Source organism: Lepisosteus oculatus, chromosome 14 (genome assembly GCF_040954835.1).
Source record: "Lepisosteus oculatus isolate fLepOcu1 chromosome 14, fLepOcu1.hap2, whole genome shotgun sequence".
Lineage (NCBI taxonomy): Eukaryota > Metazoa > Chordata > Actinopteri > Semionotiformes > Lepisosteidae > Lepisosteus > Lepisosteus oculatus.
The window spans coordinates 56,534,689-56,648,893 of record NC_090709.1 but is presented as its reverse complement, the minus strand read 5'-3'; the positions used below and the strand labels follow the sequence as shown (position 1 = coordinate 56,648,893).

General features: G+C 42.3%; 1 protein-coding gene and 21 non-coding genes across 22 annotated transcripts; 8 read left to right on the top strand and 14 right to left on the bottom strand.

Moving 5' to 3' along the window:
• Positions 1-830: 830 nt before the first annotated feature.
• Positions 831-943, bottom strand: trnal-caa (transfer RNA leucine (anticodon CAA)). The gene is made up of 2 exons: positions 906-943; positions 831-876 (listed from the first exon to the last, which is right to left on the bottom strand). It is a non-coding gene; the product is annotated as a tRNA-Leu (tRNA).
• Positions 944-9,138: 8,195 nt separating this feature from the next.
• Positions 9,139-16,426, top strand: LOC138243128 (zinc finger and SCAN domain-containing protein 2-like). Its single transcript, XM_069198630.1, has 2 exons — positions 9,139-9,754; positions 13,153-16,426. Exons 1-2 carry the CDS (start codon positions 9,367-9,369, stop codon positions 15,228-15,230), a joined length of 2,466 nt encoding a protein of 821 aa, XP_069054731.1. The 5' UTR covers positions 9,139-9,366; the 3' UTR covers positions 15,231-16,426.
• Positions 16,427-33,459: 17,033 nt separating this feature from the next.
• Positions 33,460-33,552, bottom strand: trnar-ucu (transfer RNA arginine (anticodon UCU)). The gene is made up of 2 exons: positions 33,516-33,552; positions 33,460-33,495 (listed from the first exon to the last, which is right to left on the bottom strand). It is a non-coding gene; the product is annotated as a tRNA-Arg (tRNA).
• Positions 33,553-49,634: 16,082 nt separating this feature from the next.
• On the bottom strand, positions 49,635-49,728 carry trnai-uau (transfer RNA isoleucine (anticodon UAU)). The gene is made up of 2 exons: positions 49,691-49,728; positions 49,635-49,670 (listed from the first exon to the last, which is right to left on the bottom strand). It is a non-coding gene; the product is annotated as a tRNA-Ile (tRNA).
• Positions 49,729-53,959: 4,231 nt separating this feature from the next.
• On the bottom strand, positions 53,960-54,031 carry trnat-cgu (transfer RNA threonine (anticodon CGU)). The gene has a single exon. It is a non-coding gene; the product is annotated as a tRNA-Thr (tRNA).
• A 1,792-nt stretch (positions 54,032-55,823) lies between these two features.
• On the bottom strand, positions 55,824-55,896 carry trnak-uuu (transfer RNA lysine (anticodon UUU)). Its single transcript has one exon. It is a non-coding gene; the product is annotated as a tRNA-Lys (tRNA).
• A 2,937-nt stretch (positions 55,897-58,833) lies between these two features.
• trnak-uuu (transfer RNA lysine (anticodon UUU)) lies at positions 58,834-58,906 on the top strand. The gene has a single exon. It is a non-coding gene; the product is annotated as a tRNA-Lys (tRNA).
• A 12,720-nt stretch (positions 58,907-71,626) lies between these two features.
• On the bottom strand, positions 71,627-71,708 carry trnal-aag (transfer RNA leucine (anticodon AAG)). Its single transcript has one exon. It is a non-coding gene; the product is annotated as a tRNA-Leu (tRNA).
• Positions 71,709-73,386: 1,678 nt separating this feature from the next.
• trnat-agu (transfer RNA threonine (anticodon AGU)) lies at positions 73,387-73,460 on the top strand. The gene has a single exon. It is a non-coding gene; the product is annotated as a tRNA-Thr (tRNA).
• Positions 73,461-74,472: 1,012 nt separating this feature from the next.
• On the bottom strand, positions 74,473-74,554 carry trnal-aag (transfer RNA leucine (anticodon AAG)). The gene has a single exon. It is a non-coding gene; the product is annotated as a tRNA-Leu (tRNA).
• A 1,678-nt stretch (positions 74,555-76,232) lies between these two features.
• Positions 76,233-76,306, top strand: trnat-agu (transfer RNA threonine (anticodon AGU)). Its single transcript has one exon. It is a non-coding gene; the product is annotated as a tRNA-Thr (tRNA).
• Positions 76,307-77,318: 1,012 nt separating this feature from the next.
• trnal-aag (transfer RNA leucine (anticodon AAG)) lies at positions 77,319-77,400 on the bottom strand. Its single transcript has one exon. It is a non-coding gene; the product is annotated as a tRNA-Leu (tRNA).
• A 1,678-nt stretch (positions 77,401-79,078) lies between these two features.
• trnat-agu (transfer RNA threonine (anticodon AGU)) lies at positions 79,079-79,152 on the top strand. Its single transcript has one exon. It is a non-coding gene; the product is annotated as a tRNA-Thr (tRNA).
• A 1,012-nt stretch (positions 79,153-80,164) lies between these two features.
• Positions 80,165-80,246, bottom strand: trnal-aag (transfer RNA leucine (anticodon AAG)). Its single transcript has one exon. It is a non-coding gene; the product is annotated as a tRNA-Leu (tRNA).
• A 1,678-nt stretch (positions 80,247-81,924) lies between these two features.
• On the top strand, positions 81,925-81,998 carry trnat-agu (transfer RNA threonine (anticodon AGU)). The gene has a single exon. It is a non-coding gene; the product is annotated as a tRNA-Thr (tRNA).
• A 1,012-nt stretch (positions 81,999-83,010) lies between these two features.
• On the bottom strand, positions 83,011-83,092 carry trnal-aag (transfer RNA leucine (anticodon AAG)). The gene has a single exon. It is a non-coding gene; the product is annotated as a tRNA-Leu (tRNA).
• Positions 83,093-84,770: 1,678 nt separating this feature from the next.
• trnat-agu (transfer RNA threonine (anticodon AGU)) lies at positions 84,771-84,844 on the top strand. Its single transcript has one exon. It is a non-coding gene; the product is annotated as a tRNA-Thr (tRNA).
• A 1,012-nt stretch (positions 84,845-85,856) lies between these two features.
• Positions 85,857-85,938, bottom strand: trnal-aag (transfer RNA leucine (anticodon AAG)). Its single transcript has one exon. It is a non-coding gene; the product is annotated as a tRNA-Leu (tRNA).
• Positions 85,939-100,454: 14,516 nt separating this feature from the next.
• Positions 100,455-100,526, bottom strand: trnat-cgu (transfer RNA threonine (anticodon CGU)). Its single transcript has one exon. It is a non-coding gene; the product is annotated as a tRNA-Thr (tRNA).
• A 1,724-nt stretch (positions 100,527-102,250) lies between these two features.
• trnaa-cgc (transfer RNA alanine (anticodon CGC)) lies at positions 102,251-102,322 on the top strand. The gene has a single exon. It is a non-coding gene; the product is annotated as a tRNA-Ala (tRNA).
• Positions 102,323-105,938: 3,616 nt separating this feature from the next.
• trnak-uuu (transfer RNA lysine (anticodon UUU)) lies at positions 105,939-106,011 on the bottom strand. The gene has a single exon. It is a non-coding gene; the product is annotated as a tRNA-Lys (tRNA).
• Positions 106,012-107,259: 1,248 nt separating this feature from the next.
• On the bottom strand, positions 107,260-107,331 carry trnaa-cgc (transfer RNA alanine (anticodon CGC)). Its single transcript has one exon. It is a non-coding gene; the product is annotated as a tRNA-Ala (tRNA).
• Positions 107,332-114,205: the final 6,874 nt, after the last annotated feature.

Genomic DNA, 114,205 nt, shown 5'->3' with positions numbered 1-114,205 from the left:
ACAGATTTCTACTCAATCAATATCAGCAGTGTTATCACTACCGAACGCTAAATATAGATCCTGGCAATACTTCATGAGTTGTTCGTTAGAAAATTGTTTATGTTTTTTTTAACATATTTTCAATACCAGACAAAAAGTCAAAGTTTCAATTTCATGCAACTGATGAAATCTCTCTTCAATGGAAGTTATAAGTACAGTACATCCAAAATACTGCGGAATCAATCAAATTTACATGTTTCTTGTGGATCCAGAAGATCATTTTGAGACTCAAAACATGCCTGTCTTTTCTTTTTTCGAGGATGAAGGAGTAGCAGCAGGAGTAGCAGTAATGGCAAGAACGTGTTTAGAGTTCAGCACTTCTCATTTCTAATGCAGAGCCATCGACTCGGAAAGCACCGCCCGCGATAAAAGAAATTGCAGAATTGGTCTGTTCATGCTGCCTACACGCTTTGAATTGCTGGCATTTTCTGCAAGCGTTCCTTTTTGAGGGTTCATGAAATTCCTCACATTTGAGCCAACACTAAAATATTTCATTCGGGGTCGCCTAATTCATAGTGCAAACCAAATCTACAGGGGAATGCTGTGGCACATGAAGCCGTTTGTTAGTCTGTTGAGAGGACCGGAATGCAAATCGAGTTGGTGAATAGAAAATGAAACAGGAGTCACTTCTTGAGCTACGAATTCCAAAAAGTATGAAAACCTGTGCATTTTAACAGTGCAGAATACTCACAAATTGCACTGAGTTGCTTGCTTTCTTCTGCTGCTTTTATATTTCAGTCATTCACTGTCAGCTAGCACTGGAACAATTCAAGAGAGGTAAAAATGGAAGCTGTCAGGAGTGGGATTTGAACCCACGCCTCCATTTGGAGACCAGAACACCCAAGCCAGCTGGAAAGACACACATCCTTGAGTCTGGCGCCTTAGACCACTCGGCCACCCTGACAAGCGAGAGCAAGTGGTGTGCTGAATGCACCAGTAGTTGACTAAACTGAGTTTCTTCCCTGAAATTATTTGCTTGCGAAGAGCCAAGTTGCCTTGAATGGATCTTGGAAATCAAATATACTGATGGATTGTTATTCGGTTGTGAGTTTTGAGGGGCGTATTATAAATTGAGTTGGTGAAAAGGCACTTTTTGTTAGTCTGTCGGGAGGCTGCACAAGGTGTTTAGAGGGAGAACTTCTAAAAGGCAGGCTCCATAGGTAATGATCACATTTTCTTGCATGCTAATCAAAAGAAATATTAAGAAACTTTTCCCGATACCAGTTTTTTACAAAAGTAAAGGCACACGGCACATGTGTGCCACATCACGTCCGAGTTTAGTGACAACTACCTCAGAGATTGTAAGCTGGGTAGTTTCAGATTAGATCACTTTTTTTTTATCAAAGGTTCAAGCAAACCCGAATACTTTTGCAAGAGACATTTCAGAATCCCAGTCAAATCCAGTACGATTGCTGGATCCTTCGAATTCGACTGAACTATAGCACAGATCTGCAGTTCACCATTAGAATACTGTGGGTGTGTTGTATAAGCCATACCGCCCAAAATAGTTCTAAAACAGGAGATGCATCCTCATTTAGGAATGTGGTATAAAGTGAAATGGTCTGGGAAGAGTCCTACGTTTGAACAGTTCAAAATAGACGTAAAGGGGTATTTACGGACTCTTTCGAAATGTAAGAACAAGCTGTGCGGACCTTATCTTTTTTTACGTCGTGTAAACGTTTTTCATAAAGTGTAATTGTATTATAGCATGTGCCACTGACGATTTTCTTGATACGTTATATGTGCTCTTGTTTGTATTGTATGTAGTTTTGTTGTTCAAATAAAACGTAAAAGACACAACTTTCCGGATGCGGCTGCTGTAAAAATAAAATGACATCAAGGGCGCTGTACGCAGAGGTGTGAAGCCTGTTTCATAGAAGAACTATATCCAGAGGTGTTAAAGAAGGTGAGATCTCACTACGAGAATGGCAGCATCTCAAAAAAAGCAGGTGCAGTTCATTACACAGTCGTAATGCTACTAAGTCGGACCAGAAGAGCGAAAGCCATCTGGCGTTCTCTGAGCAAGTAATGTGACAAAGAGACACAGTACAGTGGTAACTGTGGCTGAACTGTGGAAAGCACTGGATTAAGGCTCCAGCCCCTTCAGGGGCTTGGGTTTGAATCTCACCTTGTTAGGTGCTTCTGCTGAGACCCCTTTCAACTGACTTCAAAAGGGAGGGAGCTGCTTTTTGGCAGTCTCTCGAGAAAATAAGCAAAGTGTTTAAAGATACTTTCTCAGCTTGACATCAAGGCAGAAAAGAAAAACTTTCTTGCATCCACTCAAACCAAACGCGGTTTGCCACCTTTTGCGTTATGCAGGGAATGACGTCTGCCGAGATTACTTTTGAGTCAATGCAAATCGTAGTGTGCCCTCCATTTTAATGTTGGTTGTGCTGGCGTGCTGCTTCTGTCTGTGAAACTTTATGCAATCAAGGCATTTAATGTTTTTTTTTGAATAATTGGAAAAAAAAGTACTATTTTTTTCTTAAATATTGATGGTTTAAAAACTTATTTAATGTGAAACGGTCATTGTGATTGTAAAACGGTCAAAATGTTAGTGAAGAAATCAGTAATGTGAGGAAAGGTGAATTGTGGGAGCCTCTTGACTCCCCGTGTCGTGCTGTGTTTCTCTCTCTTTCTACTTGGAGTGGTGCCATCGCTTCTGGATAAAGTCTGTTTTGGGTCATTCCGGACAAGTCAGGTATGACTGTGCTTCACCACAAGAAGAGACACCTCACTTGCGAGGATCCCAACAGTATATTTCCCCTTTCAGAGCCCATGGGAGTGAATTTCATACACAATTAAAAAAGCCTAATTTTATTTAGAGGCTTCAGACACTTTTTTAATTAAAAAAGTGACCTGAAACGCCTTAGCTTTCAGGTTTGCTAGAACCTGTAATAATAAAGTGGTCTCAAACTTTCATTGTCTGATGTAGCTGTCTCTAAAGTTGGACATGATGTTTTAGAGATGCTGAGAAGAACTCAACTACATGGTGAGAAGTCTGGGCTCAGCACCAGCAGATGGTGAAGAACTCTTAGCTGACCCCAACCCAATTTGAACTCACAACTTTCAGAGATAGAATCAGCTACACTACCACTGTGCCACACCCTATAGTCTTCTTTAGCTCCCCAAAGGAGAAAAATCAGTGTCCCAAAAAAGTGCTTCCCAAAATTTCTTTAACAGAAAGGAAAATTTAGACAGGCTTCCATTTCTGCATTAAGAACTGTTTGTGCTGTCCTGTAATTGAGGAAATATACCACCTAAATCAGCAAAGAGTTCTAAGTTTGAATAGTTCTAAATAGAAGAAGAACTAAACAGAAGAATTTTATCCAGAGGTGTTTAAGAATTCGAGATCTCACCATGAGAGGGGAAGCATCTCAGAAAAAGCAGGTGCAGTCGGTTCCACGGTCATAACGCCACTGTCGGACAAGAGCAAAACCCACCCGGCTTCCTCCGGGCAAGTAATGAGACAAAGAGACAAGACACAGTGGTTAGTGTGGCTGAGTGGTCTAAGGTGCTGGATTAAGGCTCCAGTCTCGTTGGAGGTGTGTGTTTGAATCCCACTGCTGCTAAGAGTTTTTGTGTTACAACCACCAAGTGGAGCAATGTGCTAAAAGCTACTTTATCAGCTTAACATCAAAGCAGAGAGAAAAAAGTGTTTCTTCTTCTCAACACAAATTCTTGTTTCCACCTTCAGCAGGGAAGTTTGTCTACCAAGATCACTTTTGAGTCAGTGCAAATCACAGTGCGCCCTCAATTTTAATGTCGGTTGTGCTCCTTTTATCTATGAAACGTTAATGCTCTGCATTTTCAAGTCGAGTCATCCTCAGGGGTAGAGCTGATTAAGTCTTTCCGCATAGCGCTCCATCAGAAATAACTTGTCTAAGTTCAAAAGAGATTGTGGGTTTCACTTCAAGCAATCACAAAGCATACCTCACTATGTCAGATCTAAATGGGGAATTTGTTGGTTACAAAGCTGAACGTTTTTCCATGTTCTGCTAGAGTATCCACTGGCTTGCCTTTATCAGCTGTCTTGGAAAGATAAGCTGTGCTTCGTCTCAGGAAAAATCATCAGTAATTTTATTCTGTGCGTATGGCCGTTATTTAAAGTATATAAAAATCACGAGTTCATAGATTTATCCAAATATCAACAGCACCTTGTAAACCTGTCATAAGAATTCCTTCAATCCAATAGTTTCACTCCAGGGAAAAGGCAGGGAAACATAGGGAATTATTATTTAAAGACAACATCCGTATTGGATTGCATGTAAGCAGGCACCACTCAGAATTCCTAATATGATTTTGAATTCAGTTTTGCAGTGCTTTAGTGCTTTACTACTTTCAGAGAGTCCTTTATTGACCTTGCTGAAGCAGAGAAGCGACATAATCACAATTGTGACCAGTCTTTCTGCTGTTTCTGGTTAATAATGATTATTATTTTGTATTTTGATTAGTATTTTTCGTAGCGTTCTTCCTCAGCTTTTAAGATTTTTGGTGAGCAAGAACCACTGAGAATGAGTCTGAATTAATCAAGAACACATATGGTACTGCTGTCCTGTGTACAACTGCTTCGTCCTAATTGAGCTTTTCAGTGTTGAAGAAGACGTTTCCAATTTCGATTGCTGGTTTCAGAGGATGTGCTACAAGATCACAGATTCATTTGAAAAGATTTGGAGATGCATTGGCTGGGATTCAAACCTGGCTCAATTGCATGAAGGCACCTATACTCAGCAACGTGAGGAAAGGAGAGGAGGCCAGAGGTAGTGTGGCTGAATGGTCTAATATGCTGGATTTTAGGCTCCACTTTCTCAGGCGTGTGGGTTTAAATCCCATTACTGCCCAATGTTTTAAGACCTTACTTCCTGTGATTTGTAATATGGTCAGTAAAAGCACTTTATGTCAGTATCTCTTATGTTAGTGCTCCAAGTCACTTACTGCTCCACAGGTCCCGGGTTCAATCCCTGGCATCTCCAGGTGTTTTATATTACTATACTCACATCGCAATCTTCTGTTGAGTGAGAACTCTTTGCTCGTGTTCATAGAGAGCCAGGTTTACCTTTTGAATCTCACCCGGGATTTCCTGAGAGATCATTCAGCGAGTGAGTCCTCCCTCTGGACTCTGCACTGAGATGAAAGCTTCACGAATTCCTCACTGCGTGTCCTGTACTGTTACAGGTGGTCCAGGGTAAATGTGCAGCACAGTGACATGAACACCTTGAACTTTTTCTGTATGTGAAGGAAAATGCAAAAGAGCATGAAAAATATTAATCGTTTAAAATATCCATGGTACAACGCTTAAGTCAAAAGAACAAAAGCGAAGTAAACTCTCTTCACTGTCTTATAGTTTATGAAATAAAACAATTTCTTACTTTCTTAATAATTTCTTACTGTTGATAGACGATTTATTGAATTTTAACAGATTCACAATTACAAACATTTGGGTTAAACTGTAATTCACATACTCTAACGAAGAGAAACGTTAGTGTCTTTCGGTGTGTGAGCCCATTTCTCAAAAAATAAAAAAATAAGTTATATAAACTGAATTGTTCTACTTTCTAGGCTTGCATAGTCTTATTCATATTTCAGTTAAATCTTTTCTTCTGTAGTAATTTCAGTTGATATTATATTAATCCTGATTTACAATTTTTGGATATGGTTCATCTTAAATAATTTGTAATTAGTTTCAGTTTTGGAAAATTGCGCCCAGAAGCTACTAAAACTGGTAATGTTTGCATAATGTGTAATGTAATAGTAGCATTTGGGGTGGAAAACAAAGAGTATTTCTTGGTATGAATCCCAAAACTTCATAGGCAGCGTTCTAGGACTTCTCGCTTCAGATAAAGCTGTCAATACATCATAGATTTCTACTCCATCAATATCAGCAGTGTTATCACTACCGAACGCTAAATATAGATCCTGGCAATACTTTGTGAGATCTTCGAAAGAAAATCCAAAATTCTACTGAAGCAATCAAATTCATACGTTTCTTTTCGATCGAGAAGAGGATCTTCTGCCTGTCTTTTCTTTTTTTCAAGGACAAATGGATTATTGAGGTGTAAAGATGGGTTCAAAAACCAAAATCATCTGCTATTGCTGCTGTTTCTTTGATAGTTTCTTCAAATCCTTTAACTGATCATTGATATCAAGGAATAATATCATACAATTGTCGCCGTGCATCCTCAGCTAAAATGATTTAAAAAGTGCGACAAAAGTACAAAATAACACCATTTATGGTTACTTCTATATTAAAATGAAGGTAAATATACCAAGATGTTAAAATACAATTGTACAGTGCTAACCTAATAATGCCTGTGAAGTTTTCCAACAAATTTGAACTGTAATTCTGAAATATTATATCTGAGAATGCAAAGAGAGTACAAAGATCAAATTCAATCAGTGAAAATACAACAGTAGTTCACTAAACTAAGCTTCTTCCCTGAAATGATTTGTTTGCGAAGCACCAAGCACCCTTGAATGGATGGCGGAAATCAAATATACAGATGGATTGAGAGTGTGCTTTCCAACTTTTGTGTAACATTTTCTTTTGATAAGGCAGAGTTGTCTTGACAATCTGGATTTTATTAAAAGGAGTGACATCAGTGTAAAACAGCTTTCCTTCTTGGGGAACAACGGTTGTGTTCCATATTTCTTATTATTTTAGTTTCAAGATCGCAATTTAGTGTGAAACATAAAAGCCAGCTGGAAAATCTGTTACACGTCATTTACAATGGCCTTTTAACCAATAGCCCGTGCAGGGATCAAACCCCAGCTGTTGGTATGAGTTTTGTAAGGCTCTGCAACATGCAGATGAGAAACTAACCTCTGCTTCTTCATTATATACACAGTGAGCTATATTTGCAAGCTTACTGCCCCGTACAGGCTCTGTATTTGATTGTGGTACAAGACCGCCCGTGGAGAAATGAAGTGAGGAGGGTGTGTTCATTAAAAGGCTCAGCGTCCATGGGAGGGCTCAAACCACCACCCTTTTGGTTAACACCCGAGCCACAAAGACTCATGTACAGCTTAACACGTCTCGGTCTCAGTGCAAGTGATACACTCCGTAAACGTTTCGGAGATTCATTTGTTTTTAAAGGAAAATCACCAACAGCGGCCAAGATTTATTGGAGTTTTTTCATTCTATACTGCGATTTCTGAAGGGTACCCTGTGAAAATACGAGTTTTGACAAGAAGGGATGGACATATAAGGTCAGAAGGCTGGGGAACTGGACCTTATGGTGAAGGCTGCAGGTTCAGCAGCAGAACCTGTTCAGTATCAGTTGACTCCCATGTACTTAAAACACTCAACTTCCGGATTTAGAGTCACACGAGCTACCGTTGCACCATGGGGTCCTTAATGAAAAAAAAACAATCAGTGTTCCTGGATCTGTTGTCGAGAACAACACCTGCTCAAGAGCTGCGCAGCAAGAATAAAATGTGGTCTGGGAAGAAGAGACTCTCTTTGGAAGAGCGGCGCTCCTCACAGGAGGAAAAAAAATTCGCGACGCTGATGGGGGCTTAAAAGTAACTGTTTGGCTTGACCTCGTGGCGCAACGGAAGCGCATCTGACTTCACATCAAAAGGCTGCATGTTCAAATCACGTCAAGGTTTTTCAGGTTCTGCTTGTGCTGAACACGGAATTCACACCATGCAGTTGAGTTCTATCTGTACACCACATAGATGATCTGAACAAAATAGAGTAATACAGATCACGCATTTAGTAGCTCACGCAGCGAATACCCTTGAATACAAGAGAAAAGGCACGGTTCACATCTGCGAATCATCACCTCTGTCTTTAGAGACAGCTACATCAGATCTCAGTTTCAGATCTCCTTTATTATAGAGTAAAACAAACCTGAAAGTTGGAGATTTTAAGGACACTTTGTTTTATTAAACAGTGTCTTAAACCTGAAAATGTAATTTGAAAAAAAAAACCGCTATTGGAGATTAGCTGGTGCCTTTTGTAACAATTTGCTATTTCATGCTGGAAAACAAAGGAAACAGACCCAACGTTCGCTTTCAGGTGCAGTTCATTACATAATCTATTACTGAAGAGCCTGATTAAAATTTACACGAACCAGCTAGAAGTCGAACCTACAATCTTAAGATCCGAAATCAGATTTATTTATTAAAACTCTAGTATATCACATAACCTGAATTCCCCCATAGTGTGCTCAGCGCCGCTACTAGTAATACACCGCCCCGTCTAAAATTCAAAGTGAGAAACGTGTTTTCTGAATTTTTATGAGTTTTAAAATAGAATCTCTTTAAATCAGACAAAGGGTTTATTTTTCGCACTGAAATTCCGATTGATTGAGAATTCAAAGAAAGACTGTTTTCTTCCACAATACCGTGAAATTATCACATCCACCAGACTCTCCAAGTTCTCCAGACCTTGCTAGGTGAGCATTTGCTCCTTTAAATAAGGTCACGTACTGTATCGTGTTAAATCATTTCTTTTCAACACAACAGTTCCTGGTGCACATTTTCTCTATGAAAAAAGACATTTTTCCCCTTGCACGATTTCTCGTTTTTTTTATCAAAGCGTACAGAAAGAAGATAAAAGTAGAAACAGTGTCGCAAAAGAACACTGTCGCTGTTGGGATATGTCAAACGCATTGAACATGAAAAATGCTAGATAAAAGCCATTTTCTCTTCGTTTCTCAGTGTCGGGGCATGCTACAGTACATCAGGAAAATAAAGTATATGCTCAGTAGAGGGGTTGTCATATTTTGTCTGTTAATCAAACATAAACAACAATTATGGAATATGGACAAATTCAAACAGTTTGTGAAATATGAAATAGAAATCTTGCTTATCAGTGCATAAGAAATACTGCCAGTTGGCAAGAAACGACAGCATTGTTTTTCTTTAACCAAAACCCTGCATAGGGAGATCAAAATCCACTTGAGACGTTTTCGTTGGGGAGGAGGGTCGTGGAAGGGCAAAAAAATAAATCTGTTCCGTTACGAACGGCGAAGGTCGCGCTAGGAGGTGCAGAGAAGTTTATATCCGGTAAAGAAACTCCTCTTTCTCAGCTCCGCTTCTCTATTGTTTTGAAGCTGCGGCTGCGCTAACGAATGACGTCATTATACTGCGCGACTCTGCATGTACTTCAACCACGTGTGGGTGACTGAATAATTTTCTTTAAAGAAAGTTGTTGTTTTTCTTTAAAATAACTTCAGGTTCTGAATACGTAACGTCTTGACGACTGTGTTTATGCTTGAACAGAGCACAGCTCTGACAACAGGATCTGTGAAGAATAAAAAATAAGTTGTTCTGTTTAAACTCCGGAAGTCAGCCTTTGTTTCTGACCGACTCTGAAGAAGGATGGCGGAGTGCTTGTTAAATCTGCAAACCCAGCTTGACTCTTTCATGCACGTTTTGCTCAAATCGATCGTGTATGAAGTGTCAGAAGTTTTTGGAAACAGGATGTGTGATTCGGAGGACGAGTTTCAAGACAAACTCCGCAGCGTCTCCCAGATCCTGGTGAGACGGGCCGTGTTTAAAATCACACAGTGTGTGGAGGACAGTGTCGGGAGTGAAATGGCGCAACTGAAGAAGGAAAACGAGAGCCTGAAGTGGAGATTGCAGCTGAGGGAGAAGGAGTCGGGAGCAGGAGGAGATCAGGAACAGACAGTTCGTGTTGGACACACGCTTCCCTGTGAAGTCTCTGCAGAAATAAAAGAAGAAATGGATACGGAACTGCAGCTCTCAGGTCAGTGTGGTGACTTGTATGAAGTCAGTATGTGTGTTTAAAACCAGTGTCTATAACTTCCTCACTGGTGAGATTGTTTAAATAACAAACTTTATTTTAAAGAAAACATCTCGTAAGAGTAAACATTCTCGTTATCTAACAAACTATCAAACTGTCATCAAAAACCTTTCTTCACTGGTGAGAATATAGTGGAGAGATGCAGAGTGACGTGGGAAAGACTTGTGTGATGTATCAGCGGGATTCTTTACTGGAAACTGAACTGTTTTGTCCGGTTACGGTGCTGAAAACACCTCGTTCACATTCAACAATTGTTCCACTGAATCAATTTGTAACCCAACATCATTATGAAACAACATCTATAAATATTGTATTTACGTTGTATTGGTCTAGATTTTATATGTATACTAATGATTGTGTATATAAAAATTATTTCAATTGTATTACCGTCCTCCACGGTCTGTGTCTGTATTAACTCGTCTGGAATATTAATCCAGTGTGTCTGTATTAACCTCTCTCTCTAAGTGCATTGTTTATGTACTGTACTGTGCAGTAAGTGTGTGTGAATCAACCCCTCTCTCTCTCAGTGCAGTGTTAATATACCGGAGTGTCCAGTCAGTGTGTCTGTATTAACCCCTCTCTCAGTACAGTGTTAATGTACTGTAGTGTTCAGTCAGCATGTCTCTATTAACACCTCTCTCTCAGTGCAGTTTTAATGTACTGTTATGCCCAATCACTGTCTGTATTTACCCCTCTGTCTTAGTGTAGTGTTAATGTACTGTAATGTGCAAGCAGTTTGTTTGTTAACCCACCTCTCTCTCTCAATGCATTGTTTATGTGCTGTAGTGTACAGTCAGTGTCTGTATTAACCCCTCTCTTTCAGTATAGTGTTAATGCACGGTAGTGTCCAGTCAGTCTGTCTGTGTTCACCCCTCTCTCTTAGTGCAGTGTTGATGTGCTGTAGTGTCCAGTCAATGTTTCTGTATTCACCCCTCTCTCTCAGTGCAGTTTTTATGTCCTGTAGTGTCCAGTCAGTGTCTGTATGAACCCCTCTCTCAGCAGTGTTAATGTACTGTAGTGTTCAGTCAGTGTATGTATTAATCCCTCTCTTTCTCAATACCGTGTTAATGTACTATAGTGTCCAGAAAGAGTCTGTATTAACGTCTCACTCAGTGTAGTGTTAATAGACTGTAGTGTCCAGTCAGTCTGTCTGTATTCACCCCTCTCTCTCAGTGCAGTGTTAATGTGCTGTAGTGTCCAATCAGTGTGTCTGTGTTAACCCCTCTCAGTGCAGTGTTAATGTACTGTAGTGTTCAGTCAGTGTGTATGTATTAATCCCTGTCTCTCTCAGTGCAGTGTTAATATACTGGAGTGTCCAGTCAGTGTGTCTGTATTAACCCCTGTCTCTCTCAGTGCAGTGTTAATATGCTGGAGTGTCCAGTCAGTGTGTCTGTATTAACCCCTCTCTCTCTCAGTGCATTGTTAATATACTGGAGTGTCCAGTCAGTGTGTCTGTATTAACACCTGTCTCTCTCAGTGCAGTGTTAATGCATTGTAGTGTCCAGAAAGTGTCTGTATTAACCTCTCTCTCAGTACAATGTTAATGTACTGTAGTGTCCAGTCAGTCTGCCCCAGCCCCCCACCCCCCGGAGAACTGTTAGTGTATGGTCTGTATAAATGCCTCTATCTCAGTGTAGTGTTAATGTACTGTAGTGTCCAGTCAGCATGTCTGTATTAACCCCTTTCAGTGCAGTGCTAATATCCTGCAGTGTCCAGTCAGTATTTATCTATTAACACTTATCTCTCAGTGCAGTGTTAATGTACTGTTATGTCCAATCAGTGTCTGTATTTACCCCTCTGTCTCAGTGTAGTGTTAATGTACTGTAGTGTGCAGTCAATTTGTCTGTTAACCCACCTCTCTCTCTCAGTGCATTGTTAGTGTGCTGTAGTGTCCAGTCAGTGTCTGTATTAACCCCTCTCTCTCAGTATAGTGTTAATGCTCTGTAGTGTCCAGTTAGTCAGTGTGTCTGTATTAACCCCTTTCTCTGATTGCAGTGTTAATGTTCTGTGGTGTCCAGTCAGTCTGTATTCATCCCTCTCTCTCAGTGCAGTGTTAATGTACTGTAGTGTCCAGTCAATGTGTCTGTATTAACCCCCCTCTCTCTCTCAGTGCACTGTTAATGTAAATGTAATGTGATTGTGATATTATTACAGTAGACTTACTTTTTACATGGTAGTTAGGTTTCTGACAAAGCTAAATCAGAACACCCCCTTATACCCACTTATTCCGCTGTTTAAACAACCCAAATTGATCGTCAGTGTACTAGTACGCGTTTGTGTAGTTTAAAGCTTTTTAGATCACATGGCCTCAGCTATCACTACTATGCTGATGATACTCAAATATACATCCATACCAAACCTGACGCTGATGTGTCTGTCTCTATTATATTTAGTTGCATCTCCCATATAAAATCTTGGATGACTCAATATGTCCTTCATGTTAACTGTGACAAGACTGAAGTCATGCTTATTGGCACCACCCATCAACTTTGTAAAACCAATGCTGTAACTCTATCTGTAGATTTTCTTATACTTGAGCTTCAGTCTATATTGAAAAACTTGGGGATGATATTTGACGTTTGACCCATATGTGCAGCATGTTGTCAAAACATCTTTCATTCACTTCAAAAATATTGCTCCACTACGCCCTATGTTATCACAAACTGTGGCTGAAAAGAGTTGTCTAATCTTGAATCGACTACTGTAACGCTCTACTCTCTGGGGACTCTAAATCCACATTGAACAAACTTCAGTATGTCCAAAATTCGGCAGCCAGAATCCTGACAAGGTCTAGTGCAAGTGCTCACATTACTCCTATCCTGGAGTCCTTGCACTGGCTTCCTGTCAAGTTGCATGTCGACTTAACAATCCTCCTGCTCACCTATAAGGCTCTCCATGGCTTGGCACCTCAGTACCTGTCTGGGTTATCACCCTACTCCCCACCTCACAACCTTCGCTCTTCTAATTGTGTTCTCCTATCAGTCCCCAAGTCCGACTACAATCAATGGGTGACATGGCCTTCTCCTGTTATGCCCCCAAGCTCTGGAACTCTCTCCCTAAGGATATCAGAGAGTCACCTTCTCTAAACTCCTTCAAATCCAGACTCAAAACCTTCTTCTTTAGAAGACACTTCATTGAACTATTCTTTACCCCTCTGCTCCTACTGTATTTAGTACCACCATCTACTGTCTCCTCTAACTGTGTGTTCTCATCATGCTTATTTTGTGTATTTTTTGTTGTTGGCATTCTGTAAAATGCTTTGAGAAGCCACCTTTAAAAGTGCTATATAAAATAAAGTTTTTTATTATTATTATAAAGATTTTGTCTTGTTCTGTTTACAGGTTCAGAGGCCAGTGCTCTCTCTGAGGCTTGGGAAAGGGCTCCTCTTGAACAGAAGCACAGTGAGGAGGAGTGGGGCTCCAGTCTGATGCAGGAGACAGAGCTCACTGCTCCAGAAGGGAAAAAGACTCTCAGTGAGCAGCACACAGAGAGCAGACAGATTGTTGAGGTTCTGGACTCTGTGCCCATGATGAAAATGGAGTCTGAGAGTGAGACACCTGGGCTCTTAGTATGTGATGATTTTACAAAGAAGATGAATAATCTGGACTCGAACAATATTACACAAGGTTGTAATGAACTGGGCTGTGTCTCTGTACAAGAGCACAGTGAAGAACTGGATGTCTCTAATCTTACAGAGCAGGACATGGAGCCCCAGTTGATTGACTGTACAGAGCAGCAGACTGATGTACCTGGTGAAGAGAACATTGTTGAGATACAGCACCGAGAGGAGAGTCAGTACAGGGAGGAGCAACAGCAGCTCCTACAGGGCTTGATAATTAGGCCTTGTTCTGTTCAAGTGGAGAGACTGTCATTGCACAGTCTCAAACAATCATGTAATCCCTTAGCATCTGATGACTTTACACACAGGTTTAATAATCTGGTTACTGAGAAAATTGTTGAAAGTTTTAATGAACTGGAGAGTGTGTTTGTTCTTGGGCAAAGAGAGGAACAACTGAATGAACTGGGCGGTTTTAGTCTCAGAGAGCTGGAGAAGGAGCCCCAGATGATTCACACTGCTGAGCAGAAAAGTGAGGGACATAATGAAGAAAACAAATCTCACTTTCATCACACAGAGCAAGACCATTCCATGGAGCATTTGCAGAATAAGAGACCACAGGACGATCAGGGGATGAGGAAGAATCACTCAAGGCCTTGCTCAGATGGAGTGGACAAACTGCCATTATGGCACATGGAGGAGCAGTGTTTCTGTCAGTCTAGCATTTCAAAACCCTATCAGCACCTTCACACAGGAGAGAAACCTTTCAGCTGTAGTCAGTGTGGGAGGAGTTTTAGTCAGTCACATGACTTAAAAAGGCATCAGCGCATTCACACAGGAGAGAGACCATTCAGCTGCAGTCAGTGTGGGAAGAGTTTTAGTCGGTCAAGTAACTTAAAAACCCACCAGCGCATTCACACAGGAGAGAGACCGTTCAGCTGCAGTCAGTGTGGGAAGAGTTTTAGTCAGTCAAGTAGCTTAATTATCCACCAGCGCAGTCACACAGGAGAGAGACCATTCAGCTGCAGTCAGTGTGGGAAGAGTTTTAGTCGGAAAAGACACTTACAGTCACACCAGTGCATTGACACAGGAGAGAGACCTTTCAGCTGCAGTCAGTGTGGGAAGAGTTTTAGTCAGTCATATGACTTAAAAAGGCACCAGCACATTCACACAGGAGAGAGACCATTCAGCTGCAGTCAGTGTGGGAAGAGTTTTAGTCGGTCAAGTAACTTAAAAACCCACCAGCGCATTCACACAGGAGAGAGACCATTCAGCTGCAGTCAGTGTGGGAAGAGTTTTAGTTGGTCAAGAGGCTTAATAGCCCACCAGCGCATTCACACAGGAGAGAGACCATTCAGCTGCAGTCAGTGTGGGAAGAGTTTTAGTCAAATAAGCCACTTACAATCACACCAGCGCATTCACACAGGGGAGAGACCATTCAGCTGCAGTCAGTGTGGAAAGAGTTTTAGTCATTTACAACTTTTAAAACGACATCAGCACATTCACACAGGAAAGAGACCATTCAGCTGCAGTCAATGTGGGAAGAGTTATAGTCAGTCAAGTAGTTTAATAGTCCACCAGCGCATTCACACAGGAGAGAGACCGTTCAGCTGCAGTCAGTGTGGGAAGAGTTTTAGTCAGAAAAACCACTTATATTCACACCAGCGCATTCACACAGGAGAGAGACTTTTCAGCTGTAGTCAGTGTGGAAAGAGTTTTAGTCACTCGCACCTCTTAAAACGACATCAGCGCATTCACACAGGAGAGAGACCATTCAGCTGCAGTCAGTGTGAGAAGAGTTTTAGTCAGTCAAGTGACTTAAAAACCCACCAGCGCACTCACGCAGGAGAGAGACCGTTGTAGCAACAAGGTTTATTAAAATACAAGAATTAAGTTTGCTGCTCCCTTGCCAGTCCCTCTCTCCTTCACCTCAGTGGTGCTTGATACAGAGTCCATTCAATTTGGTTCACAATTAAGGTGTTTTTCTAGCCGATAGAGTGTCCTGCTAAGGAACAGCTCCCAAAAGCTGGTACACATCAACCACCTTAACAAATGTCATTTCTAGTGACTAAAAGTCTGAGATTCCAAGGGAAAATGTCATTCAAAGTTGGTTTATGACCCTAAGGTCAGAGTGCATTATTACTCATCATCAGCCAATCAGGAACTGGTAGGGCAGGTTAACCCCACGTGGGTCTCTGATCCCCATAAAACTTTCAACCAATGAGCGACCTGCAGTTCCTCCAGGTCTAAACAGGCAACAAAGAGCCCCTGGGCCGGCTGGACACCTCTCGAGCACAGTTCCCAAGAGCAGGACATTCTCACAGCGCGCCTGCTGGACTTTCAGCCTTGGAGCACCTCCTGAACATCCTCCGACTTGGTCCGGACCTCCACGTAACGGCCACTGTGTCCGAGTGGCAGGACTTTCCTTTGTTCTAAGAGTCGAGGGCGAAAGTTGCCAGCACGTAACCAAAGGATCCACCCGAAGTTAGCATCAGCAGCAAGCCTCATGAACAGGTCGGAACTGTGGACAGCTGAATAAGAATTCAGGACTAGCGCTTCATCAGGAACAAACCGGTCTTCATCCTGACCTGCTGGGACCCGCAGTCACTTTTCCTCCTGTGCACAAACTTTGCTAGTTTCAGCCAACACTAACTAGCTGGTCTTCAGAGAGCCCACTGCTAGAGCATTGCAGGAATCTCTCAGAGCCAGAGAGTGCCGATTGGACACAGGAACAGCCTGCCACTGCTTCTTTGTGTCCACGGGAGATCTGAATTCCCACAGATTGGATGAGTATTCAACAATTCAATTGTTATCCCAACCAGTTGATATCAATTTAATTCCTATGAGTGATGTACTTGTTTTGAGTATCTAGTGTAGAAGTTGTTATCCAAGTTCATTTACGAAACGGTCTAAATGAATGATATACTGAATGTATGTCCTCTTGGTATCTGTAACTCTTCATGATTAAATATATACCTTTTGTATTCTGCTAATCCTCACGATAAGATCTGTTATGTTTATATGCACATTTTATGTATTAATAAATGTATCCTCGTGTATTAGTACCCGTGTGTGTGCGTTGTTCGAGTTATCCCGCAAGGCTGGATTCTAATACCATCAGATTACAGATTAATGTAGCCAATTCATAGAGGGGTTTTAGTAGGAGGCCATGATTAGTAAGGGCCAATTGGAAATTTTGGCCAGGACACCGGGGTTACACCCCTACTCTTTTCGAGAAGCGCCCTGGGATTTTTAATGACCACAGAGAGTCAGGACCTCGGTTTTACGTCTCATCCGAAGGACGGCGCCTGTTTACAGTATAGTGTCCCCGTCACTATACTGGGGCATTAGGACCCACATGGACCACAGGGTAAGTACCCCCTGCTGGCCCCACTAACACCTCTTCCAACAGCAACCTTAGTTTTTCCCAGGAGGTCTCCCATCTAGGTACTGACCAGGCTCACACCTTCTTAGCTTCAGTGGGTTGCCAGTTGTGAGTTGCAGGGTGATATGGCTGCTGCCTTACCCATCATGGCCTCCTAATAACCCCCATCTCTGAACTGGCTTCATCACTCTACTCTCCTCCCCACTGAGAGCTGGTGTGTGGGGAGTGGACTGGAGCATCATCATCCAGGTGGGGCTGCACACTGGTGGCAGTAGTGGGATCCCCATGAACTGTAAAGAGCTGCACACTGGTGGGGGTAGTGGGATCCCCATGACCTGTAAAGACCTGCACACTGGTGGCGGTAGTGGGATCCCCATGACCTGTAAAGCACTTTGAGTGGAGTGTCCAGAAAAGCGCTATATATATAACACCTCCGGCTGATGAATCTAAGGTAGAGAGAGAAAGAGAGAGAGAGAGATCAGGCAGGAGAAATGGAGGAGAGAGGTGATTAAACTGACCCATGTAGCCTCACACAAACTTAGCCCCTCAGTAGTCCAGGGGGACAGCAGAGGACATCGGTGCCCTACGAAGCTTCTGTCACAGTCAGGGAGACACACACACACACACACACACACACACACACACACACACACACACACACACACACACACACACACACAGACACACACACACAGGTGGGGCTGGACAACACAGGATGTTTTAGTTGCCCTTTCCCCACCCCAGCCACCCTTTGTGAAGCGCCTTCCCAGTCCCGTCCCGACTGGAGGATCTCATCCAGCTGTGTCTTGCGAGGCGCCAGGCGATCCTCTTCAACACCCCAGCTGGGCAGCTTGTTCCCGACCCTTGCCACCCTTTGTGTAAAGTAGCGCCAATCGTTGTCCTTTCCAAAACGCACACCATCTGTGTGTCCACTCCTGCCCCCTGATTCCCATTTCACTGCTGTTTCTGGAATACGACTAGCGAATCTCCACCAGGGGAGAGTGTACCTACACACACGCACACGCACAAACCCGTTTCATGTACATGACCAGATCTTAATATTCGTCTTATCCCCCCCCCCCCACGTATTTCTCTACGGCAGGTTGCGAAGACTGCAGCAACCTCGGTCTTTCTATGACGGCAACATCCTGTTCACAGATGCCCCAGTACAGTGCAGAAAGGCGCGTTCGTACACAAGGGTACCTGCTGCAAAACACAAAACCACGCAATGTTCCACCCGCACGCCGCCATAGTTCACACCTTGGTGAGAATGCTGCATGCGATTTTACTCGAAAAGACATCGCTGCTCTGGGATCACATTGGATACATTTCTGTGCTGAAAAGAAGGGATAAGTCACTAGATCTCTTTATTCTCAAACAGAGGAGAATGGGGGGAATGTGATACAAATTTTCCAAATCCTTAAAGGTCACTGGCCAAGTCAGTCCAGCTGGCTTCTTCAGAGTGAATACTGAATCGTGGACCAGAGGGCACAGAGGAAGGGCATTTCAGACAGAGAGCAGGCGGTGCTACTTTGCAAAAAGGGGGGTGGAGGTGGGGAACAAGCTGCCCAGCCCTGTGGTTGAAGCAGATACCCTGGCTTCTCTCCAGACACAGATGGATGGGACCTTCCAGTCAGGACAGGAGGCACATCTTTACACAGTGGGGAACAAGCTGCCCAGCCCTTTGTTTGAAGCCCAAACCCTGGGTTGAGATGAGCTCCTCTAGTCAGGACAGGAGGCGCTTCCGTACACAGAGAGGGGTGGGGGTGGGGAACAAGCTGCCCAGCCCTGTGGTTGAAGCCCATACCCAGGCTTCTCTCCAGACACAGCTGGGTGAGCCCCTGGAACCAATTAACCACTCACGACCCCACAAGACAGACAGGAGTGATTTGTTGTTTGTTTTCTGCGCACAAGAAAGCCCATTTTGTTTACATACATCAGTCATGTTTATTTTTCACGTTTTAATTGGAGGTTCAGTCCTTTTGCATTTCCGCGTGAGAAGCGTTAAAGCATTGGTGGTTTTGTTTTGGTACACGTCCAAACTACCCGTTTTCAGCCACAGATGAACACAGATAAACACGTGCTCCTTTTTTTCATATGACATCTTGCCAGCGGCTCAAAAGTAACAAGAAGTAAAGATTCTCTGGGGGGGGATTTAATTTTTTTTCCCAACGTCAAAAAGTAAGGAACAGGAAGGAGCCCACAATAAGCGAGAACAATTACTGCAGACCCCCGGGAACAGCGCCTTAAAAACCACAGAGTAACATCCTGACTGCTTAGACCACGACAAAGCTCTTCTGCAGAGCAAAGTCTCCTACAGGCAGGTATTTTTTTGTTTTAAACAGAACTGAAGCCCGTCTCTCCTGCAGCCGAGCCTGTCGCGACATTGGGTGTTTCATTTCACACGGAAGGAGCGTAGAATCTATAGAAAATGCAGGAATCATAGTAGTAGCACGTTATTGTGTTGAAAATAATCCCCCCCCTTTTTCACCCAGCCCCAGAGCCCAGCGCATTAAACGGCTCGTGTTCAGATCCTTCTTTTTGGTTTTGCATTAAAAAAGAAAGCAAGCAGGTTCGCCGCCAGCCCTCACTCTGACATGCTCTCGACTTCCAGTCAGCTTGCTGGTAAAGAAGAGGCATTTCCTGTGTGTGTGTGTGTGTGTGTGTGTGTGTGTGTGTGTGTGTGTGTCAGTCAGCCAGCAGGCATGGGGGGATATCATGCTGACCCGCAGCTCTGCGGGTTTGTGCAAGGGCAGATTATATCGTAGAGGGTCCGGTCTACCGAGTTCTGTCTGGTGTTCGGGGGCGTTGGGGGGTAGTTCGGGTCGTCTCAGGAAAAAAAAAATATCGACTGCCGAAGCTGGGATTCTCCCTCATGCCTTTTAGGTCTGTCATCCGCATTTTGCTGAAAACACACAAACAGAAATAAAATGACTTCCCTTTCACTTCGGGTTTACGTCTCTTTAAGTCTATACACAGAAGTGGGACCAAGCCAAACCACAAGCAGTGTGCCATCCAGCACGTCTTTACACAAAGGTTGGTGGGGGTGGGGAACAAGCTGTCCAGCCATGTGGTTAAAGCTGATACCCTGGCTACTCTCCAGGCACAGCTGGATGAGCTCCTCCATTCAGGACAGGTGGCACTTCTGTACACAAAGAGTGGTGGGGGTGGGGAACAAGCTGCCCAGCCATGTGTTTGAAGCTGATACCCTGGCTTCTCTCCAGACACAGCTGGGTGAGCTCCTCCAGTCAGGACAGGAGGCTCTACTGTACACAGAGGGGGGCGGGGGTGGGGAACAAGCCGCCCACCCATGTTGTTAAAGTCGATACCCTGGCTTCTTTCAGGGCACAGCTGGGCAAGATCCTGGCCTACTGAAGCCCCCCATTGGCTGATAATCCGCAGGGCGTCACCTTAACGGGGAGGACACAAAATGAAAAAAACGTTGCCCACCCCTCTGAGGAAGACGCAGAAGACGCAGACCGAGGAGAGGAGGGTGGACAGAGGAGGAGCCGTCAGGAGGATCAGCAGGCAAGGAACTGCAGACCCGGGCGAAGCGGGGTGGCGGGGCGGCACGCCAGCGCGTAGTGTAGTACGGGTCCCGCCTCTCGACGTAGTGGAAGCCCTGGAGGCCGGGCTTTCTGCTGGCTGACACAACCAGGGCCAGCGCGTCGTGCTGCTGGACAAACCACAGCGTCTCGTAGCGTGGCTCCAGGTCGCAGGGCAGGGCGGCGGCGGCGGCCCCGCCCGTGCAGGGGACCCGTGTGGGCGCCACGGGCCTCCCATCACCTAGAACCAGGAGATGGGAGGAAGAGCTGAGGTCACGATTTTGGCGAAATAACTTCCTCCACAAGAGTCAAGGGTCCCAGCACTGCTCTCTCTATTCATGCTTTTTAGGTAGGATTCCTTTTTTTTTTAAATTGATCCTGTTAGAAATGTAAAGGATCAAAAGGCAGGGCCTATGATGTAAGCCTCATTTTCAGCTTTTATAATGGGGAAGTCCTCTGGCTGTGAAGTCTGTCTATTTCTGGATCGGTTTTAATCTTCTGTCTCCTTTTTTTGTATTTCTGGTGTTTAAATTAAAAAAAAAATTAAAAAAGAGCCGCAAAAGGAGGTTTAAAAAAAAAACTTTTTAAAACTTTTACAGGATATCACCTAATATGAACATAATGAAGCATTCGACTAAATCCAGTGTTAACACCGGTGTCCTGGCCAAATCCCTCCTGGTCTTTACCCATCATGGCCTCCTAATAACCCCCCTCTCTGAACTGGCTTCATCCCTCTGCTCTCCTCCCCACTGAGAGCTGGTTTGTGGGGAGAGGACTGCAGCATCATCCAGGTGGGGCTGCACACTTGTGGTAATAGTGGGATCCCCAGGACCTGTAAAGAGCTCTGAGTGGAGAGTCCAGAAAAGCGCTACAGACGTGTAAGGATGATTGACTATTCTTGTTGTTATTTCAATACAAAACAAAACAGAAAAAGTATGTCAAAAAGTATAAACGCACACACAAAAAAAACAACAATAACACACAACACAATACATAATTATTATTACAAATCAGGACAATGTTGTTTTTCGCTTGCTTAATGTTATTTTTTAATGGGGTTGAAATAATATTGCATTTCCACCTCATACACATGAAAGGACGAAGTAGCGGCGCACTATTTCGTTGTGTGAACGCGACATGTATCCACACGGGGGAAACAAATATAACATATAAATATAAACTATATAAACAAATCCTATTTCTTTCCCACATTAGCTTGCGAGTTATAATGTGATATCAAGCTCCTTATATCGAACACATTTACCTGCTTGAAGGTAAAGGTTTGCAAAACAGCGTTGTAAATGTTTCTGTTTTTGGCTCCACGGCCGAAAAGCTATGTCTCTCTTCTCTTTTCAGCACAGGAATCAACCTCTACTTCTTCCTCGGACGCAGCTCCCTCCTTGAACTTTGTATGTTTATATACACACACAGCGCAGGTGCTCTTGTCCAGCCGAACAGAGCGCACAGACGTCACCTTGCTCACGTCTGCACCCAGAAAGCTGCCCGGTTTTGAGGGGATACAGTTTTTGCACTAAACAGTAAACTCTCTGCTTACATCTGTTTTTTCCCTGTTTACAACTGTTTTTTTTTGTGCAATAGATGCCAGGGACTTGTGCAATATATTTATAATGTGCAACACAACTTTTTTGTACTGTTCTGGTTTGTTCTTTGTATATTCTGGACTGTGAGCGACTCTTCTTTGTGCACTTCTCACTGACTAGACTGATTGGATTGGATTGTTGTATTATTGTATCATTTTGTTACACTGTCGCTGCGTTGACAGTGCTGCTGTCGCAGTGCAATTTCCCTCACGTGATCAATAAAGTATCTATCAGTTAACACGTAACAGGTTTAAATTCCCTGCTGAAAAGAGAAGAAAGAAAACACAACGTTTCGACCATGGAGCCTACTTCAGGTTCAACTCGACTACAGACTCCACACAGAAGGATCGCCGCCTAGTACTCGACCACTCGGGGAAGTGAAAACGGGGCCTCCGGATGGCAGCCGTAACACCCCCTGGTGACACGCCACACCGTCTCCGTCTGCGACTCGACCCCGCTCTCCCAGGCGGGGCGCCAATGAAAGCGTGTCGATGCGTTAGCGCATTATCTTCCCGCACCGGTGTGAGCTGACCACTGCGGAAAATCTCTTCTGAAAAGTGTCGACACTTGAAGCCCGACATTCAAACACGAAAAGTCCCTGCGGTGATCTATCGACAACCGGCGCTCAGCGCGCTCGGCGGCCAGGGGCTCTGGCAGCGGCGACGGAAAAGCCGATTTGCGTCTTGGAAATGACGCGCACACCCCCCTCCTGATCCGCTCCCTTACTGCTCTTACCGCGTGTTACAACACGCAGCCCCGCGCCCCTGCGTGACCTCACATTTCCACCCACCCACCCCAGTCTTCCTCGTCTCCGAGGGTAAAGTTAGCTTGAAGTTTGAAAACGATTTTGGCACGCCTGTACCGTATACACGAAACCTCTTAGAGTTGCGAGAATACTTGCTTTGTGTATAAAATACATTGTGAATGCTTTCTCAGCCTTTACTTATAAGTTTTATGACATTTTTTTGACCAAGCACGAATATTCTTTTGTCCATATCTTCGCAATGGAAGCACAGAACGACGTCAAACCAAATGCATTTTAAAGACCAAGACTTGTGGAAATTTCCACAGCCTCTACATAATTACATACTAACTGGAACCCGGGGGACCGCTGTGTGCACGTTCACAACGTGAGAAATACTGTTCAATATGGCTTCGTGCGAAAAACCCATATATGACCATAGGAAGCAGAACAGCGCAGTCTCCAATTACCCAGACTGTAAGCACAGGAATAAAGCTTTGTTTGATTTCTGAAACCCTTCCTTTACGTCCTGTTTTCATTCAGGTAAGGGTCAACTATATTGACAATACTACTGACAGCAGGAAGATTAAAATATTCTTTACTCAGCAGCTTATTAAAAACAGCTCCCATGATGTTCAAACCGACTTTATACACAGAACACTGACAGAGCTTTTGTGTTCTGAATCTCTTTTTCTCGGGCTTTTATTTAATGTGGCACAATGCACTGGGATAGGGGTATTCTGTTCACAAACCAATAGGATTTAAACCACAGCACCCACAATGCTGCAAGTAAGTGTTTTGCACACTGAGCAGGTCCTCTGACTTTTCCCAGCTTTGTTTTGGGTTGTGGAACCTTTATTTTTTATGCTTTTTTGAAAACACTACAGGTAATACACTGGGACAGGTCGTCTTCATGGCTCAATAGCATTTCAAATACAACAGCCACACTGCTGAAACCAAGTGTTTTACACACCAAACAGGCCCCCTAACCTTATACAACCTTGCTGTGGCTGTGCCACTTTCTTTATTTTTTTATGATTTTTTGAAGATAACACAACAGGTGATACACTGGGATAGATGGGTCTTCTTCGTGGCTCAATAGCATTTCAAGTACAACAGCCACACTGTTGAAACCAAGTGTTTTACACACCAGATAGCCCCCCTAACCTTGTACAACCTTGCTGTGGCTGTGGCACCTTTCTTTATTTTTTATGATTTTTTCAATATGGCACCATTAGACAGCCGGTACATGGGGATAGGGGGCTGCTATTCACGAGTCAATAGCTCTTCAAGCACAACAGCCACAGTGCTGCAACCAGGTGTTTTACACACCAGACAGCTCCCCTAACCTTATACAACCTTGCTGTGGCTGTGGCCCCTTTCTTTATTTTTTATGATTTTTTCAATATGGCACCATTAGACAGCCGGTACATGGGGATGGGCGGGTGCTATTCATGAGTCAATAGCTCTTCAAGCACAACAGCCACAGTGCTGCAACCAGGTGTTTTACACACCAGACAGCTTCCCTAAACTTATACAACCTTGCTTTGAGTTGTGGACCATTTCTTTATTTTTTAATTATTTTTTTACTGTGATCAAGTGTTGTGCTCACTAGGCAGGTCACCTGACCTTTCACAGTCATGCTTTGTTGTGTGAAACTTTAATTCTCTTTTTAGGATTTTTTGAACATGGCAACTTCCACCGAGATGTGTAGGGGGTGTGGGGGTGCTCTTCAATAGCTTTTTCATCTATAGAAACAAACAGATGTAACCAAGACACTCAGAACCTGTCACGCAGGGGCTGAATGCTGAGGATAGGGATCCAATGTGGTGCCCTTGGCAGGGTTTGGCGCGAGACGCAGGCGTAGTCAGAGTAAACAAGCAGGGGTCCGAGTCCGGGAAGGCGTAGTACAGGTGTAGGCACAGAATCGACAGGCGAAGGCATAGTCGAGGGACTGGCAGGGGTCAGAGTCTGGGAAGGCGTAGAAGTTGCGTCGGTGTGGATTCAGAAGGCAGAGGCGTAAACGAAGAGACAGTCTGGGGTCAGGATCCGAGAAACCGTAAAATAGGCGAAGGTACAAAATCGAGTGGCTAAAGCGGTAGTCAGAAAAGCGGGGTCGAGGTCCAGGGGAGAAGTCGTAGTAAGGCAAAGGCGTAGTTAGTAGGTAAGCTCCGGGAGAGAATCTCAATCGTGAGCAATGACCGGGGGACAGATGAGGGTTTAAGTAGAGGACTGATTTGCACGTTTGGTGCGGGGAGAGCTCGAGGGAATGCGGGAGCGCTTGCTTGCATGAGGGAGATTCGTGACAGAACCAACAGAATCAACCTGAACTCATAGAAAAACAAGAATGCCCCTGAGACACCTGCACCCCCCTCCTGGACCGCTCTGGTATCAACACCCCCAAACCCATCCATTCCAGCTAACAAGACTCAGAATGGGTGCAACCCTCCAACCTGGACCAAGAACTTCCAATCTCTGATGTTACTGTCTCTAAAGTCGGACGTCATGTTCTGCGGATGTGCAGTGTGCCTTTTCTCTTGTCGTGTTCAAAGTGATTCGTTGCATACGCTCCTGACTGCATGTTCTATATTCCTCTGTTATTTCATTCAGATGACCTATGTGGTGTGATCACAAGGTTCAGCACCAGCAGAACCTGCAGACACATCAGCTGACCTCGACATGATTTGAACACACAATCTTCTGAGCTGGAGTCAGACGCGCTACCGTTGCTCCACAAGGTCACTTGCTACAAGAGCTTTTAATTCCCCCAAAGAGAAAAATCAGCGTCCCTGAAAAAGATTTTGTTTTCATTCTCTCCTGTGAGAAGCGCCGCTCTTCTGAAGAGGGTCTTTTCTTCCCAGACCACAGATTCTTCTTCCTGCCTGGCTCTCACACAGAGAGCAGGCACACCATCTCCACTAATGTGTTTACTATATTTATAGATCTGACCCCCTACAGCCACGATATTCCTGAACAGGATATTTACCACCAGCCTCGTGAACTTCTCATCTTGACCTCTCCCAGGAGGAGCCAATTAACACAGAATCCTCTCTCCATTTAGCAAATAACACAAAACACTGTTTACCTGTCAAGACAGAAAACCTGGCTGCTCCAGGTGAGGCTTAAACTCACAACCTCGGCATGACACCACTGATTATGTCATTTTACATGGCCTGAACCAGGAAAGAGATTGGAACTCAAGAAGTTATGGTGCTGTTTTAATACTTGCCTATTCTTGTAATTTTTCGGTCAAATCTTTTATTTTGGAGTACTTTCAATTGATGTTAATCCTTGTCCCGATGAACGACTCTGGGCCATGGTGAGTCTTGAATAATGTTCTTATAAGCTTCAGTTTGAAAAAGTGCGCTCTCCAGAAGCTACCAAAATCGCTAATGGTTACATAACACTTAATACAAAAGCTACGTTCGGGGTTGAAAAAGAATATTACTTGCTATGAATACGAACACTGTTACAGGAGGGGTGTTAGAGCTATTTTAGCTTAGATCATCAGTTCTTCTCTGTCTATATCAACAGTGTTATCACTACTGAGTGCTAAAGGCAGGTCCTGGCAATACTTCATGAGATCTTTTTTAGAAAACATTTAAAAAATATATTTCCACTACCATACATAAAGTAAAAGATACCGATTGCAGCTAGAAGCAAATTCCAATCGAAAATGTATCAGCTTTAAAATTTTCTTTTGGATCCATACAACGATCAGCATGAGACTCAAAATATAACTGTGTTTGATTGTACAGCATAGATTGTCCAGCATTTATCTTTATATTTATGTTAAAATTAAGGTAAATATATTAAAATATCAACATCCACCTTCACAGTGCTAACGTAACAATGCTTGTCAAGTTCTCAAACAATTCCTCGTTGTATTTCTAAACGATTTTAGCAGAGGACGCAACAGGAGTATAACTGATATCTCCCGCCAGCCATTCAAATATACTTTTCCATGGGTGAAAATGGTTTTCTGGGGAGTTGCGGTGTTGATCACTATTGGACTTCCCCGGTCTCTAGTGTTGTTGTTAGACACAAGCAAAAGGCTTGCATTTTCTGCAAATATAAAGAGGGTTACGGTTTTGGCTTTAGTGGAGACAGTGTTTACATAGACAATACTAAGAAGGTCATCCCTGGGTGGGCTTGAACCACCAACCTTTCAGTTAATAGCAGAACATGCTCACCGATTGCGCCACAGAGAGTGATGAGAAAAGCTGTTCTCCATTTGCACCTTTCCGGTCAAAAAATAAACATCGCTTGTGTTTTCAAGCCACAACCCATTTGTATCTGCTAGGCGGCACAGTCGTCGTGCACAAAGAACGCTTTGAAAAGCGTCAAAAGCAAGTCATTCCGAGTTGGTTGTTTGTGTTTTGGAAATGCTGTATTGCTGCCAAATGCTGAAATGATCTCTCAGCTCCTAGGTTGTCATTTCTGCTCTGTAAAGGAATAACAGCACGCGTCGGCTTCCAGAACGTTGGGTCGGGACACGATGTTGGGGGTTGGAGAGAGCGATGTCTTCCTTGTAAGTATTGTAACGCCCTCACCCGGTGGTGAGGAGGAAGAGCACCTACGCACTCATAGCACCACGGAGCAGGCTGGGAGTTGTAGCTGGGGAGAGTCTGAGGGTCAGCTCGATGACCAGCAGCTGACCCTCCATATATAAATAGTGTCGTAGTAGTTTTAGTGTCCTGTGTAGCCTTATAAGTGTACAGCCTGTTGTTAAGTAATTACCACCCTAAAGATGTGTACGTGTTCTGTCAGTCTCCTCATGTGTGTGTAGATCCTATGCTGTTCAGCAGTCTCTCGAGAAACTTGTTAAATCTTTGCGCACAGCACTCCTTTGGAAGTACTTTGTCCAAGTTCAAAAGCGATCGTGGGATTGACTTCATGCATTCAAAAAACATACCTCTCACGACAGATTTAAATGGAGAATGGAGTCTGCTTCTTGCTGTTTTTCCTGTGGTTGCAGTTACAAAGTTGACCATGCTTTCACATTCTGTTAACAGTATTCACTGGGTGAGCTTTATCAATTGAATCGGAAAGGACATCGCTGCTTCGGCTCCAAAAAATAATCTGTAGTGTGTTTTTTTTCTGTGCACTTGGCCATCTTTTATAGCTTGTAAAAATGCCGGCAAAGTTAATTTTTCTCCTCTTTAAAAGAATAAGGATTGGCTGGGGCGAGCTCCGTTTACCATTCTTTCAGTTAACCGCCGAACTCATGAACTGATTAAACTGCAGAGCCACAGGCGCCTCTCTTTTCTCCATTCTCTGGGTCAGGGTGAAAAAAAAACTTTGCTGGTATTAGCTGGCCTGCTGGGAGTACCTCTTCTTCACTGATAAGCAAGATTTGTGTTTCATCTTTCGCAAGCTGTATAGATATCGCTAAATGATTAAAGTGTAGAGCCACCGACACCGTTTTTTTTCAATTCGCAGGGTTTAACAATATACATATTTGATCAAACTGAGAAACAGGAACGTATCCTAGCCCGAGCAGATAAATTATAACCTATAGTATTCATACCGGGAACTCAGATGCAGATAAGAGCTACAGCTATCACAACTAGTGTTTAAAATAGTAATAGCTCCTGTCTATTTACACTGTAATTTACACTAGCGTTTCCATAAACAATTTGCTTGTAAGAATGCTAAAAAATTAAATGGGTATTCTAAAAAAAAAAATTCTGAATCTTTTCGCCATTAACAGTTTCACTGTGACTTTGCAGGTAACACGTTCATTATGAAAATAATCTTTCTAACGCGATCAATAACCGCACCGGAAAAAAATATCGGGGAAAAAATCGTGAAAATCGGCTCTTCAGAAATTGGAAATATATTCCCGAGAGGAGTGCTTTTCTCGACGATTAACACTCTTTGCAGGAGTCACTTCTCCCAATGAACATCTGCAGGTTTCCGTAGTGTGCCTGCAAAGAGTGATTAATTCGAGACTGGCACATGTCCCGATTTTATTTAACAATGCTACAGTAGATACACATTTTCTAATGCAGCCTTCATTACAAAACAGTTTATTTATTGAAAGCCTGTTATGTAAAAAAGAGTGAAACAAAAATATATGGATTACAATCTTTCAAAGCTGAAGATGTTACTTAGATAAATTGACATTTTACGTATCCAGACGCTTTTTTATTATTATTTTTATTTATTTCTTTTTTATTTTATTTTTTTTCAGATGCTTTTCAACCTCTGCTTTTAGAACTTTGCTGTGCTTCCTGAATCATTTTCAGTGTTATAAACTGGGTATAGAGGGAGCGATCTCTTTGTAGAGCAGTTGATAGGCTGGAGCTGTTCAGACTACTCTTGCTATTTCTCAAATGTTTCAATCATTTTTCTTTCACGCTAGGAAGAGAGTGTGTTTGGTTTTCGTTTCACTGATTCTCAGTGAAGATTTGGGAATTAACGATGAAAGAATCAGTTGCCTAGGAAAGTAGAAGCTTTGGTTCACAACGATCTTGAAGACACGCCCATGTAGAGCAGCTTGTGATGATTCGTACTATAAAAGACCAAGTGCTCAAAGTGACGTCTGCGTTAACCGTTTAGACTTTTCATCTTGGACGCACTTTTCGAAAGCAAAGATAGAAAAGTTGTGTTGCATCACACTAAGGTAACTGTCAGCAGAGTGGTGCAGTGGAAGTGTGCTGGGCCCATAACCCAGAGATCGATGGATTGAAACCATCCTCTGCTATGTACATTTTATGCACGATTGATAAGCACACCATCCGTTTAATGAAGTGCATTAAAACTAATTTTTTCTCTCGTGTGTATGCAAGCTTCACACTTATGGTACTCTTTAATCTTTACCAATAGCAGATGCCCAAATGTATCTTTGGTTGTTCTGCGATCCTTGATAGTTTCCTCAAATTCTTCAAATGAACATCCATATCAAAGCAATTATGTTTATATATATATTACAATTAAGGTACATATTTAAAATAGCAACACACATTTGTATAATACTTATTTAATAATAATTGTCAAGGACTGTCAAGTTCTCCAACAAATCTGTGTTCTAATTTTAAAATATTTTTGCTAAGGATACAACGGGTGTATAAATGAATTCTCCCAACAGCCAGTTTGAAGAAAAATTCCCCATGTGAAGATGGTTTTCTTGGAAATTGACTTAGGTACTTAATTCTTTACTTGTAGTTCCACTCAAGTAAAACGCACATTTCCTGCAAAGTTCAAGAGGGTTTGCGAAGAAATCCCATCAATTTTTAGCGAAGGTTATGTTACATCATAACAATCTGAAGCGTGTCCCTGAGTGTGCTTGAACCACCAATAATAACTGCACAGAGACACATTTTCACCATTCATACTTTTGCAGTTTAAGAAAATAAAATACTGGCATTTTCCTGCCAGCTGGCAGTACTTCTTCTGCACTGATGAAGAATAATCAAGAACTTTATTTCATCTTTCACAGGTTTTTATTTTCATAAAAGGAAGTGAATACTTGTATTAAGCTAAATCAAGACGATGGAGATGCACTGCCGTTGTTTTTCTGCACATTTCGTTAAAATGAGAAAAAATCACAGGCATTTTTTTGCAGTATTTCTTCTGTCCTGATAAGCAAGATTTGTATTTTATCTTTCAGAAGTTGTATGAATGTCTTGAAGTTCAGAAACAACTTGTTCCAGAAAGGAAATGAACACTTGCTTTAAAGTAAATCAAGATGTATGTCTCTCTCACTGCGTGTGCTCTTATCTGTCCATCTCTCTCTCTCTCCTCTTCTCTCTGGGTCTGTGTAGAGTATCTAAAGGGGATGTAACACCACCTGGCAAAGAAGAAAAATTCTCAGAGGCAGAATAAAAAATCAATATTCTCTTCTCATTCAGATTCACAGTGTAGACTAACACTCAGACTGAAGCTCAACTCCATACTGCTCGCTACCCTCACAATCCAGGACCAGAAAATATTCAGACAATCAGTGCTGCTTCATGAATAATATCAGAACAGCCTGGACTCAAGTCACATCTCCCCCTTTTCTCCTTCCTCACAGCCTCTTAGAGACAGAGAAGAGCTCCTGGTTCTCCTCTCTGTGAACTGGGCTCAGGGGTCACTGATCTGGCAGCTGTGGGCTCTGTTCCAGGTCAGAAGCAAGAAGTTTCTATGAACCCTTTCCAGGACTTCCAGCCCTTCGGTATTACTTTCTTTACTGTATGTCAGCCTCCCAAAATTTATAAATGTTTTATAACACACATGAGTGTGGAATTATCTTATTATTTATATATAGTATTTATGTAATAAACACCAGTAGTGACACTATGATCAGTATATTGATTATTTGTAGCCGATGGTCCGATGGTCTACAATAGTGACCATTTGACCAGTCTGTAGCTCTGAGCAGTGGGACTCAGATCACACAGAAGACCTGTCTGTGTGTGATTCCACACCAGCCCTGGGATTCAGTTACTCTCACAAATGTCTCACAGACTGTCTTATAAATTTACAATTAGATGAAGTCATGTAACAGTTTTACAGATAATTTAAATAATCAGACAGCAGTTTTGGCAGTGGATACATCTCCACATGGGGGAAAGGGACAGTAAAATAGTAAGGAAAATACAAAAGAAGAAACTGAAATATGTGCGCTCACTGTAAAGTACGAAGAGGTGGTCAGACAAGCAAAACAGCTTTGCGGATAATGCGATGCGACATTGTTTTGTGTCAATCAGCTCACGGATTCAGCTTCATGTGCCTTAAGCTGTGCATGCCTTCATGAAGACTCTCTTTAAGATGATTGCACCTTTCATTGTCAAATCGCCTTCTTTGCATACAAAAGTTGCACCAATACTAAGAGAAAGGATGAGGAATGGCTTTTATCAAGCGATTGCAGTGTTTGTTTGACTGAGGATCCTTGTGTGCTGAACTGGCCTCTGGAGAAGTGTAGTGCAGTAAAACAGAAGGTTTGTGTCACTCAAGATTGTTACAGAACAGAACAATACAATTACAATACTTTTGTGAGAGTAAATATTACTGGTGCATCACAGTTCTTATAATGGTGAAAACAGGAGCACCTTCTCTACATTTTTGACTGAAGTATTTAAACGGAAAAAATACTATCACTATGCAATTCATAAATGCAATTGAGCTCCTCTAAATGTTCTAGTCTGATGAAACAATGTATAGAATTAGGTGACAATATCGGAATTCATTCAAATGCATAAGATTAATTTTCAGCAACAAAAAAAGTGCTCGGAAATATTTTACAAGAATGAAACCTTACATTCACCTAAATAAACATTCACCCTCTACATTAGCAGAGAACAGTAGGACAGAAGGTTAGTGTCACTGGACACTGCGTCAGAGAGGCTGATCTCTTCTCCCTCATTATGCAGGCTTACCCACTCATGATGAACTGTCCTCCAGCGATACTCAGCTGCCATCATCGACTCAGACATGACGTTCATGTACATATTATACCTTAATATGGCACTGCGTTACAATGATTTGATCAAAACAACTGGTGAAAAAATAATAATCAAATATTTTTTTCCTTTCTTTTAGTAGCTAAAGACCAAAAAAGAAGCATTTATTCTTTTCCTCTCCTACCAGCCCTTACAAGTCACCCAGTTTTTAGTTTAGGGCTGGATTAAAGCTCCAGTCTCTTTGAGGGTTGAGTTGGAATCCCACAGCTGCCAAATATCTCCAACTATCTCAGTGTTAAGAAGCAAAAAAACTCACATTTGCTGCAGAAGGAACAGGAGAATTCTTGCCATTCAGCCTTATAGCGTGATGTCATTTTCTCATTCTCGTTTTTAGATGCTTGTGATCGAATCTATGATCCTTATGAGTGTGGTCACCCTCCATAAAGGTAGCACAGATACAACGTGCCATGTTTTCAGAGAATCACATGAATTACAGGTCAGAAGAAGGCGACAAAGTGTCCGCTAGGCAGTTCAGCGATTTCAATGGTGTTCTCTGTTGTTTAGGTCCAGAATGACACCCGTTACAACCAGGAAACACACAGTGTCAGGCATCAAAAAGACTTCCCAAAACCCCGATCCTCTCCTTGATCCGGTGATGGCATCCAGACATTTCCTGCAACACAGCCAGGATACGGTCTTCAACAACACGAGTGAAAAGCTAATTCCCAACCTTTGCAATCCTTTGCAAAGAAGGACCGCATGTGCTCAGTGTTAAATGCACTGTTCATTATTAATAATAATAATAATCTTTACATTATATAGCGCCTTTAAAGGTGGCTTTTCAAAGCACTTTACAGAATGACAACAATAAAGTTAAAAAAATACACAAGATAAGCAGGATGAGAATACACAGTTAGAGGAGACAATAGATGGTGGTATTAAATACAGTAGGAACAGAGGGGGTAAAGAATAGTTTATTAAAGGCTCTTCTAAAGAAGAGGGTTTTGAGTCTGGATTTGAAGGAGTTTAGAGAAGGTGACTCACTGATATCCTTGGGGATAAAGATCCAGAGCTTTGGGGCAAAACAGGAGAAGGCCCTGTCACCCATAGAGTGTAGATGGACTGGGGGACAGATAGGAAAACACAATTAGAAGAGCGGAGGTTGTGAGGTGGGGAGTAGGGCGATAACCCAGACAGGTACTGAGGTGCTAAGCCATGGAGAGCCTTATAGGTGAGCTTGAGGATTTTGAAGTTGACAGGAAGCCAGTGCAAGGACTCCAGGACAGGAGTGATGTGATCACAGTCCAGTGCTTATTTCTTTCTTGTGGCTGCTGGTTCATTTTCAACTGTGGACTCTTAAGAAGTCCTGTATTTGACTTGATCAACACCAATCCCTAGAGGATTTCGAAAGGTTCAATAAAAATGACACATGACTCTGGGGGGACTCGAACCCACAACCTTTGAATGACTTCATTCTATCAAGGCCTAGAAGTCCAACGCGCTCTCCATTGCGCCACAGAGCCAGCTGTGTGAAAAAGTGTTTGCCCCCTTCCTGATTTCTTATTTTTTTGCATGTTCGTCACACTGAAAGTTTCAGATCATCAAACAAATTGAAATATTAGACAAAGATAACACAAGTAAACACAAAATGCAGTTTTTAAATGAAGGTTTTTATTATTAAGGGAAAAAAAAATCCAAACCTACATGGCCCTGTGTGAAAAAGTGATTGAGATTTATCAGTCTGGAAAAGTTTATAAAGCCATTTCTAAAGACCAAAATTACCCCAAGAGCACAGTGACGACTCATCCAAGAGGTCACAAAAAACCCCACAACAACATCCAAAGAACTGCAGGCTTCACTTGCCTCAGTTAAGATCAGTGTTCATGACTCCACCATAAGAAAGAGACTGGGCAAAAATGGCCTGCATGGCAGAATTCCAAGACGAAAACCACTGATGAGCCAGAAAACATCTTGATGACCCCCAAGACTTTTGGGAAAATACTCTGTGGACTGACGAGACAAAAGTTGAACTTTTTGGAAGGTGTGTCCCATTACATCTGGCGTAAAAGTAACACAGCATTTCAGAAAAGGAACATCATACCAACAGTAAAATATGGTGGTGGTAGTGTGATGGTTTGGGGCTGTTTTGCTGCTTCAGGACCTGGAAGACTTGCTGTGGTAAATGGAACCATGAATTCTGCTGTCTACCAAAAAATCCTGAAGGAGAATGTCCGGCCATCTGTTCGTGGCCTCAAGCTGAAGCGCACTTGGGTTCTGCAACAGGACAATGATCCAAAGCGGGCAAACTTCTATGCCCACTTTGATGCTCTGAACAAGGGCAATGCTGAGAAGACCCCAAGTGTGCAGGGCGAGTTTGTTCTGAAACTCTCAGAGCAGGACGTGCAGAAGACTCTGAGCAGGGTGAAAATCCGTAAGGCTGCAGGGCCTGATGGGATACCACCTCACGTCCTGAGGACATGTGCAGCCCAGCTGACCACAGTGTTTACGGACATCTTTAACTCCTCCCTGTCACAGTCCATGGTCCCCACCTTCTTTAAAAAAAACACTATTGTTCCAACCCCCAAAAAGACAAAAGTGACATGCCTGAATGATTACTGCCCAGTAGCATTAACATCTGTGGTGATGAAATGCCTGGAGAAGCTGGTGTTGTCACACATCAACTCCTCCATCACAGAGTCCCTGGACCCCTTGCAGTTCGCCTACCAGAACAACAGATCAGTGGATGATGCTGTCTCCCTGGCTCTGCATACAACCTTGGAACACCTGGACACTAAGAACTCGTATGTGAGAATGCTGTTTGTGGACTACGGTTCAGCACTCAATTCCATCATACCCAGTCAACTGGTGACAAAGCTCAGGGGATTAGGTCTGTGCAACTCTGTCTGCAACTGGCTGCTGGACTTTCTTATTGAGAGACCACAGGTGGTGCGGATAGGCAATAAAACATCAACTCCACTCACCCTGAGCACTGGAACCCCACAAGGCTGCTGTCTGAGTCCAAGGTTGTACTCCCTATTTACTCACGACTGCACAGCAAGACACAGCAACAACCGCATCATTAAGTTTGCCGATGACACCACTATAATAGGACTGATCAGTGATGATGACAAGTCCACTTACAGGGATGAAGTTGTACAGCTGCTTAGGTGGTGTCATAGCAATAACCTGTACTTGAACATAAAGAAAACGAAAGAGCTAATAGTGGACTTTCGGAGACACAGGCCATACACTCACAGCCCACTCAGTATTGATGGAACGGAAGTGGAAACAGTCACCAGCTTTAGGTTTTTGGGAATTCACATCTCTAAAGATCTAACCTGGACTGTGAACACTGACTCTATCATGAAGAAGGCTCAGCAGCGCCTTTATTTCTTGAGGTGCCTCAAGTGATGGGGGATGCCAATACATGTGTTGGTGAACTTCTACTGCTGCACCATCGAGAGCATCCTCACCAACGGGATCACTGTGTGGTATGGTAACACCTCTTCGCGAGAAAGAAAGGCACTACAGAGAATGGTCAATATGGCCCAGAAGATCATCGGCTGCAGTCTCAACGAGATTAAACAGCTCTATGAGGACCGCTGCCGTGGTAGAATTCTGGCCATCACAGAGGACAGTCACCACCCCGGGCATGAGCTCTTCACCCCACTGCCCTCAGGCAAGAGATATAAGAGCATACGGACACTTAACACTAGATTCTTCAATAGCTTCTATCCACAAGCAGTGAGACTGGCGAACAAATTTAGCCATCCCCCTCGGACCACACCTACACCATCACCATCTACCTCTTTATGATTTCTTATCTATTGCACATCTCCAGTCATTGTTTACACGTCTGTATTGTTTACATTCAAACTGTCTACATGTTTACTTGCACATTGTCTATTGTTTGTTTGTACATTGTCTTGATGCACTGTTTGCACTTTGTCTTGTTTTTTACACTTGTTTTACAATCGAGAGACTTTCTGTAAGTAAGAATTCCATTGTACCAGTACCGGTTACATATGGCAATAAAGTTCAAGTTCAAGTTCAAAACACACCAGCAAGTCCACCTCTGAATGGCTTAAGAAAAACAAAATGAAGACTTTGGAGTGGCCTAGTCAAAGTCCTGACCTGAATCCGATTGAGATGTTGTGGCATGACCTTAAAAAAGCGGTTAAGGCTCGAAAACCCTCCATAGTGGCTGAATTACAACAATTCTGCAAAGATGAGTGGGCCAAATTTCCTCCACAGCATTGTAAAAGACTCATTGCCAGTTATCGCAAACGCTTGATTGCAGTTGTTGCTTCTAAGGGTGGCCCAACCAGTTATTAGGTTTAACTAAATGTTATCCACAACTTCAAACACCTGTGAGAAACGGGCAACTGCAGTGTTTCGCCTGCTGGCACCACAGATAATCCTTTTTTGAAGTTTAAGGAGAGGATTTCTTTGTCAATTCAATTAAACGTTTCAGAAATGCTGAACTATTGATGTGTTTCACACGCAGCACGGGCTCTCCTTTGCTTACAAATATTTTTTTTTACACCAATTTACTCAACTACGATTTTTGCTGAGCATTTTGTTTGCTTGCTTCCTATTGTATACTGCTCTGATTTCTGTATTGTTCAATTTCCCTGTTGATTTTAATTTCTTGTTTTCTAAGACAATCAGACCAGCTGTTCTGACCTTACCCTGCACTGGAGCCACTCTTTTCTTTCCAAAGGCGTGGAGAGAGATACTACTGCAGGTAACACCCCATGAGAAACATCATGAGTTTCTGGAAAAGCTCTCTACCTGCCCGCTCCCCACACCGACGTGTGTGAGCAGGGATTTAAAGGGACATTCTGAAGTGTAGAAACATTTTATCGTTACATACTTTTTCTGTGCAGTTAGTTCTCCTTCAACTCCGCCCGACAACAGAGGTCGTTTTTAATACAGGAGTAAAGGCACACTGCACATCTGCAAAACATCACGTTAAGGTTTAGGGAGAGCGACATCAGTGATTGGAAGGTACAGATGCAGCCATTCAAAGTGCGCAGTACAGACACATACCGGAGGTAATTGGCTACGGCGTCGCGCATTGTGACGCGCGATGACGCAAAATACCGCGGTACGTGATTGGTTGACCGACAGGGGCACTCGTAGTCCGTTGGTCGGTCGTAGAAAGATTTACAGTAAATGTCTTTACTGTGCCCATTTTAGCATTGAATATTCATATGGAATTTTACCACTGAAGGGAAATCTTAGTACCTGAGCATAAAAAGAATAGGAGCATACTGTAACGCGTGTGAAGGCCATAAACGATATTAATTTTGGAACATAAACATACAGTATATGGCTGGTCTCTGTACTTTAAATAAAAAATACACACCAGTATTCCATTTCTCCCTTAACATTTTAAGCTTCGAAGTCTTTAACTAATGTGATACTGGAGTCAACAAGCATACTTTTAGAATTTGATTAAAAGGGAATATAATATGGAATTGCGTATCTAAAGAAATTAATAACGATATAATTATATTCATGTACCGCAACACAAGAATAGTACATGCTGTACATTGTCTGTTGATAATGTTTCTGTAGTGCTTTTTCAGCACTCTGCATGTGACCTTGCTGGTGGCACTGTGGGTTAGGCTCCTGACTCCTACCTCACATGCTGTGTGTTTGAATCCTGCTGGAGTCATGACTTTTTTTTCAACAAACATTTCTTTGAAAAAATAAAACATTTCCCTGGGTCAGAGATTAAATAAAACCTCACTCGCACCAAACAAATTTATATTTCTAAATATCACAACATGATCGAATTTAAGTCATTTTAATAACAATGAATAGTCACCTATGTGTTACAATATAAACATTTATATTGATTTAAATCGCGTTTTGATTTAAATCGCAAACGCAGGTTTAAATATATGTGTTTTTTGATTCACAATCAGACAAATGCAACATAAATTGATATCTTTGTCTTCTAAGTATCTTAATAAACTTTCAGCATAGCATTCTCCCCGTTTAGATTTATTTTTCTTGGGATCCTGGGATCAAACATGGAAAGATTAGATTGTAATCGTTTTTTTTAAATACATTTTAGAAAAGTGTAATCTATACTAAAAAGTTGTACACCACCTGCTATAAAGATACATATTGTAATACTTTCGGGTTCGGATAGGACAGACACAAGAACTCAGACTTGCGGAGTTAAAGCAAGTTAAAGCCTTGATTTTATATATCACCTTTAAAAGTGGCATCTCAAAGCAAAGTAAATACCCAACACTGATTGTACCAATCTGTCATGCTAATAAAGCACCTTGAATTGAGAGAGAGAGAGAAGGGGAGGGCGAGCAAGCAAGAGAGCACAGCCAGGACAGACAGGCAAATAAGATACACTCCACAGACATTCACAACAGCGACATATCATAAAACATTTGCACATATAGTTAAATTATTATTTGTTTTTCAGGAAATTAAAAAAAAAACACTTGAATTACTTATCCAGTCTCTCGAAATAAAATTATTTTTCAAGCAATGCAACTAACGTCGGGCAATGTGTCTTTTTTAATCCAACATTGACAGCCACATCTTAAATCTTGTCAGTCAGCTCTTTTTTCTCTATTTGAATTGTGGCAATTCAAACAACCTGGGATAACAAGTGGTCTCAAAGTCACAGAGCTCACAGAGCTTTCACAACAGATGACAATTCCCTTAGTCCTTCCTTAGTCTTCCTGAAATTGTCAGATTATGAGTGAACAAAAACATTTTATTAAAAATTTAATAAAAATTATTTTTTAATCGCGTATCTAAGGAAATAGCAGTATAACCTTGTTCATGCAGTGGCATGTTACATTATTAATTTGGGTGTCTCCTCTTGCCAGAAAGCTCTAAATTGCATTTTGAGTGCGGTTTTTGACTTTTTTTAAATTGCAACCCATAAATAAAGCTGATGCTGTTTAGACTTTTAATTATTTTAAACTGTATTACAGCAGCACAATGCAACGTAAATTGCAAAAATGCACTTGGAATCTGTCCAAGCCCTGCTTTGTCAGGCATTTTCTTTTACTGTAATGGACATAAAAACTCCCTTGCTTTTAACAGAGCGTTTCATAATATCTAACTACGAAAATTATTTAAACTGCTACACTTATCATTCAACCAGAGCTCGAAATATCACAAGGATCCTCAAGAGCACAGCAAAGACTGTATTAAAAGTATACTAGTGACAAATTAGTATACTTTAGATCTTTTTTTCTGATACGGGGAAAATCTGATCATGTTTCTCTATAACAATAAAAAAAACATTATTTTACATATCACCTTTATGTGATATCACCTTAAGGACAGCACATAAAAGTGTTAATTGCACAATGGTTGCGCATATAAATTTAAAATAGTCTTCTTTAGGTGTGAGGGCAGGAGTGGATCGCAGAAGGCATAATCAGCAAATTAGGAAAACAAAGAACAGGACAGGTGAGACGTGTATCCAGAGAGCGGGTGATCAGAAAAAGGAACAGCTGTTATGCCCAGGTTTTACGCTCTCTCTGCTGAATGAATAAAAGCATTTTATTAAAAATTATTAAAGCGTTTGTCTGGGTATTTACTTTGTAATCTGTGGTTTCCATCTACTGTATTGCTTTGAGATGCCACTTTTAAAGGTGATATGTAAAATAAAGTTTTTTATTATTGTTATAGAGAAACATGATCAGATTTTCCCTGGTTCAGAATAAAGACGATTAAAATCTGTAATCTTTCCACTTGTATGTCATCGGAAAATACAAGAAGTTTCTGCTTTGTGTAAGGATTGTATCAAAAAGTAATCTAACTGGTGAGAAAGCTGTGCTGCTCAAAGCGCTTTACAGGATAAAAACAATAACAACAATAGTGTTAGGCTGGGCAAACGATTTTTTTAGAAAAAAAAAATACAGAAATACAAAATGAGATATAATGATGTGTTCCGGCTAAGACATTAACAAGTACAACCCCCCTCTCTGCGGGAGTGCTGGCTGTGACGAATTAAACCGGTTTCACAGGTATTTTCAAAGTAGAAGGGGGCAAGATTTCCAGCGAAAGACACCTCCCCCCTCCAAAAGTACATTACTTACTAGTTAAGAAAGCTAGGCTCCTCAATGAAATCGCTTTAACATGCTAATGCGTTGGTGTAACAGTCCGGGCGTGGCAAGCTTCTAATGTCAACCCGACTACGGCAAAAGGAACCCTTCTTTCATTGGAAGACAATGAACATATTCTAGCCCTAACTGAATTAATAGCAAACATGGTTTACATAAAATACATTTTTCCAAGAAAGTTTAGTCTTTGTCACTAATGAAACCACTAAATAAAGACATAAATATATTTTCATTCCTTCCAGAAGAGCGCATGAAAACGAGTTTCCATCTGCGCCATTCTCACTCCTTCTCTGCTATTGTCACAGCTCCTCCTTGTGCACGACCAACACCCATGGAGTCGGTTCTTTCAGCTTTACTAATTAGGTTTTCAAGGGCTGGAAGTAGGGCACAAGACACACGAACACTAAAAGCATCCTTATCTGCTTTCAGCTGCGAAATGTCATTCGTGGACGCTGAAGAATTTGTTTCCAAGGCAGCGGTTTCAAGCAATTTTGTGCTTTAAAAGTAGAGCAGTGCGTTTCCATTTTTATGCAGGCACACGATGACATAAGGAGATTGTCGTAGTCGGCAGGACTTGAACCTGCGCGGGGAGACCCCGATGGACTTCAAGTCCATCGCCTTAACCACAAAAACACAGCAGAACTCTTCAAACCAATTGAAGTCCGATTGAACCGGTCCACCAACCTGTCGTTCTGGGGATCCAGCGGGGTGGTCCGCGTCTTAGAGATCCCCAGGCGCTGGCACACTCTGGCGAAGACCTGGGATTCGAAGTTACGCCCCTGGTCACTGTGTAATTCCTCCGGCACCCCTAGCCTGGCAAACATCCCCTCCAGCAGTGCATCGGCCATGGTGGGGGCACTCTGGTCTGGGAGGGCATAGGCCTCCGGCCACTTTGTAAAATAGTCCACCACCACCAGGACATAGCAGTTTCCAGCCTCAGTGCGCGGAAACTGGCCCAAAACGTCAACCCCCACCTGCTCCATAGGAGTCCCCACCTGGTGTTGTTGGAGGGGGGCTCCTTCTGGGCCACGGGCACCGCACACGTTCAGCAATACCGCTCCATGTCCCAGTGGCAAAGACCCCAATAAGAAGTTTTTTTTACAGCCGAAATGCCCCACGCCCGGCTGGCCGTGCACCACTCGTGCAGGACCTCCATCTATCACACCATCTGCCCCTCTGGCTCCTTAAAGTGGAGCAGCCAGGTGAGGGACACATGGTCGGTCCTCAACTGGAATTGGGTCCTGAACAGGCACGGCCTGAAGTGGCGGACCGCCACCATCACCGCCAGCAGCTCACGACGGGTCACGCAGTAGTTCCGTTCAGCCTTATTCAAAACCCGACTGTAGTAGGCAACTACCTGCTCCCCATCTGGCCCCTCCTGCGCCAACACCGCGTCCAACTCCGAGACACTCGCGTCGGTATCCAGGATATACGGTAACCACGGATCGGGGTAGGCCAGCACGGGGACCCCCACCAGAGCTTCACGTAACCAGCTGAAAGCCATCTCGCAGCCCGAATTCAAGTCGAAACGGCGGCCCTTATCGGTGAGGCGGTGCAGCGGGGGAGCGATGCTGGCAAAGTCCCGGACAAACCTCCGGTAATACGAAGCCAACCCCAGAAAGCTGCGCAGCTCCACGACAGTGCGGGGGGTCGGCCAACCCCTCATTTAGGCGACCTTACCTGGGTCTGTAGCCACCCCTCACAGTCCAACAACATGTCCCAGGAAGGTCACCTCCTGCCTCAGGAGCTCACACTTGCGGGGATTGAGCCTCAGGCCAGCACGGCGGCTGCAGGCCAGCACTGCCTGGAGGTTCGTCAAGGCCTGGTCGAAACCCTGGGCATGAACCAGCAGATCGTCCAGATACAGCACACACTGGTTCCACGGGACCGATGCCAGCACCCTCTCCATCAGCCTCTTGAAAGTAAACTGCCAGAGGCTTCGAGCGAGTGGTACCTGCCAGTAGCCACAGCGGAGGTCAAGGGAGCTGAACCAGGTCGACCCGGTGATGTAGTCCTTGGCATCGTCTATCCTCGTCAGGGGGTAGGAATCCTTCCAGGTGACCTCGTTCAGCTTGCGGTAGTTTACGCAGAACCTCCACGAGCCTTCTTTTTTTTGGACCAGTACAGCTGGCGCCGAGGGCTCGCAGAGGGCTTAATCACTCCCGCTGCGGCCATCTCCCGGATCTTTTCCTCGGCGGCGGTCCGCTTGGCGTGAGCCATGCGTCCAGTTGGGATGCGGATGGCAGAGGGTCTTCAGTCTCGATGTCGTGTTGGTAGAGGTCCTCAACGCCGCGCCTCGCTTCCACGCAACCGCCGCCGCCGACTCAGGGGCAGGATCCGGCACGCTCGCTCCCCGGCTCACAGGCCCGGTCTGCCACCGCTGCCACTGACTCTTTTTCCCCCGGCTCCGGCAAGCCCCCGTCCCTCAGCCTTCGCCGGGTCTGCCCTCCACCTGGTGAAGTTGCTCCCCCTGCCACACCAACTCCTGCCGGCCCAAGTCCAAACTGGCCCCCACTCGCTGCAGTAGGTCCAGCGCCAGAATGCAGTCCTCCTGGATGGGTGCGAGGTAGCAGGGGTGGCGCACCATCGCTGCACCTAGACGAAAGGCAAGCACCTGTTTCCCCCGCACTACGGCGAGCTGTCCCATCACAGTCCTTAGCCGCAGGCTGGAGGCCTCTCATCCTGGGGGGTTGGTGCCCTCGGTGTCGGGGAGGATGCCCGGCCGGAGTAGGGTTACCGATGAACCCGTGTCGAGCAGGGCCAGGCAGGGTTGGTCCTCGATTCATTTCGGCACTGGAGGTACAGGCTATAGCCGACTCGCCCCACAGTGGTGTGAGGGGTGCCGGTCTTCACAGCGCTCTCCGGAGAGGGGGTTGAGGTGTTCAAGGGCGGCCGTCCCCGCGCTGAGCCGACCCGTTCCCGTTTACCGACACTGATCGCGGAGTGCGAGGTTTGGGTGCCCAGCAGAACCGGGCTCAGTGTCGTCTCTTCCCGCTGCAGTCGCAAAACAGCGTGCGGGGCTGTTCCGCGGGGATTGCTGCACGGGCTGGCTTCTCTTCCCCCTTGCTGGACTCCTCCGTCGGTGTGGGAATCGCTAGTCAGCTCTGGCAGGGAGGGTATCTTCTCTTTGGGGCATCCACTGGGCGGGAGTAGCAGGCAGTCGCCCCAATTCTACCGGCAGGACCACTACTGGATAGCCCTGGTAAGGGCTGTGGCCACCTGTCGCACCCAGGAGTTGCTCAGGCTCCCTATGTGCGCTGCCGATGGGTTCTGTCTCTTTTAGAGTCAGACAGCACTTGACAGAATCGGCTAATGTCTGCCAAGATTTGTCCATCCTGCCCGCTTCTGACACCAATGTAGCATTTACAGGTTTTTCTCAGAACAAAGGACCAGTGGAGACGCATTTAACAAACCAAGCAATAGCTTTATTCTTTAACAACCACAAAACCAAACACAGCATATACATGCACATGAGGAGACTGACAGAACACGTACACATCTTTAGGGTGGTAATTACTTAACAACACGCTATACACTTATAAGACTACACAGGGCACTAGAACTACTAGGACATTATTTACACAGGTAGGGTCAGCCGCTGGTCACCGTGCTGACCCTCAGACTCTCCCCGGCTACAACTCCCAGCATGCCCAGCGGTACTATGCACGCCTAGGGGCGCTTCCTCCTCACCACCAGGCGAGGGCGTTACAATATATATATATTTTTTTTCTCTGGTTCCCAGCAGTATCATTGGGCTGAACTCCAGTTAAATGCTTGTCTTAGAAAGATCAAAAGTGAGCGAGGGAAGATGGGTGGAGATTAATGGAAGTTATAAAGGCAATGGGTTGGGTCTGCTTAAGCTTCATTCAGACCTTATTAGGGCAAACTCTATGGGTCAATTGCATCGAACTGAAAGTAGCATACTAACAGGAGTTCAACCCGTGCTTAGAACGCAGATGCCGTCTAAACTTGTGCTCCACCTTAAGTCCAATTGCAACAAACTTTCCTGCTGTGCTTAGTCCGCAGTGCCGAACTTAACCTGTTCTCAATTGCAATGAACACAAAGTAACAACTGCAGCACTCCAGAGTAACTAAAGTAGCGGACTAATTTAAACTGTCTTCATTTGGCTTAGCACCGTACTCGGTGTAACGCAGGATTGCATTAGAAGGCTCCCAAATATAGTGGAAATAATCCGTTCCTTGGAAATGTATTGGAATATTAATTAAAATTGCTTTACACTCATACCATATTTATTAATAATGAAGTTTATTAATGTGTGTATTTACAGAAGTGTCATTTACTATTTATGTTTAATGTCAATCATTACTAGTAGCTGTGAGCTTTAAGATATGCTAGGAAGTGAAGAGAACAGAACAGAGCAAATGGTTATATAAATAGAGTGGGAGCTTTTAATATGTTCTATAAAATTTGGGAGTCAACTGAATAGATTTGCTAAGTATTTTATTGTGATGGGTCTCTGTATTTGTGGTTATCAGTGGAAAGCAGGGATAATAAGGAAATGGGTGGCACCCAAGCACATGTTAAAGAAAAAAACTTGGCTTCTTAAAAGTGATTATGATAGCCACAGGACAGAAGAGACAGTGCACTGTGGTCCAATAATGACTGTGTTGAAACAGCCAGAGTGTGCTGCATGCCATGGAGATGGAAAAGGTAGCTCATCCCAGTCAATCGCAAGGTTGTGTAGGACTGCACATGACCTGATGATGATGGTGCTGGCTCTTGATGGACTGGTATACAAACCAAATGACAGCCAAGCAAAGCGTTAGTTGTTTTACAATTCCGAAAGATTGTTCAAAGTGGCTTCTTGCATTTTTATGACTCCTGTTATAGTGCTTCTCTTGTAATGTTGTAGGATTGTGCACAGGTGTCAGAAGATATAGTCATAAAGAATAACCACAGGCAAAACAACATGCCAGCTTGCTCTTCCCTACTTTGAAAGGAAGATATTGGAACTGATTAAAGAACTTAACTTGAAATGTAAGCTCCTACTGACACAGGAGAGAGAGTTCTGAAAAGTAAGCACAAGGCACACTGTGGATAAATAAATGTATTAATTTAAAAAAAGAAATACTGAGAAGGTCAGAGGAACAATAATTGTTGTATTTATTTGCTCAGGTAGTTTTATAAGTTTAACTTTCAGTAAAGTTCTGTTAAAAATAAAACTGGTCATTAGTTGGCGTCTTTTGTAATGATTTAGCAATAGTGACATGTCGGCTTGTTCGACTGGAGTGTTAAACAAAATTAATACAGTAGCATCCTGTCTCAAGTGTACAGCTGCAGTTCTCGTTTGTTTCGTGACTAATTGCAATTGCATTAGTCTGTGTAAAAAAGACTTCTGCAGCTCCAGTGGTGCGATCGAACTCATGCTGAGATTGAGTTCAAGCCTCACCTGGAGCAGTGTGGCCTATATTTTCAACTATTTAAACTAACTGACCAGTTTAGGTCCTGTTAAGTATTTGCTGGAGATCAGGTCTAAATTAACATGAAAGGAACAAGTAAAGGTTTGTTCCTTGTCAGACCTGAAGAAGGCTCCAAAGCTCAAACATTGTTTGCTTCTCTTTTCAGCATGGAATAAAATTTTACTTGTTCCTATGCAGTCCACACATGCTGACACAGCTCCCTACTTAAATTACCATCAGCAATGGACCTCCAGCAGACCTATACACAAATATATGAGAGAGGTCTACTGAAACGAGAGGAGCACGATGGAGTACCGAAGACTTGAAAAAGCACTCACTTTTCTGTGTTTTTGTTGTTACCCAGATTTGTTTTTAATGTTCTTTTTCTCTTTGTTTTGAAGTTGTTCTGTTTTTTTTTCTTTTTTGTAGGTGTTAGACTACTACAGGGATTTACCTAGGTTCTATTAAGACTTCTTTTATCAAAACATATTTTATTAATAAAAGCGTGATTTCTTAATAATCAACTTTAATGTTATCTTTATTAGTAGCTGTATTACAGGTAATGCATGCACAGCCTTTATTATGCTATAGTGAATTTTCAGGTATCCCATGGAGGGAAGAGAACTGAAATTAAGGAAATACTTATTTAAAGGGGTCTTAAAGTCTTAAAAGTGTTCTGTCACATCTGGGTTTTAATTGAATAGATTTGTTGTATTATTTCATATGATTTGACTCTACACTTGTGTTTCTCAGGAGACAGCAGTAATATTGGGGATTTGCGGGTACAGATAATAAATTATACTATACAGGTGTAGAGGTTTGATGGGTTTACTGAGACAATTATTAATTGTAGCAGTAATCACGAGGTTGTTCGTTGTGGTTTTTAGAAAATCAATCGTCAGAACAACTAACAACGCACACACACGGGTTCAATACACGAGATACATTTATTCATATAAATTGTGCACCAAACATATACTAGTCTGCCTGGATATGAGCAGCAGACCTTACTGTGAGGGTTATCAATATACAAAGTATATAATCTCGAAGAGATGCAAACACAAAGAGATACACAACAGAGAATATATGTCAATATATATCGTTCGGTTACCAAATCGCTAATCAGTGTTATTACCCACTGTTACTCTAAACTCGGAAGTAAATACATTACTCATGAATTAAATTGATAACAACTTGTGTTGAGGTACAATTGAATTCTCGAGACGCAATGTAGAACATGGGGTTTACTTATCCACTGTGTATGGATTTGGAATTTCCCAGCACGAACAGCAAACCAGCTGACAGGCTCTGTTGCAGCCTCAGTCCCAGCGGTTGTCCAATGGGCGTTGTCCCGGCGTCCTCTGGCTACTGGCCAACCAGTCGAGGTGCAGCTCGGAGTAGGACGGGCGGAGGAATCTGACTGTGGCGCGCAGGGCAGTCGTTGCTCGGAGGGGATCTACCAGCAGTCCGGCTGGCTGGTAGAAAGTCTCTATGCACTATGCAGTCTATGCAGTGTGACGGCTAGTCCTCACAAGTCACTCTTTTGCCCAGGAAGAAGCTGGTTCGTTCCCGGTCTAGCGCTGCTTCTGAATAAGCTATTCAGGTTGTCGACGAGGGTCCAACTGTGGGCTGCCGTTGATCAAGCGGAGCGTTCACGTTGGTAGTATTCTGAGTACGTACGGGATCCTCGGCCCCGCGCTTAGAACAAAGTCCAAGTCCCTTTGCAGACAACAGCCTTTGTCACGTGATTGTCTCTGAGGATGCGCGAAAATGGCCAAGGAGAGCCCTGATCTGAGCTTGCGCTCCCTTTTTGACCAAGACACAGATGTGTTCTGATTGGTTGAGAGTTTGGCGGGCATTGGAGACCCACATGGTGTTACCAAACCCTGCCAGTCTCTAATTGGTTGATCAAGGTGAGATACGAGTCACATACTCCTGACACTTAGGAATGCAGTCCAGATGTCCATTTGGCACTCCCTAGACAGATAGGCGCCAATGGATGACCATTGATCATGATAGCCAGGCTTATCTAAGTGCATCCCCGTTTGGGAGCTGTCCCTTATCAAAAGAAAACATCTTAAATCAGCCTGCATGAATACTTTCTCTGTGGCTGAACCACAGAGATGGAGAGTGAGATGGGGCCTCATTAAGGAAAGCACAGCAACGCTTAATTCTGTCTTATTACCAAGCATTGCTGCTACAACTGCTTAAATTCAAACTAAACAGGACTATGGGAATGAGATTTGATTTCGAACTGGGTTTTAAATAAATAGGACCGCTGCACTACATTGTGCTTTATGTAAGACAAAAGGTGGGCTTCCTGTGTTTTCGATAACTCAGTTGTAAGAGCGGAGGAATATAGTGGAAACAGCTGGGAACTCTTTGTTCTCTGGTTTGAATTTGGCTGGAAGAAAGGTGTTTTTTATGTTCTTTAATCAAAAAGTGAAAATTTGTCGTTCACTTAGTTGTCTTATTTTCTAGGCTTGTAGACTCCTCACTCTTCCTAAAAGAAAGTGCTGCAGATAAAGATACAGTAGTTGTCGGAAGTTTGTTCAGTGGTAGAGCACATACAGGCTGTATGTGGTTGTTTTCAATCGCCGGCGTCTCCACTCTGGATTTCTTCCTAAGCGCGATATCTTTCCTTACTTGTGTGTTAATTTCAGCGCGACACATAAACCCTTTGTCTGTTTTATAAAGATTATATTTTAAATCAGTTAAAACAAAAAAGTACCTATTACATACACGTAGAAAACACATGTATCTAATTTGAAAATTTGGGCAATGTATTACTAGTAGTGGAGCTGAGCTCACAGAAGAGCAGTTGATATTGTTAAACCACGTATTATTTTTAAATGACGCTACTAAGCACTGGCATGGTGTTAGTGCAGTCCTACCCAAGCTTTCTATCGACTGGATGAGTCTCCTGTTCCATCTCCAATTCTTTCCGCACATTTCGCCTGTTTCACCACCATTATGATTAGACTATAGCCACTAATACGAGAATACTGTTCTGAAAGACTGTCTTAAATAATAATGTTGAAAAGGGTAATGATAAGAGTTTTTTTTCATTAAGGTAACCATACATTTGCCTGTATAGTACAACTTATTATCTGTATCCGCAAATCCCCAATATTAATGCTGTCTCCTGAGAAACACAAGTGTAGAGTCAAATAATATTACAACAAATCTATTCAATTAACACCCCTATGTGACAGAACACATTTAAGACTTACACCCCTTTTAAATATGTATTTCCTTCATTTCAGTTCTCTCCCCGGGATATCTGAAAATTCATTATAGTATAATAAAGTCTGTGCATGCATTACCTGTAATACAGCTACTAATAAAGATAACATTAAAGTTGATTATTAAGATATTACACTTTTATTAATAAAATAAGTATTGATAAAATTCCTTGTGAATAATTGTAGTGTCTGGAAAGCAATTGTTCATTACTTAATGACGATATTATTTCCACTACATTCAGGACAGTTCCAATGTAATCTATTGTTCCACTTCGTCTGCTTAGTCTCCTACTTTAGTAACATCTAATGGGGAGCAGCTGTTATTTTAAGTTTGTTGCAATTGAGAACAGGTTTGCTACAGAGCTGCTGACAAATTTCAGCAGCCAGTTTGTTGCAACTGACCCGTTGTAGCTACCAATCAGAAAAAAAACCAAACGCAACAACTTCAAAAGAAAAAGAACATTAAAAACAAATCTGGGGAACAACATAAACACAGAATCTAATGTGAGAGCTTTATCAAGTCTTCAGTGCTCCTCTTGTCTCAGTAGACCTCTCTCATATATTTATGTACAGGTCAACTGGAGGTACACAGCTGATAGAAATTTAAGTAGGGAGCTGCATCACAGCATGCGTGGGCTGCAAATGGAAAAGTATAGGTTTATTCCATGCTGAAAATAGAAGTAAACACAACGTTTCAGCTGTGGAGCCTTCTTTGATTGTGACTCGAAATAAATCTTTACTTGTTCGTTTGATGTTAATTTATCTCCATCAAATACCTAACAGTATCTAAACTCGAAAGTTGCTCTCAGTAGCTAAAGACACTGCTCCAGGTGAGGCTTGAACTCACAACCTCGGCATGACTCCGCTGTGCACTGCTGTATAAGTACCGCGCGCTGACCGATTGCGCCACTGGAGCTGTGCAAGTCGTGCTCCTCATACAGACTGACGCTGCAGAAACACAGGGTGAAAACGGTTTCGGTTGTGGATCCATCTATACATGGGGAACACTAAAATAGCAAGGAAAATACAAGAAAAGAAACTGAAAAAATTGTGCTAACAGCAAAGGGGAACTGAGGGAGGTGGTCAGACAAGTAAATCAGCCTGGCAGATTATTTGTATCGACATTTTTTGAGTCAATCAGCAAACAGATTTCTCTTCATGTGCCTTAAACTGTGCGGTTTGTATCTTCGCTGTAGATAGGTTTCTTCAGAAGTCCAGTAAACTGACAATAATGGAGAACTAGCTGACGCACCCCGTCGTGAAGACCCTCTGTAAGGTGATTACACGTTTCAATTTCAAGTCGCCTCCTTTACACTCAATTGCAGCCCCGAAACTGAGAGAAAGCATGAGAAATGGCTTCAGTTTCAATGTGAAAGTGCAGTACAGGCTCGATGGCTTCACATCTCCCATCAATCACATAAAATTGCAGTAAAGCGATCTAAATATGACTCTTAAGTACTTGGAAAGATGATTATTTTGAGCGTGCCTCCAAGGGTCTGCTACGAGGCTGAAGTTACAGTAGCTTCTTATTCACCAGCTTCTTATGCGTGTTTTTCGTTCCACCTTAAATGGTGCTGCTGTGATGTTATGTCGCCTTTCGCCTGTAGATGGCTCTCTTCGATCAGTACTAATCCGGCTGGAATACTGTAGACATCTTCACTGAAAAGGAATATCCAAATAAATAGCGACTGTCCAAATTATATTTTTGTATGGAATATATTTCAGAAAATCGCAAACCAATTTTAAAAACTCACCACAACAGGGACTTACACTGGGAAAAGGTGATTGCACTTTCTGCTTATTGCTACGGCCTTCCCCCCGATTATGAAAATGTCTCACAGTTCTGACACCGCCGTGTGAAAGACAATGTAACAGACTATCAAAATCCTGAAGTACAAGAAATTTTAATGCACCAGTTTTTTAAATATGACCCTCTGATCCTGGCATGTCAGTATACATTTCGAAAAAGTATGGCACCAATCGCACGAATTGCAATGGCACAAATTGTTGAGAATATCACTGACCTTGCCGATATTTGCAGGGGATACGGATGTTTTGCACATGTTGAACTACAACACGTAAAAATTGAGCTTCTTAGTCAATATCATCGGGAATGTCCAATAATGACGAACATCAGTAGCTTCAAGGAAACTTTGACTCGCACATGGAGTTTTATCTTCAAATGGAGGGTGGGAGAATTTATTTGTACTCTCGTTGCTCATTAGCTAAACTATTTTAAAAATATGATACAGATTTGTTCGAGAAACTTGTAACCGCCTTAAAGAGAGTCTTCTTGAAGATGTGCACCAGCTAGCTCTCCACTGTCAATTGACAGGACTTTAGGAGAAACTGTTCTCATACAACCAACATACAAATTAAACATCTTAAGGAACATGAAGAGAAATCCGTGTACTAACACAAAATTGTCACTGCAAATTATCACCAAGCTGTTTCATGTGTCTGACCACCTCTTTCCTACTTTGCAGCGAGCACAAATCTTTATGTTTCTTCATCGCAATTTTACTGTCTCTTTCCCCCATGTGGAGATAGATCCACAGCTGAAACTTTAGGTCAGTTCCTGTTACTCTGTCCGATTGAAAGAGCTGTATTAAAGGCACTCCCATCTCTGCAGGAAAGTTATTGCTGCTCTCAACACAATATACTGCAGCCAAATATAGCGATACTATCACTGCCTGTGGGCCACGTGTTCCTGCTGGCAGTCTATTATGTCATGTTCATCCACACCCAGAAACATTACTTCATCGCTATTTTACTGTCCCCCATGTGGAGATGGATCCACAGCCGAAACTTTAGGTCAGTTCCTGTTACTCTGTCCGATTGAAAGAGCTGTATTAAAGGCACTCCCATCTCTGCAGGAAAGTTAATGCTGCTCTCAACACAATATACTGCAGCCAAATATAGCGAAACTGTCACTGCCTGTGGGCCACGTGTTCCTGCTGTCAGTCTATAATGTCATGTTCATCCACACCCAGAAACATTACCGCTGTAGCACAAGAGTTATATAGGCGCAGTCCATAGAGCAAGAATCTCTTAATCTCAGAACTGTGGGTTCAGCCCCCACATTGGGTCCCTCTGTGTCAATTTCATCCCCCCAATCCTCCTAGCATGACCTGATGGCGTAACAGTGATACCCAGTACCCAGCGTAATTCAGCTTTCTTTCCACTTGATTCAGATTTTGATCTGAAATCATCAGCCGAACAAGAGTTTGTCTAAATCGAGGGAGATCTGCTCACAAGCAAGTATTAAACACTTCAGCATTTTCTGTTCGAATACCACACTTTGTCAAAACACTGCCGTTTCTTAAGCTAATAAGTAAGGGTTTTTGAGCACGCATTGTATTGTTAATGCTTATATTAAAAAAGCATAAATTCACATAGTGGAATTTGGACTGAACAAAGTAGTCCAGCCCTTTTACAACATTACATACCCACTGATTAAAGCTTTAAACTACAGTAGCAGGAGTAACAATAATGGCAACAACATGTTTGGAGCTCGGCATTTTATTTATTATGCGGAAACGTATCGGAATGAACTGCCCGAGATAAAAGAGTAATTGCGGCTTCAGATCGTTTTTACAGAGCATTGCGTTGTTCTGTTCATGCTGACTACACGCATTAAATTTGTCATTTACTGCAAGCGTTGCTTTTCCAGGTTTTTCTGAAATTCCTCGCATTTGAGCCAGCACTAAAATATTTCATTCCCGTCGCTGAATACATCGTGGAAACGGTATTTGGAACGGAATGCTGTCACTCATGAAACCTCTTTGTTATTCGGCTCTTAAGTTTGAAAATGAAAATAAAACGGGGGTCACTTCATAGGCTTGAAAGAAGTCCAAGCAGCATAAAAACCCGCGAATTCTCACAAAGGCTGCACCTTTCTTCTGCTGCTGTTATAAATCAGCCTTAAACATTTGAATACATACCTTACTGCTGCTAATCACATTCACGTGTTTACGAAGCTTTTTTCTGTCCGTTATGTTTTTGCTAAGCAGTTTCTCCGTTTTCCTCGTACTGTGATTGTCAGCGAGCACAACAAGACTGAAACAGTGTAAAGGCAGGTAAAAAAGACAGGGTAAAACGCCTGATTGTCGGGAGTGGGATTTGAACCCGTGCCTCTATTTAGAGAGCGAAACACAAAGCTTAAAAGACACAAATCTGTAAATTTGCTGTTTTAAACCGCTCAACTATCCTGAAGAAATGGGTGCGGATTGTATCAGTCACATCCGATTTTCCGTAAATTTAGGACGATTGATACAACTGGACGAACAATTTGTGGCGTTTAGCATGACATGGAAAACGGTACCGGAGCATTCGGGTCCGGACTACCAGACTCAGAAACAGTTTTTATCCCCGCACTATCAAACTATTAAACTCCCAGCCTCTCTCACTCTCACCTCACCTCTCACCTATGATCTGAACCTCACAGTGCCTTCTTTCTCACCAAAAACCCAAACACACATTGAAAATCTACCTCTACCATACATGTCAAAAGCTCACTCCCCATCATTTCTATCCCTTTATTTCATTCTTTTGATGCATGTTTTTGCACATAACCTGTTACCTTTTTGTTGTTTTGCACACTGCCTGTTGTTGTTTTTTGCACATCGGCTGTTGTCTCTGTCTTTCTTTTTTTATACAATTGTATTGTTGTTGTGTTTTTTTTTGTACTACTTATGTCCGAGAGCTAGCTAAATAGCATTTCGTTATACCATATACCTGTGTATGAGTATAATGACAATAAACTTGAACTTGAACTTGACATAGTCTTGCAGGCAGTATATTATTTTATCGTTTACTCGTTTAAAAAAACATGGTCTTCTCGTTCCTAAGTCAGATTTTTAGTGCTTTCGAACGTTACTTCCAACCTGGACTGACAGCTCACCAGATCTGTTTGTGAGCAGACCATGGAGTGGGGGGCTGTACCAAGCGCACGTTCCTTCCCAATGCTGAGACGATCATTCGGAAGATGAGTGTGAAGAGAGACAAGCTTTGTTGACTAAAAAACAAGGCAGGATATGCAAGAATACTAATCACTGGTGACAGTTATGTTTTCTTACTATTGAGATCCCTACATTGCGAGTTTTTTTAAGACTTTGAAACTAAAGGAAAGCGGTGACAAATGAAACAGGCACGGGTGGGGTTTGGACCCACGCTCTTTGGTTTACGAGACCGACGCCTTACCACTTGGCCACCGCGCCTTCGAATAAGCATGGGAATAAGGTTGTTCAAATTATTTTTTTCTGAATCTGGTTTACATCGCCAAATGTAAACCGGAGGCAGCAACAACAATAAAAGGGATACTTGTCCTTAAACTCGGACGTGATGTTCTGCAGACATGTGCATAATGTCCTGTTTTCTTGCAGTGTAGACATTTTGCTGTTCACGCTCCGCATTCATCTGCTTTGTGCGTTGTTAGTCCGCACCTGTAACATGTAATGTCAGCCGTCCCCTGTTCTTCTATTTCTCTAGCATGACTGTGTCCTGCTGCTCGGCTTTTGTTTGTAAAGTTTGAGCGAGCGCCCCGTTCAGTGTCACCTTGTCACTGTGGTCAGAAAGCATTCTTGATTCTGCTTGAGCTGCTTCATGAATTCTAGCGACTGTAAGAGCTCTTTTTAAAGTCAGCCCTTCCTCCTGCAGCAATTTATAGTCTCTTATGTGCACATTTTTCCACAAGTTGATCTCTTAACATGTCAGTTTCCAATTCTCCAAAGTCACAAGATTTAGCCAGTTCTCTTAGTGCAGTCACAAAAGCATCAACAGATTCGTCCTGAGACTAAGTTCTCTGCCTAAATTTATGCCGTTCCAAAACCACATTTCTCCGCGGTGTAAAGGAAGCGTCTAAGGCAGCTACAGTCTTTTTCTCCAGGGAGTTTGGCAAAAATCCGCTGCACGGAAGCCCCGATACAGTGCAGTAATGTAGCACGTCTCACGGCATCCTCAGCTTCTGTAGATCCACCGGCTATTTAAAAAAAATCTGTACGACTCCATCCATATCTTGTATTCCGTATACAAATCCGGAGCTCCGAGGTTCAGTAGAAGCGGTGGAAAAAGCCGGGCATAAGCAAAGCTTCTCGGCGCGGCGGCCATATTTTCCATGGCGCAAGCTAAACGAAAAGTCCGAAAATTCAGAAGTTCGTTTCTACCAGCAAGAGAACTAAAATCAGCAGTGTTCTGCTCGCTTTGAGTCCGTCAAGCACTCATCTCTCGTCGCCATAAATGTTGTGTATCTAAATGTAGAGACGTTTTTATATTATTTTAACTATTTTATTAACTACACAGATCACGCCCTTACACCTTAAATTCCTGCCTTCTACTCTCTCGATCTGTTGTCTCGCGATGTCTACTCACTATACTACATTAAGCATGACTTCTTGTTGTTTAGAGCAGCGCTCAATAAAAATGATCAGAACCCGAAAGCGCTTCTTATGCGGATCAGTATATTCCAATACCACTGGTTCTGCAGAAGAAATAAGAAAAGCCGAACTCAAAGCACTGTGTTGCCATTACGGGTACTCTGTCTGCAGCTTCTTTAAGATCTTCTCACACCGTGTTGCCATTAAGGCTACCTAGTTAAAAAAAACTTGTCGTCACCTTTTTGAACGTGATTATTAGACACCCGTTAAATCTCAACAGAGGTTTCTTGAGAGATCGTTCAGCGAGCGAGTAATAAAAAACTACTTCGCTTCCATCCTCTGCTGTCACTGTAAACTTGGACATGATGTTCTGCAGATGTGCAGTGTGCTTTTCCTCTTGTCGTATTCAAGAGTACTCACTGTGTGAGCTGTACTCTACTGTGATTTAATTTAGATGATTACGTGGAGTAGAGTGACAAGATCTACTTGAACATTTTCGGTTTGTGAAATGAAACACTAAATACACTACTGTAAAAACAAGTAATGGACATATAAAATAACCACAGTACAGCTAGAAGAGTGAAAGATAAAAGACTATTTAGAATGACATTCACAATAGAATTAAAAACGGCACAGCCGCCCGAACAGGGACTTGAACCCTGGGCCCTCAGATTAAAAGTCTGATGCTCTACCGACTGAGCTATCCGGGCTCTGAAAGAAGACCGACACTGTCGGGATCCTCGCAAGTCACGTGTCTCTTGCGCCGAAGAGCAGTCATACCTGACCCGTCTGGAATGACCACTGACAGACTTTATCCAGAAGCGACGGCACCACTCCCAGTAGAATGAGTGAGAAATACAGCATAACATGGGTAGTTAAGGGGCTCCTACAATCCATCTTTCCTCACATTACTGATTTTTTTCAATAGCATTTTGACCTTTTTTCACATTCAGATTTTTTTCACATTTAATAAAATCTTTTAATCAACAACATTAAAAAGAAAACAAATGGAACATTTTTTGGAACAATAATTTAAAAAAAAAACTTTCAATGCCTTGGTTGTATACGTGTGCACACCCTTTATAAAGGGAGTTGCAACAGTGCTGAAATGTAAAGAGCATTTCTGTAGAGAAAACAGAATTTTTTCTGCCTCGATGTTCAGCTTAGGGAGCCTGTCTTTTAGAAATTCTATTTCTTAACACCTTGCACAGCCTCCCGGCAGACTAACGAATATTTTTTTGGAGAAATTGTCTCACACACCGGAAGACACTAACGTTTATTTACGTTAGAGTATGTAAAACTCAGGCTTTAACAGATGTTCATGATGTTTCACACGGGGTGTTACCTGTTGTAGTGTTTCAAAAGATGTGTTAGCGGACCACAAATTATCTTGAAAAGATTTGGGTTTGTACTGGCTGGGAATCAAACCCGACTCAATTATTTGGAAGGCGCCTGTACCACCAACGCACTTCCGAGAAGCACCTGCAAATTATCACAATTCTCTCTCTCACCTACAAAGTTATGGAGACACAGACGTCCAATGAAAACTAATTTTATTCACTCAAGGCTTCACTCTTTTGTTGTAATGTCATTTTAATTAATATTAGCTTTGATAAGGTGTCGTTTTTGCCTCTTAAAGTTAAAGTCTGCTCCTTTCTTCCTGGTATAGAAATAACATGTTCCATCTTTGTTTAAAAACACCACTAAAAGTAAATTATTCAGCTCTAACGCCTGTGTGCATTGACAAGACATCTCAAAAGGACTTATCAAATAAGAACACGATCCTTCCTGTTACCATTCCTGTGGTTGGGGCGTTGTTTCACCCTTTTATTTTCTTCTACAATATTTGCAGACAGGGCTTTATCACTCGAGTTGTACAGAACAAGTGTGCATCGGTCCATGAAAATCATCAGTAGTGCTGTTTTTCTATGCATAGTTTAATCAAGAGCACTTAAAAGATGCAAAAAGCTTTCAAATAAAACAGAATTGAAAGACAGTCGAGTAATGAGGTAGAAAAAAAGCACTCCCCCGTCTGGGAATTAACCACCGTCGCACGTGTGACTGGATACAAAAATCATAGATTAATTTGTGCCCAGTTTCTTGAAGCTTCAATGCGATTATTTTTCCTTCCTTATTTCTTCATTCCCATGAATTTACTCTGTAGTAGAGGAAACGCGAAAGTGGGAAACTGCAGGCATTCTTCGTGAGTGGTGGATTGTGATCAGTGAGCATCTGGACAAGTCTGTTCCATTACCTTTTCCGTCGGGGATGTACAGTAGCTCAGTGGTAGAGCGCATGCTTCGCATGTATGAGGTCCCTCGTTCAATCCCTGGCATCTCCAGGTGCTTTATATTACAGTACTCACTTCGCATTCTTCTGTTGAGTGAGAACTCTTTGCTTGTTTTCAGAGAGAGCCAGGTTTACACAACTAAATGCAGGCACACTCGACGTGCTGCAGAATTGCGCTGCTGTTTTAAATGTACCTCATTTAGTTCTGTTAAATCCTAAATTATTTGAACTAATCATTTAGTTCAAATTCAGGAAATCCAGAGATTGCTTCACACTTGCCGTGGCTGTTGCAGAAAACACCTCTAGGATTCAGTGAGCGAATCCTCATTCTGAACTCCGCACTAAACTGAAAGCTTCACGAACTCCTCACTGCGTGTCCTGTACTGTTACGAGTGCTCTCGTGTAGATGTGAAGCACAGCCATAAACACACTTTGAACTTTGAACTCCGTTTGTTAATGAAAATGCAAAAGAGCATGACAAGTATTGATCGTATAAAATATCCATGGCACAACTCGAGAAAGTGCTGAAGGACTACACATCGACTTTTGATGATTACAAGAGATTCAAGAAACACAACCGTCCGTACCTGGGTTTGGATCCTGAACGCTAGAGTTTAAAGAACATAAGCGACGTTTATGACCTATAAACTCTCTAAATTGTCTTATAGTTTATGAAATAAAACAATTTCTTAATAATTACTTACTGATTATAGACGATTTATTGAATTTTAACAAAATCACAATTACAGACTTTTTCGGTTAAACTGTTATTCACATACTCTAACGTAAATAAACGTTAGTGTCTTCCGGTGTGTGAGCCAATTTCTCCCAAAAATATTCGTTAGTCTGTCGGGAGGCTGTGCAGGGTGTTAAGAAATAGAATTTCTAAAAGACAGGCTCCCTAACCTTAACATCAAGGCAGGAAAAAATGCTGTTTTCTCTACAGAAATGCTCTTTACATTTCAGCACTGTTGCAACTCCCTTTATAAAGGGTGTGCACACGTATACAACCACGGCATTGAAAGATTTTTTTAAAAATTATTGTTCCAAAAAAATGTTCCATTTGTTTTCTTTTTAATTTTGTTGATTAAAAGATTTTATTAAATGAGAAAAAAATCTGAATGTGAAAAAAGGTCCAAATGCTATTGAAAAAAATCAGTAATGTGAGGAAAGATGGATTGTGGGAGCCCCTTTACTACCCATGTCATGCTGTATTTCTCACTCATTCTACTGGGATTGGTGCCGTCGCTTCTGGATAGTCTGTCAGTGGTCATTCCAGACGGGTCAGGTATGACTGCTCTTCGGAACAAGAGACACGTGACTTGCGAGGATCCCGACAGTGTCGGTCTTCTTTCAGAGCCCGGATAGCTCAGTCGGTAGAGCATCAGACTTTTAATCTGAGGGCCCAGGGTTCAAGTCCCTGTTCGGGCGGCTGTGCCGTTTTTAATTCTGTTGTGAATGTCATTCTAAATAGTCTTTTATCTTTCACTCTTCTAGCTGTACTGTGGTTATTTTAAATGTCCATTACTTGTATTTACAGTAGTGTATTTAGTGTTTCATTTCACAAACCGAAAATGTTCAAGTAGATCTTGTCACTCTACTCCACATAATCATCTAAATTAAATCACAGTAGAGTACAGCTCACACAGTGAGTACTCTTGAATACGACAAGAGGAAAGGTACACTGCACATCTGCAGAACATCACGTTCGAGTTTACAGTGACAGCAGAGGTTGGAAGCGAAGTAGTTTTTATTACTTGCTCGCTGAACGATCTCTCAAGAAAACTCGGTTGAGATTTAGCGGGTGTCTAATAATCACGTTCAAAAAGGTGACGATAAGTTTTTTTTTAACTAGGTAGCCTTAATGGCAACACGGTGTGAGTAGATCTTAAAGCAGCCGCAGAGTACCCGTAATGGCAACACAGTGCTTTGAGTTCGGCTTTTCTTATTTCTTCTGCAGAACCAGTGGAATCGGAATATACTGATCCGCATAAGAAGCGCTTTCGGTTTCTGATCATTTTTTATTGAGCGCTGCTCTAAGTACCACAGGCAAGATGGCTGTTGGTCTAAGGCGTTGCGTTCAGGTCGCAGTTAACCCTGGAGACGTTTGTTAAAATCTCACTTCTAATAAAGAGGTCTTTCTCGTTAGAGTAGAAACGATAGAAGCCTTAAGCGGGAAAAAAATCACAACATCTCGCATTTCACGTGTTTAATGTTAACTGTCTCAGTGGTTGCCTCGGTGATTGATGGCTCTTCTCCCTCGCAGGGTGACGGAAAATTCTTCAGAGAGGGAGTCTTCCAAGCACGGCTTTTCTTTATCAAGAGCTGAGACAACAGAAACAGACTTCCAACTGACATGAATTACTTCTTGAGCGTTTATGACTGTCTTTAAAAGCTGAGAGCAGGTGAAAAAGTCTTTGGAAATGAGTGCTGACAGTAAACAGAGCTGACGCTCAGCTGCAGACAAGCGCTCCTCTTTAGTATAGTGCTGAGTACCCCCGCTTGTTGCGCCGGAGAGTGGGGTACGTTTCTGTGACAGGGCGTTGGTTTAATTTTTTAACAACCTGACTTCACTTAAAAAGTGTACTACGTTTCGTACTAGTTAGTGCGGTAGAATATGGAGATCATCTCCAGCTTTGAGCTCAACTGCAACAAGAAGTCATGCTAAATGTAGTATAGTGAGTAGACATCGCGAGACAACAGAACGAGAGAGTAGAAGGCAGGAATATATGGTGTAAAGGCGTGATCTGTGTAGTTAATAAAATAGTTAAAATAATATAAAAACGTCTCTAAATTTAGATACACAACATTTATGGCGACGAGAGATGAGTGGTTAACGGACTCAAAGCAAGCAGAACACTGCTGATTTTAGTTCTCTTGCTGGTAGAAACGAACTTCTGAATTTTCAGACTTTTCGTTTAGCTTGCACCATGGAAGATATGGTAGCCGCGCCGAGAAGCTTTGCTTATGCTCAGCTTTTTCCACCATTTCTACTGAACCTCGGAGCTCCGGATTTGTATTCGGAATACAAGATATGGATGGAGTCCTACAGATTTTTTTAAATAGCCAGTGGATCTACAGAAGCTCAGGATGCCGTAAGACGGGCTACACTACTGCACTGTATCGGGGCTCCCGTGCAGCGGATTTTCGCCAACCTCCCTGGAGAAAAAGGTACATATGAACAGACTGTAGCTGCCTTAGACGCTTACTTTACACCGCGGAGAAATGTGGTTTTGGAACGGCATAAATTTAGGCAGAGTACTTAGTCTCAGGATGAATCTGTTGTTGCTTTTGTGACTGCACTAAGAGAACTGGCTAAATCTTGTGACTTTGGAGTATTGGAAACTGACATGTTAAGATATCAACTTGTGGAAAAATGTGCACATAAGAGACTATAAATTGCTGCAGGAGGAAGGGCTGACTTTAGAAAGAGCTCTTACAGTCGCTAGAATTCACGAATTCATGCTCAAGCAGAATCAAGAATGCTTTCTGACCACAGTGACAAAGTGACACTGAACGGGGCGCTCGCTCAAACTTTACAAACAAAAGCCGAGCAGCCGGACGCAGTCATGCTAGAGATATAGAAGAACAGGGGACGGCTGACATTACATGTTACAGGTGCGGACTAACAATGCACAACGCAGACGAATGCGGAGCGTGAACAGCAAAATGTCTACACTGCAAGAAAACAGGACATTGTGCACATGTCTGCAGAACATCACGTCCGAGTTTAAGGACAGCAACATCAGAGATTGGAAGTTAGGGAGTTTCAGGTCTGTTTTTTTATTATAGGTTCAAGAAAGTCTGAATACCTTTTCAAGAAGTATTTCAGAATCCCACTCAAATCCAGTACGAATGCCGCATAAATCTGCATTGTACAATTAGTATACTGTTTGTCCTGAATCAAACACGCCTTATGAAGCATTTCTAAAACAGGAGAGATCGTTAGGGAATGCGTCTTCCTGTAAAAATAAAATGACTTCAAGGGCACTTAAGCAGAGGTGTGAAAGCCTGCTCTACAGAAGAACTATAGCCAGAGATGCCAAAGTTGCGGTCGTTTCCACGCTTTATAAAACAACTACGTCAAACAACAAAAGGTGAAGAGCTGCTGTTGAGAACAACGCGGCCAAGCGCTCTAAGGAGCTGGCTTAAACCTCCAGGCTCTTCAGGAGCATCTGTTGGAGTCACACTGCTACAGTGTATCGCCTTGTTAAGTATCCCTTTTATTGTTGTTGCTGCCTCCAGGCGATGTAAACCAGATTCAGAAAAAAATAATTTGAACAACATTATTCCCATATTTACTTGAAGGCGTGGTGGCCAAGTGGTAAGGTGTTGGTCTCGGAAACCGAAGATTGTGTGTTCAAGCCTCTCCCGTGCCTGTTTTATTTGTCTCCGCTTTCCTTTGGTTTCAAAGTCTTCAAAAACTCCATATGTAGGAGTCTCAATAGTAAGAGAGCATAACTGCAGCCAGTGATTAGTATTCTTGCATATCCTGCCTTGTTTTTTAGTCAACAAAGCTTGTCTCTCTTCACACCCATCTTCCGAATGATCGCCTCAGCATTGGGAAGGAACGTGCGCTTGGTACAGCCCCCGACTCCATGGTCTGATCACAAACAGATCGGGTGAGCTGTCAGTCCAGGTTGGAAGTAACGTTCGAAATCACTAAAAATCTGACTTAAGAACGAGAAGACTGTGTTTTTTTAAACGAGTAAACGATAAAATAATACACTGCCTGCAAGACTATGTCAAGTTCAAGTTCAAGTTTATTGTCATTATACTCATACACAGGTATATGGTATAACGAAATGCTATTTAGCTAGCTCTCGGACATAAGTAGTACAAAGAAAAAAACACAACAACAATACAATTGTATAACAAAAGAAAGACAGAGACAACAACCAATGTGCAAAAAACAACAACAGGCAGTGTGCAAAACAACAAAAATGTAACAGGTTATGTGCAAAACCATGCATCAAAAGAATGAAATAAAGGGATAGAAATGATTGGGAGTGAGCTTTTGACATGTATGGTAGAGGTAGATTTTCAATGTGTGTTTGGGTTTTTGGTAAGAAAGAAGGCACTGTGAGGTTCAGATCATAGGTGAGAGGTGAGGAGAGAGTGAGAGAGGCTGGGAGTTTGATAGTTTGATAGTGCGGGGGGTAAAAACTGTTTCTGAGTCTAGTAGTCCGGACCCGAATGCTCCGGTACCGTTTTCCATGTCATGCTAAACGCCACAAATTGTGTTAGTCCAGTCGTATCAATCGTCCTAAAGTTGTGGAAAATTGCATGTGACTGGTGCAATCAGCACACATTTTTCAGGATAGTCGAGCAGTTTAAAACAGCAAATTCACAACTTCGTGTCTTATAAGCTTTGTGTTTCGCTCTCCAAATAGAGGCATGGGTTCAAATCCCACTCCCGACAATCAGGCGTTTTACCCTGTCTTTTTTACCTGCCTTTACACTGTTTCAGTCTTGTTGTGCTCGCTGACAATCACAGTACGATGAAAACGGAGAAACTGCTTAGCAAAAACATAACGGACAGAAAAAAGCTTCGTAAACACGTGAATGTGATTAGCAGCAGTAAGGTATGCATTCAAATGTTTAAGGCAGATTTATAACAGCAGCAGAAGAAAGGTGCAGCCTTTGTGAGAATTCGCGGGTTTTTATGCTGCTTGGACTTCTTTCAAGCCTATGAAGTGACCCCCGTTTTATTTTCATTTTCAAACTTCAGAGCCGAATAACAAAGAGGTTTCATGAGTGACAGCATTCCGTTGCAAATACCGTTTCCACGATGTATTCAGCGACGGGAATGAAATATTTTAGTGCTGGCTCAAATGCGAGGAATTTCAGAAAAACCTGGAAAAGCAACGCTTGCAGTAAATGACAAATGTAATGCGTGTAGTCAGCATGAACAGAACAACGCAATGCTCTGTAAAAACGATCTGAAGCCGCAATTACTCTTTTATCTCGGGCAGTTCATTCCGATACGTTTCCGCAGACTAAATGAAATGCCGATCTCCAAACATGTTGTTGCCATTATTGTTACTCCTGCTACTGTAGTTTAAAGCTTTAATCAGTGGGTATGTAATGTTGTAAAAGGGCTGGACTACTTTGTTCAGTCCAAATTCCACTATGTGAATTTATGCTTTTTTAATATAAGCATTAACAATACAATGCGTGCTCAAAAACCCTTACTTATTAGCTTAAGAAACGGCAGTGTTTTGACAAAGTGTGGTATTCGAACAGAAAATGCTGAAGTGTTTAATACTTGCTTGTGAGCAGATCTCCCTCGATTTAGACAAACTTGTTCGGCTGATGATTTCAGATCAAAATCTGAATCAAGTGGAAAGAAAGCTGAATTACGCTGGGTACTGGGTATCACTGTTACGCCATCAGGTCATGCTAGGAGGATTGGGGGGATGAAATTGACACAGAGGGACCCAATGTGGGGGCTGAACCCACAGTTCTGAGATTAAGAGATTCTTGCTCTATGGACTGTGCCTATACAGTATAACTCTTGTGCTACAGCAGTAATGTTTCTGGGTGTGGATGAACATGACATAATAGACTGACAGCAGGAACACGTGGCCCACAGGCAGTGACAGTATCGCTATATTTGGCTGCAGTATATTGTGTTGAGAGCAGCAATAACTTTCCTGCAGAGATGGGAGTGCCTTTAATAAAGCTCTTTCAATCAGACAGAGTAACAGGAACTGACCTAAAGTTTCGGCTGTGGATCCATCTCCACATAGGGGAAGGAGACAGTAAAATAGAGATGAAGAAACAAAAAGATTTGTGCTCGCTGCAAAGTAGCAAAGAGGTGGTCAGACACATAAAATAGCTTGGTGATAATTTGCAGCGACAGTTTTATGTTATTTAGTACACAGATTTCTCTTCATGTTCCTTAAGATGTGTAATTTGTATGTTGGTTGTAAGATTTTTTTTTTGAGGGTACAGAAAATTGTATTGTACGGCCAAATGTAAGGTTACGTTAAGAAAGCATTATTGTTACCTTTTGCAACGTTATTTATTTAAGACGGTTCTTCAGAATAGTGTCCCTTACGTATCTGTGACTGTGGTCCAACAATAACGGTGCTGAAATAGCCGGAATGTGTGGGAAGAAGATGGAGATGGAACAGGAGGCTTATTCAGTCGATAGAAAGGTTGTGTAGGACTGAACACACTACGGTTATGGTATTGGGTTTAAGAGCATTACGATCCTACAGTCTCCTGATCCGTAATCAGATGCGTTATCCAATGCACCACTGGCCCTTGTACCGCATTCCTCAAGTGCACCACTGTGAGCTTGCGCCGCTACAATAATACATCGCCCCAGTCCAAATTTTCTCAATTAGGTGCACGTTTTCTACGTGTATTTAGTTAATAAGTCTTTCATTTTGTCTGTTTTAAAAATTGCATCTCTTTAAAACAGACAAACGAGTTTATGTGTCGCGCTGAAATTCACACATGAGGGAATTCAAACGAAAGAAATCACAGAAAAGATATCGCGCTTAAAAAGAAATCCAGAGTGGAGATGCTGGTGATAGAAAACGATGCATGAGATGCTTTACCTCTGAACTAAACTCGGCTCTTTAATTGTGTTAGGAAGAGTGAATAGCCAACAGTGTACATTTTAAAAATCAAAGCAAGACAATGAGACACGAAGAGAATTCGGAACACGAGCCTCTCCTTCATTGTTTAATGAGCTTTTAATGAACGCCTAAGTGAAAGACAAATTGACTATTTTCACTTTGTGATTAAAAAACACTTTTATCACACGTTAAGCACTCCTGATGGTGTCGAATAGTTCTCTTTTCTACCCTCATCATTTGAGGATCCCCAGCTAAAATATCTTTTTAAACTACAGCAAAATTGCAATATTTTGAATACTTTTTAAGTTTACATAGTCACATTCCCGGTGATATTGACTTAGGCGCTCAACTATTAACTTCTTGTAGTTTGACTTGTGCCAAAAAATTGAAATCTCTGCAACTATCAGGATGCTTAAGGACATCCAAAGAAACCCCATCACATTTAGGCGAGACAGTGTTGAGGTCGGATTAATTTGAAATGCGTCTCTGGGGACTTTTGATTTACCAACGTTATGTTTAACTGAAGGATACGCTGACTGACTGTGCCATAGAAACTAACGCACATCACCTTTCTTCTACATTCACAGGTTTTTGGCTAAAGACAAAAAAATCTTTTTCGTTTCCTTGCCAGCTGGCAGTAATTCCTCTGCACTGACAAAATAGATGAGTATTTTATCTTTTGCAATTTGTATGGATTTTTTTAAAAACAAGTTGCTCCAAAAATTAAATGAACACTTCCATTAAATTTAATGTAGAAGCATGTTGCTGTCCATAATGATAAACTGTGTGGCAAGACAGGCATCACTGGGACTCAACCCCAGGATCTCCTGTTTACTAGGCAGGCACTTTAACCAACTAAGCCACAGCATTCTCGCATCCTAGTGTTAATCCTGCATCAGCAGGGTCAGCTTGTCGGCACGCCCGTCTCCATTTGGTGGTTTGAGCTGACGTTGCCATGACGTTGCCATTAAATGCGACCGAGAATACTCCAACCAGAGACCTAAGCCATGGCATTGGCATCAAATATCCCTTTTACAGCCACTTGGACACATCTCAATTGCTCTGAGACACCTGCATTCAGTGTGCGCTGAGCCTGCTCGCTGAGCAAAGTGACGAGAAATGGCTTATGTCAAAGGAGTTCAATATGCTTTTTATGTTCAATGGGCTGTCCACTACAGCTAACACTGAAGCGCAGCACAGGCTCTGTGGTTTGACATCTCACAAGGTAAATGTTGAAATTGTAGGTGGAAGAGGAAAATTACCCTTGAGTATGGGGAAAGAGCCAACTCATGTCCGGAGGGGGATAAAGTGTGTATGGAGGTGGCCTAGTGGTTAAAGCACTCTCCTCTTAGTACATGATACTCTGCACAAGTAGGTTCGAACCCCATCCTCCTCGAGGAAGGGCTTTGACACACTTTGACCTTTTTAAACTTGGTGTGCTTTCATTTCGTTTCTTCGCTCCTGTACTACAGCAGTAATATTTCTATAGGTGTATGATCATGGTAGGCTGACAGCAGGAACATGTGGCCCACGAACAGTGACAATATCAGAGGTGCCTGCAGTGTGTTGGTTTGTGAGCAATGATAAAATAACTTGACATGGATGCAGGTGTGCCTGCATTAATACAGCTCCATTGAGAGGAAAAAGTAACACAAGAACCAACTTAAATTCAACAGCACGTTTCTGCAGCTGAAAACGGAACCTACTCCACGTGATGATTGAGCTCACAACCTTGGTATGACTCCACTACAAAAGCACCACAACCTGACCAATTGCGCTACTGGAGCAGCACAGCACAGTAGCACATTTTCCTCAGTGCACTCGAACAGTGCTTCTTCCCTAGCCTACCAGCTTCAAGACTTTTTAAAATCGATCAAAGATTCATTGGAAAAGGTTTGTCGATGGGTCAGGTGGGAATCACACCCGGATTCACTGCTTGCAAGGCAGCTATGTTCATCATTATACCCAGGACTGGCGCCAGGGGAATGATCTGTAGTGGGGGGTCTGAAATCCTGAAGGGGGCAGTGATATTTTGGTTTAAACGGAGCCGTTGCAACCATCCAAGTGAATTCTCGTAAGCATGCCACTGATTAGTATTTCATGTTAGAAGATAATGACAAGCAATCTGGTATTTAGTGATAAAGAACAGTTCCACGTTCATCAGAACTCACGTGATTATTTTTGCCAGGAGCATCAACCATATGTGTTCTTTTTCTCAACAACATCAACGGTAACGAGGATCTGAATCATTAAGAAATTATTGTAAAACCAACAGAAAGTACAAACTTCTATAACTACAGTCCTAGTTATATAACGATTGTAAGTATAAGGATAAACTACTGCAAGCCATTGGTCCACCTGAGCAAATAAGGTCATAATAATGTTGACACCCCAAAACATAGACACTATGTAACGTGCTGTTCCTGGATGGATAGCCCCCTGCACATCAAACAGTCTGATGTAGTAACTGTGAATTCTGGGTTAGTATAGTTAGTTATCTGACCATTGACAAAGTACAACTATTTTTTACGGCTCAAGTTAAGTAAGTGAAAGTGTTCAAAAACTTTTTATCCAAACCTTTTATCCAAAACTGAGGGGGGTGGAACTGTTCAGTTGAGGGGGCGATTTTGACATGCCAGTAATATTTTCACAAAACGTCCAAGAGTTACGAAAACACTTACTTTGTGTATAAAGTACATTGTGTACACACTGTACAGATGCAGCCATTCAAAATGGGTGAGGTATTTCGCGGCATACCGCGACGCCCACCGGGGTATCACGCGGTTCACGTGTGTAACTATCCGGCATCGCCTTGTAAAACCGCCAGGGGGAGCTTAACCTCTCATGTACAGCATTTGAGCCTTTAATTTTGAACTGTGTATTACAGCATGTTAATCATCAGTCATTAAAATGTTGGTATATTTTATGAAAGCAAGATTGCTCAGTTGGACAAAAGTACACAACCTACCTTTATCAGAAATATTTATGCATCAAAGCCTTTACTGAAGATATTACTAATAGTATTAATAATGGATGACTTTGGACAAGCTGTATAGTCAAAGTATAATTTCTTTAGCACATTTGTACAAGCACTTGGAATCTGTCCAAGCCATACTTTGTCAGGAATTTTGTTTTACTTCAACGGGCATAAAAACTTCCTTGCTTTTAACAGGGCGTTTCATAATTTCTAACTACGAAAATGATTTAAAATGCGACACCTATCATGAAAAGAAAAAAATACACACCAGTATTCCATTTCTCCCTAAACATTGTAAGCTTCGAAGTCTTTAACTAACGTGATACCAGATACGTCAACAAGCATACTTTTAGAATTTGATTAAAAGGGAATATAATATGGAATCACGTATCTAAAGAATAACGGTATGATTATATCCGTGTACTGCGGCAGAACTGTGTAGGGCTGTTTCGCCTGCCTGCTTATGCGAGCTGTCTTGTAGCCTACTGGTCTAGGTGCGTGACTACCAACTGGCAGGTTGTGTGTTCGAATCCAGCTGGTGCTGTTTATTTATTTTTTAATCGCGTAACATAAACATATTACCGTATGCAAACTGTACTGTATACAGTATGTATATGTATATTTAATGTCTTAACTGTGCCCGTTTAATTGAATTAAAAAAAAATTATTTAACACGAACATTAAGCTGTTTACATCTTCCGCCTGAGAACAGTCACCCGTTGCTACCCAACGCAGAATGGTGATTGCCTGACACTATCTGACACCCCTCTGATTGGAGAAAAAAGATGTGCTGGTGTGCTATACCAGGAAGAGGATTTCTTTCTATTCAAAACGTGTATTTTAAAAGTTTAAGAAGTAAAAACCTTACAGCGTACACAGATTTCTAAACTGATCAGGATCGTTATCTTTGTCTTATGCATAATAATGTTCACCGCTCTGTCCAGCAAATTAATAATAAACTTTATTTTATATAGCGTTTTAAACGAATAAGTAATTAGATTGCTCATAAACCTAATCACTTGCTTTTTCTTTTTATTTAGGCTCAGATTTCAACTATAGATTGTATTATTAATAACCATAATAACAACCAACCAACAAAAACAACAATATAAACATAATGGTGGTGCTGGACCTTCCAGTTTTATTTATTTATTTTTTAAACGCGTAACATAAACATATTACCGTATGCAAACTGTACTGTATACAATATGTATATATATATTTAATGTCTTAACTGTGCCCGTTTAAGTATTGAATATTCAAATCTAATTTTACCACTGAAGGGAAATCTTAACATAAACATACGGTATATGGCTGGTCTCGGTACTTTAAAGAAAAAAATACACACCAGTATTCCATTTCTCCCTAAACATTGTAAGCTTCGAATGAAACCACTAAATAAAGACATAAATATAGAAATCTTAAGATTTGTTTTATTTAATGTTGGTAGCAGGATGAACTGTCAGAGTGTATATTTTGTCGCAAAGTTGCTACAAGATGTTAACAGTGAAAAAGGTATTTAGAAATGAGTTATTTCAAGATGAAAAAGAAAACATACACGAAACATGGTTTCATTACGACCAGAATCGGTCTTGAGATATTTTTAACTTGATTTACAGTATTTGAGAGGTATGTCTTAACACCGATACTACAGTGCTTAAGTACTGCTCACGTATATGTTTCTAGGTTTATATTATGCATTTCATACGGTCAAATTACTTTTTGAGCAACTAATAAGAAGCGCGAAACGGTATGTGTTTTAGTTTCGTTTTGTGCTGGGACCCGTGGATTGATTAGAGATATCAAGTACATACAAGTCATTTTTTAAATGTTGTAGTTCGTCTTGAAAAAATGTTACGAGTACATCATCTATCAACAATTACACAGGTTCTGTTTCCATATTGCGGATTTTGGTTACGTAATATTATTTTCTAGATTTCACGTTGTAAATATATGATTTGGGCAAACAGAGCCGCAAAGAAGTACATTATTGGTTGTTGTTTTTTTTTTTGCAGTTTTATCTAGAACAAGCGATGCTTAAACCTTTGTCTGATTCTTGTGAAACTATCCACACGACAGTTACAGTACCTAGGAGTTGACTTCAGTGATGTCACTGATGGGATGTTTCTAAAAATCCATCCTCTGTAAAACGTCTTCTCTAGTTGTCCTGCATATGTATTCTCTAATGAAGCTGTGTGTTCTGAGCCTGGATCTCTACATTTCTGTATGAACCAGCTTAGAGGGCTAAAGACAGCTTGTGTTTAAATTGAGTGTAATGCAATTTATGCTTCTAAAGTCATGGTCAGCATTTATTTTTGTACTGTGCTGTAAACTTGTTCTGTTAAAGTCACATTATTTTATAGCGTTTTTATAGCGTTATCAAATCCAGTGGCGCTGTGTGTTAGTTTCCTGACTCCCATGTCACATGGTCTGTGATTGAAACCTGTAAAACCGGTTTAATTCGTCACAGCCAGCACTCTTCAGGTGTGAGGGTCTTCTGCTCAGAATGAAACGCTAAAATGTTTGTGTATATTCTAATGGTAGTGGGGGCAGGGTGTGTGGGAACAGGTTTGGTTGAAATTGCATTGGAGATCTATGTTCTTCACACCTGAAACATTTTCTCTGAAAGCATTTTCTTCGCAGTTTAACCGATCTTGTTACAGCATGTTACAGTTTACTATTATTAACCATATTAATTTTAAGTGCTTAATGTAAAATCTTGTAAAAATATATTTTCATTGTTCCAATATACATTAAGTCTGACTATCATATAATAAGTTAAATACAAAACTAAAGAAAAAATAGGGTTAAATATAATTCAAAATATTTTGCTAACAATGTTAACTGTTTATGAATAATAAAATGTATTAACTAAGGAGTAGGATGGCACAGTTGTTAGTATGTTTTTTGTTTTGTTTTTTTTTCATAAATACAACAGTAGTACCTGATGTCTCAGTGGCTTTCAAAATTAAATTATGCATGCAAACCTGTGAACTAGAAAGATAACTAAGATATCCATCCATTATATTCCATAATATCCATAAAATATATCGTGCTGAAATATGTGTGACACAGTGGTGGCCTGACACGGTGAGGTGCCCTGGCAGCTGTATGATGCAGTGGTGGTCGGGTATGTAGAGGTGTTGTGCGAGGCATGCTTTTTGCACGCATGCAGTAAATCCCATGATCGCTTTTGAACTTGGACAAAGTACTTCCAAAGGAGCGCTATGCGCAAAGATTTAACAAGCTCAACCCCCGCCGACGATTTGGTGTGAAGAAGCAGAACATTCAAGTTTCACAGACAGAAGCAGCACGCCAGCACAGCCAACATTAAAACGGAGGGCACACTACGATTTGCATTGACACAAAAGTGATCTGGGCAGACGTCGTTCCCTGCATAACGCAAAAAGTGGCAAAGCGCTTTTGGGTTGAGAGGACGCAAGAAGGTTTTTGTTTTGTGCCTTGATGTCAAGCTGAGAAAGTATCTTTAAACACTTTGCTTAGTTTCTCGAGAGACTGCCAAAAAGCAGTTCCCTCCCTTTCGTCTGAAGCCAGCTGAAAGGGGGTCTCGACAGAAGCACCTGGCAGCGGTGGGATTCGAACCCACGTCCCCGAAGAGACTGGAGCCTTAACCCAGCGCCTTAGACCGCTCAGCCACGCTACCCGCTGTGTGTTGTCTCTTTGTCTCATTACTTGCCCGGAGGAAGCCGGGTGGGTTTTGCTCTTGTCGCCCGACTTAGTGGCGTTATGACCGTGGAACCGACTGCACCTGCTTTTTCTGAGATGCTTCCCCTCTCATGGCGAGATCTCGACTTCTTTAACACCTCTGGATAAAGATCTTCTGTGGAGCAGGTTTCAGACCTCTGCGTACAGCACCCTTGATGTCATTTTATTTTTACAGCAGCCGCATCCGGAAAGTTGTGTCTTTTACGTTTTATTTGAACAACAAAACTACATACAATACAAACAAGAGCACATATAACGTATCAAGAAAATCGTCAGGGGCACATGCTATAATACAATTACACTTTATGAAAAACGATTACACAAGGTAAATAAAGATAAGGTCCGCACAGCTTGTTCTTACATTTCGAAAGAGTCCGTAAATACCCCTTGACGTCTATTTTGAACTGTTCAAACGTAGGACTCTTCCCAGACCATTTCACTTTATACCACATTCCTAAACGAGGATGCTTCTCCTGTTTTAGAACTATTTTGGGCGGTATGGCTTATACAGCACACCCACAGTATTCTAATGGTGGACTGCAGATCTGTGCTATAGTTCAGTCGAATTCAAAGGATCCAGCAATCGTACTGGATTTGACTGGGATTCTGAAATGTCTCTTGCAAAAGTATTCGGGTTTGCTTGAACCTTTGATACAAAAAGTGATCTGATCTGAAACTACCCAGCTTACAATCTCTGAGGTAGTTGTCACTCAACTCGGACGTGATGTGGCACACATGTGCCGTGTGCCTTTACTTTTGTAAAAAACTGGTATCGGGAAAAGTTTCTTAATATTTCTTTTGATTAGCATGCAAGAAAATGTGATCATTACCTATGGAATTTCCCGCCAGCGTGGAGCTTGAATTCACAACCTTGAGACTCAGTGTTCAAGAGTCACAGAAGAGGTCAGCCTGGTCTTCAGTTTGCCAACGATAAGCTCCGGCAGTGCTCCTCTGTAAAGCAGATTGTTCGGATCGGTTATGTGGGACGGCACTTCGATACTAAGATCGTTTGCAGCACACGCATGGTTTCCCCCTTCACGCAAAAAACATTGACGAAGGAAGCTCTATTGTCTTGGGCTGCTGACTCCCGGATTTAAAGCGCTCTGGGTGCCAGCTTAGTCTCTAACAAGCACACTATAAAGACAGGAATTACACTTTGCGCACGTCACGCATGGAATGGCGAGGCTACTTGATCCAATATTATCTAGTCTCACCTCATATGGTGCCGATTCCTGGTTTTCATTTAAGAAAGAGCACTGCAAACACCGTAAACAGTGCAAAACGTGTGATGAAAGAAGTCTTTTCCCCCCTTTGTCTAAAGCAGAACACAGCGGAGTCATGCCGAGGGTTGTGAGATCAAGATTTCAGTGGAGCACTGTCGTCTACGTCTTTAGCTACATGAGTTGGACATCCTCTTGTACACGGAAAGCAGATTGAGATCCTCTGACATGAAAAGTGCCAGATAAAAGCCATTTCTCATCCTTTCTCTTAGTGGTGGAGCTATCGCATGTAAATGAGGAAACTTGCAAGGCGAGCAGGCTCGGTGCACACCGAATGCAGATGTCTCAGAGCAGTTGAGACGTGTCCATGTGGCTGTCAAAGGACAGCACTTTGCCGGCGCCGTGGCTTAGTTGGCTAAAGCGCCTGTCTAGTAAACAGGAGATCCTGGGTCCGATTCCCAGCGGTGCCTTTCTTCCTGTCTTACTGTACAGAATTTATCCTTACGGGCAAATCCCATGCCTTTTAATTCAGGTGAATGCAAGTGTTCGTTTCCTTTCTGGAACAACTTGTTTTGAAAGAAATCTATACAGCTTGAGAAAGATGAAACACAAATCTTGCTTATCAGTGAAGAAGAGGTGCTCCCAGCAGGCCAGCTAATACCAGCAAGTTTTTTTTCACCCTGACCCAGAGAATGGAGAAAAGCGAGGCGCCTGTGGCTCTGCAGTGTAATCAGTTCGGGAGTTCGGCGGTTAGCTGAAAGAGTGGTAAATGGAGCTCGCCCCAGCCCGTCCTTATTCTTTTAAAGAGGATAAAAAATTAACTTCGCCGCCACTACTACCAGCTTTAAAAGACTGCCATGGGCACGGAAAAAAACACACCACAGATGACTTTTCTGGAACCGAAGCAGAGATTCCTTTACGAACCAACTGATAAAGCTCAGCCAGTGAATACTGTTAACAGAATGTGAAAGCACGATCAACTTTGTAACTGCAACCACAGGAAAAGCAGCAAGAAGCAGGCTCCATTCCCCATTTAAATCTGTCGTGCGAGGCATGCTTTTTGGCACGCATGAAGTAAATCCCACGATCGCTTTTGAACTTGGACAAAGTACTTCCAAAGGAGCGCTATGCACAAAGATTTAACAAGCTCAACCCCCGCCGATGATTTGGTGTGAAGAAGCAGAACATTCAAGTTTCACAGACAGAAGCAGCACGCCAGCACAGCCAACATTAAAACGGAGGGCACGCTACGATTTGCATTGACACAAAAGTGATCTGGGCAGACGTCGTTCCCTGCATAACGCAAAAAGTGGCAAAGCGCTTTTGGGTTGAGAAGACGCAAGAAGGTTTTTGTTTTGTGCCTTGATGGCAAGCTGAGAAAGTATCTTTAAACACTTTGCTTAGTTTCTCGAGAGACTGCCAAAAAGCAGTTCCCTCCCTTTTGTCTGAAGCCAGCTGAAAGGGGGTCTCAACAGAAGCACCTGGCAGCGGTGGGATTCAAACCCACGCCCCCGAAGAGACTGGAGCCTTAATCCAGCGCCTTAGACCGCTCGGCCACGCTACCCACTGGGTGATGTCTCTTTGTCTCATTACTTGCCCGGAGGAAGCCGGGTGGGTTTTGCTCTTGTCGCCCGACTTAGTGGCGTTATGACCGTGGAACCGACTGCACCTGCTTTTTCTGAGATGCTTCCCCTCTCATGGCGAGATCTCGACTTCTTTAACACCTCTGGATAAAGATCTTCTGTGGAGCAGGTTTCAGACCTCTGCGTACAGCACCCTTGCTGTCATTTTATTTTTACAGCAGCCGCATCCGGAAAGTTGTGTCTTTTACGTTTTATTTGAACAACAAAACTACATACAATACAAACAAGAGCACATATAACGTATCAAGAAAATCGTCAGGGGCACATGCTATAATACAATTACACTTTATGAAAAACGATTACACAAGGTAAATAAAGATAAGGTCCGCACAGCTTGTTCTTACATTTCGAAAGAGTCCGTAAATACCCCTTGACGTCTATTTTGAACTGTTCAAACGTAGGACTCTTCCCAGACCATTTCACTTTATACCACATTCCTAAACGAGGATGCTTCTCCTGTTTTAGAACTATTTTGGGTGGTATGGCTTATACAGCACACCCACAGTATTCTAATGGTGGACTGCAGATCTGTGCTATAGTTCAGTTGAATTCAAAGGATCCAGCAATCGTACTGGATTTAACTGGGATTCTGAAATGTCTCTTGCAAAAGTATTCGGGTTTGCTTGAACCTTTGATACAAAAAGTGATCTGATCTGAAACTACCCAGCTTACAATCTCTGAGGTAGTTGTCACTCAACTCGGACGTGATGTGGCACACATGTGCCGTGTGCCTTTACTTTTGTAAAAAACTGGTATCGGGAAAAGTTTCTTAATATTTCTTTTGATTAGCATGCAAGAAAATGTGATCATTACCTATGGAATTTCCCGCCAGCGTGGAGCTTGAATTCACAACCTTGAGACTCAGTGTTCAAGAGTCACAGAAGAGGTCAGCCTGGTCTTCAGTTTGCCAACGATAAGCTCCGGCAGTGCTCCTCTGTAAAGCAGATTGTTCGGATCGGTTATGTGGGACGGCACTTCGATACTAAGATCGTTTGCATCACACGCATGGTTTCCCCCTTCACGCAAAAAACATAGACGAAGGAAGCTCTATTGTCTTGGGCTGCTGACTCCCGGATTTAAAGCGCTCTAGGTGCCAGCTAAGTCTCTAACAAGCACACTATAAAGACAGGAATTACACTTTGCGCACGTCACGCATGGAATGGCGAGGCTACTTGATCCAATATTATCTAGTCTCACCTCATATGGTGCCGATTCCTGGTTTTCATTTAAGAAAGAGCACTGCAAACACCGTAAACAGTGCAAAACGTGTGATGAAAGAAGTCTTTTCCCCCCTTTGTCTAAAGCAGAACACAGTGGAGTCATGCCGAGGGTTGTGAGATCAAAATTTCAGTGGAGCACTGTCATCTACGTCTTTAGCTACATGAGTTGGACATCCTCTTGTACACGGAAAGCAGATTGAGATCCTCTGACATGAAAAGTGCCAGATAAAAGCCATTTCTCATCCTTTCTCTTAGTGGTGGAGCTATCGCATGTAAATGAGGAAACTTGCAAGGCGAGCAGGCTCGGTGCACACCGAATGCAGATGTCTCAGAGCAGTTGAGACGTGTCCATGTGGCTGTCAAAGGACAGCACTTTGCCGGCGCCGTGGCTTAGTTGGCTAAAGCGCCTGTCTAGTAAACAGGAGATCCTGGGTCCGATTCCCAGCGGTGCCTTTCTTCCTGTCTTACTGTACAGAATTTATCCTTACGGGCAAATCCCATGCCTTTTAATTCAGGTGAATGCAAGTGTTCGTTTCCTTTCTGGAACAACTTGTTTTGAAAGAAATCTCTACAGCTTGAGAAAGATGAAACACAAATCTTGCTTATCAGTGAAGAAGAGGTGCTCCCAGCAGGCCAGCTAATACCAGCAAGTTTTTTTTCACCCTGACCCAGAGAATGGAGAAAAGCGAGGCGCCTGTGGCTCTGCAGTGTAATCAGTTCGGGAGTTCGGCGGTTAGCTGAAAGAGTGGTAAATGGAGCTCGCCCCAGCCCGTCCTTATTCTTTTAAAGAGGATAAAAAATTAACTTCGCCGCCACTACTACCAGCTTTAAAAGACTGCCATGGGCACGGAAAAAAACACACCACAGATGACTTTTCTGGAACCGAAGCAGAGATTCCTTTACGAACCAACTGATAAAGCTCAGCCAGTGAATACTGTTAACAGAATGTGAAAGCACGATCAACTTTGTAACTGCAACCACAGGAAAAACAGCAAGAAGCAGGCTCCATTCCCCATTTAAATCTGTCGTGCGAGGCATGCTTTTTGGCACGCATGAAGTAAATCCCACGATCGCTTTTGAACTTGGACAAAGTACTTCCAAAGGAGCGCTATGCGCAAAGATTTAACAAGCTCAACCCCCGCCGATGATTTGGTGTGAAGAAGCAGAACATTCAAGTTTCACAGACAGAAGCAGCACGCCAGCACAGCCAACATTAAAACGGAGGGCACACTACGATTTGCATTGACACAAAAGTGATCTGGGCAGACGTCGTTCCCTGCATAACGCAAAAAGTGGCAAAGCGCTTTTGGGTTGAGAGGACGCAAGAAGGTTTTTGTTTTGTGCCTTGATGTCAAGCTGAGAAAGTATCTTTAAACACTTTGCTTAGTTTCTCGAGAGACTGCCAAAAAGCAGTTCCCTCCCTTTCGTCTGAAGCCAGCTGAAAGGGGGTCTCGACAGAAGCACCTGGCAGCAGTGGGATTCGAACCCACGCCCCCGAAGAGACAGGAGCCTTAATCCAGCGCCTTAGACCGCTCGGCCACGCTACCCGCTGTGTGTTGTCTCTTTGTCTCATTACTTGCCCGGAGGAAGCCGGGTGGGTTTTGCTCTTGTCGCCCGACTTAGTGGCGTTATGACCGTGGAACCGACTGCACCTGCTTTTTCTGAGATGCTTCCTCTCTCATGGCGAGATCTCGACTTCTTTAACACCTCTGGATAAAGATCTTCTGTGGAGCAGGTTTCAGACCTCTGCGTACAGCACCCTTGATGTCATTTTATTTTTACAGCAGCCGCATCCGGAAAGTTGTGTCTTTTACGTTTTATTTGAACAACAAAACTACATACAATACAAACAAGAGCACATATAACGTATCAAGAAAATCGTCAGGGGCACATGCTATAATACAATTACACTTTATGAAAAACGATTACACAAGGTAAATAAAGATAAGGTCCGCACAGCTTGTTCTTACATTTCGAAAGAGTCCGTAAATACCCCTTGACGTCTATTTTGAACTGTTCAAACGTAGGACTCTTCCCAGACCATTTCACTTTATACCACATTCCTAAACGAGGATGCTTCTCCTGTTTTAGAACTATTTTGGGTGGTATGGCTTATACAGCACACCCACAGTATTCTAATGGTGGACTGCAGATCTGTGCTATAGTTCAGTCGAATTCAAAGGATCCAGCAATCGTACTGGATTTGACTGGGATTCTGAAATGTCTCTTGCAAAAGTATTCGGGTTTGCTTGAACCTTTGATACAAAAAGTGATCTGATCTGAAACTACCCAGCTTACAATCTCTGAGGTAGTTGTCACTCAACTCGGACGTGATGTGGCACACATGTGCCGTGTGCCTTTACTTTTGTAAAAAACTGGTATCGGGAAAAGTTTCTTAATATTTCTTTTGATTAGCATGCAAGAAAATGTGATCATTACCTATGGAATTTCCCGCCAGCGTGGAGCTTGAATTCACAACCTTGAGACTCAGTGTTCAAGAGTCACAGAAGAGGTCAGCCTGGTCTTCAGTTTGCCAACGATAGGCTCCGGCAGTGCTCCTCTGTAAAGCAGATTGTTCGGATCGGTTATGTGGGACGGCACTTCGATACTAAGATCGTTTGCATCACACGCATGGTTTCCCCCTTCACGCAAAAAACATAGACGAAGGAAGCTCTATTGTCTTGGGCTGCTGACTCCCGGATTTAAAGCGCTCTAGGTGCCAGCTAAGTCTCTAACAAGCACACTATAAAGACAGGAATTACACTTTGCGCACGTCACGCATGGAATGGCGAGGCTACTTGATCCAATATTATCTAGTCTCACCTCATATGGTGCCGATTCCTGGTTTTCATTTAAGAAAGAGCACTGCAAACACCGTAAACAGTGCAAAACGTGTGATGAAAGAAGTCTTTTCCCCCCTTTGTCTAAAGCAGAACACAGCGGAGTCATGCCGAGGGTTGTGAGATCAAGATTTCAGTGGAGCACTGTCGTCTACGTCTTTAGCTACATGAGTTGGACATCCTCTTGTACACGGAAAGCAGATTGAGATCCTCTGACATGAAAAGTGCCAGATAAAAGCCATTTCTCATCCTTTCTCTTAGTGGTGGAGCTATCGCATGTAAATGAGGAAACTTGCAAGGCGAGCAGGCTCGGTGCACACCGAATGCAGATGTCTCAGAGCAGTTGAGACGTGTCCAAGTGGCTGTCAAAGGACAGCACTTTGCCGGCGCCGTGGCTTAGTTGGCTAAAGCGCCTGTCTAGTAAACAGGAGATCCTGGGTCCGATTCCCAGCGGTGCCTTTCTTCCTGTCTTACTGTACAGAATTTATCCTTACGGGCAAATCCCATGCCTTTTAATTCAGGTGAATGCAAGTGTTCGTTTCCTTTCTGGAACAACTTGTTTTGAAAGAAATCTCTACAGCTTGAGAAAGATGAAACACAAATCTTGCTTATCAGTGAAGAAGAGGTGCTCCCAGCAGGCCAGCTAATACCAGCAAGTTTTTTTTCACCCTGACCCAGAGAATGGAGAAAAGCGAGGCGCCTGTGGCTCTGCAGTGTAATCAGTTCGGGAGTTCGGCGGTTAGCTGAAAGAGTGGTAAATGGAGCTCGCCCCAGCCCGTCCTTATTCTTTTAAAGAGGATAAAAAATTAACTTCGCCGCCACTACTACCAGCTTTAAAAGACTGCCATGGGCACGGAAAAAAACACACCACAGATGACTTTTCTGGAACCGAAGCAGAGATTCCTTTACGAACCAACTGATAAAGCTCAGCCAGTGAATACTGTTAACAGAATGTGAAAGCACGATCAACTTTGTAACTGCAACCACAGGAAAAACAGCAAGAAGCAGGCTCCATTCCCCATTTAAATCTGTCGTGCGAGGCATGCTTTTTGGCACGCATGAAGTAAATCCCACGATCGCTTTTGAACTTGGACAAAGTACTTCCAAAGGAGCGCTATGCGCAAAGATTTAACAAGCTCAACCCCCGCCGATGATTTGGTGTGAAGAAGCAGAACATTCAAGTTTCACAGACAGAAGCAGCACGCCAGCACAGCCAACATTAAAACGGAGGGCACACTACGATTTGCATTGACACAAAAGTGATCTGGGCAGACGTCGTTCCCTGCATAACGCAAAAAGTGGCAAAGCGCTTTTGGGTTGAGAGGACGCAAGAAGGTTTTTGTTTTGTGCCTTGATGTCAAGCTGAGAAAGTATCTTTAAACACTTTGCTTAGTTTCTCGAGAGACTGCCAAAAAGCAGTTCCCTCCCTTTCGTCTGAAGCCAGCTGAAAGGGGGTCTCGACAGAAGCACCTGGCAGCAGTGGGATTCGAACCCACACACCCGAAGAGACAGGAGCCTTAATCCAGCGCCTTAGACCGCTCGGCCACGCTACCCGCTATGTGTTGTCTCTTTGTCTCATTACTTGCCCGGAGGAAGCCGGGTGGGTTTTGCTCTTGTCGCCCGACTTAGTGGCGTTATGACCGTGGAACCGACTGCACCTGCTTTTTCTGAGATGCTTCCCCTCTCATGGCGAGATCTCGACTTCTTTAACACCTCTGGATAAAGATCTTCTGTGGAGCAGGTTTCAGACCTCTGCGTACAGCACCCTTGATGTCATTTTATTTTTACAGCAGCCGCATCCGGAAAGTTGTGTCTTTTACGTTTTATTTGAACAACAAAACTACATACAATACAAACAAGAGCACATATAACGTATCAAGAAAATCGTCAGGGGCACATGCTATAATACAATTACACTTTATGAAAAACGATTACACAAGGTAAATAAAGATAAGGTCCGCACAGCTTGTTCTTACATTTCGAAAGAGTCCGTAAATACCCCTTGACGTCTATATTGAACTGTTCAAACGTAGGACTCTTCCCAGACCATTTCACTTTATACCACATTCCTAAACGAGGATGCTTCTCCTGTTTTAGAACTATTTTGGGCGGTATGGCTTATACAGCACACCCACAGTATTCTAATGGTGGACTGCAGATCTGTGCTATAGTTCAGTCGAATTCAACGGATCCAGCAATCGTACTGGATTTGACTGGGATTCTGAAATGTCTCTTGCAAAAGTATTCGGGTTTGCTTGAACCTTTGATACAAAAAGTGATCTGATCTGAAACTACCCAGCTTACAATCTCTGAGGTAGTTGTCACTCAACTCGGACGTGATGTGGCACACATGTGCCGTGTGCCTTTACTTTTGTAAAAAACTGGTATCGGGAAAAGTTTCTTAATATTTCTTTTGATTAGCATGCAAGAAAATGTGATCATTACCTATGGAATTTCCCGCCAGCGTGGAGCTTGAATTCACAACCTTGAGACTCAGTGTTCAAGAGTCACAGAAGAGGTCAGCCTGGTCTTCAGTTTGCCAACGATAGGCTCCGGCAGTGCTCCTCTGTAAAGCAGATTGTTCGGATCGGTTATGTGGGACGGCACTTCGATACTAAGATCGTTTGCATCACACGCATGGTTTCCCCCTTCACGCAAAAAACATAGACGAAGGAAGCTCTATTGTCTTGGGCTGCTGACTCCCGGATTTAAAGCGCTCTAGGTGCCAGCTAAGTCTCTAACAAGCACACTATAAAGACAGGAATTACACTTTGCGCACGTCACGCATGGAATGGCGAGGCTACTTGATCCAATATTATCTAGTCTCACCTCATATGGTGCCGATTCCTGGTTTTCATTTAAGAAAGAGCACTGCAAACACCGTAAACAGTGCAAAACGTGTGATGAAAGAAGTCTTTTCCCCCCTTTGTCTAAAGCAGAACACAGCGGAGTCATGCCGAGGGTTGTGAGATCAAGATTTCAGTGGAGCACTGTCGTCTACGTCTTTAGCTACATGAGTTGGACATCCTCTTGTACACGGAAAGCAGATTGAGATCCTCTGACATGAAAAGTGCCAGATAAAAGCCATTTCTCATCCTTTCTCTTAGTGGTGGAGCTATCGCATGTAAATGAGGAAACTTGCAAGGCGAGCAGGCTCGGTGCACACCGAATGCAGATGTCTCAGAGCAGTTGAGACGTGTCCATGTGGCTGTCAAAGGACAGCACTTTGCCGGCGCCGTGGCTTAGTTGGCTAAAGCGCCTGTCTAGTAAACAGGAGATCCTGGGTCCGATTCCCAGCGGTGCCTTTCTTCCTGTCTTACTGTACAGAATTTATCCTTACGGGCAAATCCCATGCCTTTTAATTCAGGTGAATGCAAGTGTTCGTTTCCTTTCTGGAACAACTTGTTTTGAAAGAAATCTCTACAGCTTGAGAAAGATGAAACACAAATCTTGCTTATCAGTGAAGAAGAGGTGCTCCCAGCAGGCCAGCTAATACCAGCAAGTTTTTTTTCACCCTGACCCAGAGAATGGAGAAAAGCGAGGCGCCTGTGGCTCTGCAGTGTAATCAGTTCGGGAGTTCGGCGGTTAGCTGAAAGAGTGGTAAATGGAGCTCGCCCCAGCCCGTCCTTATTCTTTTAAAGAGGATAAAAAATTAACTTCGCCGCCACTACTACCAGCTTTAAAAGACTGCCATGGGCACGGAAAAAAACACACCACAGATGACTTTTCTGGAACCGAAGCAGAGATTCCTTTACGAACCAACTGATAAAGCTCAGCCAGTGAATACTGTTAACAGAATGTGAAAGCACGATCAACTTTGTAACTGCAACCACAGGAAAAACAGCAAGAAGCAGGCTCCATTCCCCATTTAAATCTGTCGTGCGAGGCATGCTTTTTGGCACGCATGAAGTAAATCCCACGATCGCTTTTGAACTTGGACAAAGTACTTCCAAAGGAGCGCTATGCGCAAAGATTTAACAAGCTCAACCCCCGCCGATGATTTGGTGTGAAGAAGCAGAACATTCAAGTTTCACAGACAGAAGCAGCACGCCAGCACAGCCAACATTAAAATGGAGGGCACACTACGATTTGCATTGACACAAAAGTGATCTGGGCAGACGTCGTTCCCTGCATAACGCAAAAAGTGGCAAAGCGCTTTTGGGTTGAGAGGACGCAAGAAGGTTTTTGTTTTGTGCCTTGAAGTCAAGCTGAGAAAGTATCTTTAAACACTTTGCTTAGTTTCTCGAGAGACTGCCAAAAAGCAGTTCCCTCCCTTTCGTCTGAAGCCAGCTGAAAGGGGGTCTCGACAGACGCACCTGGCAGCAGTGGGATTCGAACCCACGCCCCCGAAGAGACAGGAGCCTTAATCCAGCGCCTTAAACCGCTCGGCCACGCTACCCGCTGTGCGTTATCTCTTTGTCTCATTACTTGCCCGGAGGAAGCCGGGTGGGTTTTGCTCTTGTCGCCCGACTTAGTGGCGTTATGACCGTGGAACCGACTGCACCTGCTTTTTCTGAGATGCTTCCCCTCTCATGGCGAGATCTCGACTTCTTTAACACCTCTGGATAAAGATCTTCTGTGGAGCAGGTTTCAGACCTCTGCGTACAGCACCCTTGATGTCATTTTATTTTTACAGCAGCCGCATCCGGAAAGTTGTGTCTTTTACGTTTTATTTGAACAACAAAACTACATACAATACAAACAAGAGCACATATAACGTATCAAGAAAATCGTCAGGGGCACATGCTATAATACAATTACACTTTATGAAAAACGATTACACAAGGTAAATAAAGATAAGGTCCGCACAGCTTGTTCTTACATTTCGAAAGAGTCCGTAAATACCCCTTGACGTCTATATTGAACTGTTCAAACGTAGGACTCTTCCCAGACCATTTCACTTTATACCACATTCCTAAACGAGGATGCTTCTCCTGTTTTAGAACTATTTTGGGCGGTATGGCTTATACAGCACACCCACAGTATTCTAATGGTGGACTGCAGATCTGTGCTATAGTTCAGTCGAATTCAAAGGATCCAGCAATCGTACTGGATTTGACTGGGATTCTGAAATGTCTCTTGCAAAAGTATTCGGGTTTGCTTGAACCTTTGATACAAAAAGTGATCTGATCTGAAACTACCCAGCTTACAATCTCTGAGGTAGTTGTCACTCAACTCGGACGTGATGTGGCACACATGTGCCGTGTGCCTTTACTTTTGTAAAAAACTGGTATCGGGAAAAGTTTCTTAATATTTCTTTTGATTAGCATGCAAGAAAATGTGATCATTACCTATGGAATTTCCCGCCAGCGTGGAGCTTGAATTCACAACCTTGAGACTCAGTGTTCAAGAGTCACAGAAGAGGTCAGCCTGGTCTTCAGTTTGCCAACGATAGGCTCCGGCAGTGCTCCTCTGTAAAGCAGATTGTTCGGATCGGTTATGTGGGACGGCACTTCGATACTAAGATCGTTTGCATCACACGCATGGTTTCCCCCTTCACGCAAAAAACATAGACGAAGGAAGCTCTATTGTCTTGGGCTGCTGACTCCCGGATTTAAAGCGCTCTAGGTGCCAGCTAAGTCTCTAACAAGCACACTATAAAGACAGGAATTACACTTTGCGCACGTCACGCATGGAATGGCGAGGCTACTTGATCCAATATTATCTAGTCTCACCTCATATGGTGCCGATTCCTGGTTTTCATTTAAGAAAGAGCACTGCAAACACCGTAAACAGTGCAAAACGTGTGATGAAAGAAGTCTTTTCCCCCCTTTGTCTAAAGCAGAACACAGCGGAGTCATGCCGAGGGTTGTGAGATCAAGATTTCAGTGGAGCACTGTCGTCTACGTCTTTAGCTACATGAGTTGGACATCCTCTTGTACACGGAAAGCAGATTGAGATCCTCTGACATGAAAAGTGCCAGATAAAAGCCATTTCTCATCCTTTCTCTTAGTGGTGGAGCTATCGCATGTAAATGAGGAAACTTGCAAGGCGAGCAGGCTCGGTGCACACCGAATGCAGATGTCTCAGAGCAGTTGAGACGTGTCCATGTGGCTGTCAAAGGACAGCACTTTGCCGGCGCCGTGGCTTAGTTGGCTAAAGCGCCTGTCTAGTAAACAGGAGATCCTGGGTCCGATTCCCAGCGGTGCCTTTCTTCCTGTCTTACTGTACAGAATTTATCCTTACGGGCAAATCCCATGCCTTTTAATTCAGGTGAATGCAAGTGTAAGTTTCCTTTCTGGAACAACTTGTTTTGAAAGAAATCTATACAGCTTGAGAAAGATGAAACACAAATCTTGCTTATCAGTGAAGAAGAGGTGCTCCCAGCAGGCCAGCTAATACCAGCAAGTTTTTTTTCACCCTGACCCAGAGAATGGAGAAAAGCGAGGCGCCTGTGGCTCTGCAGTGTAATCAGTTCGGGAGTTCGGCGGTTAGCTGAAAGAGTGGTAAATGGAGCTCGCCCCAGCCCGTCCTTATTCTTTTAAAGAGGATAAAAAATTAACTTCGCCGCCACTACTACCAGCTTTAAAAGACTGCCATGGGCACGGAAAAAAACACACCACAGATGACTTTTCTGGAACCGAAGCAGAGATTCCTTTACGAACCAACTGATAAAGCTCAGCCAGTGAATACTGTTAACAGAATGTGAAAGCACGATCAACTTTGTAACTGCAACCACAGGAAAAACAGCAAGAAGCAGGCTCCATTCCCCATTTAAATCTGTCGTGCGAGGCATGCTTTTTGGCACGCATGAAGTAAATCCCACGATCGCTTTTGAACTTGGACAAAGTACTTCCAAAGGAGCGCTATGCGCAAAGATTTAACAAGCTCAACCCCAGCCGACGATTTGGTGTGAAGAAGCAGAACATTCAAGTTTCACAGACAGAAGCAGCACGCCAGCACAGCCAACATTAAAACGGAGGGCACACTACGATTTGCATTGACACAAAAGTGATCTGGGCAGACGTCGTTCCCTGCATAACGCAAAAAGTGGCAAAGCGCTTTTGGGTTGAGAGGACGCAAGAAGGTTTTTGTTTTGTGCCTTGAAGTCAAGCTGAGAAAGTATCTTTAAACACTTTGCTTAGTTTCTCGAGAGACTGCCAAAAAGCAGTTCCCTCCCTTTCGTCTGAAGCCAGCTGAAAGGGGGTCTCGACAGAAGCACCTGGCAGCGGTGGGATTCGAACCCACGCCCCCGAAGAGACTGGAGCCTTAATCCAGCGCCTTAGACCGCTCGGCCACGCTACCCACTGTGTGTTGTCTCTTTGTCTCATTACTTGCCCGGAGGAAGCCGGGTGGGTTTTGCTCTTGTCGCCCGACTTAGTGGCGTTATGACCGTGGAACCGACTGCACCTGCTTTTTCTGAGATGCTTCCCCTCTCATGACGAGATCTCGACTTCTTTAACACCTCTGGATAAAGATCTTCTGTGGAGCAGGTTTCAGACCTCTGCGTACAGCACCCTTGATGTCATTTTATTTTTACAGCAGCCGCATCCGGAAAGTTGTGTCTTTTACGTTTTATTTGAACAACAAAACTACATACAATACAAACAAGAGCACATATAACGTATCAAGAAAATCGTCAGGGGCACATGCTATAATACAATTACACTTTATGAAAAACGATTACACAAGGTAAATAAAGATAAAGTCCGCACAGCTTGTTCTTACATTTCGAAAGAGTCCGTAAATACCCCTTGACGTCTATTTTGAACTGTTCAAACGTAGGACTCTTCCCAGACCATTTCACTTTATACCACATTCCTAAACGAGGATGCTTCTCCTGTTTTAGAACTATTTTGGGCGGTATGGCTTATACAGCACACCCACAGTATTCTAATGGTGGACTGCAGATCTGTGCTATAGTTCAGTCGAATTCAAAGGATCCAGCAATCGTACTGGATTTGACTGGGATTCTGAAATGTCTCTTGCAAAAGTATTCGGGTTTGCTTGAACCTTTGATAAAAAAAGTGATCTGATCTGAAACTACCCAGCTTACAATCTCTGAGGTAGTTGTCACTAAACTCGGACGTGATGTGCCACACATGTACCGTGTGCCTTTACTTTTGTAAAAAACTGGTATCGGGAAAATTAAGGTCGAAACCCAAAACAGTAACATATTTAAGAGTAAATGCCTCCTAATAGCTAGCAAACGCTCCTAGTTAGTAAAGTTGTTTGTGTCCCTGCCTGTCATGCGGGAAACCGGGGTTTGATTACCGACGGGGAGACAGCTAGTTTTTTTATGATCAGATTCCAGTCTTTAATGCTGTGTGTGAGAGTTTATGTAACTTTCCTTTTCTCACATTTTCTGACGACTATTCCTAAGGAGCGCCCTGTCAACTCCTAATACTTTTCAAAAATCTGCCTGCATGTTTGATTAGTTTTGTTTTACTTAGAAAAAGTTCAATATCGATCATAACTAAAGAAAATTATGATCAGAAACAAAAACAAAATGTTGAAGATGCAACTCGATCTTGAATCAGAGATGGGTGACATGGGCTTCTGTTCTGATATTGTTGTACGAGAAACAGGAGGAATCTCTTCTCTCCTATGGAGCATGAGCTGAATCAGGAATGAGACATGTCATATATCAACGCATGACCTACATCGTAAAACTAAAACTAAAATAAAAACTAACATTAAGTTATCAGAGACATCCATTTATATACAAACAAGAGACAGACAAAGCAATAATTCTACATGAACTTGTCCTGCACTGATCAGACTAATTGAAATGGTCTGATTCAGAGCCTGTGCAGCTTGTGCTAATACAACAACGCCAGTATTGAACCCTCAGCACCATACTGACTACTGAGCACAAGTTCAGCTGCTCTCCAGCTTTGTTCCGCATGTTTTTTTATTGCAAATGGAGCTGATCTCCAGACAGTACAGTGTTAGTCAGCAGCCTCTACTAGTAATACATCGCCCCTGTCCAAAATCTCTAGGTAAAAAAAAACACATTTTATACATTTGTCTGTTTAAAGATATAATCTCTTTAAAAAAGACAAAGGGTTTGTGTGTCAATTGTTTCGAATTAATTTTTAACGCAAAGAAAAGTAGTTTTCTTCCAAGAAATCACACATTTGTCGCAACCTCCATACTATACTTCTCTCTTGTAGTATTAAAGCATTTTGATTTAAACTGAACAATATATTAAATGTTTCATCTATACACTTACGATTAACATAGGCAGCCTTGAACGGATTGCGGAAATCAAATATACAGATGGATTCAGAGTGTGCTTTCCAACTTTTGTGTAACATTTTCCTTTGATAGGGCGGAGTTGTTTTTAAAATCTGGATTAAATAAAAAGGAGTGACGTCAGTGTAAAACAGCTTTCCTTCATGGGGAACAACAGTTGTGTTCCATATTTCTAATTATTTTGGTTTCAAGATAGCAATTTAGTATGAAACATAAAAGCCAGCTGGATAAATCTGTTACACGTCATTTACAATGGTCTTTCAACTAATAGCCCGTGCAGGGATCAAACCCCAACTGTTGTTGTGAGTTGCATAAGGCTCTGCAACATGCAGATGAGAAACTAACCTCTGGTTCTTCATTATATACACAGTGAGCTATATTTGCGAGCCTACTGCCCCCTGCGGGCTCTGTATTTGATTGCGGTACAAGACCGGCCGTGGAGGTAAAGTGAGACGGGTGTGTACATTAAAAGGCTCATAGCGTCCCTGGGAAGGCTCAAACCACCACCCTTTTTGTTAACAACCGAGCCACAAAGACTCATGTACAGCTTAACACTCCTCGGTCTCAGTGAAAGTGATACACTGGAGTGAAAGTGAAAGTGATAAATTTCTGGAGAATCATTTGTCAGTTTCCCTACGGGACTAATAAAGTATTATCTATCTCTCTTAAAGGAAAATCGCCAACAGTGGCCGATATCTATTGGAGTTTTTTTCATTCTATACTGCAATTTCTGAAGGGTACAGGCTTGGGGAATTGGACCTTATGGTGAAGGCTGCGGGCTCAGCAGCAGCAGAACCTGATCAGTATCGGTTGACTCCGATATACTTTGACAACTTAACTTCTGGATTTAGAGACATTTACCTTAGTGTCGGTATACTAAGATGTTTTGGTATCGAGGAAGGAGGGACAAAGCAAATTGGCAGAATGTGTGCTACTTTGTTGACTACAAGTCCTCACATGCCAGAGGGTCAATATTAAAAAAAAACGTAACAGTATAATCTCTTGTACTTCAAAATTTAATAGTGTCTGTTACATTGTGTCTCACACCTAAGTCTCAGAATTGTGAGACGAGTTTGTAATCAGGAGGGAGGGCAATAGCAATTCAGCAGAAATTGCATTCACCTTTTCTCAATGCATTCTCACATGCCATTTTCTCACATGCCATGCTCAGAGGGTCATATTTTTAAAATGGTACCGTAAAATGTCCTGAAGTTCAGGATTTTGACAGTCTGTTATATTGTGTCTCACACCTTGATGTCAGAAATATGAGATGATTTTAAAATCAGGAGGGAGGGCCCTAGAAATATAGCAAACATTGCATTTACCATTTGACAATGTATTCTCTCGTGCCATGTTCAGAGGGTCGTATTTAAAAAAACGGTACAGTACAATGTCCTGAAGTTCAGGATTTTGATAGTCTTTTCCATTGTCTATCAAACATCTGTGTCAGAATTTTTAGACATTTTTATAACCAGGAGGTAGGTTCGATCACCCTCTGCTCATCCTCAGTTAACCATTTAGTCTCATATGCCATGTTCTAAATGTCCCATTTAAAACGGCTATATTAAAATTTCTTGTAAAATGCAAGAGTTTGAGACTTTTTATGATCAGAAGGCAAGGTCGTGGAAAATATGCAGGAAGTGCCAGTGAATTTACGTTTTGCCTTTGTCTTATTTACTCGTGGTATAACATGCCAGTTTGTTTTATTGTGAGTTGTGTTTCTGAAATGTGTTTCATACAAAAATGCAATTTGGACAGTCTCTACTTACATATTCCCCTTTACTGAGGAAATGTACAATAATACATCCGGATAAGTATTTTTAAAAATGACTGTAGAGAGCCATCTACAGGCGAAAGACGACATAACATCACAGCAGTAGCATTTAAGATGGAACGAAAAACACAAAGCAGCAGCTGGCGAATAAGAAGCCAACTTCAGCCTCGTTAATGCAATAGCATTAGGTGAGGTGGAAAAATATTTCTTGCTCTGAATCTTAACATTTTTATAGGACGTGTTCTAGGACCTCTTGCCTCAGAAAAAAAACTGCCAGTACATCACTTATTTCTACTCCATCAATAGCAGCAGTGTTATCAGTACTGAGCCAGGAGTTCCAGGAGGAAGGATTATTCAGATGCAAACATTGTCCCAAAATCGATGTACTCTTCAATGATATTCAAATCCTCAAATTCTTCATCTGAATGTCGATATTGAAATATGATATCGTACAAATTGTGGTTTTCTTTTTAAAGCAAATTTTATGCTTTAAATTAAATAAATTGTATTTATTATGAATGTGCCGGAATTTTTTCAATACTTTAGAGGGTTCTGCCATTTTAGATGTTATGCTGTTCCTGTCTGATTTATCAAATGTGTCATTTAAATCTCCCGTCATTTCTATATCAGCCTGAAGGCCTTGAAGTAAAGATTGCAATTCATCCAAAAATGCAATTCATCCAAAAAAAGTTTCCCACTGGTGATACATACAAGGAAATGAATGTACATTTTCCCCCCAAATCAACAAATTTAAGCATTGATCGTCCTATTTTAAAATGACACTAAAATACAATATATTAAAAAGCTCTGTAAAATAATAAAAAAAATAAAACAAGGTAAAAAGAAATAATACACAGTTATAAAGCTCAGGAATTATCAATGGGAAGTTACAATGGGTTGATATGATTTAAAAAATAAAATGTTTGAAAAAATCCATTTACAATATGCTAAAAATGGCAAGAATACTTAAAACAGGTGTGTAAAATTTTAAAAAATAAATAAAACAAGTTAAAAATAAATACTAAATGGGTTTAAAATTCAGGAATGTGATTGGTCAGATGCTTACAATGAGTGTTGCTGGTGTTTCGTGTGATTTACCGAAATGAAAAAAATATTCAATTTAAAAACGGCAAGAGCTCGTATGAAAAAAAAGTTCTTAAGTATCTTTGTTGTAACAGCTGCGCCAGAACTAGTGTATTCATATACATCAGAAAAGTAGCTGAACTTGACTGGTTTATATTCAGTTATATGCATTGGGGACGAAAAGGAGACTTACATGGATTTTATTAGGTTTGAGGAATCAGAAAATTAATTTTTACATGTTTATGCCTACGAGCAGAAATAACTTCCTGCTTTCAGCACTTTTATTGTTTTTGCTTGTAACCTCGAACAGAGAAACCCAGTACTGACTCATAGAAACGCCCCGGAGTTTCTGTGTTTCTGGGATTTAAGAGGGATGTACTGTATGAAGACAGTAAAGGGAGTTTTTTTTTCCCGCTGTAGAGTATGAAGGCGGTTTGATGAGTCTGGAGGGAGGAGACACGCATTCCGCACGGGGAGCGCAGAACAACGAGTTTCACCTGCAGCTCGCCGAGTCCTGTCCTATATAATCGCTGAGCCTGGGACACACTGAGTCTCTAACCAGTGTTCGAGATGTAAAGGGTTGAACCCAGAAGTCGAGAGTGGAGTTTTTGTATAAGTGTAAGATTAAGGGAATAGGGTTTTGGTGGGTTTGGTGCACAGATGAGGTTTCGGTTTAGGTTTAGTTTGCTTTTGACACATTTGTAACGGCCATGGCGGCCTGTAGAGTCGGCATGTGCTGTTACTTTTGCGCACGTTTGGTGTATAAGGGTGGTGAGGTTTCGGCTCACTCGGGTGATATTTCATGGTTGGACTTTTCAAGGAAGGTGTTGCAGAAAGTCAAATGATGTCAAATGCTTAATCACTTTGCTGAAGGGAATTGGTTTTGACATTAGTTTCAATCGGTGAAGTTACTGGAAGAATTTTGGATGAAAATAGAGGAGGAAAAAAAGATGTGGGCCTGATTAGAATGTTTGAATGGCAGAAGCTGATGGATCTTTCTAATGTGGTGTGAGCCTGGTCAGTACCTGGATGGGAGACCTCCTGGGAAAAACCAAGGTTGCTGCTGGAAGAGGTGTTAGTGGGGCCAGCAGGGGGTGCTCACCCTGTGGTCTGTGTGGGTCCTAATGCCCCAGTATAGTGACGGGGAAACTATACTGTAAACGGGCGCCGTCCTTCGGATGAGACTTAAAACCGAGGTCCTGACTCGCTGTGGTCATTAAAAAATCCCAGGGCGTTTCTCGAAAAGAGTAGGGGTGTAACCCCGGCGTCCTGGCCAAATTTCCCATTAGCCCTTACCAATCACGGCCTCCTAATAATCCCCCTCTATGAATTGGCTACATTACTCTGCTCTCCTCCCCACTGAAAGCTGATGTGTGGTGAGCGTTCTGGCGCAGTATGGCTGCCATCACATCATCCAGGTGGATGCTGCACACTGGTGGTGGTGGAGGGGAGTCCCCATTACCTGTAAAGTGCTTTGAGTGGAGTGTCCAGAAAAGCGCTATATAAGTGTAAGCAATTATTATTAATTAATAGGACTGTGATTGTTCGCATGTTTAATGAGATGGTGATGAAGGAAGATGTTGTGACATGGTTGTCTAAGTATTGTTTAGTGAAAGGTGAGCTTCAGAAAGTCTTGGATGATAATGACATCTGGAACTGTGCATGGAGAGTACCTGTTTCATTGCATGAAGACAAAAAATGGTTATGGTGGATTTAAACACATTCCTTCTTTGATTGGATTAGGTGAAAATAGAGGCCTTGTGTTCTGCCAAGGACAGCCAAAACCGTGCAGGAGATGTGGGGAGCTGGGTTACTTTGTGGATGCCTGTACAAAGGTGGTGTGTGGTATGTGCAAGGAAATTGGACATGCATATACTGAATGTACAAGCGTGAGGAAATGTAATCTCTGTGAGTGTGAAGGTCATGTGTTTAAAGACTGTCCAAATTCCTTTGCAAATAAAACAAAACTGGGAAGACCAATGCAAAAACGGGAAGAGTTTGAAGAGGCATTTAGGGCTGGAGCAGTGGTTATGGATCAGGAACTGGATGTGGTTGATGTTGAAGAAAGTGGTGAAAAAGAGAGCGAGGGTTCAGAATGGAGTGAAGGGGATGAGGGGGAGGTAAAAGAGAATGATGATGTTGCAAAAAGTGAGGTGGAATCTGAATTGATTGGTAGCATCTCTTCCAATAGCCTGCCACCTGTGGAGACTGAAAGTGCTCAAATGAAATGTACAGAACAGAGGGTGCAGTCTAAAAGAGACATTGGATTTAGAAAATGATTTAACTCCAAGCAGTAGAGTGAGGGAAGATCATTTTCCGAGTCCTCAGGTAGGTTCTCCCATGGGTTTAGATGTCTCCAATATATGTGATCTTACTGACCAAGCTTTAGAACCAGAGACTCAAGGAGGGCAGGTGGAGAAATATCCTATGGAGACAATTAAAGCAAAAGGGGGGGGGGCTTTATAGTAGGTGTCACCTACTGAATGATTGTAGCCAGAGCTTTTAGTCTCCCCTGGTCCTACTTTAAGTATGGCTCTTAATATTGTGTCAATAAATGTGAGAAGCATTCGCTCCAAGTTAAGGGCAAGGAATATACTATCATTTGTGAGGAAGGTAAATGCTGATATTGTGTTGTTACAGGAGTGTGGGTTACCCTTTAAAAACTGCTATAAGGATATGGATGAACTGTGGACATTGGGCCCATCAATCTGGAGTGGGTCCAAAGAAAATAAATCTGATGGTATAGCTGTTCTAATTAAAAATAAGATGGTAGAGGTACGTCAGCACCCTGTAATGAAACCAGGGAGAGCACTGGTGGTGTATCTGGGTTTCATGAATGTCTAATTTAAACTCTTAAATATATATTGTCTGAGTTGCTCACATGACAGATATGTCCTAATTCAGGAACTGAGTATATTTATTGGGATGGGAACCAGTGGTTTTAGCTGGGGATTTTAATTCTCTTTTAGAAAGAGAAGGCAGAATGAGGGGCGAGAGACGGGTCCAATTTGATAAATCATCAATATTATTGCAAACATTATGTAAAGATTTTAAACTGAAAGATGGCTTCAAACTTCATAGTCAGGGGAGGGCAGGTTTCACACGGCACTAGTCTAATGGGACCCAAGCCTCACGCATTTTGTTTTGATACGTGATTTTACTTGCACGACCGCAGGCCTAACCCCTGTTTTTTTTCTCTGACCATTGTCTGCTGTCATGTACAATTTCTATTCCAACAGCTGTTACTGTGGGGAAGGGTGTGTGGAAGCTTGATATTTTGCTTCTGGAAGGTGAGGAAGTGACGCACAGGTTCAGGGAAAGATATAAGGAATGGCGGTCTTTGTATGACCTGTTTGGCACAAGAGCACAGTGGCCAACCCCCTCTGACCCCCAGCTTCTCTCCCTGTCTGTGTGTCTCATGGAGTTAGAAAGACTACAAGCTGTGCAAACTTCCAAATCTTTAACATCATTTCAAGGGTGTATGATAGATCATTCACAAGATCAAATGGCTGTTTATTATTGTAAGAACTGTAGTTCACTACTGTTCTTTTTATTCTTTTGCATGCATTATACAGCCGTTAAGTGCATTTAGAACCTAAGAGATATCCAACTGATTAACCTGTCTGATGAATGTTAAATGGGTTGTGACTTTTGGCAAAGTTTTTTGCAACATTATTTGTTTCGTGAATACCATTCATCTCTATAACAACTTTCCTGTACCCTGAACATATGTTTTAAATTGCTTGATCCCATTTGGTGCAACCTTTCCGTTGTACTCGTAATGTGTTGTTTGCATTAGGAGTGTGTTAAATAAGCAGAAAAGAAGCCCGTTTCTTCTACTGCTTCTGATCTTATACAGTGGTCAGAATCTCTCATCCAAAAGCTGATGAGTGGGAGGGGGGGAAATTAGTGCGTAAAAAAACATTAAAGAGCATAAGGGTTTTCATCACATGGACTTGTTTGACTGTTTAGGATTAATGTTTCGGTGCCAGATCAATTAAAGGACAACAACCAGAAACACTGGTTCTCAGACTGAACGCATTCTCCTTCAATAATCTTTTTTACCAACAGGTGAGTGGAGTTGCCATGGGCACCAGAATGGGACCCAGCTATGCCAATATCTTTGTTGGCTTGGTAGAAGAACGCTTCTTCGCTTCCTACACTGGCTATGTCCCTGACCTCTACAAGCGATATATTGATGACTGCGTCAGTGCCGCCACATGCTCCAACGATCAGCTTAAGTGCTTCCTGCACCATTTCACCAACTTCCACCTGTCCCTCAAATATATGGTTAACATATCTTCCACTACTCTTCCGTTTCTGGACATCAACTTCTCCATCAACTACCCCAGACTCTCCACTTCTGTTTATTACAAACCCACGGATTCACACAGCTATCTCTTGTTTTCACCCCAAACATACTAAAAATTCTCTCCCTTTTTCACAGTTCCTTCGGCTACAACAAATATGCAGCAACGACATCGACTTCCAGAATCAAACCCTCAAAATCTACTCCTTTTTCATCAACAGAGGATACCCCAGCAGTGTTATTGACAGGGCCTTTGCCCGAGCCAAAAACACCCCTCGGACCATCAACCCAATCAGGAACTCCCACCATAACAACCGCATTCCTTTGGTGCTTCCCTAACACACTTTCTATCCCCAGGACTGTTAACGACAACTTTTCCATCCTACAGGATGATTCCTCCATTGGGGCCCTCTTTTCTGACCGCCCCATCATCTCATATCGCCAATCACCTAATCTGCGCAACCTTCGTGTTCACAGCTCCCTTGACCGCTCTCAGCAACCATCCACACCAGGTACTTTCCCCTGCAACAGAGCTCGCTGTATCGCCTGCAAGTACACATCCAACACCACACTCATTCAAGGCCCCTCAGGACAATTCTGGATCACCCAGATGGCATCTTGTACCTCCAGCAACCTTATTTACTGTATCTCTTGCGTAAATGCCCAGTTTCTCTCTATATTGGAGAAACAGGAATGAGACTTGGAGACCGCTTCAGAGAACATGTCAGGGCTGTGAAGATTGAAGATCTCTCCAAAAACCATTGTTTCTCATTTCACCTCTGATGGCCATGACCACTCTAATCTCTCCGTCTGTGTTCTCAAAGATGGTTTTCTGAACTCATACATTAGAAAGACTACCGAAACCAAACTTATCCTGCAGCTAGGAACACACCTTCCCCCTTCTCTACACAACAGACTACTATTCTACTAAATTTTCTCCATTCATTGGAAGTTGTATTTCACACCTCTCAACACCTATTCTGACTTCACACCTCTTGATTGCCCTCTCTTTCTGTCCCCTGCTCCCATCTCTCACTCCTCCTCCCTCCCAGCCTTTGTTCTCCCACTACATTACCTTTGCCTACTGCCTTCTCTCTCTCACACCTGAAGAAGGCTCCACAGCCGAAACATTGTTTTCTCTCTTCTTTTTTTTTCAGCATGGAATAAACCTATTACTTGTTCCTAAACAACCGGAAACAATATCTTCGGACTTTCCAGAGCTGTAAGTAGTCATTCCAAGTTTATTAACTTGTCTCTGTGCTTGTATGTACTCTTCAATAGCCACTGATGTTATTTACAGCAACTATTTTTAAAAATAAATTAGCATTTTTTTGGACTTCCTTTAAAGAATTGGCACATTTGGCAGAGCGGTGGCTCTGTGGCTAAGGATCTGCACCTGTGGCTGGAAGGTTGCTGGTTTACATCCCACAGTCAGCAGAGGAATCCTACTGTCACGGACGTCCAAAGGGACTCACCGTGGGGAGCAGGAGAGCGGAAAAAGACCCATATGCATAGTGGCAAGACGGGAAAAAGGCCCGGGCTCATTAGTGCAAAGAGTTCAGGAATGCCGTATAGAAACCTATGCCCTCAGGGAGCGGACGTGGGGCGCCCTGGTGCTAGGTGGGTCTCAGGACATCCGAACGTCAATGCTGAGTGAGGACAGAGTGCAAGACCCGGAAATATATAGCCCAAGGGAAAGAGAAAGACCAGAAGGACAGCAGACCGGAAACTAGGGACGGGACAGGGCTGACACCTACTCCATTGGGCTCCTGAACAAGGCCCTTAACCCCAACTGCTCCAGGGGTGCCGTATAAATGGCTGACCCTGTGCTCTGACCCCCAGCTTCTCTCCCTGTATGTGTGTCTCAAGGAGAGCAAGCTGGGGTATGCAAAATAGGAATTCCTAATGCAAGAAATTGTATATGGTCAATACAGTGATCATATCTTATTGGCACATGGTAATCTCCAAGGAACAAGTAATAGGTTTATTCCATGCTGAAAAGAGAAGAAGAAAACACAATGTTTTGACCATGGAGCTTTCTTCAGTTATGATTTGATTTTTTACAATCATACCCACACAAACTTTGCAATTTTTAAAAATCTTGCAAACACAACCCAGATATGTTGACTTTAAAAAAAACAAAAACAATTTGGGGGGTATTTTTTTTTAAGAAACACATACTTCTTTTCTAGTTTTTTATGTGGCTGTGACTGTCAGAAATCCTCAGTGAAAAGGTATGCAGATCCTGTGCTGATGTAAGTAGTTATTGAGACAGGCGAACAATCCAGAACGTCAGGCGAGGTCCAAGGTCGAGAGGCAAAAGAGAGTCCATAACCAGTAAGCGAGATTCAGAGTAAACGCGAGGTAGAGCTCTCAAAGAGAAGACTCAATACCGAGTAGCGGGAAGCGGGTTTGAATGGTTAAAACAGTGCTGCTTGCCGCACAGTAGAGCATGTGCTGGTGGATTAACACATGTTGATCTCCACCAGTTGGCTGGTGGTCTTGACATTGACAGAATGCTGTTTTGTGATTGATGCTATATCAAAATATAGGGTCCCTCAAAAATTAAACACAGAAATAAAAACATTGAATGGATTTGTACATCTGTTGCACTCCTACACTATTAACATCCATTGGGAGTTGAATTTCAATTATGTTTCCACTTCATTCAGATGTGTTCCCTATTTTTCAGATTGTTGGCAATGCCACATGTTAAAGGAGGACAGAGAAGTAGGAGGCCAGACCTGTGGCTTGTGGAGTAGGGATGAGATCAAAGAATTTCTGAAGTTTTTTAAGCTAGAAAAAAAAATTAGGTGGCATGACAATATGTGGTCAACACTGTCAAACAGAGTCCTTGGAGAGGATTGCTCCAGCAACAGGAAATGGTTATCAGTGATTTGGCATGAAGATAGAAAAAAAGTAAGAATCCAAGTGCTTAGGGTGCAGAAGGAGGTGAGTATTGGTAAGGATTCACAACCAGATGACAGTACACAATCTATAGTCCATATTTCAAGTCAAAGTGAGGGACATAGTTTGGAAGGCAACACAGAGCTCAGAAGTTCATCAGGAGATACAGAAGATGCATGGGCTGCACACGGCAGCACAGACAGTGGTGACATGTTAAAGGGAGAAAAAATCTGTGTAGAATCAGAAAAAAAGCCTGAAGAGCACAGTGAATATTCCCAGGGGGCAAGCTCGTCTGGGACGTCACCTCAGGATAAAAGGGGATTAAGAAAGATTGTCTGTGCCTAAAACTTTCCAAGTATGTCTGAAGGCTGAACAATGGAGAATAATACCATCTTTAAAAGGTACATCTAAACTAAGATGATCATGGACCCATATCTTATATAGAGAGTTCAGGAAGATAAATCCTTGCTGCCCAATAGCCTTCAAATACCAATACATCAGGAAAAAGAACAGCAGAAAAAAAACTTTCTTATAATTAAAGCAGTCTGTACTTTCAGTTCCCACCTTCAGTACCTTCAGTTCAGTACTTTCAGTTCCTGTAATGTAAAATACACAATGACAACAAGACACAAACCAATGGGCAATGATGACATCACAATTGATGTTGTACTAGTAGGGCAAATACAACACAGTGAAAGGGAAACACAATTTCGACAGGCACGTCAGCCTTATCATTGAAAGATTGCCCGTGCCCTAACAAAAGGAATCAGCAATGTGTACTACAGGCAGCTGAACAGAACTCCGCTTGCTGAAATTGCAGCAGCCAATTTATCTAGGGCTCACAAGCAAGTATTAAACTTGCTCGGCAAGTTCGGCATTTCATTTATTCTGCGGAAACATCGTATCGGAATGAACTGCCCGAGATAAAAGAGTAATTGCGGCTTCAGGTTGTTTTTACAGAGCATTGCGTTGTTCTGTTCATGCTGACTACACGCTTAAAAGTAGTCATTTACTGCAAGCGTTGCTTTTCCAGGTTTTTCTGAAATTCCTCGCATTTGAGCCAGCACTAAAATATTTCATTCCCGTCGGTGAATACATCGTGGAAACGGTATTTGCAACGGAATGCTGTCACATACAGTATGAAACCTTTTTGTTATTCGGTTCTGAAGTTTGAAAATGAAAATAAAACGGGGGTCACTTCATAGGCTTGTAAGAAGTCCAAGCAGCATAAAAAATCGCGAATTCTCACAAATTGCATTGTGCTGCACCTTTCTTTTGCTGCTTTTATAAATCTGCCTTAAACATTTGAATGCATACCTTACTGCTGCTAATCACATTCACGTGTTTACGAAGCTTTTTTTCTGTCCGTTATGTTTTTGCTAAGCAGTTTCTCCGTTTTCATCGTACTGTGATTGTCAGCGAGCACAACAAGACTGAAACAGTGTAAAGGCAGGTAAAAAAGACAGGGTAAAACGGCTGATTGTCGGGAGTGGGATTTGAACCCATGCCTCTATTTGGAGAGCGAAACACAAAGCTTATAAGACACGAAGTTGTGAATTTGCTGTTTTAAACTGCTCGACTATCCTGAAAAATGTGTGCTGATTGCACCAGTCACATGCAATTTTCCACAACTTTAGGACGATTGATACGACTGGACTAACACAATTTGTGGCGTTCAGCATGACATGGAAAACGGTAGCGGAGCATTCGGGTCCGGACTACCAGACTCAGAAACAGTTTTTACCCCCGCACTATCAAACTATTAAACTCCCAGCCTCTCTCACTCTCTCCTCACCTCTCACCTATGATCTGAACCTCACAGTGCCTTCTTTCTTACCAAAAACCCAAACACACATTGAAAATCTACCTCTACCATACATGTCAAAAGCTCACTCCCCATCATTTCTATCCCTTTATTTCATTCTTTTGATGCATGTTTTTGCACATAACCTGTTATCTTTTTGTTGTTTTGCACACTGCCTGTTGTTTTTTGCACATTGGCTGTTGTCTTTCTTTTGTTATACAATTGTATTGTTGTTGTGTTTTTTTCTTTGTACTACTTATGTCCGAGAGCTAGCTAAATAGCATTTCGTTATACCATATACCTGTGTATGAGTATAATGACAATAAACTTGGACTTGAACTTGAATTTGACATAGTCTTGCAGGCAGTATATTATTTTATCGTTTACTCGTTTAAAAAAACATGGTCTTCTTGTTCCTAAATCAGATTTTTAGTGCTTTCGAACGTTACTTCCAACCTGGACTGACAGCTCACCCGATCTGTTTGTGATCAGACCATGGAGTCGGGGGCTGTACCAAGCGCACGTTCCTTCCCAATGCTGAGGCGATCATTCGGAAGATGGGTGTGAAGAGAGACAAGCTTTGTTGACTAAAAATCAAGGCAGGATATGCACTAATCACTGGCAACAGTCATGTTTTCGTACGATTGAGACTCCCACATTGCTAGTTTTTTTGAAGACTTTGAAACAGGCACAGGTGGGGTTTGAAACCACAGCCTTCGGTTTACGAGACCGACACCTTACCACTTGGCCACGGCACCTTCAAGCAAACCTAGGAATAATGTTGTTCAAATTATTTTTTTTCTGAATCTGGTTTACATCGCCTGGAGGTAGCAACAACAATAAAAGGGATACTTAACAAGGAGATACGCTGTAGCAGTGTGACTCCAACAGATGCTCCTGAAGAGGCTCAAGGTTTAAGCCAGCTCCTTAGAGCGCTCGGCCGTGTTACTTTCAACAGCGGCTCTTCAGCTCTTGTTTGACCTAGTGGTTTTATAACGTGTGGAAACGACCGCAGCTTCGTTTTCTGAGATGCTTTCTCTCACGTGGTGAAATCTCGACCTTTTTGGCATCTCTGGCTTTTGTTCTTCTGTAGAGCAGGCTTTCACACCTCTGCTTATAGTGCCCTTGAAGTCATTTTATTTTTACAGGAAGACGCATTCCCTAACGATCTCTCCAGTTTTAGAAATGTTTCATAAGGCGTGTTTGATTCAACGGACAAACAGTATACTAATTGTGCAATGCAGATCTATGCGGCATTCGTACTGTCTTTGACTGGGATTCTGAAATACTTCTTGAAAAGGTATTCAGATTTTCTTGAACCTATAATAAAAACACAGACCTGAAACTCCCTAGCTTCCAATCTCTGATGTTGCTGTCCTTAAACTCGGACGTGATGTTCTGCAGACGTGCAGTGTGCCTTTACTCTCATTGTTTTCAAAACGACCTCCGTTGTCGGGCGCAGTTAAAGTGGAACTGGCCTGACTGCACAGGAAAGTACGGAATGATAAAATGTTTCTACGGCTCAAAATGTCCCCTTAGACCCTCGTCATGTCTCTGTGAGGAACGGGCAGGTAGAGAGGTTTAACAGATGCTCATGATGTTTCACACGGGTGTTACCTGTTGTAGTGTTTCAAAAGATGTGTTAGCGGACCACAGATTATCTTGAAAAGATTTGGGTTTGCACTGGCTGGGATTCAAACCTGACTCAATTATTTGGAAGGCGCCTGTACCACCAACGCACTTCCGAGAAGCACCTGCAAATTATCACACTCCTCTCTCTCACCTACAAAGTTATGGAGACACAGACGTCCAATGAAAGCTCAAGGCTCCACTCAAGGCTTTATTCACTCAACGCTCCACTCTTTTGTTGTGATGTCATTTTAATTAATATTAGCTTTGATAAGGTGTCATTTTTGCCTCTTAAAGGTAAAGTCTGCTCCTTTCTTCCTGGTATAGAAAGAACGTGTTCCATCTTTGTTTAAAAACACCACTAAAAGTAAATTATTCAGCTCTACCGCCTGTGTGCATTGACAAGACACCTCAAAAGGACATATTAAATAAGAACACGATCCTTCCTGTTACCATTCCTGTGGTTGGGGCGTCGTTTCACCCTTTTACATTAAATCATCAGCACTGCTGTTTTTCTATGCATAGTTTAATCAAGAGCACTTAAAAGATGCAAAAAGCTTACAAATAAAATAGAATTGAAAGACAGTCGAGTAAGGAGGTAGAAAAAAAGCACTCCCCCGTCTGGGAATCAACCACCGTCGCCCATGTAACTGGATGCAAAAATAACAGATTAATTTGTGCACAGTCTCTTGAAGCTTCGATGCCATTATTTTTCCTTCCTTATTTTTTCATTCCTATGAATTTACTCTGTAGTAGAAGAAACGCGAAAGTGGGAAACTGCAGACATTCTTCATGAGTGGTGTGATCAGTGAGCCTTTGCACATCTCTAAGTAATTCCGTAAACTTTTTCATCGGGGATGTAGCTCAGTGGTAGCGCGCATGCTTCGCATGTATGAGGTCCCGGGTTCAATCCCTGGCATCTCCAGGTGCTTTATATTACAGTACTCACATCGCAATCTTCTGGTGAGTGAGAACTCTTTGCTTGTGTTCAGAGAGAGCCAGGTTTACACAATTAAATGCAGGCACACTCGACGTGCTGCAGAGTTGCGCTGCTGTCTTAAATGTACCTCTTTTAGTTCTGTTAAATCCTAAATTATTTGAACTAATAATTTAGTTCAAATTCAGGAAATCCTGAGATTGCTTCACACTTGTCATGGCTGTTGCAGAAAACACCTGTTGAATCTCACCCGGGATTTCCTGAGAGATCATTCAGCGAGCGAATCCTCCTTCTGAACTCCGCATTAAACTGAAAGCTTCACGAACTCCTCACTGCGTGTCCTGTACTGTTACAAGTGCTGTCGTGTAGATGTGTAGATGTGTACCAAGCGCACGTTCCTTCCCAATGCTGAGGCGATCATTCAGAAGATGGTTGTGAAGAGAGACAAGCTTTGTCGACTAAAAAACAAGGCAGGATATGCAAGAATACTAATCACTGGCGACAGTTATGCTCTCTTACTATTGAGACTCCTACATTGCGAGTTTTTTTGAAGACTTTGAAACTAAAGGAAAGTGGAGACAAATGAAACAGGCACGGGTGGGGTGAACCCACGATCTTCGGTTTACAAAACCGACGCCTTACCACTTGGCCACCGCACCTTCGAGAAAATATGGGAATAATGTTGTTCAAATTATTTTTTTCTGAATCTGGTTTACATCGCCTGGAGGCAGCAACAACAATAAAAGGGATACTTAACAAGGAGATACGCTGTAGCAGTGCGACTCCAACAGATGCTCCTGAAGAGGCTGGAGGTTTAAGCCAGCTCCTTAGAGCACTCGGCCACGTTACTCTCAAACAGCGGCTCTTCAGCTCTTGTTGTTTGACCTAGTGTTTTTATAACGCGTGGAATTGACCGCAGCTTCGTTTTCTGAGATGCTTTCTCTCACGTGGTGAAATCTCGACCTCTTTGGCATCTCTGGCTGTAGTTCTTCTGTAGAGCAGGCTTTCACACCTCTGCTTTTAGTGCCCTTGAAGTCATTTTATTTTTACAGGAAGACGCATTCCCTAACGATCTCTCCTGTTTTAGAAATGCTTCATAAGGCGTGTTTGATTCAACGGACAAACAGTATACTAATTGTACAATGCAGATTTATGCGGCATTCGTACTGGATTTGAGTGGGATTCTGAAATACTTCTTGCAAAGGTATTCAGACTTTCTTGAACCTATAATAAAAAACAGACCTGAAACTCCCTAACTTCCAATCTCTGATGTTGCTGTCCTTAAACTCGGACGTGATGTTCTGAAGACGTGTGCATAATGTCCTGTTTTCTTACAGTGTAGACATTTTGCTGTTCTCGCTCCGCATTCATCTACTTTGTGCATTGTTAGTCCGCACCTGTAACATGTAATGTCAGCCGTCCCCTGTTCTTCTATTTCTCTAGCATGACTGCGTCCGGCTGCTCGGCTTTTGTTTGTAAAGTTTGAGCGAGCGCCCCGTTCAGTGTCATTTTGTCACTGTGGTCAGAAAGCATTCTTGATTCTGCTTGAGCTGCTTCATGAATTCTAGCGACTGTAAGAGCTCTTTCTAAAGTCAGCCCTTCCTCCTGCAGCAATTTATAGTCTCTTATGTGCACATTTTTCCACAAGTTGATATCTTAACATGTCAGTTTCCAATACTCCAAAGTCACAAGATTTAGCCAGTTCTTTTAGTGCAGTCACAAAAGCAACAACAGATTCGTCCTGAGACTAAGTTCTCTGCCTAAATTTATGCCGTTCCAAAACCACATTTCTCCGCAGTGTAAAGTAAGCGTCTAAGGCAGCTACAGTCTGTTCATATGTACCTTTTTCTCCAGGGAGGTTGGCGAAAATCCGCTGCACGGGAGCCCCAATACAGTGCAGTAGTGTAGCCCGTCTCACGGCATCCTGAGCTTCTGTAGATCCACTGGCTATTAAAAAAAATCTGTACGACTCCATCCATATCTTGTATTCCGTATACAAATACGGAGGTCCGAGGTTCAGTAGAAATGGTGGAAAAAGCTGAGCATAAGCAAAGCTTCTCGGCGCGGCTACCATATCTTCCATGGCGAAAGCTAAACGAAAAGTCTGAAAATTCAGAAGTTCGTTTCTACCAGCAAGAGAACTAAAATCAGCAGTGTTCTGCTCGCTTTGAGTCCGTTAACCACTCATCTGTCGTCGCCATAAATGTTGTGTATCTTAATAAAGAGACGTTTTCATATTATTTTAACTATTTTATTAACTACACAGATCACGCCCTTACACCATATATTCCCGCCTTCTACTCTCTCGTTCTGTTGTCTGGCGATGTCTACTCACTATACTACATTTAGCATGACTTCTTGTTGCAGTTGAGCTCAAAGCTGGAGATGATCTCCATATTCTACCGCCGTAACTAGTCCGAAACGTAGTACACAGTACACACTTTTTAAGTGAACTCAGGTTGTTAAAAAATTAAACCAGCGCCCTGTCACAGAAACGTACCCCAGTCTCCCGCGCAACAAGCGGGGGTACTCAGCACTATACTAAAGAGGAGCGCTTGTCTGCAGCTGAGCGTCAGCTCTGTTTACTGTCAGCAGTCATTTCCTCATTTCCAAAGACTTTTTCACCTGCTTTCAGCTTTTAAACTAAACGCTCAAGAAGTAATTAATGTCAGTTGGAAGTCTGTTTCTGTTGTCTCAGCTCTTGATAAAGAAAAGCCGTGCATGGGAGACTCCCTCTCTGAAGAAGTTTGCCGTCACCCTGCGAGGGAGAAGAGCCATCAATCACCGAGGCAACTACTGAGACGGTTAACATCAAACACGTGAAATGCGAGATGTTGTGATTTTTTCCCCGCTTAAGGCTTCTATCGTTTCTACTCTAACGAGAAAGACCTCTTTATTAGAAGTGAGATTTTAACAAACGTCTCCAGGGTTAACTGCGACCTGAACGTAACGCCTTAGACCACCAGCCATCTGGCCTGTGGTACTTAGAGCAGTGCTCAATAAAAATGATCAAAAACCGAAAGCGCTTCTTATGCGGATCAGTATATTCCGATACCACTGGTTCTGCAGAAGAAATAAGAAAAGCCGAACTCAAAGCAGTGTGTTGCCATTACGGGTGCTGCTTTAAGATCTACTCACACCGTGTTGCCATTAAGGCTACCTAGTTAAAAAAAAACTTATCGTCATCTTTTTGAACGTGATTATTAGACACCCGTTAAATCTCCACCGAGGTTTCTTGAGAGATCGTTCAGCGAGCGAGTATTAAAAAACTACGTCGCTTCCAACCTCTGCTCTCACTGTAAACTCGGACGTGATGTTCTGCAGATGTGCAGTGTGCCTTTCCTCTTGTCGTATTCAAGAGTACTCTCTGTGTGAGCTCCTCACTGCGTGTTCTGTACTCTACTGTGATTTAATTTAGATGATTACGTGGAGTAGAGTGACAAGAACTACTTGAACATTTTCGGTTTGTGAAATGAAACACTAAATACACTACTGTAAATACAAGTAATGGACATTTAAAATAACCACAGTACAGCTAGAAGAGTGAAAGATAAAAGACTATTTACGATGACATTCACAATAGACACAATAAGAACAGCACAACCGCCCGAACAGGGACTTGAACCCTGGGCCCTCAGATTAAAAGTCTGATGCTCTACCGACTGAGCTATCCGGGCTCTGAAAGAAGGTTAACACTGTCGGGATGACCACTGACAGACTTTATCCAGAAGTGACGGCACCACTCCCAGTAGAATGAGTGAGAAATAAAGCATTACATGGGTAGTTAAGGTTCTCCCACAATCCATCTTTCCTCACATTACTGATTTTTTTCAATAGCATTTTGACCTTTTTCACATTCAGATTTTTTTCTCATTTAATAAAATCTTTTAATCAACAACATTAAAAAGAAAATAAATGGAACGTTTTTTGGAACAATAATTAAAAAAAATATTTCAATGCCTTGGTTGTATACGTGTGAACACCCTTTATAAAGGGAGTTGCAACAGTGCTGAAATTTAAAGAGCATTTCTGTAGAGAAAACAGCCTTGATGTTCAGCTTAGGGAGCTTGTCTTTTCGAAATTCTATTTCTTAACACCTTGCACAGCCTCCCGACAGACTAACAAATATTTTTTGGAGAAATTGGCTCACACACCGGAAGACACTAACGTTTATTTGCTTTAGAGTAAGTGAATAACAGTTTAACCGAAAAAGTTTGTAATTGTGATTTTGTTAAAATTCAATAAATCGTCTATCAACAGTTAGAATTTATTAAGAAATTGTTTTATTTCATAAACTATAAGACAATTCAGAGAGTTTATAGGTCATATCCGTCGCTTATGTTCTTTTAACTCTAGCGTTCAGGATCCAAACCCAGGTGCGGACGGTTGTGTTTCTTGAATCTCTTGTAATGATCAAAAGTCGATGTGTAGTCCTTCAGTACTTTCTCCAGTTGTGCCATGGATATTTTATACGTTCAATACTTGTCATGCTCTTTTGCATTTTCCTTAATAAACGGAAAAAGTTCAAAGTGTGTTTATGGCTGTGCTTCACATCTACACGACAGCACTTGTAACAGTACAGGAGGAGTTCGTGAAGCTTTCAGTTTAATGCGGAGTTCAGAAGGAGGATTCGCTCGCTGAATGATCTCTCAGGAAATCCCGGGTGAGATTCAACAGGTGTTTTCTGCAACAGCCATGACAAGTGTGAAGCAATCTCAGGATTTCCTGAATTTGAACTAAATTATTAGTTCAAATAATTTAGGATTTAACAGAACTAAAAGAGGTACATTTAAGACAGCAGCGCAACTCTGCAGCACGTCGAGTGTGCCTGCATTTAATTGTGTAAACCTGGCTCTCTCTGAACACAAGCAAAGAGTTCTCACTCACCAGAAGATTGCGATGTGAGTACTGTAATATAAAGCACCTGGAGATGCCAGGGATTGAACCCGGGACCTCATACATGCGAAGCATGCGCGCTACCACTGAGCTACATCCCCGATGAAAAAGTTTACGGAATTACTTAGAGATGTGCAAAGGCTCACTGATCACACCACTCATGAAGAATGTCTGCAGTTTCCCACTTTCGCGTTTCTTCTACTACAGAGTAAATTCATAGGAATGAAAAAATAAGGAAGGAAAAATAATGGCATCGAAGCTTCAAGAGACTGTGCACAAATTAATCTGTTATTTTTGCATCCAGTTACATGGGCGACGGTGGTTGATTCCCAGACGGGGGAGTGCTTTTTTTCTACCTCCTTACTCGACTGTCTTTCAATTCTATTTTATTTGTAAGCTTTTTGCATCTTTTAAGTGCTCTTGATTAAACTATGCATAGAAAAACAGCAGTGCTGATGATTTAATGTAAAAGGGTGAAACGACGCCCCAACCACAGGAATGGTAACAGGAAGGATCGTGTTCTTATTTAATATGTCCTTTTGAGGTGTCTTGTCAATGCACACAGGCGGTAGAGCTGAATAATTTACTTTTAGTGGTGTTTTTAAACAAAGATGGAACACGTTCTTTCTATACCAGGAAGAAAGGAGCAGACTTTACCTTTAAGAGGCAAAAATGACACCTTATCAAAGCTAATATTAATTAAAATGACATCACAACAAAAGAGTGGAGCCTTGAGTGAATAAAGCCTTGAGTGGAGCCTTGAGCTTTCATTGGACGTCTGTGTCTCCATAACTTTGTAGGTGAGAGAGAGGAGTGTGATAATTTGCAGGTGCTTCTCGGAAGTGCGTTGGTGGTACAGGCGCCTTCCAAATAATTGAGTCAGGTTTGAATCCCAGCCAGTGCAAACCCAAATCTTTTCAAGATAATCTGTGGTCCGCTAACACATCTTTTGAAACACTACAACAGGTAACACCCCGTGTGAAACATCATGAGCATCTGTTAAACCTCTCTACCTGCCCGTTCCTCACAGAGACATGACGAGGGTCTAAAGGGACATTTGGAGCAGTAGAAACATTTTATCATTCCGTACTTTCCTGTGCAGTCAGGCCAGTTCCACTTCAACTGCGCCCGACAACGGAGGTCGTTTTGCAAACAACGAGAGTAAAGGGACACTGCACGTCTGCAGAACACCACGTCCGAGTTTAAGGACAGCAACATCAGAAATTGGAAGCTAGGGAGTTTCAGGTCTGTGTTTTTATTATACGTTCAAGAAAATCTGAATACCTTTTCAGGAAGTATTTCAGAATCCCAGTCAAATCCAGTACGAATGCCGCATAGATCTGCATTGTACAATTAGTATACTGTTTGTCCGTTGAATCAAACACGCCTTATGAAGCATTTCTAAAACAGGAGAGATCGTTAGGGTATTCGTCTTCCTGTAAAAATAAAATGACTTCAAGGGCACTATAAGCAGAGGTGCTCTACAGAAGAACTATAGCCAGAGATGCCAAAGAGATTTCACCACGTGAGAGAAAGCATCTCAGAAAACGAAGTTGCGGTCGTTTCCACGCCTTATAAAACCACTAGGTCAAACAACAAGAGCTGAAGAGCCGCTGTTGAGAGTAACGCGGCCGAGCGCTCTAAGGAGCTGGCTTAAACCTCCAGCCTCTTCAGGAGCATCTGTTGGAGTCACACTGCTACAGCGTATCTCCTTGTTAAGTATCCCTTTTATTGTTGTTGCTACCTCCAGGCGATGTAAACCAGATTCAGAAAAAAAAATAATTTGAACAACATTATTCCCATGTTTACTCAAAGGTGCAGTGGCAAAGTGGTAAGGCGTCAGTTTCATAAACCAAAGATTGTGGTTTCAAACCCCACCCATGCCTGTTTCAAAGTCTTCAAACAACTTGCAATGTAGGAGTCTCAATAGGAAGATAATGTAACTGTCACCAGTGATTAGTATTCGTGTATATCCTGCCTTGCCTTTTAGTCGACAAAGCTTGTCTCTCTTCACACCCATCTTCCGAATGATCCTTAGCATTGGGAAGGAACGTGCGCTTGGTACAGCCCCCGACTCCATGGTCTGATCACAAACAGATCTGGTGAGCTGTCAGTCCAGGTTGGAAGTAATGTTCGAAAGCACTAAAAATCTGACTTAGGAACGAGAAGACCCTGTTTTTTTAAACGATAAAATAATATACTGCCTGCAAGACTATGTCAAGTTCAAGTTCAAGTTTAAAGTTCAAGTTCAAGTTTGTTGTCATTATACTCATACGCAGGTATATGGTATAACGAAATGCTATTTAGCTAGTTCTCGGACATAAGTAGTACAAAGAAAAAAACACAACAACTATACAATTGTACAACAAAAGAAAGACAGAGACAACAGCTGATGTGCAAAAAACAACAACAGGCAGCGTGCAAAACAACAAAAAGGTAACAGGTTATGTGCAAAAACATGCATCAAAAGAATGAAATAAAGGGATAGAAATGACGGGGAGTGAGCTTTTGACATGTATGGGAGAGGTAGATTTTCAATGTGTGTTTGGGTTTTTGGTAAGAAAGAAGGCACTGTGAGGTTCAGATCATAGGTGAGAGGTGAGGTGAGAGTGAGAGAGGCTGGGAGTTTAATAGTTTGATAGTGCGGAGGTAAAAACTTTCTGAGTCTTGTAGTCCGGACCTGAATGCTCCGGTACCATTTTCCATGTCATGCTAAACGCCACAAATTGTGTTCGTCCAGTCGTATCAATCGTCCTAAAGTTACGGAAAATCGGATGCGACTGGTGCAATCAGCACACATTTTTTCAGGATAGTCGAGCTGTTTAAAACAGCAAATTCACAGCTTCATGTCTTTTAAGCTTTGTGTTTCACTCTCCAAATAGAGGCACGGGTTCAAATCCCACTTCCACTTCCGACAGTCAGACGTTTTACCCTGTCTTTTTTACCTGCCTTTACACTGTTTCAGTCTTGTTGTGCTTGCTGACAATCACAGTACGAGGGAAACGGAGAAACTGCTTAGCAAAAACATAACGGACAGAAAAAAGCTTTGTAAACACGTGAATGTGGTTAGCAGCAGTAAGGTATGCATTCAAATGTTTAAGGCAGATTTATAAAAGCAGCAGAAGAAAGGTGCAGCCTTTGTGAGAATTCACGGGTTTTTATGCTGCTTGGACTTCTTTCAAGCCTATGAGGTGACCCCCGTTTTATTTTCATTTTCAAACTTCAGAACCGAATAACAAAAAGGTTTCATGTGTGACAGCATTCCGTTGCAAATACCGGTTCCACGATGTATTCAGCGACGGGAATGAAATATTTTAGTGCTGGCTCAAATACGAGGAATTTCAGAAAAACCTGTAAAAGCAACGCTTGCAGTAAATGACAAATGTAAAGCGTGTAGTCAGCATGAACAGAACAACGCAATGCTCTGTAAAAACGATCTGAAGCCGCAATTACTCTTTTATCTCGGGCAGTTCATTCCGATACGATGTTTCCGCAGAATAAATAAAATGCCGAACTCCAAACATGTTGTTGTCATTATTGTTACTCCTGCTGCTGTAGTTTTCCAGTGGGCAAAAGACGTACAGATGCAGCCATTCAAAGTGTGCGGTACAGACACGTACCGCAGGTAATTGGCTGCGGTATCGCGTATCATGACGCAATATGACGCGGTGCGTGATTGGTTGACAGACAGGGCACTCGTGTTCCGTTGGTCTGTTGTAGAAAGACTTACTGTAAACGTCTTTACTGTGCCCGTTGTAGATATTGAATTTTACCACTGAAGGGAAATCTAAGTAGCTGAGCATAGAATAGGAGCATACTGTAACGCGTGTGAAGGCCATAAACGATATTAATTTTAGAACATAAACATACAGTATATAGCTGGTCTTGGTACTTTAAAGAAAAAAATACACACCAGTATTCCATTTCTCCCTAAACATTCTAAGCATCAAAGTTTTTAACTAACGTGATACCGGAGTCAACAAGCATACTTTTAGAATTTGATTAATAGGGAATATAATATGGAATCGGGTATCTAAAGAATTTAATAACGGTATAATTATATTCGTGTACTGCGACAGGGCTGTGTAGGGCTGTTTCGCCTCCCTGTTCATGCAATTTGTCTTGTAGGCTACTGGTCTAGGTGCGTGACTAACAATGCACAGGTTGTGTGTTTGAATCTAGCTGGTGCTGGACTTTTCTTTTAACAAACATTTCTTCGAAAAAATAGAATAGCGATATTATGGACAATCAATTGACTTTTATATTTCAAAATATTGCAACATGATCGATTCTAAGTCATTTTTGATAACTATGAATAGTCACCTTCTTCCCTTTAAAAGCTAGCAAGACAGGTTTCGATTCACATTAGCTGGTGAGCCTTGTTAAAAAAACTAATGATAATATAACATGCCACTGTTTGTTCATGAACAAAGTTATACTGAGATTTCCTTAGATACGCGATTAAAAAATAAATAAAAATTTGAATCTCCTGCGGAACACATTCCATAAGAATCAGCGGTTTTACAGTATATATCGCCTTTAAAGGTGGCTTCTCAAAACGCTTTACGGGATAAAAACAACCAGAACAGCAGCAACAACAATATTGTATCTCATTGCACTTTGAAAACCAAGTAATAACTTAACTACACAGTACGTGCAAACATTTCGTATGTTGCTGTCGTGAATGCCTGCGTACATCACGCAAAGTACATCCTGAAATGCCTCCCCCTGTTCAATCCATTGGAGCACTTGCTTGAGTCTTTCCTCTTTGTTTTTTAGCCTTATCATGGGGCATGTGTTGGTTTTTCTGTATCTCCATCCAAGCCTGCTGCGTACTCTTCTTATCGATGTCGGGCCAATGGTCGCACCGAGGTCAGCCCATAGCCGTCTTTGGACTTGCATCGCCGGCAGCTCATCATTTTCATCAGTCAGCTTGTCGATAGCTCGCACAATAGGACTTGAAAAAAAAGAGATCAACAGTTAGTTTTAAAAATAATGTGCGTAGTTGTATTTACATGCAAGAAAGGTATTTTTAGAAAGTTATTTACCTTTGAATCGTCCTCGGTTTAGATTCTCTTTGCCTCCTCTCCGCTTTATGATGTCGTCTCACTGTGCTTTCACAAACGAAGTTGTCCATCGAAGCCAAATGCTGTACAATGTCCCGTGTTGACTTCCCGTTTCTTTTCATCTTCATTATTTGGTGTGAGAGAGTCTTCGTGATTTTGGCCATTGTCCGTCTCCTTACCAAAGCGATACAGTAGTGCAGCTTGAATTCTGTACCTATATACTGTATGGTATGGTACAGATAAAACTTACACCATACCTTATACCGGGGAAAGACTCCTATTTTATTTAAAACACAATACGCCAGGAAATGTGTCTGATGCATTAGCAAGTTAAAACAATTGCGTCGACAACCTGGGCGTAACAGCTGTTCCTTTTTCTGATCACTCGCTCTCTGGATACACGTCTCACCTGTCCTGTTCTTTGTTTTCCTAATTTGTTGATTATGCCTGCTGCGATCCACTCCTGCCCTCACACCTAAAGAAGACTATTTTAAATTTCTTGGCACGGTTCATTGTGCAATTAACCCTTGTAGGTGCTGTCCTTAAGGTGATATGTTAAAATAATGTTTTTTATTATTGTTATAGAGAAACATGATCAGATTTTCCCCGGTTCAGAAAAAAAATATCTAAAGTATACTAGTTTGTCACTAGTATACTTTTTTTAATACAGTCTTTGCTGTGCTCTTGAGGATCCTTGTGATATTTCGAGCTCTGGTTGGATGATAAGTGTCGCAGTTTAAATAATTTTCGTAGTTGGAAATTATGAAACGCTCTGTTAAAAGCAAGGGAGTTTTTGTGTCCTTTACAGTAAAAGAAAATGCCTGACAGAGTAGGGCTTGGACAGATTCCAAGTGCATTTTTGCAATTTACATTGCATTGTGCTGCTGTAATACCGTTTAAAATAATTAAAAGTCTAAACAGTATCAGCTTTATTTATGGGTTGCAATTTAAAAAAAAGTCAAAAACCGCACTCAAAATGCAATTTAGAGCTTTCTGGCAAGAGGAGACACCCCAATTAATAACGTAATATGCCCCTGTTTGTGCATGAATAAGGTTATACTGCTATTTCCTCAGATACGCGATTACAAAAAAATTAAAAAAAAATTGAATCCCCGGCGGAACCGGGCATCCATAAGTATCAAGTAATAGGTTTATTCCACGCTGAAAAAAGAAAGAAAACACATTCCATAAGAATTGGCGCTTTTATATATCACCTTTAAAAGGTGGCTTCTCAAAACGCTTTACAGGATAAAAACAACAATAACATTGTATTTCATTGCACTTTGACAGATCGTCCTTAAATCAAAACAGTAACCCTACACTAACCCCATTTTATTTTTTCAAAGAAATGTTTGTTAAAAAAAAAAGTCATGGTTGTAGCTGGATTCAAACACCCTACATGAGATGTACAAGTCAGTAACCTAGCCCACAGCACCACTGGCAAGGTCGCATGAGGTGTGTTGAAAAAGCCCTAGAGAAACAGTATCAGCAGACATTGTACAGCATGTACTATTCTTGTGTTGTGGTACATGAATATAATTATATCATTATTAATTTCTTTAAATACGCTATACAATATTATATTCCCTTTTAATCAAATATATACTGTATGTTTATGTTCCAAAATTAATATCGTTTATGGCTTTCACACGCGTTGCAGTATGCTCCTATTCTTTTTATGCTCAGGCACTAAGATTTCCCTTCAGTGGTAAAATTCCATATAAATATTCAATACTTAAAATGGGCACAGTTAAGACATTAAATATACATATACATACTGTATACAGTACAGTTTGCATACAGTAATATGTTTATGTTCCTAAATCAATCTCTTTTATGAGCATGTGATGCGAAAGGCATGGTGAATCGGAAATTCTCAAAGATTACTGTACTTTGCATGATTGGAAAC

Coding starts and splice junctions, on each gene's coding strand:
- LOC138243128 (XM_069198630.1), top strand. CDS start 9,367: ATGGCGGAGTGCTTGTTAAATCTGCAAACCCAGCTTGACTCTTTCATG. Junction 9,755..13,152: donor TACGGAACTGCAGCTCTCAG/GTCAGTGTGGTG, acceptor TTCTGTTTACAG/GTTCAGAGGCCAGTGCTCTC.